General features: G+C 28.3%; 8 protein-coding genes and 2 pseudogenes across 13 annotated transcripts; 1 reads left to right on the forward strand and 9 right to left on the reverse strand.

Moving 5' to 3' along the window:
* Positions 1-1,161: 1,161 nt before the first annotated feature.
* On the reverse strand, positions 1,162-2,858 carry LOC113854389 (cytochrome P450 71D11-like). Its single transcript, XM_027485345.1, has 2 exons — positions 1,950-2,858; positions 1,162-1,785 (listed from the first exon to the last, which is right to left on the reverse strand). The coding sequence occupies exons 1-2, from the start codon at positions 2,856-2,858 to the stop codon at positions 1,162-1,164; spliced, it is 1,533 nt and encodes a 510-aa protein (XP_027341146.1).
* A 4,205-nt stretch (positions 2,859-7,063) lies between these two features.
* LOC113854390 lies at positions 7,064-9,168 on the reverse strand (annotated as a pseudogene).
* Positions 9,169-14,258: 5,090 nt separating this feature from the next.
* On the reverse strand, positions 14,259-15,689 carry LOC113854824 (serine acetyltransferase 1, chloroplastic-like). Its single transcript, XM_027486072.1, has one exon. The coding sequence runs from the start codon at positions 15,659-15,661 to the stop codon at positions 14,501-14,503; it is 1,161 nt and encodes a 386-aa protein (XP_027341873.1). The 5' UTR covers positions 15,662-15,689; the 3' UTR covers positions 14,259-14,500.
* Positions 15,690-21,189: 5,500 nt separating this feature from the next.
* On the reverse strand, positions 21,190-24,795 carry LOC113854672 (30S ribosomal protein S10, chloroplastic). Its single transcript, XM_027485818.1, has 3 exons — positions 24,478-24,795; positions 23,772-23,831; positions 21,190-21,862 (listed from the first exon to the last, which is right to left on the reverse strand). The coding sequence occupies exons 1-3, from the start codon at positions 24,718-24,720 to the stop codon at positions 21,551-21,553; spliced, it is 615 nt and encodes a 204-aa protein (XP_027341619.1). The 5' UTR covers positions 24,721-24,795; the 3' UTR covers positions 21,190-21,550.
* A 1,706-nt stretch (positions 24,796-26,501) lies between these two features.
* On the reverse strand, positions 26,502-27,757 carry LOC113854391 (cytochrome b561 and DOMON domain-containing protein At5g47530-like). Its single transcript, XM_027485346.1, has 3 exons — positions 27,623-27,757; positions 27,087-27,556; positions 26,502-27,024 (listed from the first exon to the last, which is right to left on the reverse strand). The coding sequence occupies exons 1-3, from the start codon at positions 27,755-27,757 to the stop codon at positions 26,502-26,504; spliced, it is 1,128 nt and encodes a 375-aa protein (XP_027341147.1).
* An 8,299-nt stretch (positions 27,758-36,056) lies between these two features.
* Positions 36,057-41,151, reverse strand: LOC113853811. Of its 3 annotated transcripts, none has more exons than XM_027484457.1 (7): positions 41,036-41,151; positions 39,934-40,755; positions 39,256-39,350; positions 39,038-39,160; positions 37,975-38,793; positions 37,004-37,220; positions 36,057-36,914 (listed from the first exon to the last, which is right to left on the reverse strand). In XM_027484457.1, exons 2-7 carry the CDS (start codon positions 40,226-40,228, stop codon positions 36,412-36,414), a joined length of 2,052 nt encoding a protein of 683 aa, XP_027340258.1. In that variant the 5' UTR covers positions 40,229-40,755; positions 41,036-41,151; the 3' UTR covers positions 36,057-36,411. The 3 variants fall into 3 exon arrangements, with proteins under 3 accessions (XP_027340258.1, XP_027340260.1, XP_027340259.1); XM_027484459.1 differs by having other exon boundaries at positions 39,934-40,316; positions 41,036-41,140; XM_027484458.1 differs by having other exon boundaries at positions 39,934-40,708; positions 41,036-41,124.
* Positions 41,152-45,753: 4,602 nt separating this feature from the next.
* LOC113853833 (zinc transporter 11) lies at positions 45,754-60,450 on the reverse strand. 3 transcript variants are annotated; one of them, XM_027484494.1, is made up of 4 exons: positions 59,900-60,450; positions 58,694-58,749; positions 57,709-58,319; positions 45,754-45,766 (listed from the first exon to the last, which is right to left on the reverse strand). In XM_027484494.1, the coding sequence occupies exons 1-3, from the start codon at positions 60,378-60,380 to the stop codon at positions 57,783-57,785; spliced, it is 1,074 nt and encodes a 357-aa protein (XP_027340295.1). In that variant the 5' UTR covers positions 60,381-60,450; the 3' UTR covers positions 45,754-45,766; positions 57,709-57,782. The 3 variants fall into 3 exon arrangements, with proteins under 3 accessions (XP_027340295.1, XP_027340294.1, XP_027340293.1); XM_027484493.1 differs by lacking the exon at positions 45,754-45,766 and adding an exon at positions 57,544-57,668 and having other exon boundaries at positions 57,702-58,319; positions 59,900-60,436; XM_027484492.1 differs by lacking the exon at positions 45,754-45,766 and adding an exon at positions 57,549-57,671 and having other exon boundaries at positions 57,705-58,319; positions 59,900-60,435.
* Positions 46,832-48,087, forward strand: LOC113854393 (annotated as a pseudogene).
* On the reverse strand, positions 49,952-53,032 carry LOC113853832. 2 transcript variants are annotated; one of them, XM_027484491.1, is made up of 4 exons: positions 52,551-53,032; positions 52,056-52,251; positions 50,610-51,314; positions 49,952-50,326 (listed from the first exon to the last, which is right to left on the reverse strand). In XM_027484491.1, exons 1-4 carry the CDS (start codon positions 52,559-52,561, stop codon positions 50,135-50,137), a joined length of 1,104 nt encoding a protein of 367 aa, XP_027340292.1. In that variant the 5' UTR covers positions 52,562-53,032; the 3' UTR covers positions 49,952-50,134. The 2 variants fall into 2 exon arrangements, with proteins under 2 accessions (XP_027340292.1, XP_027340291.1); XM_027484490.1 differs by having other exon boundaries at positions 50,095-50,326; positions 52,719-52,999.
* On the reverse strand, positions 53,669-56,321 carry LOC113853834 (50S ribosomal protein L19-1, chloroplastic-like). Its single transcript, XM_027484495.1, has 5 exons — positions 56,181-56,321; positions 55,377-55,631; positions 55,209-55,295; positions 54,969-55,102; positions 53,669-54,167 (listed from the first exon to the last, which is right to left on the reverse strand). The coding sequence occupies exons 1-5, from the start codon at positions 56,310-56,312 to the stop codon at positions 54,065-54,067; spliced, it is 711 nt and encodes a 236-aa protein (XP_027340296.1). The 5' UTR covers positions 56,313-56,321; the 3' UTR covers positions 53,669-54,064.
* Positions 60,451-104,534: the final 44,084 nt, after the last annotated feature.

Genomic DNA, 104,534 nt, shown 5'->3' on the forward strand with positions numbered 1-104,534 from the left:
TGACATCTCACATGATTTTTTTAAAATTTTTTATGTCAATAATAGTAATATCATTGCCTTTGGTATCTACGTTGTCCTCTTCTTTCTATTCTACTTACAAGAGCATTGAACATCGTGGTTCTCCACGTCATACTTTTGCTATACTTAAAATTTTCTTTCTAATCCCATTTTCTTTTTCAGGACTCATGAGAGATAATGTCCTTGACTGCCACAAGAACTGCTACTTAAAGCCAAGGAAAATATCATTCCTAGATTTGGGGAAGCATAGATGTTGTTTCTGGGGAAGAGGAAATTCCCTTACAATATGTTTTTTATACTTCAATCGTCCAATTACTTTTATATATCTAAATACTTAGGAGTTAGCAATAGATTTGGAATATGAAATAATCCAAAACTAGAAAATGCAAGAAAAATTTAATAAAAATTTGATAAAGTTGGAAGGATTTGATAAGACTTGAGATTAGGGTATGAGGAGATAAAATTTTGAGATTTTTTTATTTTAGGTTTTTTGATGTTTTCGTTGGTAAATTCAAATAAGAAGACAGTTTAGTCAATTCAATTTATAAATATTTTTTGCAAAAAATGAAAATTTGAGATTTTTTTTTTATAGAAAAATACCAACAAGGGGCCAAGTTTGCTTGATTTTAAAAGTAAGACTTAATTAGCATAAAAAACTTGAAAACTAAAATTGCACATAATCCAAAGGATGGAGATAAAAAAAATGCAATTAAATTTATTTATTTTAGTTTTGACTAAAAACTCTTACTCTAATCTTTAATTTTGTAAAATTTCCTTCATGTTAAAAAAATGCAATAAAAAATGAAAAAAAAAACAAAATATTAAAATGTTTTATAAAATAAAGGACAAAATTTAATGATTAAAAGTATTTACAATATGAAAAGTGAAGCTTTACTCCAATGTTTAAGCTAGAGGTGTTGTTTTGTGAGAGTAAAAGTAGGAATGATATTGTGTCATGTATACTTCTAACAGCAAGATACTAATATATTCTCATATTTTCTCATTATCATCTTTGACTTGCATCCACCAAAAACTTCTCACCTCTAATGTAGACAGCATTTTATTTCAGTTAACATTTGGTCTCCTATTTAAGAGAAGCAAAACAATGTAGGGAAATTCTAACATTGTATTTGCTTGTGTAGTTCACGTCTCCAGCAAAGAAGGATAAGTGACGGGAATCAAGTAAAGATCTTCTTTTTTTATAACAGAAGCACCAAATTCCTCAGTCATGTCCAAATCCTCATTTTTCATTCCTTTGGGAAGTCTCCAATCAAAGTGATACAATAACAATGCAAGGGCCAACTCAACATTTGCAACACCATAGTTCATCCCTGGGCAAATTCTTCTTCCAGCACCAAATGGGATGTATTCAAAACTAGTTCCTTTGTAGTCAATAGAACTATCAATAAACCTTTCAGGATAAAAGCTCTCTGGGTCAGTCCAATATTTTGGATCCCTTCCAATTGCCCAAGCATTGACTATGACCTTACTTTTGAAGGGTATGTGGTACCCATTAATCTCACATGCTTGCCCACATTCCCTTGGAATTAAAAGAGGCCCAGGAGGGTGTAATCTTAGAACCTCTTTGATGACTGCTTTCAAGTATTTGAGCTCATCAATGCTAGTTTCATCAATCTTTCCTCGGCTTTTGAATATCTTTCTCACTTCAGCTTGTGCTTTCTTCATTACTCTTGAATTCTTTATCATCTCAGCCATTGCCCAGCTAATGGTAGTGGCTGCAGTGTCACTTCCACCAGTGAAAACATCCTGAAAGGTAGAAATCATATCAAGTTATATAATTAGTTCAAATTTATTATCAAATTTACTCTATCCAGTTATTCACTTGTTAACAATTTCATCCCTCAAAGGACTAGGTAATATTAACTCATATTCATATGCATATGATTTTGTAAGACAGTGGACATACTTACAAAGATAATAGCTTTGATATTTTTACTTGTTAAGTGAAAATCCATGCCACTGCTGCTATCCTCAAATTTCAAGAGAGCATCAATTAAATCCTCCACTCCTTCCACTAGACCTTCTTTGGTTCTTGACTTTGCCTCTCTATGATCATTGATAATGATCTCAAGTATCCTGTCCAATTTTTGGTGTAACTTCTCAAGCCTAGGCCTCATCCCAGAGAGATTTTGAAGCCATATAGCTGAAGGAAACAAGTCTCCTATGTAGAAACCTCCAGCTAGCTTTAAAACTTCTCTTACCAATGATATGAACTCTTCTTGCTCCTTGTATATCTTGCCAAAAGCAGCCCTTGAAGTGATTGTAAACATCAATGATATAACTGCTTGAGTAAGATTGATGACTGGTCCTTCTTCTGAAGCAATCCTTTTGATGAGGTTAGTCATCTCTTCCTCTCTTATTGGCCAATGAGATTGGACACGTTTTGTGCTTAAAAGCTCCATGTTACAAATTTTTCTAAGCTGTCTCCAATAATCACCATAAGGAGAAAAAGCTATATTTGTGGCATTATAAAACACTACCTCTGAAGCTAGAGAATGAGGCCTGGATGCAAATATAACATCATGGGTTTTCATTACCTCCCTAGCATATTCAGCTGAGGAAACAACAATGAAGAAAACCTCACCAAGTTGTAGATGCATCAAGGGTCCATATATTTTTGCCAACTCTCTTAATCTTCTATGTGGTGCAGACCCAACAAGATGGGGTATGTTTCCTACAATTGGTAGTTTCCATGGCCCTGGTGGCATATTTGGAACTGAGTAATCAGTTTTCTTGAGATTCCTCCTTTGTTTTAGTGTCACAATGATGAAGATAAAAATTGAAAAAATGGCTAATGGGTAAATTGTTAGAAGATCCATTGGTGGAACAATATTTTTCTAGTTTGGTGAAGAAAAGCAATTCTATGCATGTATATATATATAGACACTGAGCAAGTGTGTCCTTGGTTTCTAGCCATTCTTCATTTAGAATTTCACGTGAATTTTTTAATTTTTTAATTTACTATAAAGTATATCAATTCAGTGAAAACATTGGCATATAGCTATTATATCAAAATTGATGTGCATGCAGTAGCTGTTAGATTAAATTTATCATATTAATTGCATAATAAAATTTAATTAAGATTTTCATATCTCTGAGCATATTACTCTCAGTACAATTACTTCTCATCATAAAAGACTTTCCAAGTTGTGATGCTTTTCAGCTTTTATTTTTCGGCAATGAAGCAATCATTTTTACAAGTTTATAGCTCACTTATTGCTTGATGTTTAGGATTTTGTTTTAATGAAAAAAGGTAGCAGTGACTCCAATTATTATTTTTACAAAGAAAGTGCGAAAAAATAATATCATTTCAATTAATTGCTAAAACATGCACTCATTTTCACCTTCGTAATTATCTTTTCAAATAGGTACTGCTTTTAATGTAATGTCTTAATTTATTTTCTTTTGTTTAGATTACTCACTTTGGAGTGAACACCATATCCTCTTAGTTATTTTTTTAACCCAAAATTATCATATGTATTCACTTTCATTATGATGTTTTTTTTTTTTTTTTTTCTGTTTACACCGCAACAAAACAGTTGTTATTTATTAATAATTTAGTGTTTGATTAATTTGTGTCAGAAGTAGAAATTATTCTAAAGAATATTTTAGTTAGTATATTTATATATATTATCAAATATTAAATATTAATGTAATGCATTATATTCGTTAGCGTAGACTTTTAAAGTTATTCCATCGATTTATTCTTTTATTAGATAAAAATTATATTAACAAAGGCAATTTTAATTTCAACGCTTAACAATTGTATTTGTTAATAAATGGTAATTAATTTTTATAATGCCAGAATTTCACTGCCACGTCAAGATTATAAATAATTTTTAAAAAATATATTAGAATATAAAATAACATTTAGTATTAAATACACAAATCAATGAAAATAACTCTGAACATAGGGTGAACGAAGATTCATTTGTTGATGCAATCAAAGTATTGGATCTTAACGACAAACTTTATAAGACAGCTACTCTGCTCCAAAAGAAGAGGTCCAAATTTATGTATATATTATTAATTTCTTAATATTATTCCTCTGGATGTAATGTTTGATCGTATTTCTATAATCTATGTTTTCATCCTATGTTTTTGAAATAATAAGACATACCTGCCGATTATTGTGAGGTTTTCAAAGAAAATGAAAGATAACAAAACTCAAAAAGATTCACATAGGGACATGCTTCTTTTTGACACATTGGGATTTGCTCAACTTCAAAATATGAATCTATTAAGTATCTTTGTTGCAAGTGGAGTATAATAGGGTGTTTGGAAAAATTAATTATATACATAAATTAGATTAATAATTTTTTAATATGTATTATTAATTCTTTTTTAGAATTATAACGGGTTAGAGTATTTATTATATTTTAAATTTATCCATAATAAAATGTTAATATTTAGAAGAAAAAAAAACTTTAAAATATGAAATTTAAAATTATCTGAATATATTATTTTTTAAACTTTATTATTCTTCTCTTTTTTATGCAATCTTTGTTGGTAGTCTATGACCTATATCCTATGCTTTAAATAGAACATGACAGGCTAAAGCCTGTAGTTTCTCAATTACCCAAAAAACAATATACGTTTTAATGCAATTTTTATTAAAAAAAATTGAAAAAAGAAATTATGGGTCTTAGTTTAGAGAATAGTGAATATGTTTGACATCTTATATGATATATATGTATGATTTTCTGATAAAAAATTTCATTAAAAAGAATTCCCTATATATGTACTAAAGTTTGGGTGGATTAAAAAGGTGTGTATTTAATTAGTTTAATCAAATGAATTTAGTTGATAATTAATTTTTTAATGAGTTGATATTATTATCTGATTTTCTATTAAAATAGCGTATATACGCATTAGGATCGAGTCCATTTAATTATATATATATATTTGAAAACTAAAAATGTCTGATATTTTTGGCTTAACTAGATATCTTTATATAGACTTCTAAATAAGTTTATCAACCATTCAATCATGCTAATTAAAATTTAGCCAGGTTCAACCATTGATTATAAGTCACCGACGTTTAGCAAAATGAATCATGCTTATTTAGGTACAATTTAATTAGCATACATTGTGATTTAGGTGAAAAATCTAGAAATTATATCAATGCCCAGATATATTTATTAAAATAAAAATTTATAGAATTAATGTTGTTTATTAAAAAAATTTAAATCAATAGTTATATTGATTAATTATAATTTTCATAATAAGTTATTAATAGCATAAATGTTAAAGTTTAATGTGATTTTGCAAAGAAATAAGTTTACACACCACTTACTTGGTTCTTTGGACCACCTACTTAAGTCCTTTTTAACAGGAAAACTTTGAAGTGTTTGGGTATAATCCTAAAAAGAACAGTTTCCAAATCGTGCAGACAAAGAAATCAATATGCTTCATCAATCGAAATTCAAATTTTTGCAGATTAAAGTGGGCATCCAATTGAGACAACAAAAGAAAGCATTTTTATGCTGTTCACCTAGGAACTCAAATTTTTCCAAATTTAAAAACTTGGCTTTCAATATAAAGGTTAAACATATCACTGAAAATCATGCAAAACAACTATCTAATTTTTCATTTTATTTCATCATACCACATTTCTTATTAAGATTAAACTTAGGATAAGTAGTTACCATTAAAAGATGGGGGCAAGCAAAATAACATGTCCATACACTCTACCATTAGAGAAATAATATAGAAGATGGAAGAGAGGTGAAAATCAAAAGAAAATAAAAAAAATTTAAGATCTGTAAATATTTAACAATTTTTTGAATTATGAACTCAAAAGAAAATTACATCTCATGTAATCGGGAAAGCAAAATTTGGGTTTGAAACCGTCTAGCTCTTTCAATTTGATTTCTTGTTGGTCATAGACAAAGAGTATCTTTCAGGAGTTGAACAGAGAGGGAGTATTTTTATAATTTTATTTTCAATCTGTAAAAATCATATAACTCTTTTAACTCCAATTTTATTCAAAATTCAACTTGAAAGATTAGTAATTTTTTGCATGAGCATAATGTCTAAGTCAAAATTTTAAAATATATTATAATTAATAATGAAAGACAACAAACCCTTGAGGGTTGTTTGAGAAAGAAGTTTTTGGAGAAGAGGGGAAGAAAAGATAAATTTTATATTAAAATAAATATATTTAAAATTAATATTATTTAAAATAAAATATAAAATTAATATATTAACATAAATTTAATATATTAATCGTGTATATATTATCATAAGTGATATATAATTGTTTTAATTTAAAATTAAAAATTACGTCCTCCCATCCTTTTTCTTCTAAAACCTTGCTCTAATCATACTCTTAAAAAATGTCAAACTAGTATCTTAAAGAACATTAGTTAACAAAACTTTTTAAAAAAATATCTTAAAAATAAAGCATCTTTCAATGCCGTTATATTAGGTTCAATTGTAGTAACTTTATTCCTAACTATTGAAATTTTTGAGATTATTTTGAAAAAAAATTAGAATAAAAATTAAATTTAAAAAATAAAAAATATAAGCACAAATTATATGTTAACTAAAAAACCATAAAAGTATCAAAATTTCATCCTTTTCCAATCCTTCTTTGAGACAATGTGAGAAAATGATGTTGAATTGAATTAAACTTCAAGATTAGTCAAAAGGGTTAAATTATAATTGTAATGCCAATATTTAATTTATTTTTAAATTTTATTAAAAAAATAGTTTTTATATTAAAAAAATACAAATTAGTCTCTACCATTTATTGAAGTTATAACAATGTTAGTTATTTTTCATTCATAGACTAAAAAAAATGATATGTCATGTAAAGGTATTAAAATGCAAGAATTAAAATGTAAGATTTTTTATTATTGAGGGACTAAAACAAGAAATAGTGTCAAGTGTGGGTGGAACCTAAAGGTAAGGGGTTTTATTTATTATTTAGACAAAGTCTGATTTCAATTGACAGTAGATTGTTTGCCTGCACTCTGCAGTAAATATTATAGGAACCACCAGAGATTTCAATTTCTTATAGTTAAGTTGGTGTGGCCTGCAAAGGATGATAAGGAAAAGGAAACAAGAATAGATCATCTTTTCTTCTAATTGTGACTCCAAATTCTTCACTCATGTCCAATTCTTCACTTCTCATTCCACTAGGAAGCTTCCAATCAAAGTGATACAACAACATTGCAAGGCCTAGTTAAACATTTCTCAAACCAAATGTGCTGCCTGGGCATATTCTTCTTCCAGCACCAAAAGGAATGTACTCAAAATTACTCCCTTTGTAGTCAATAGTGCTATCAATGAACCTCTCGGGATAGAACCTCTCTGGTTCAGTCCAATAGTTTGGATCTCTTCCAATTGCCCAAGCATTGACTATGACCCTGCTTTTGGCTGGTATGTGATACCCTTGTATCTCACATGCTTCTCCACATTCTCTTGGAAGCAAAAGAGGAGCTGGAGGGTGTAATCTAAGGGTCTCTTTGACAACTAATTTCAAATATTTGAGCTCATTGATGCCATTTTCTTCAACCCTTCCTTTCATGCTGAATACCTCTCTCACCTCAGCTTGTGCTCTCTTCATAACTCTTGGATCCTTTACCATTTCAGCCATTGCCCAATCTATGGTTGATGATGATGTATCACCTCCAGCTCCAAAAATATCCTAAAAAGCAAGTATCAATAAGATTAAGCTAATGCAAGGATGTCAAAAGAGAGAGTTCAAAGACAACATACATGCTGCAAGAATTGTGGCAAATATTGTACAACTTCAAAGATCTCAAAAGTGAAAAATAAGATGTAAAGGGACAAGTTTTAAATATGGATTAACTATGTTTTTAATCCCTACTAAGTACACTAATGTACTTTAAATTTTCATGTACTTTAAATCACTCATGTAATTTTTATATTTTGTAAGGATTAAAACAAATAAAATTTTATCAAGAATTAGAACAAACAACATTGTCATGAGTGATTCATGTATAAGTTTCAACAAATTTTATATTGGCTATTAAAGATCTAACACAACTCTCCTTGTTTATCTGATTTTCGAATGGGCTATGGAATCATAGGCAAAGTAAAATTTTACGATGGACTAAAATCAAATTTAATAATTATATAGGAACTAAAAGCATACTTAATTCTTAAATTTTAACCTTTTTAATTCTATTGTAGTGGCTGGTGAGTAAGATTATGTTCATAAAAGTATTTGTAAGAAGATATGATCCTTACCAGGATTATGGCCTTGATATTGTTTACAGTTAAAAAAAAATCCTGGTTGCTACCATCCTCATATTGTATGAGAACATCTACCAGATCTTGTCCAGCTTCACTTTGGTGATCTTTGGCTTTTGACTTTGCCTCTTTGTGCTCATTGATGATGTTTTCCATTATCTTATCATTTTGTTGATGCAACCTCTCAAGTGTAGGCCTCACGCCAGTGACAAGTTGAAGCCATTTAGCAGAAGGAAACAAATCTCCAATGTAAAAACCTCCCGCAATCTTAATTGATCTTTTCACCACTGATATAAATTTTTCTTGGTCTTTGCATTTCTTGCCAAAGGCAGCCCTTGAAGCAATCGTATAAATTGATGAAAGTACTGCTTGAGTGAGGTTTATGGGGGACCCTTTTTCTGAAGCAATCAATTTGACAAGATTATTGAACTCTTCTTCTCTAATTGAGTGGTATGAATTGACACGTTTTAGGCTTAAAAGCTCCAATGTGCAAATTCTTCTTAGTTGCCTCCAATAATTACCATAAGGAGCAAAAGCTATGTCTGTGGAATTGTAAGACATTATTTCAGTGGCCATGATTTGAGGTCTTGAGGCAAAGTTAACATCATGGGTTTTCATCACCTCCTTAGCAAACTCGGGGGATGAAATAACAATAGTATAAACCTCTCCAAGTTGTAGATGCATTACGGGTCCATATTTTAAGGCCAAGTCTCTTAATTTTCTATGGGGTTGAGAGCCCAGAAGGTTGTGTATATTTCCTATAATAGGTAGCTTTCTAGGTCCTTGGGGTATGTTGCAAGTTGTGTCATCAATTTTCTTGGGTTTCTTTCCTATTTTTTGTACTATAAAGTTTAAGAGGACAAAGAAGAAAAAAAGTGCTGACAAGTAGAGGATTAGTAAAGCCATGGTAAAAAGAGAGTTGTGTTATTAGTGAGATCCTAGAAGTGCTTGTTTATATACACATTATTCACCGTTTTTCTTGACTATGTTGTCACCTTTTCTTTTTGTTTTCCTATATTTAAAAAGTTTATTTACATTTTTTATTTCTTCTCTATGGAAGTACTTGCTATTTTAAAGATAAGGGATTGAACCCGACTTGTATGTAAAATTGTAATGGTTCCGTTTAGTTCAATGAAATCATCATCTGCATTTCAAAAGAAGAGGACAAAAGGTCCTAATCATATTTCATGAATAAGAGCAAAAATGAGTGCAACAAGTTGCTTATTGGAATCATTTTGTTTTATTTTATTTTATTTTATTTTATTGCCAATTTTCTGAGTTAGATAATTTGTATTATAACTTCAAGGGCCTGCAGTTGAAATTTTTGTCGTCTTTGCCACATGATGTGCCAAAGAAACAGATGCATGCTGAGAATATACAAATAACTTCAACTTATTTTTCTGTTTTTTTAGACTTTTTCATTTAAATTTTTTTAAATTTGAGAAATATAAATTATTTTTAACATGAAAAGAAATTATTTATTTTTTCATATTAATTTTTTTCCTATGCATATTAAGGTTTCTTATACTAGATCATATCACTATTTTTAAATATTAAAATATAAGAAAAATTAAAAATATTACTATAATTTTTCATATAAAATTTTATCATTTTATTTAAGTGATACTAACTCGCTTGTCACTCAAATTAATTTTGGTAGTATTTTTTTATATATATTTTTAAAAAAATAATTTTCCGGAGAAATTAATCTTAAAAACACAAAGTTTGAAAGAAACATTATCGTTACCGTACAAGTAACTTACTTTTTACCACTAACGTGATTCTTTGCGGAAAGAAAGCGGGTCAAATGTTCTAGGTGTGTAGTACTTTGCAAAAAGTTATGATAAGATTAGGGGTGGGAAAATGAGTTGTATGGAAACATCTAATGAATATAAAAATGTAAAATGGGGGTTGCTGAGATAATAATAAGCATGAGTTAATTTCTAATTGAGATTATGTCTCTGACTAATTCATAAATTAACTTCATCCAACAGGTGGATGGTTATGCAATTTGACTTCAAATTATGCTGAGAAGTGAAGTGAGAACCAATCTCTTACTTGCATGTTTTCATTTTCGATTTTCCCTTCGCACACGGAATCTACTCGCCGGCAGTTTTCTTGTTTGCTAGTTGGCTCTCTGAAAAAATAAAATAAAAATTAAGTGATGTTTAATCATGTTTATAATTTTTTTAAATTTAAAAAATTATTAATTATCTTCATTTATAAATTTTTAAATTGATTTTCTGTATTTAAAGTGAGTTATTTTTAATACTTTTTAAAAAATAAATTATTAAAATAATATTATTTCAAAATAATTTATTTTATTAAATTTTTTTTGCCATGTCACTGTGATTTTTATATTTGATAAGTGTAATTTTTTTTTAAAATACACTTTTATATCTATAAAAGATAAAACTTTAAAACGATATCACATTATAATCCTATAAAGTTTAAATAAATATTCACTTTAATTTTTAAAATATATAACATTATTCGTAATAATCTCTTAAATTTAAAATTTTAATTACTGAAATTAATAATTGTCAATCGCATTAGTCTTCTTTATTAAAAGACGTTAAAATTGAGTAATAGAGTTAAAATGGAATAATAGAGTTATGATTTATATGTCAAAAAGTTTAAATAAATATTTACTTTAATTTTTGAAATATACAACATTATTCATATTAATCTCTTAAATTTAAAATTTTAATTACTGAAATTAATAATTGTCAATCACATTAATTTTTTTTATTAAAAGATGTTAAACTTAAGTAATAGAATTATGATTTATATATTAAGTGACATGTGACAATTTATTTTTAATATAAAATAATATCGTTTTAAAATTTTTAAAAAATATATTTTCATGCTTGACTCTTAATATTTTAAAGTAATAAAGTCTTTTATCATCCTTTATTCTACTTTTTTTCATAGCTTCTTCTTTCTTTCTCTAATTATTGCTATAATAACATTCACGTAACAAAAGTCCTTTGTTTTAAGTTTTTTCAGTTATATTACCACATTAAAGTCTCAAATCTATTATAGACAACTAACTATGATCAATTCAGTGAAGGAGTCTCATATGTATGACATTAAGTATATTAAATATGCGTATTATTGGAGTTCTGTAATTATTAGACAAGCTACTAATTAGGTTCCTTTGGATTTATAAATAGAAAAATTATTTATTTACTATAGTCATATTAATTTCTTTTTTATTAATGCTGATAGTAGAGTTGTCACTATGGTCATGTTGGTTTCATTATTCCTACACTTGACTACCATTCGGATGAAGGAAAAAATGTAGACAAGGAGAGATCTTATTACTTAAAAATCTTAAAAGTTAAGATAAAAATAAATTATTTTTGAAAAATTTTAAAATGACATCGTTTTATATTTAAAATGAAGTATCATGTATCATTTTATATGACAAATTATCAACTCTATTATTTAATTTTAACATTTCAACAAAAATTAATTTGATTAACAATTGTTAATTTCAAAATTAAAAATTCAAATTATAAAGACTAACTTTTATTAAATTACATATTTTAAAGATCAAGTAAAAATTTACTTCACAAAGTTTTGTCTCTTCTAGGATAAAACTTGTTTTGTACCACATGACACAAAAATAGTAAACACAAAACTTTTGTGATTGTGACACATATCTTCATCTTGTAAAATTTGTATCTTGCAAAAAAAAAAAAAAAAAAAAAAAAAAGGGGTACAATTTGGCCATATGTGTGATCTTGTAAAGTTTTATACGTTGTATAGAAGAAACCTGTTAAAATTATTTCACGTATTTTACCTCAATAAAAATATGTAGCTATACGCTTATATTCACGACAACAAAAAAAGTTTGTTGAGATACATTTATGAAAAATGAATTTGGAATATATAAAAGATTATTCGAGAAAATTTAGAGAAGTTATCAATAATAATTGGTATTAATTTTTTAAATATTTATTAGTTGAAAAATGTGATTAAATTTTATTTTATTTTTTTAATAATATAAAAAATATATTTAGTTATATGAATAATAATATGAAAAGTAAATTTGTATATTAATCTTTAGCTCAATTTCAATAAATTGAAAATATTAATTTAATGTTTATTATAGTGTTACATATTTTTAAATTAATATATTGATGAAAAAAATGAGTAAAAGAATATTGTTTTAGTTGTATTGGATAAATTAGAATAAATTAATTTATTTATCAAATTTGTATTATATTATTTAAATAAATATAAAATAATTAATAATATTTTGTAAAAAATTATTTACTAATGCAGGATGAGGAAAATTTTTATGATTGTATTTGGAATAGAAAAATATTTGAAGAAAACTTAAGTGTGACTTTAAAAAAAAGAAAAAAAAAAGAGCAAGATAAGAAAATAGATAATTTTTGACGTATTGAAAAAAATCTCATGAGAAATTTATAAACATATTATATTTAGATAAATTTTACATCTTTTTATGAATTCAGTATCAAAGAATACATTGTATTGGATATATATAATAATTAAAATTATTAATTATATGATTAATACGTATTAATAACAAAATGTTACAATTGAAATTGATATATATGCAGATATTGTATTTGACGAGTGTGTAACCGTTGTCTCACATATTTTAAACTTAAATTTATATAATAACAAGTATTGTCGGATTGTAATTTGAAAGAAGTGGACATGAATATAGATATGAATAATAAAATTAAATTATTTATACCACATGATTATAAATTATAATTAATTTCTAAATCTAATAATTATTCTACTATTATTTAACTAATAATAACAATAATATATTGCTAATTAATAAATTTTTAATTTATCTTTTTATTTCATAATTATTTAGCATTGAACTTTCTAAAATATATGAAAATTTCTAATTAATATTTATATATGTAACATTATTATTCTGAATAAACTAGTTTTTTTTTTTACTATTATTAATTTTGACTATTTTACAATTTAATTATTATACTTCTAAATTATTAACAATATTCTAAATACAAACATAATTAATATAATATATAATTTTATATAATATGATTATTTATATTATTTAATTTTTTTCATTTATGATTAGTCCTTTTTAAAAATTCTAATTATTTATTATTCAATCTAAATTAATTTATCACAAGATAATTACTAAAACAATCTATTCATTTCTGCAACAATTATATAACATTGAAATACAAATGAAATAAATTCAGATACACATAATTAAAATAATTTATTCTTACCACATGATCATAAATTATAATTATAATCACAATTAATTTATAAATTCAATCATCATCATATTATTATTTAACTAATAATAACAATAAAATATTGTTTATTAATAAATTTTCAATATACTTTTTTATTTCAGAATTATTTAATAATGAACTATCTAAAATATATGAAATTTCTAATTAATATTTATATATGTAACATTCTTATTCTAAAAAATTTAAAACTAGTATCTTTTACTGTTAATAATTTTTAATTTTAAGTATGACTAATTTTTATATTAATAATTATATTTCTAAAGTTATTAAGAATATTCTAAACACAAACATAATTAAATATAATAAATAAATTTATATAATCAAAACGTTAAGAAAATCGTATTATATAAATTATGATTGTGATATTTCAAACCAAAACTGAACACTTTTCTATCTTTAGTATGTTTGCTCTTTAAAACAGATATTAACTCAAAAGAAACTGTTTCAACTAGAAAATGCAGAAATGCAAACTCAGAACTAAGTTTAAAATTATAGATTCAACATATCACATGCTGAACTAAAGGGTCATCCATAAATCCTTCTGTTATGCTGGACAGAGAGTTAAGGTATCACCTAATAAGTTTTCGAAGGACAAAACTATAATAATCTTTGTTTTTGTTATCAGGAATCAATGAAACAACTTGGGATTGCTACTCATGAATCTTCAACAAGGATAAGCAGAAAACAATGAGAACAGGAGTGTAAGCAAAACAAGCAAAATTCATATCATAAACGCTATATAAAGGGTTGTCATGGCACCATACAACAACACAGCACTACATATTCATTAATTTTCTACATGACACTATTCTGCCAATCTATTATCATCATTTAAAGGATACCTTGTTGTTAGCAGGAGAACTTGGATTCTCTCTTGCATAAAAAACAAGAATCCTAAACCAAAATAACTCAAACTAAATACAAAACTCTAAAGCATGTTACATAATTAGCCTCTATATAACATAATCAGACCACTCAGAAATATATGAAGTATGGTCCATGGTAAAACTAGGCATCTTATCCAATTTAATGGGGTTATCTTTTCCTCCTACCAACCTGGCTGGGTTCCCAACAGCAGTAGTTCTTGGTGGCACTTCTTTCAAAACCACAGAACCAGCACCAATCTTAGCCCCATCACCAATCTTAATATTTCCCAAAATACAAGTCCCTGCACCTATCAACACTCCATCCCCAATTTTTGGATGTCTATCCCCAGATGCCTTGCCAGTCCCTCCCAATGTCACATTATGCAAAATTGAAACATTATTTCCTATAATTGCAGTCTCTCCCACCACAAGTCCAGTTGCATGATCAAGCAAAAATCCATGTCCAATCTTGGCTCCAGGGTGAATATCCACAGCAAAAACCTCCGATACCCTATTCTGGATCAAGAGTGCTAAAACCTTCCTCCCTTGTAACCACAATTTGTGAGCAATCCTATGAGCTTGGCATGCCAGAAAACCTTTGAAATTCAACAAACAATGCACATAACTTATGCAAGCCGGGTCCCTCTCCTTCACTGCTCTCAAATCATCTTTCACAGCACCTATGATATTTTCATCATCCATCAAAACACTTATGAAAATATCAAAAAGGGTACTACTAGGAAGGCTCATATTGCTCAAATTGATAGAGAGGTGATTGGCCAAGGCACTTTCCAACGATTTATGAGACAAGATAGAGCTTAAATAGTAGCTAGACAAAATGGGTTCTTGATCTACATCTAACCTTGCCTCATCCTGAATCTTCAACCACAGATCAACCTCAACCTCATCAAGTTCCAACTCCTCCACATGTGTGTGCAAGGGCTTGTCACGATTCTTGCAAATGGGCACGCAGGAAACACGATCAGAGAAACTGGGTCTGCAAAATTTTACATAGTTAAAGGAATGATCATCAGGTTGGGACCCGTTTGGCTTCCGAGAAAGAGGGGTTGAAGCATCAACACAAGTAGCCATGGGGGAAGAGAAGAGAGAGATAGGGTGAATTGCGTGCAAAGATGTGAACTTTGGGCGACGAGGAAAAATGGGTGTGAATTGATTTGGCGTTGGAGTGAAAGGGGAAGTCTTATATAAAGGGGAACAAAGGAAGCGCCTTAGAGCCAGAACATTCATGGAAAATAGGAAAATGAATTTTATTTGTGTTGGTGGATGATTGATTGATTGATTGACGAATGAATGTGATTCGTGTTCCGAAAGGAAGGGCTGGTCCTGGTCTTAAGGATGCCACATCTCACACCATAACTTTAATTAAATAACATTCAATTTAATATCATTTGAAGCCATTATCATAGCACTTTAACAGTGTACCACTAAAATCTTAAAAAGTGTTTTTGTCCCTCTGACACTCACAAATTGCTTGTTCGATGTGCAGCTTCACAATAGATATAGGGATATTATTATGCTTCAAGAATTTTTTATTCAACAATTTTACATCTTAAAGTATTTTATATTACTAACATGTTAAAAATATTACAGCTATTTAATACTTTTTTATAAAAAAATAAAATTATTTTTAAAATTAAAATATTTTAATATGTGTCTATATATAATAGTAAAGTACTTTTACTATAATTATTATATGACATATTTTTTTAAAAAAATTTCTTTAATTTAATTATTTTTCGTTTATTAATTACACAGATATCTGCTGTAGCCTTTTATTTTATTATTTTAAAACGTATAAAATGATAAATATAAAGTTATTCTTCTATAACTTTACCAAACCAATAGCAAAAAGGAATGTCTAAAATCTAAATAGATCATAAAAACACATATTCTGTTTACTTATATTGATTATAAATTGAGAAAAATAAAAAAATATTGTAATATAATACAAGGAGTTATTTTTTTACTTGTATATTTTGATATTTTAATTTTCTTCTACAAATTTCAATAAAAAACATTAAAGCACTATTTTTAAACTAATATTACATATTTAATTAATAACATATTTCAATAAATATACTCTGGTCCCATGCTTTTAAATTTTCAAAATTTTATCTAAATACATAAAACAATTTTTTTGTTTAAATTATAACTTATTTCATACATTACATCACTACAAATACTAATTATGCGTAGCAGAAGAAATTTTTTTTTCAAAGAGTGCATATATTGCTGAAGAAAAATTTCACAAAACAAAATTCAAATTAAATTTATTTACAGTCCTAAGGGTGCAAGGTTAAAATAAATTGTTTTGATCGATTTATATTCTTTAATATATATAATGGATATATAAATTTAAAATATGTTGACCATCTTAAATAATGGATATTTTATTTTTATTGAATGCTTTTTATTTGATTAATCAATATTCTAAAACTACTTATTGATAAAAACTCTCATACAATAAAGTTATTTTATTTTATAAATTTAACTCTCCGTACTAATATTTTTTTAATACATTTTCTTATTCTCGATTAATAGCTCACTTATCCTTTTTATTTGTTTTATGATATTGTTTAATATTTATTCAGATATTCGTATATTTTTTAACCATAGAAAACGCTATCCATATGTTTTTGTTTTTTTTTTTACATATTATTAGATTGATAAAAAAAAAAATTGATCGTTGAAGGATATATTGTCAGAATTTACTTCTTTTGTCTTTAATTTAAATGGTTCGAATCGAATTAAGTGAACTTGTGTAAGAAAGTTCACATTTTACATTATTTTCACAAAATTAGAATATAATCTTTTATTTAAAAAAAAAAGATAAACTTGTCAAATTAAATTAATAAATGCTGGTTAAAATATACATCTTAACTTAATATTTAAAGTACGTAAATATGCAAAAAAAAGAAAAAAAAATACACAAGCGGATTATAAATCCATGATGTAAAACAGTTAAAATGATAATCTGTACATAAATATATTATTATATTATAATTATAAAAATATAATAAATATTTATTATTTTTTAATATAAATTATTATTAGAAATAACCTAAATTTATTCCTAAAAATAGAAGTTAATACTTTTAAAAATTAAAATAAAATTATTTAGGTATATATACTTTATTATTTATTGTTGAGCACGTGCTTTAACAGAAATTTTTTTAACTAAATTATAATAAATATAAGTATATTAAATATTTAAAAGAAGATTTTTTTTTTATTGTCTATAATTATTCTACCAATTTAAATTCGATTAATTTTGATTAAAAATAGTATAATTAAATCCACTTAAATATCTCTTGCTATATTTCATAGTTAAAAAGGATATATTCTGATATTGAATATTTAACTTTATTTAAAGATATGCAGGAACGAAAGTGCGTAGGGTAACGGCGTGACCTTTGCTATGACGCTCATAAAATAATATAATAATAAATATAATTTATAAGGTAAAGCGGTGAAGAGTATGAAATAGCCGCCATTGAAATTCAATGATTCATTGACTTTGTAATGTAATCCATTACGTCACCAAAATGTTCCTTCACATTATTACTCCCATCAAAACACTTCCCCACCACTTTTTTTTTATATGTTGATAATCAATTTTATCATTTTTCCTTTTTGAAATATTTCACATTTTACAAATTTGTAAAGAATTAAGAAAAATTAATTATTATTTAAAATATTAGAAAGAAAATTATTTGGGACGAATTTTTTTTTTAAAATCAGGCATGTTAATACTTGTTTCAAGGAAAAAAATATTAATATCCCATGCTTTTAAAAAAATTATAGAAAAAGGTACAAAGTTAAAAATAAGTACTAAATAGTTTACTAACGTAATAATTATTTCAGAATGAAAAAAAGTGATTGATAACTTTATTATTATATAAATGAAATAATGCCTCTTTTTTAATTTTCTTCTTTATATTTTTCTCTTTTCTCAAATCTTTGCTTTACGATTTCATTCTCTTTTGATTTCTATTTGTGTTCTTTTAGAACAAATATTTTTTAGGATTTATTTTAAAAATTTAAAAAGAAAAGAAATTTCGGAGCTTTTCTTTCAATAAGTTTGTCATATTGTGTTTGTACATTATTTGTTAAAATCAAAAGGAAAAGAATCATTCACATTTGATTATGATGTTTGTAATCTCTAGGTCTTCATTTAATTAAAAAAATGCTTAAAAATAATAATAAGTTAAAGTGCCTACAAATGTTTTCTTTTAGAAGGATTAGACCTTCCTAAAGACCATGCTCGTCTTGTTTCTTAAGAATTATTTGGGAAAAAAGGAAAAAAAATTATATCTTAAAATTAATATGTATTCAAAATAAAAAATATAAATTAATACATTAACATAAATTTAATATATTAACTATGTATTTATCATTACAAGTGATATATAATTATTTTAATTTAAAAGTGAAAAATATGTTTTTCCATCCCTTCCTTTCGGAAACTCCACTTCCGAACGTAACCTTAGACAATCTATGTATGAGAGTTTATAAAGGATTGTTAAGCTAAAGATAGGTGCGTCACGTTTGGTTGTAGTTTAATTTTGGTCCTTATCTCTTCTTGAAGTTCTTGTAAGCCTTTGGAATTGCCTTACAAGTTACAACAAAAGAATAATATATATATTTTTCAGATTCTCTGTCTTTTGTTTTCTTTGGCCGTGGGCCAAATATTCTTGAGGTATGCCCAGTGGGGAATAAAATTTCAACAGAATTAGAAAGTGGACGACAATAACAAAATGGTATGATTAATTTAGCTTCTGAAAAGGACTTTTGTCACTGTAAATTATACCCATATTTTAACTCAATTTTATAATAAGTTTAGTTTGTGTAAATTTTTAAAGAAAACCTTGTAAGAGAAAAAATCACTACAAAAACTTTTCTGTAAGTTAAAAACTCAGTGTTATTGTTATTTAGCTATAGCATGAGGAATATAGCTGAAATATGCTCACATAAATTTGCTCTATAAGTTGCTGGCATTTTCAATTTTTCATGTGAAGAAAAACAAAATGATTTATTCATGTGGGAATCAAACCGTTTATATTTTAATCCAATTTATTTTTCTTGTAGCTAAAGTTTAGGTCTGGTCAAGGAGTTTATTAATCATTGGAATAAATTCTTTTTCCTTTTTCTCTCATTTGGTCAATTTCTTGACTGTTATTTTGAGTCCATCAGGCCATTTGGGTAAAGCTTATGGAAAAAGATAGTGAGGGCTTTATGCGACAGGTCTAGCAAAGAAAAGGATGGACACTACTTATCACCATGTCTCTTGTCAATAAAGCTTATTTATTTACATTATTGAGAATGGTAATCCAGCAAGTTGCAAAATCAAGAGAGGATGTCAATTTTTTATAAAGATTTTAGGGAGGGCGAATAATGTCCTTGTTTAAGAAACTTTTCAAGTTTATAAACATAAAAAAAAAACTAATATTTATCACATTTTAGAAATAAGATTTCAAACTCACCTGTTGTTAATATAAATCTCTACCCTTTTCTGTAAGTCTTGCTGAATATTTGATGCTATTGCTGTTAATTAAACAATCTCAATATCGAAATTCCTTTAATTAAACTAATGTTAGACTTAATAAATAAAAACGAAACTCATATAATTGAACATGATTTATATAAATATTTTACTTTTGTCCAAAGTCAAAAATTCAAAATAGCAAACAAAAGTGCAAATTGATGTTCTTCATCAAGATCCATGTTCCACTATGCATGTATCAAAAGGAAACACTAGAGAGATATGGTAGGTATGGTCGACATTAGTTCCACAAGCAATGTAAGATAAATGAATATAAAAATAAAGAAAATAGAGGATAAAGCAATCTAAATAAAATAAATTATCCAAAGAACTTCTCATCAGCCATTGCAAATAAATATCCCAAAGCACTTTCATTATTATTATTTGAATTTCCCACCATAACACTTTCAGAAGCCATTGCATTTCATGTGCATGTGGGCCAATTCAACACGATTTAACAAGGTTTCATCAAGGGAGGACTCAACATGAAGAAAACGAAAAAGATGGTTGACCTTATATGCCATTTTTCTCATTAGAAGATCATGTTGCTGACTTTGGCATTTAGGCCTTCGTAAAAAATATGCAATACATATGCACTGAAAAATATCACGTAATAGTTGCGATTTCAATTGAAGATAGCAAAAAGAAATTACTATTATTTCAGTTTAAGATGACAAAATAATATTACTTGGTTCAAATATTATTATTGGTTTAGATTACAAGTATGCTTTGCATAAGATGATTTTTTTTATTTAAATTGAGAACATCTAAAACATGTAAAACCAACTCTTTCAGTGAGAATATTTTCCTTCTGTAAGCCTCGATACCAAAAATGTGTTTAAAAGAAATCAAACAATACTACTTTAACCAATCACTTATTTCGAATATATTTGAACATATATGCAAAGTGAAGTAAAAGAAAAAAAATTGCAGTTATATGTGATGTGGAACATAAGAAGTGCATCCCATGAAGGATAGAATTTTAAAGAAAGGTCTAACAAATATAATCATGTCTAATTTGAGATGTTTTCATTTTCAGAAAAACAAATATCTAAATGCCACATTAATTTCACTTTGTTACCTTGTTTCAACGTTTTGTAAAGGAAATGATAAAACAACATTTTGTTATTTTCACCATTTCCTATATAAATATTTGTAAGCTAAAAAAAAAAGATAGAAATATGAACAAGGAGATATTTTTATAATTATTTGTAAAAATAGAGAATAAAAACAGAAAGTTATTAATTAAAACCTACAAGAAATGATATTGTAACCTTGCAAATCAATCAAAATAAACTCGAGCATATTACCACGAAAAAAATTAAGCCGTCATATCAGAATTACATGACAGTGACATTGTATATGATATACAAATACCTACGCAATAACAGGAAATGTAACAAACTTTTTGAAACATTGTAGGGAACAGAATAGGAAGGTAAACAAAAGGAATTTTATCATTGTTCATAGAAGTCAAGTTGGCAGTGAAATACATGATATCTGCCAATTATCTATATTCTGGCAATTAATAGTAAGTTGAAGCTCACTCAGATTGAAGATGGTTAGCATTATCTTTAGAGCTTGACCTCCACGTCAACACCAGCAGGAAGATCCAGTTGCATCAGAGAATCTATTGTTTGAGCAGTAGGATATAGAATGTCAATGAGCCGCTGATGAGTTCTGATCTCAAAATGGAACCGAGCATCCTTATGTACGTGTGGGGACTTAAGAACACAGTAAACTCGCCTCTTAGTTGGCAATGGTACAGGACCCATTGTTTTTGCATTGGTAGTCTTTGCTGCATCTAATATCTGCTTGCAGGAATCCTCTATCAAGGGCACCCAGTAAGATCTAAGCTTGATTCTAATTTTCTGCTTCGGTGCCATCTACAAATAACAAGCAAAGAGAATCAAATAGTCTGATTTCATGAAAGAAGACACAAGAAAAAAAATGATGGGCATGTCATGAGTTGTTATTCCAATTTCTTTGTAGACATAAGAAAATCAAATCAATGCTTATTGCTTAAAATTAATACTCAAACTCTCAAACCATTAAGTTGCTTTTGGATCATTTCAACAATACATGAAGATAAATTCAGAAAGAAACCCATGTAAAGTAATCTAACACTCTAACAGAGGCTGAATCCACATTAGTTAATTGCACAAAGCAATAGAATTGCCATGTTTACAATCCCCCCTGCTCATCTACGAACTAGAAAAATATCGGTGGAGATACCACCAATCCAACTGTCATGAGCAACCTGTACTACACTACTTAGCATGAAAAGTAGAAAAAGTATAGGTCAAAATAGTAAAAGCTCCACATTTACGGTTGTCTCAAGTTGCCAAGTTAAAATTTTAATTTTGATTAGAAAATAGTAACAAAAAAACCTTTAAAAAAATGCACCTAAGTATTGTCCTAAAACTTACTGCATAAAATTTATAGTCCACTATTAAATGGTTTATAAACTATAGAAGATTGCTAATCATATCCTTAAGAATAGTACAAGAGCATTATTTTTCTATGCATTAGACAACTAACTTTTATAATGTTCAACTAATAAGATGATCAAATTGAAGCAAGGCAAAGAAAGAATCACATATATATTTTACAGTGTTAAATTGTATATTGTAGCAGTCCATCTTTCTATCACAAACGCAGCCACATATGTTTAGGGATCCATTTATTTTTTCATAAATATTTTTTAACAATTATGATTTCATAAAATCATGATACCTAATCTTGAGTTTTGACCACTAAAACTGTCCAAAACAGATAATTGTTTGTTCTGATTGTAATGCTGCTGTTGCTTTCTTCAACAACTACCCTTTCAGCAAAAGAAACTACAACAGATTTGTGGAGTGCATCTCATAGCATATATCCCAGTTATGAGTGATCTTGTTTAGCCTTCAGGAAGGAAACATTTGAGTCCACTGCCAACAGTATGACCCCTGCCCCCCCTCTCTTCAACCTGGATTGCCTTTTACGAGTTGAGGATGTGGAGGCTTATATATTACTTGGTTTTATATACTAACTATCTATCAAATCAACAATTGTATTGAAAATCATTTGCTCAATTTTTAAAGCGTGAATTGTAACATATCGCACCATTCAGAACACATCAATAAAAAAAATTAAACATACAAGATAAACAACTACAACATTTAGAAATGGGATAGCCAAATAAGGTGCATAATATATTGAGTGAGAGAGTGACTGTATAAGCCTCTATTGCAAAATGATGAAAACAGAGAAATGGGATAGCCATATAGGGTAGCAAGAGTGAGTGTGTGATGCCACTGTTTCAGAGGAAAGAAATGAGAGCAATGGACCAATCAAATAAAGTGCATTAAGTATAACTCTTTCAGCTCCTTTTCATTTAACAATAAGCTCTTTCTAACTTTCAGTTTAAAAAATGATTGCAGAATTGTGCAAATTGAGATCGTGTAATTTGGTTATTCTTTCAAATTTACTCCTGAAATAGATTTTAGACCAAATTATCACAACACAACTGTCAAAAGCATGCATACTTTTGATGTGGAATTCGTTTCACTGCTGACTAACTGACTAGCATCAATAAAACTTATTTAATCCCTTATCTGACATGTTAAACACAATTTACACACACAGATTGAAATGTCCAATCATTTCCTTATTATAATTCCTTCAATAACTTTTTCTTGGCAAAATGAACATGCGACTTTTTGAGCCTCACATGTTAAAGTCAAAGTGACGCCCCAAAAGGAAACAACAAATATCAAGAAGAAATTGTAAATAGGCAATTGATCAACATACCGTATCTGCATCAGCACCGATGCTAATCGATGAAGTGCTCGTTGTGTTCAAGTCACCAACCTAAAACACCAAAAAATTTCATTATCAAGCATACTATTCATACCATGTGAGGCACCACCCCAAAACTTTTTTATTGAATTCAAAATATTAAGGAAAACACGGGCTAAGCTAAACCATGATAATGTTGAAGCTAGTCTCATTCACATTACCAATTACCTCCTCCTTACACACACGCACACTCAAAATCCTGAAAGAACATTGCCGTAATTTTCATTTCATTTTACAATTCAACTTGTCTCCATAAAACAATAAAGTTATGTAAACACAAGGATACTAATTAGATCATGTCGCCTGACATCTAAATCCCCACTTCACTATTGAGTTCAAAACTTAAATATAAACAAATGCCAAGCTAAACCATAGTAACAATGAAGCCAGTGCACCAAGCCTCCTAAGTCCTAACAAACAGGTTATATTGCATTGGAAAAGAAAAATGAAAAAACGTTGCCATAATTTTCATTATTCACTCCACCTAGTCTCCACAAAGCTTATATTATGTATAAATAAAATGACCATTGCTTAAAGATAATGTAATATATGCTGAATAAATGAATATACATTTTATAAACATAATTAATCAGAAATGGAAAATTCTAGCCACACATTACTCAGCACAGAACAAGAACATGAAGGGAAATGAAGAAACCTGATAGGTGACGGGTTCAGACTCATCATCTTGGATTTCTGGAGGTGAGTCTAAGGGTTCAGGGGAATCCAACGCTTCTGGAGCAACATGAACCACACTTGATGAATGCAGAGGTTTTTGGCTTGTGACCCTTAAGGTGTTACTAGAAAGAAAGCATAAAGATGGAGACTTTAGCTTAGAAGATAGAGAGGGGGAAGAATTGGAGAGAGAAAGAGGAGGAACAGAGAGAGAAGAAATCGCCATTGAAGCTCTTCAGTGATTCTATCTCACTCTGTGTGAAGCAACGAAAGGTTATGTTACGAACACTTTAGAATTATCCGTAATTTTTTATTTTATTTTTAATTTTATCATTTTTCAGGGCCAGAACCCAGAAGTTACTCCAGACCCAAAACAAAATGGGCTTTCAGGGCCAACATCTTATAAAGATGTCCCAGTTATATTTTGTATTTTGAAGTTTGAATTTTTACCACAAAAAAAAAAATGTATAGCCAAATTTGTTTTTAATCCTTTAAAATATATCAGTATTATAATTTTGCTCTATATAATTACTTTTTACATTTTTTTTAATTTAGTAATAACTATTAAATTATCACATAATTAACTAAAATATTGTTATGTGTCAATGTCACATGTTACTTTTTTATGGAGACATATTAACAAAGGTGATAAAAAGATTTTAAAAAATTAAAAAAATATTAAATAATTATTTTTAGCAATTAAAATTAAAGTATCCTATATGGATGGAAAATATATTTAAGCTAAAAATATATTATATTAACCTTTAAGAAGAAAAAAAAATGGCCATAGGGACAAAAAACTCTCCATAATATAGAGGACGAGGTCAATTTAAAAGATGGGTTTAAATCTCTATCAAATATATGTACCTTAATACATACTTATGAGTATTTCATTCTTAAGCAAACATTCAACTTACATGAATGCTTGTTGTTTCTTTTCGTGCGTCTTGAATTTGAGTTCTTAATTTTGTTAACATAGTTCTCTTTAACATTTGGTTAAACATTTTTTATTTACTAAATCTAATGTGCCAACAACTATCCATTCACCATCTTCTACTGCATATTTCTCAATTAGATTTGTAACCTTGTATTTGGCGGAGAAGAAAGAAAGAAAAAAAAATTGTTAATATTTATAATTTTTATATTGAAGGACATTTGGTGAATTGTTGATGATTAAACATAAACTTTCATCATCAAAGATGAGTTATTTAAAATTATTTAAATGAAAAATATATAAAAAATCTTAATTTTTGGAAAAATAATTCATGCAAGAAACAAAAACGTATTACTGTGAAGAAAATATATGCGATATATAAATCAAAAATAATTTAAACTATTTTTGTTTAAAAATAGAGTAATTAATATGTTTTTATTTGAAGTGATAAAACAAAATATATGACTTAAATAAAATTCAACTATAATTAAAATTTGAATCAAAACTGATTAATTAGGGCGGACTGTATTGTATATGCAAATATTACAGTCCACAAATTGTATTTTACCTGCTAATTTATAGAATTAAAAAAATAAAATTTTTAAAATGAATAGTTCATTGGACTTGTGGATATTTAATTTCAAAATAATTTATAAAATTTATTTTTATATTTACCCTATAAATTTTAAATAACATTAATTTGGTTAGTTTGAAACAAAAATAATAAAAGAATAAGTATATGCGAATAATTTATTTTTTAAAATAATTGTGCAATCAATCAAACTATCTATTTCGAAATAAACCGTTTCAATCTATTTCTTTTTAAGCAAATCCATTATCATTCGGAATTTTTTAATGAATATTTTATTTTCAAATGCACATAACCTAAAAAGAATTAAATATATAAAGACACACAAAAAAAAAAAGAATTGATTTTAAAATCGTAGTATAGGAACAAGGATTGATTAAACTTTAAAATATTGAGTAAATAGACAATAATACTTTTGCTATAACAATACGATAAACTTTACAACACATAAAAAACCACCAAAAGAAAAAATCTTATGCATGGCCTAGGGCTGCTGGTGCTGGTTGATGTCGACATGCTCCGCGTGCTTATTGTTCCTCTTCTTCTTGCAAACCCAAATCCAAGTTATGAGCTCCGAAATCATAGCCATTATGGCCAATACTATGATTATAGCAACATATGTCATTTTCCAGATCTTATGAGCATTGAGGATGTCAAAACCTTTCAAGACATTGAATATGGATAGAGCAATTGTTGCATAGCCGACCATATAATGAAAAATATTCCAAAATATTCTGTTCTTATGATCCTTTTTTGGCCTCAGAAATACAGCAACACAAACTTGAGCAAATGCAAGACACATCAGAGTGATTCCAATGCATCGGTGAGGAGCATGACGAACCCCATAATGATTCCCCATATACAAACCAGTACCAAAGCCAGCAATCCCAACAACAAATGCTAAAGATTGACATGCTCGATGCAAACGAAACCAAGTAGATCCTAAACCATCAAATCCCCGCATGAACCGTGCAAATATTACCGCAATAGGCATTAGTATTCCCCAACTCATTGCATTCAAAATTCCATGAACCTGAAAAAGATCACAAAAGTGTCACTCATGCATTACCTGTTAATAAATAAGATTAAATCTATTCTATAAAGTTGATGTTTTCTTACGTTTCTCAGTATAGTCCTTGTGTTCATTTTTCCACCGGTTTCTAAAACCTTCCCAGATACAAAATCCAAGGTTCCAAAAGATTGAAGATTAGGTCCCGAAAGAGAGTGTGGCCTTGGAGTCCCATCGTGGGAAACCAAACCTTCTTGCCAAACATGATTCACCAAAGTCTTATTGGTTGGAAGTTGGAAACTTGCAAAGATGATGATGCTACCATTTGTGTGAGAGGCCGAAACACTATAAACAGGAAAAGTGAGATTACCCTCTTGCAACATAGTTTCGTAACTTGTTATTGGTGACGCATAGGCTTTGATAGTCCCATCAGATTTATGAATAGCCACAAATGTTTGGGAACCCACCATACCCTTTGATGTAGGGTTGATGGCCCAAGCAATCCAACTGGAACCCTTTGCATTTGCCTTCTTGAATGCAACATCAACTATGCCTGTTGATGGGTGATAATTCCAATGCAGAGAGGTTTCAAGCACTGCCAAGTCCTCGCATGCTGCATAGTTAACGTGATTGGGAAAAGGGTATAAAGTGCATGGTTGTGAGGTGGCAGGGACAGTGATCACAGTGAAGAGAGTGAGAAGCAAGAGAAGAGGATTTTGAATGAAAGCCATAACAGAGAGAACTATGTGGAATGGTGTAACTGTGATCGTCAATGCTTCTATGTATTTATAGCGTCAGCCATAACGATCTCAGTTAATCGAGACGCGTTTATATTATCTTTCAAAATCTTCAAGTTTTACAATCATCATTATCTAAGATACAATCTATTTTTTGAATCTGTTCTTTTTTAAATCTAACTTCGTTTAACTGATGAGATTATAGAAGCCTTGACGCGTTTTATCGGTTTTACTATCCATGTAACTAATTATAGTCTATTTTACTCTTATCATTAATTTCTACAAATTGGTTAAGTTGATCTGTTAATTCTTACAGATTCTTTAAATTTTAAATGAAGTTCATATAATTTGAATTTTTTAATTATTTTTTATAATTTTAAAATATTTTAATCAAATCTTTAACCATCAGTCAATCTATACCATCATATTTCTATTAAATTTTAATGATACGACATTCTAATTTATTAACCATTTTATGTATTATTTGTAAATATTTTTCTCTAAATTTCTAAATCTCCTTTCTCTTCTTTCTATCTCTCTTTAATTTATAAAAAAAATATGTACAAATAATATTTGTTCTTTTCTATTCATTGCATTGAACTTCAAAGTTTATGCATAATTTGTACTCTCTTTTTTTGCGTTGTAATATACGTAATTTATTTATCTTAATATATACATTAAGATTTGATTTTATTGACAGTTTTTTCTTGTCGTGCAAACTTTATCTTTAATATGAATTACAAAATTATTATTAAAATAATTGCTAATAGAATCAAAAGGTCCCTAAATCATATTATTTCTCCCAACCAGTCCAGTTTCATTCATGGTAGATTAGGAGTGGATAATTCCCTAATTCTTCAAGAATTAACTCATTCCATGCATAGACTAAAAGGTAAAAAAGGGTTCATGATAATTAAATTAGACTTAAAAAAAGTCTATGATAGATTGAGATGGAACTTTATCACTGACACCCTTAGAAAAATTGGTTTCCATCCAAATCTGATGTCCTTTATTCACTATTGTATAACTTCCTCCACCCTCTTTATCAATTAGAATAATAGTGTTTTTGAGTCTTTTAAACTTCTCAAGGTATCCACCAAGGAGATCCTTTGTCCCCTACCTGTTTGTTCTTTGTATTAAGAGACTTCTCCACTTGATTAATGAAAATTTTTTAAATAAAACTTGGACTCCTTTTTCTTTTAGTAATCAAGGGTTTGATATTTCTCATTTATTTTTTGCAAATGACATTATCTTGGTTGCTAAAGCCAATCTGCAACAAGCCTTAATTATTAAGAATACCTTGACTCATTTTGTGCTACTTTTGGGCTAAAAATTAATTCAACTAAATCTTCTATGATTTTTTCAAAAAATACTAATCTGATCTGATTCATGAAATTAGTGTAATTTTAGGCATAAACTCATTTGACCAGTTGGGCAAGTACTTGGGTATCCCAGTTACCCATAATAGACCTAATAAAAAATATTTTACTTTTCTCACTAATAAAATAAAGAAAAAATTGAATCTTTGGAAAATGAAGTCTTTGTCTCTAGTTGGGAGGGTAACTTTAGTCTAGGCCAGCCTTCTAAGTGTTTTCCCCTATGTGATACAAGTTACTAATATCCTTGTTTCTGTTTACAATGACATTAACAACATTTGTAAGCATTTCATATGGGTTTCTTTAGGGGGCATAAGAGTCATCCTATAGGTTGGCAAGAAATTTGTAGGCCCAAAATTGAAGGGGTCTTGGCTTTAAGGATCTTAGAACCTTAATAAAGCTTATCTTATGAAAATATGGTGGAGGTTGTTTGTATCTCCTGATACTTTCTGGGCCAAAATCTTGTATAACAAGTATAAGTTTAGGATTAAGAAAAATCCTAGTCTTTGTAACATTCATCAAGTTTCCCATTTATAGAAGGATTTAATCTTTGTCTGACCTATCTTTAACCAAGGTCTAAGTTGGACTCTAGGGAATGGTTTAACTACCAAGTTCTGGTTTGATAACTGGATTCCTCAATGTCCATAATTAATTAGATTTTCCAAATTTCCTATGCCTGACCTTGATCTGGACCTTCCTGTAGGTTTCTTTTCTACTAATAATAGTTAGGATTGGTAGAAGTTGTCAACAATTCTCCCTGATCATATCTGCTAGCTCATAGCCCTTATAAATCCTCCTAAGAGAGTTGATGTTCCTGATTCAGTGTATTGGAATAAGACCAACAATGGTACCTTTTCTATTAAGACGGCCTGCACCCTATTATGCAATCTAGATCACATTTCCAAGTATAACTAGGACATTTTTAGGTTGGTTGGAAAGGGGATGAGACTCCTAAATCAACATTCCTCCTCTGGAAGGTGACCTATGAGAAACTCCTCACAAATGAGAAAAGGTAGAAGCAAAATATGACAAACTCTCCTGAGTGTCTTAGATGTGGCAAAGCTCCTGTGACAATTATGCATGTCTTTAGGGACTATTTTTATGCCAAGATAGTTTGGGATCATTTTGTGGTCCCTAAATATTGGGTTCCTTTTTTTAGCAAAGGAACCTTAGATTAGTTGTCTTTTAATTTATCCGATCATAGTCATAGCCTTTTCTCAGATTGAGGAAAATTTTTGGGCTCATTGTTTGAAATTTATGGATGGATAGGAACACTTTTGTTTTTTCAAAAACTTCTAATCAACCTAACTGCCTTGTTCATAAAATTCTTTGTGATTTTAACTTTTTAATTTCCTGCTACTGGGACCCTTATATTAATATGCATCAGGTGATTCTTGATTAGTCGAAGATCAAGTGGATGGCTCGTCCCCTTGGCCAAGTGAAGCTGAACGTAGATGGGGCAGTTTCTAGATTGTATGGAGAAGCTATTTGTGGTGGCCTTATTCGTGATAGCTCAAGTCAGTGGTTAGCTGGTTTTTGCAGAAAAATTATTTCGTGCCCTTCAATTGAAGTGGAGCTTTGGGAGTTATATTATGGAATATCTCTAGTTGTTAGAGATGGTTTCCAATGAGTTTGGATTGAAAGTGACTGCAAACAAGCTCTTGGGCTAATCCAACATATTCAGTCGCCATCATACCATTTGTTTAAGGTGATTTAGGATATCAGAAATTTGTTGAGTCAAATTAAATGTATTAGATTAGAGCATATTTGTAGGGAGGCTAATCAATGTGCTAATAGTTTAGCCAAATTAGGTTTGGAGAAGTTTTTGTAAGTTTGTTATCTTGATGTGGCTCCATTCCCCCTTCTCCCTTTTCTTTCGCCTGATGTAATGGGTGTAAGATTTCCTAAATTTTCTGTGTAATTTGTTTCTGTTGGGCTTTTATCCCCTTAATATAGCAAAAAAAAAAAAATAGTAAAAAAAATAAAAGCAAAAATATCTTAAAAGAGCCAAAAAAATAGTAGAAAAAATATCAATAATAATAAATGGTAAAAAAATATATTCAAAAAAGAAATTAAAATTTTTATCAAATATTAACAACATATTTTTAAACATATTTTTTTTAACACATTTTATGTGATTAATTTATTTTTAAAAAAAATATCATTTAAAAAATAATCAATTTATGATTAAATGTTTTAACTTTTTTCAAATGACTAATTATAAAAATACATTGAAAACTGTATTTAAAATAATTATATTGTTATAATATATAAAGCTTTACGTATATAAGGCTTCCATACATTTATAGCGTGAGTAGGGCATACGCGTATAGTTTATCTTATTTTATACATAAACCTTATCAATTAGAAAAGTCACTATTTCTGGGCAATCATATACAGGAATTATAACTTGTGTTTTAAAAGATTTCTGTGTTTATTTTTTTATTAAAGTTGCAAAAATAAGTTAACACATGACATGAAATTAAAAAAATTTATATATATATTTTTTGTAATATTTTTTTAATAGAAAAACAAAAGGTATGTATTGAGATAAAAAAAAATCTTTTGTGAAATTTTCTTTAAAAAATACCAAGTATTTACCAACTCATTAAATAAATATTTAAAATTTGAATCGAGTAACCATTAATAAAAGCCTCAACGCTAGTTTAAATAATTTTTTTTATTTAAAATCAAAAGCCTTGTTTACAGGAAATGCGACACGAAATTGAATATTAGGTAAAGGAAAAATAACTAATTTTAGAAATTTTCTAAAAATAAAAGTCAAATTTATTTTTTCATAATTATAAAAGTTGTATGATTAATTATTTAAAAATTTAAATTTAAAGTACAATTTTGTTAAACGATGATTTTATTTTTTACAAAACTAATCAATAACACTTGTATTATTATAACATAAAAAATTATTGTGATAAAAATAGACCCGTATATGAAAAAATTATATTTATTCATAAATAATTTTTTAAACTTGAAATACATTTAACCTAAAAAATTAACACTTCAACTCTTTTTTATATTGAATGATCAATTTAGTCAATAAAATATTTATTCTTAACTTTAATTTTTTAAATGTTTACGTTTTCAAACAGCCACAAAAATGCTGAAAGATAAATAAAATAATTTTTATTAATATATTATAATTTGAAAGATTCAATAATTTAAACGATAATAGATAATATGACTTTTAATTTAATCAAAAAGGAAGAAAAGAGATTTTATTGATAAATGATATTTTATAAAACTTAATTTTTTTTGACAAGTCTAACAACGGTAGCGTACGGTAGATGCATTTGACTCATTTGATTAAGCTATTTAATAAAATAATAACAATTTTTTTGGTATTATTAACACATTGACAGTTAATAACATTAGAAGCAAACAAACAGCTTCTATAGAAAGAGAATAAACCAAAATTCTTTCAATTTATTACGATTTTTAAAAAAATATTATTTAACAAATAAAAGAAATTCTGTTACGATAATTTGTTGGATATATATCCCTTTCTTCACGGACCTTCAAAATTAACGCAGTTTATCAGCCATGACAATTACAAAACTTAAATTCAAATTACCATTCCAAAACCACACTATTCAAAATTATTCAGTACTTAGTAACCATAACAAACAGGAATAGTAGAATAATCGATTCTATAATCAAAATGGTTCAAAATTATTCAGTACTTGATATCTTTTTTATCAAAACAAAAACCTGAGCGGTTGACAGGCATCGATGAGTAATTCCCAATATTGACTGAGGACAATGAAGAGGCCCACAAATAATTGTCCTACGTAATCCTGAACCAAATTAAAGCCAATAACAAATATTAATTAGAACTTGACAAATACCATATCAAATCAAATGATTAACCCTAAACCATCAATTTAATTACCTTAATCCAACGAGGGATAAAATAAATTATTGTCGCCCAAATTGCGATGTTGTAAAATGCAACCGCCTGAAAAGATAGAAAAAATTAAAATCTAAATAAATGCGCAAAACAAATTGGCTATGTATATATAATTAGGTAATGTAAATATATTTTCTTACTCTCTCAATGGATACAAGTCCAAACATCGCTTTTCCACCTGCTGTTTCTGGAACATCCTCTGGAATCTCGTCGGAAGTGGAAGTGGAAGTGGAAGTGGAAGTGGAAGTATCATTGGTTGAAGGTTTTTCCAATTTGAAGGTGATAACAACTGTGGCTGTGTATGGATTGTAGTTCCAACGAAGAGAGTCTTCTTGTACTTTCACGTTGCTCGCACACAAAGCTGGGTCAATGTTATCGGCTAAAGAGCACTGAATACATTGTGAGGTGGCAGTGGCAGCGGCAGCGTCAAAGATCACTGTAAAGAGAAAGAGTAGAAGAAGATTTTGAACGGAAGCCATGATCACAGAAAGAAAGAAAGAGAAAGAAAACCCTGAAAGAACAATGAATTCTTCTACTTATTTATAGGGGTGATGTGTATCTAATTGTGAGAACAAACTTGTGTTAACCGTGTCACTGAAACAAACTTTTACTAAGCAATAATATTTTTTTAAACTTTTTATAATAAATACTTTATCATAACGAAAAAATATGACTAAATCAAAGAAAATACATTAAAATTTAAAAATAAATTATATAACATTTAAAATTTAAATTTAAATTATAATATACTTTGAATTAATTAAAATTTATAAATATGTTAAAGATTAATTAATATTTTTATTAATTAATAAACTTTCTCAATTTTGTAGTAATTATTTTTCACCAAATTGTAGTGAGAGATGAAATAAATATTAATAAAATCAAATATTATATAATTTTTTAAAATAAAAATATTTTTTTAAAATATATTAATTATTTTTTATTTAATTTAATCTGACTTCGATGCAGTTCCTCGCACACTTAACATATAATTACTTTTTCTTTAAATAAAACTTAGAAACATGTATAATTAAACTAATTGTGTTTGATATGTAATTGTTTTTAAAAAGTAAATTTACATATTATGATAATTTTATTTTATTAATTTGATATTCTAAATTTTTTTAAAATAAATAAAAAAATCAAAAGTGTTCACAATGCTTAATTAGAGTCAAGCTTAATTAAAGTAATTGAATAAGTTAGTTTTACGATACTTTTTTTCATTCTTGTTTAAAATAAGTTATTAAGATTTTTTAAATTATAAGTATACTTTAATAAAAATAATTTTATTTGAGTTAAATAAGATTATTATAAATTTAAAAGTTTTTTTTATTTTTTTTTATAGACAAAACATATATTATTAGAAAGAGTTCAAAAAGAATTTAAAATTTATATAAAAAAAAATTACTTACTAATAAAGTTTTCTTTATTCTGCTTCGTAAAAGATTCATTCAAACTCAAAATAATAAATTAAGTTGAAAGTTATTAAGATTTTAATCATAAATTTCTAATTTTTTTTAACTATTATCATATTTATTTATAATTAAAACATTTTATTTTTATTAAAATAATTTTTTTTAATTGAACCAACTTGTAGTTAGTTTTGTTAACGTGGAAAAAATTTTGTGGAATAAAAAATAAAAATAAATATATATATATATATATATATATATATATTATCTAACCAAAATAATTTAAATTTCTTCAAAATTTTATATCAACAATTTTTAAATAAAATATTCTTTTAAATTAAAAAATAAAATTAACTCTTATTAAAACTTTTGAAATACATGTAAAATATCTAACAGATTTTCAAACTTAGTTTGAACAATGATTTGAAATATCGATATATCTATTACAGTTTTTTTTAATGGTAAGTTATTTAGATAAATCAATCTAAAGAATTGAAAATAACTTCACTTCTATTTTATTTATACCCACATTACTCTAAACTAAAGTTAGTTACAAGATTTTTTAAATGCATGGTTGGTATTTTTTTTCTCTTTTTTTTTTAGATTTATTTTATTCCATTTAATTCATATTGAGACTTAATTGAACTTGATATTCTTTGATTAATTAATTGACTAGTGTGCATTCACATTTAGTTGATGATAATGAAGGATAAACTAAGTTATTTCCAATTGTTAAATAATTTTTAACTTTAAAGCCGTTGGTAAAATAATAAATCTCTTAGTAACTGGTGTTTGGATAAAGAAATTGATTTTTAGTGATTTATAGTTATTAGTTGCTAATAAACTTACACAATACAAAAGATGAGTTATTAATAATTAAAAATTATAAAAAAATTTATACACAAAAAAACATTAAGAACCTATAATTAAATAAGAATATCAACTACACACTTTTAAACATGTTGTTTAACACAATTTATGTGATTAATTTATTTTTAAAAAGTAAAAAAAAAATTAAAATAATTTTTTTATTAAAATGACTAATTATAAAAACATGTTAAAAAAAATCATATTGTAAATATTTTTTCTAATTGAATAGTAATAAAATGTTAGTCCTAATTGAACTTTTTACCTGTCTCTTTATTTGTGAGACAAATATTTCTTTTTTCTGAAATGTATTTTTCACTTAACAACACTTATATATATATTTCACTTCAATTTTAGTTTATAATACTTTTTTCACACTAATATAAGTCTAGAACTTATATTCAATATAAGTTTTTTATTTAACTAAATTCTTTAAAATATTATTTATCAAAAAATTCCTTTTAACAATTTCCTATAATGTTTTTTCAGATCTTCCTCTATTTTCTTTTATCAAATTAAAATTTATACGTCATCAATTCACCTCGCCAATGCCTTTAATGGCCTTTCTTAGCATTTCCAAACTACTTTGGTCAACTCTCATTTTTTTTCAATAAAATGTTAAGAAGTTTCAAAGTTAGAGTATGGCACCTAAATTATCATAATATTTATGGATGGCATATCAATTTCAGAGCACATATCTCTACCACGTGGCTACCCTGAATTAAAATGAAATGGATTCAGCTTCAAAGATCTTAAAACATGTTGACTCCAAATCAATGAAACTTGTCAGATAACAAGTGAAATTACTCAACAATATTTGTCTCGTACAAAAGAAATCTACTTCTTAATACAAATCAATGGAAAGGAGGATAACACACACTTGCACATTACACTCGACACTGTACAACTAGGAAGGCAACTAAAGCTAAAAGCTTCCCACCCCGTGTAACTACTATTTACATTCTAAGACTAACAACATTGGACACAGATTACAATAAAACATGAGATGATGACAAAGCTCCACAATCAGCACCATCATATGTTTATGCATGAGTTCTAAAAGAATTTTTATACAGCCACTTCCATGGGTTCTACAGTTTTACAGTCTGGTCTGGAGTTCCCACATTCCTCCGTATCCATACTATCCTCATTCTTGTCATCATCATCATTGCTACCCTTATCATTATCCTCACCGGTTTCTTCATTATCACAACTGCCAAGTATTTCAATATTATCATCAGCTTGGATACTCTTTTCTGAAGGGGTTTTACCATCCTGGGCACAATCACCATCTTCAGTTAAGCCATCACGAGAAACAAATTTTGCTTCGACGATAGAAGGTTCATTAGACTTCTTACTAACAGGATCACCATGACACGAATTAGCAAAACCAACAGAGTCCACATCTTTAACTAAAGATGGCAACGTGGAAAGCTTTGTGTTAAAGCCATTAGCTGTGAATAGACTTGTAGTTATTTCAGGCTTTGCCTTAATATTAATCCATCTGTCCCCTAACCAATCTCTAGATATTCTCAAATCCTTCCTGAACACTTTCATCAGCAAGCATTCACCTGATACCACCAAAAACAATTATATAAAGAAAACTGAGGATGGAATAATTTAAAGAGAGGGCTCAAATAAAGGCATTAAAACAGCATACCAGGAAAGTAGACTTGAACACTATCATCACCAAAGTTGTCAATTCTAGTTACAACCCCCTCCCACCAGCCATCGCTCCACCATGCATCAACTGCATTTCCAACCTCAATGGCCAGTTCTTGTTCCTTGTAAGTTGGAGCTGGCCTGATTGTGGGTCGGCCAGCATGCCTCATCCCAAGTTTATCAGGCATGGCCAACTTGAAAGCAGGGATCCATTCCTAAGAGTTGGAGAATATCAGATTTGAACTGAGATGCGAGTAGTGTAAATGGTATGCATTAAGAGAGTCAATACAAACCTTTTTGGAAATTTGTTTTTCATTTGGTTTTAACAACTTTATTTTACCACATAAATCATCAACAGTCTTAAACAATATCATAATGGACTTTGGCATCCCAACCCATGTCATTTTTAATTTTTTTACCAACCCATTACCTTCTATATTTTTAAATAATAAAAAATGAATTTCTTGTATTGCACTAAGAAAGTTGTATCCATGTATAAAACATACCTAAATAATCTCATTGATAAGGTAAGAGATCAAGCAAATTGGTTCAAAAAAATCTCTAGCACCGGTACTCCTAAAAGATTCAATTGAGTTTGTATGAAAAACATATTTTAAGCAGCAAAGCCATAATTAAGCAGATTCTTAGATACAGAGAATAGTTTATTAAAGTAGAATATTGGATCCATCATAAATCCAGTATGACTATATTCCACATTAAGCTTAAACTAGAATGATTTCTAATTTTAAACAGAAACCCATTATTTCATCGTCTTGTGAGATTTGATTTGAACTTCAACTTCAAGGAATAAACATTTTTTCATCTTACTAGTTCCTCAGGGCCTAAATCTATATAGTATATGACATTGAATTTTCTGTTTTTTTGTCATGATAAAACCTTAAATAGGAACTACCATAATTTATCCACATATTTTACTAATTTAGAATATCTCAAAACGTTTGATTGTACCTCAAGATTTCCACTTCCATCTTCATCCTGAACATCATCATATTGGACTTTCAACTGTTTCCGGGCTACCTGAACAACTGTACACCTGAACCAGCAACCTCTGATGCCACTATCTTGACAAAGCAACTCTATCTTGTTATCAACCTTATATGCATGGTTATACCAAGGCTGACATTCAACCTGCTTCAGAGAAAGCAATCTCCTTTCCGAGCTTGCATAATTTGCAACCTGGAAAGTTTTGTATACCATCATTTCCTTACTTCCAATTAACTTCCTTACTCCCTGGCGACCTATCCAAGACTGAGAAGATCCCTTATCATTTCTGCTCCTCTTAGCTCCTAGCTTTACATCATCACCTGCACTCAACTCTTCATCTTCTCCTGGAAGGCTATTGCTCTTAGACTCAGGATTCTGGACCGAATCAAGGTGCAAGCAACCAAGCACTGGTTGAGTGTAGTAGCCACGCAGTTTACTCAAGTCAAAGGGCTTCACTTTGTTGCTTCTAAATTGCCTAAAACAGAGATGTATTCTGTCCGTTGAAGTGGGGGAAAAAAAAGGCATGCATTTTTCGTAGTGTTCACGAGTTAAGACTGCAGCAGGACCATCAACACACTCTGCACTAATGACTTGAGAATAAGGTGTGATAAAAACTTCCCTTGGGTGAGGATTTCGTACAGGAATTACACCCTTAACTTCCTGATTATGGTGAAACCATCTTACTTTAACCTTTTTCTGCCCCCTCCTGTCTTCATACATATCCTCTACATAAGCAATATAATGATTCTCTCCCTTCCCCATTACAAAAACAAAGGATTGAATCTGGAAATCAGAAAAGAATGTAAACATTAGGTATAACGCCATATAGATATTATGTTCATGAAAAACTTTTTTAACTTATTGTGTTTTGCGGGAAGGGTGCATTCAAGCACACCACAATGCATGGCACTAAGCAAATACCATGCACATATTTTAGTGTAGGTGGAGGAGGGATTAGGGGCATGACAAGCAGAAGTAAGAAATTATCAGGGAAGTTCCCTTGAATTTTAGTTGAAGGGATTCTTACCACTATTTTGATCCCATTCCTGCAAAAGGAAGGATAATGCTTTAATTGTTTGCCACATGTCCACGCAACTCCTGACCAAACTATGTCTGAATTGGATAATTTAGAGTTACTCATTGAACAGTCCTGAGAAAGAGGAGTATGGGTGTCAACAACATTCATTTGAAACAACATAAAGGAAAATAACAAAAGTAGGGGGAGGCGGCAGAAAAGGTATATACCTTGTCATCTGTTATTTGTGCAGACAGACCAGTAATTTCATTGACGCTCCCATTTGTGGGCTCATGAGCTTGTAACAAATTATGACCAGGTGATACTGTAATTTAAAATTCAAAATATAAGAAGAAATTAAGTGATTAACAAGATCTAAGATGTCCTTCCACAATTATTTTCCTCTATGTCAGAATATACGCTGTTTTTTTTTTATTCAAGGAATAAAGAAGGAGTATTAATAGAAAGAAGAAAGAGCACTAGTAAACAGTTGCAAAAACTAATCTCTTATAGAACAAAAATAAGACTACTAAAGAAACTTGTCAGTGTAAAAGAGCTCTCCAATCTTAAATGCATATATTACAAAGACTCGTTATAATTCACAATAGGACAACAACGCATATATTGAAGAACCTAAAAGTATGCCAAAAAAGATCCATTTACATATAGATAAGTATTATGCATTCCTACAACATGTAACGGAACAAAATATTTAATGAACTGTATGCATATGGTTGCCATAGACTGATAGACAAAAACATATATCATTGTTCATTAGTCTATTTCACTTCACTGAAACTCATAAAGCCATATATCCTTATATTATTTGTACATTATTGTTCAACCTACAATAACCAAACAAATTATAAATGACTGCAACAGGTAAGAATAATGAAGTATCAAATTACCACTTCTATCGCCCTGCAGATGTTGCTTTGATAGAGTAGATGTCAGCCAATCCACAACCTCTCTTCTAGATCTCCATTTGAAACCAGTTGGAATGGAACCCTCCTTCCCACAAATCTCGAGGAACTCCTCAGCAACAACATAGCACATGTGTCTAACACTCCTCTCAGTGCCCACAACTGCAAGGACGGATTCCCCAGCAGAATCCTTCAGGTAATAGTGAACCACGCGATTACCGCGCTCCTGCGAAACGAACTGCTCTTTCCATTCCACGAAGCAGCGATTGTTCACAGTCATCTTGAAGAGAATACCAACAGAGATAACAGAACACAGATATACACTTGATTTCAAAGCAATGGCAAAGGGTGCAGATCATTTTGATTCACTAGTTCATAGGGACAATCACACAAATCCATGGTCATAAAGCAAGAACCTTGCGGCATAACTCTACTTAGGGAAAGGCAAAGATGTTTACTGCTTAAAACTAACCAGAATCCTAAAAAATCAAGTACTTTTTCATGCGGGGAACACGTCAGAAACCCTAATTAAACAGACATGCCCTTCAAAATGATATCAAACAACAACAGGCAAAATCCTCTCAACAATTAACAATTAAGAAGGGCTTTGAAATCAGAAGAAAAAAATCAAAAGATCACTAACTCTACCCTTGACATCCAATCTCACAAGCCTCCAAAGAGGCATGATCATCTGCTGAAACTAAAAATGCTCCAAAATTTTGACCAGTGCCAAAGAAACCTCTGTGATTAATATCTGTGCCTTCAAACAGATCAGAAAGAAATCCTTCATGAAAATTGATCCAAAGGCTGAAAAACACAACAAGCAGAGAAAAATTGGACTTTTGGCTGCTTCAGAGTTGACAATTAGCCAAAAGGCCAAATGGGTATCCCAATGAAGAGAAGAAAAATATAGTTTCCAACAGAAAGATTGAAACTTTATTGCAAACTCTAAGTAAATTTGATGACTTTGATCTTGGATGAGTCAAGAAAGAGGAGCTTGGGCAAAGGGAGGTTGTACGAGAAAACCGAAGATGAAGAAATGGGGCGGTAGAGAAGAGACAATAAGGTCAGAGAAGAGAGAGGGTACCTTGATAGTGCCATGAACATGGACATGGACATGGACATGGAGAGAGAGTTGCAGAGATGGTGAATTGTGCATCCACTGCAACTGCAGGTGTTAGAAAAACAATACACAGGAAATGAGGACCTGGTTACAAGGTCGTAGCTGTTGATAAACAGGTAAAAATAAATAAATAAAAGAAAAGAGGTAGGAGATTAAGAAAAAGAAATAGTAGATAAAAAATACGATGTAGTAATCTTGATAAATAAATTTAGAAACAAGTGGTGAAATTTTCTTTTATTTAAAATAAAATATTAATAAAAATTGAGCATTTAATTATAATATTTTTAAAATAAAAAATTTTTATTTGTTAATATTTTTAAGTTATATGAAAAAAAAATTATTTTAAAAAAGTAAGGATTCCTATTTTTTTTTTTCATTTTGGGGAATTTTTCTTATTTAATTAGGTTGACTTTGTTTACCCTTACTAAATTTTGGCTGTAAGAAGACGATACAACCTTAACTTAAGTTACAACATGATAAAAAAAAAAAACGACAAAAATCATACAATTTTAAGCAAATGAAAAGTAATTTACTTTATAAGTTGGGGATCGTATTCCTTAATTTAAATTTCACACTTAATACAAGAGATATATTATTTATAAGTTTTTTTAATACTAACTTTAAGATTGAATTTAAATAAATAATAAAAAATTATTATTAAAATTTTTTTAGCATACTTTTATAATTTTAATATAATATATATTATTTTTAAATATTTAAACTTAATTTTAAAATTGAATTTAATAAAAAATTAATTATTTTTAAAATTTTAGAGATATATTTTAATTTAAATATTATTTACTTGAAGAAAAAAATTATATATATATATATTTTTTTTTAATTTTTCATGTTTAGTTTAATAATTAAACTTTTATTTTAATTTTTAAAATAATAAGTATAAAATATTTTAGATTTTAAAAACGTTACGTAAATTTTATTTTTATCTAGCATTTTAGTCTCTACACTTAAATATCATCAATAAATAGTAATATAAAATATATGACTAATTATATAGTAAAAATGATGTTATATATATAATATAATATATATTTTTATTTTTATTTTAGTCATTAAAATCGTGACATGTCAAGTTTTTTATTTAAATATTATAAATTTAAAAATAATTTCTTAAATTATGAGTTTTTTAAAACTATTTTCTTAGGGTGATTTGGTTGAGGACAAAAATATTAATTTAAAAAAAAATAAATTTTACCACTAAAAATGTAAAATAATTAGATAATGACACGTGTAAGCATTTAGATAATTTTATAGTATTTGTGGAGAAATTAAGAAACAAAAGTGAGAAACTTGTAAATGATGACACATGTCATGATTTTAATGAATTTTATCATGAAAAGTGAGAAACTCTATGGTAACACGTGTCACGATCTTAATGAATTTTACCATGAAAATTGCATAACTTATAGAAAATTGACAAGTGTCGCGATTTTGACTCATTATTCAAATAAATATAAACTATTTTAATTTATTATAAAATTATGATCGCATCGTAATTAAATAAAATTCTAACAAAATGAACTAACATTATACTTGAAAATAATTTATATTTAATTTGTATAATTGGTCAAAATCGTGACACTTGTCAAGTTTCTGTAAGTTGTGCAATTTTTATGGTGAAATTCAATAAGACCATGACATGTGTCACCATCTAAGAGTTTCTCATTTTTCATGGAGAAACCCATCAAGATCATGACACGTGTCACCATCTACGAGTTTCTCACTTTTCATGACAAAACTGCTTCTTAATTACGAAATTACCCAGATGCTTATACATGCTATTTCGCACTTTTTGTGGTAAAATTTGTTATTTTTCTAAAAAAATTAATATTGTCACCAGCTATTTTGGCAAAATAGTATGCCACGTCATCTAGATCACTCCAAACATGAAAATAGTTTTAAAAAATCTATAATTTAAGAAATTATTTTTAAATTTACAATATTTAAATAAAAAAAATTCATTTAGTCTTTGTTTCATAAAATTTTTCATATACCTATGTTTCTTCTTTATTTTCTCTTGTTGAAAACTATTATCACTACGTATAATTTACATTCTTCATGGTGACAAAGTCTCTGTCATTCGATGTTTCAATAAAATGTGGCAAACGCACTACTATTACCAACACAAAAGGCCAAAGAAAAATGTTGTTTATGCCTTTTTGGTGGTAAATCCTCCAACTATGTAAGGTTATTGTGGTGAATTTCTATAACTTCAAATAGTAGTACAACACTTCATTTCTTCTATGTATGCATTCATGTCTTTAACTATAATAAGGTGATTGTATGGTAATATATCTTTTGATTATTAAGATTCTCAATGAAGCTCGTGATTTGTAACAAGGATAATATAAATAAGCCCTTTAAACAATAACAGTGAAGCTCATAACTCGCGCTGCATTCTAATAGTGAAGTTCAATAATGATAACTCTTGTTTTCTCTGACATCATAATTTCTTTCACTTCCTCCAATTTTCTTATATTTCATTTTTCTCTATCTAAATTTACATCTTTTATATTTCTCAATTGAATATCTCTGCCCTCTAACTACCTGGTTAAGGAATGCTACAAACATAATACGGTTTACAACTTTTTGTTCTTCAAATGTTGTAATTGAAAAGAGTTATTTTTACATTTTTTGAGTTAAAGAATGTATGAGAGATTTAACTAGATCCAACATAGTGGAAAAACTTAGCTCTAGAGGATGTTAAACTTGAATCTTTAAGGTGAGAAGAAGTGGTTGGATAGAAAGAAAGTGATAAAGTCAAAGAAATTAATAGTAAATTTATTTAGAATAAATTCTCAAATTCTTAATATTGTTATGATTAAGTATTTTAATTCTGTAAAATTAAAATACTTATAGTTTCTAAGATTATTTTCTGTCCATTAATTTAGTCTTTGAAGTAATTGATTATTAAAAAATAATGATAAAATGTTAAAAAAATTTTAAGTATCATGTAAAATTGATCGTGAAGCGAAAAATGATGTTGTAAAGAGTAAACCTTTAAATTGATCAAAAGACCTTAACATTGTTCCTTATCCATCAATTTTATCTTTGACGTCATCTTAATGACGAAATATTGTTAAGTGACGTATAAAAGAGAAAAGGTAAAATCTACAATGTTTTTAAATATTTATTTACTCATTAATCTTTAAAATATTGAAAGTAAATGTTTCTGCTGGTTGTCGCTAGGTACACCAAAGTTGTAACCACGATTCTCTTAAAACATCACCGGCCACTTTTTGCCACCATTGCAAGCCTAGTGCCCCTAACCTTTTCCAATCTTACTATGCATTCCAAACCATAAATTAGAACAAGTTATCACTCATAGATCCCAAACTCAGCAAATGATATCATGGCAGAAGTATGAGCAATGAAGATGAAGGAGCATGAATGGGGCATAGCAGGGGTAGGAGAGGGTGAATTGAATAAGGAAGTAGAAGGCTAAGGAGGATGAAGAAACTCTATTTGTGTTTGTGTAACTGGTAATTGAGGAAACTGGTATTGAACATGGGAGTAGATTCGTAACTTCTGGAGCACAAGAAAAATTGGTAGATTGATGAAGAAGAAAGGCTTGAGATTATAATGTTTATAAGTTGCAATTGAATTCTTATAATGTCTTTAAAAGTAAATACATAAAAATATAAAATTTGTGGTCATTAATTTTTAATTCTCAAAACTTAACACTTTTTTTTTATCATCTAAACTAAATTTCTCATCTCCTTTATCGACATCTTTGTCAATATTCATAATTTTTTTTTCTTGTTCATTTTTTCATGAATTTATTTTTAAAAAAAATCAAAAATCAAGATTTAATAAATTAAATAATTAAAAATAACGCTTCAAATTAGTGAATTTGTGACTCTCAAGTACCAAACTAATTTATTATCTATTATTGTCGTTTTCTAGGAATTTACGTAAACTTCTTTAAGATAAATAGTCTTTTTATGCAATTCAAAATGTAAAATAAGTTCTCGTATCTTATTATTTTTATAAAATTTAAATGTTTGTTTTGTTATTTTTTATTTTAAAACGATAATATAAATAATCATAAAAACATTGATAATATAATTATCAAAGTAAGTTGATGATATCAATTTGAAATAATGATAGTAAAATCGATAAAACGTGTCAATGGTTCCACAATCCTTCACAGTTAAATTAAGTTAGATTAATAAAAAAGCAGATAAAAGCGTTTACATTATAAAAAAGTTAGATTATATCTTAGATAATTATCAAAGATATTGATAATATAAATAATCATAAAAATATTGATAATATAATTATCAAAGCAAGTTGATTGTATCAATTTAAAATGATGATAAGTTTGTCAAAACTATTTTTTGTACAGAAAATAATTTTACAATAAGGTCTGGATATATAGTATATAATTTAAAAAATAATGATTTGATTTAAAAATATAATTTATTTATAGAAAAATATATAATTTTCTATCATTAAATTTAAATTTAAAATTTAAATTAAAAATTCACTCTTTATTTCAACAATTTTTTTATGATTTAAACTTTTTTAATAAAATTGTATTGTTATCACTTCTTACAATAAAATTAAAAAACAAAATTAATCTAGAATAAAATAATAAAATTAATTAAAAAACTAAAATATTATAAATAAAGTGATAAAATAAAAATTTATCAATAATACAAATAATCATAAAAACTAATAATAAATAAGCCGATTATATAACTTGAAATAACATAAGTTTGTCAAAATTATTTTTGATAGAAATAAATTTGGCAGATATCTCAAAAAATTGATAAAATAATAATCAAAGCAAGTTGATGGTATGAATTTGAAATGACGATAAGTCTATCTAAATTATATTTAGTATATAAATAAAGTTGTGATATCTCAAATAATTTACCGAATGCATTTTATGTAACAAAAATAAGTTAAATAAATATTTGTTTTATGAAATATTTATACAACTAACTATCCTTTATCAGATTACTTTTCTTTCGTACTTAATTAAAAGATAAAGTTTGCCCGACAAGGAAAACTATCAATAAAGTCAAATCTTATAATACATTAGGATAGATAAATTACGTAAATTACAACACAGAAAAAAAATACTATAGATTATGCGTAAACTTTGAAGTTCAATGCAATGAATAGAAAAAAACAAATATTATTTGTACCCTAAAATAATTTTTTAATATGTATAAATTAAAGAGAGATAGAAAGAAAAGAGAAAGGAGATTTAGAAATTTAGAGAAAAATATTTATAAATAATACATAAAATGGTTAATAAATTAGAATGTCGTACCATTAAAATTGAATAGAAATATAATGATATAGATTGACTGATGGTTAAAGATTTGATTAAATATTTTAAAATTATAAAAATTAATTAAAAAAATTCAAATTATATGAACTTAATTTAAAATTTAAAGAAACTGTAAGAATTAACAGATCAACTTAACCAATTTGTAATTTTGAAAATTAATGATAAGAGTAAAATCGACTGTAATTAGTTAGATGGATAGTAAAACCGATAAAACGCGTCAAGGCTTCTATAATCTCATCAGTTAAACGAAGTTAGATTTAAAAAAGAACAGATTCAAAAAATAGATTGTATCTTAGATAATGATGATTGTAAAACTTGAAGATTTTGAAAGATAATATAAACGCGTCTCGATTAACTGAGATCGTTATGGCTGACGCTATAAATACATAGAAGCATTGACGATCACAGTTACACCATTCCACATAGTTCTCTCTGTTATGGCTTTCATTCAAAATCCTCTTCTCTTGCTTCTCACTCTCTTCACTGTGATCACTGTCCCTGCCACCTCACAACCATGCACTTTATACCCTTTTCCCAATCACGTTAACTATGCAGCATGCGAGGACTTGGCAGTGCTTGAAACCTCTCTGCATTGGAATTATCACCCATCAACAGGCATAGTTGATGTTGCATTCAAGAAGGCAAATGCAAAGGGTTCCAGTTGGATTGCTTGGGCCATCAACCCTACATCAAAGGGTATGGTGGGTTCCCAAACATTTGTGGCTATTCATAAATCTGATGGGACTATCAAAGCCTATGCGTCACCAATAACAAGTTACGAAACTTCGTTGCAAGAGGGTAATCTCACTTTTCCTGTTTATAGTGTTTCGGCCTCTCACACAAATGGTAGCATCATCATCTTTGCAAGTTTCCAACTTCCAACCAATAAGACTTTGGTGAATCATGTTTGGCAAGAAGGTTTGGTTTCCCACGATGGGACTCCAAGGCCACACTCTCTTTCGGGACCTAATCTTCAATCTTTTGGAACCTTGGATTTTGTATCTGGGAAGGTTTTAGAAACCGGTGGAAAAATGAACACAAGGACTATACTGAGAAACGTAAGAAAACATCAACTTTATAGAATAGATTTAATCTTATTTATTAACAGGTAATGCATGAGTGACACTTTTGTGATCTTTTTCAGGTTCATGGAATTTTGAATGCAATGAGTTGGGGAATACTAATGCCTATTGGGGTAATATTTGCACGGTTCATGCGGGGATTTGATGGTTTAGGATCTACTTGGTTTCGTTTGCATCGAGCATGTCAATCTTTAGCATTTGTTGTTGGGATTGCTGGCTTTGGTACTGGTTTGTATATGGGGAATCATTATGGGGTTCGTCATGCTCCTCACCGATGCATTGGAATCACTCTGATGTGTCTTGCATTTGCTCAAGTTTGTGTTGCTGTATTTCTGAGGCCAAAAAAGGATCATAAGAACAGAATATTTTGGAATATTTTTCATTATATAGTCGGCTATGCAACAATTGCTCTATCCATATTCAATGTCTTGAAAGGTTTTGACATCCTCAATGCTCATAAGATCTGGAAAATGACATATGTTGCCATAATCATAGTATTGGCCATAATTGCTATGATTTCGGAGCTCATAACTTGGATTTGGGTTTGCAAGAAGAAGAGGAACAATAAGCACGCGGAGCATGTCGACATCAACCAGCACCAGCAGCCCTAGGCCATGCATAAGATTTTTTATTGTTTATTATAATTTTGTTTGTTCTATTTTAAAGCTTCATCATGTAGTAAAATATTTTTTCAATTAACTAAGGAAGGTTTTTCTTATATTGTTTGATGTTATTACATTCAATCCTATTTGATACATTATATTATTTTATGTGACGTATGCAATAGTCAATTGAGTACACATTCTAGGAAATATTGTGATCGGTTGCTTTCCCTAGAAAATAGATTAGTTAATATTTTTTGAAATATGTTTTATTGGACTAGTTATTTTTTTATTTTCTTTTATTTCAAAATATTCATATATTATTTAAATTGGAGAGAGAATAATCATTAATAAATTTGATAAAAAAAATTGAAATTAAATATTTAAAAATTATTATTATTTTTTAAATCATGTATTCCCTTATCAACTACTTTAATGTCTGTTTTAAATTATGATATGAATTAAATCAAATTGAACTGTGGTCGCGATTAATAATTCTCTTCTTCACATTCTCTATCATTTGTGAATTAATTTTCTAACATCAGTTGAAAAAGATCCTTAATTCATGCAGAAAATAAAAAAAATCGTTAATTTTGTTTGGCTTAGTGACCCAAAAGAGTTAATATATAGCAAGATAGATAATAGAATAATTGTGAAATAAAGATTATTAATGATAAATAATTTTTAATTAACAAATTTCTTATGCATCACACATATTTTTAAACTTAGAAGAAATTCTAAAATATATATTCAAGAAGAATAAAATATACTTAAGGGATGCATATTATAAAAAATGATCAAAATTTTTATTTTGTTATATAAGAAAAAGTTACAGAGATTTTACTTTTGAAAATAAGGACTAAATTTTGAAAATAGTGTGAATCAACTTTTTATTTGATATGATATGAAAGGAAATTCAAATTTACGAATTTAGAAAGTTTTGATATTCGTAACTGAATATATTGAATTTGACTAAATTTACCTGTAATATGTGATTAAGTAAAAGTTGACAAAGAATGACAAAATGGAACACTTGATGCAGAAGAGTTGTTATCTGACGTATTGAGATATAAGAACAAGATGATAAATACATTAACCCTATATAGTCAGCAGAAATTTCGTCCATCCTCCAACTCTCTGTCACAAACCAAAAGCCCATAAACTAAGCTTAGTCTAACAAACCTACTAATAGCATAACTCAAATATAGTAAAAAAGCATAAAATAAACATTGTTTAATTTAAAGCACAAGCTTTTGACCCAAAGAAATAAAATAAAATAAAAACACCTGGCTCTCCCTGTATTGGTCCTAAAGTTGCAAACTCGGAGTCAAGGACCCATTATCAAACGCTTGACCACTTCTCTATTGAAAAATATGAAAATTAATTGATAGTAAAGGGGTAGACACAGTTTTGGTGAAGGTATGATAAGCAATAAATAGAGAGCAAATAGATAATAGCAAAAATATTGATATTTCCAAAGAAATTCAAAATACGGTAGCCAAAATATTTGTACTTTTACATGAGCATCCACAGTCTACTTTACGTATCATTTTGACCTTTCTTCAAGAGTTTATTTAGTTATAAGTTTAATAAAATTAATTTTAACAAAATTCTTTGAACGCTTTAATATAATAACGATACATGCATAATATAATGTGAAGTTTAATCACATTTTCATTAGCACGTATATTTTTTTATTAGAAAGTATGAAAATTGATTTTTCAACACCAAAACAAACAAGCCAAAATCTTGAATATTTACATAACAATTCATTTAGCCATTGATTTTCTAGTGAAGAAAAAATAACCATTTCACTTATTTTAACTTAAAAATCACGTTTAGTGACGAAAGACAAAATGGCCAATCAAAGTTAAAATATGATATTATATACGAGTATGGAACAACTTAGGTACTCGTGCTAATTTTTGAACTCCTTCACGGGAGTATAGTAGATACAAGGGCAGTAATAAATAAAAAGGTGAAGGTTTTTCAATTTTGTGAGGACTAAGGCCAAAAAATAATAAAATTGATCCATCAAGAAAATTACACATTGCTGCTAAGTACCAAGGTTGGGGGCTCGGGTTGACACTGGTGGGCCATGAGAAAATCTCCACTGGTCACAGGCTGAGCATTTCTCCAACTTCACATTGTTTTCCAAAGTACAGAATTTACAAGACCAAGTGTTGTATTTGGTAGTAACATCTTTTGGCTGTTGTGTGCCACACAACTCACAAATGGGAGCCAAACCCTGCGTTGATCCAGCATCATTCACATGCGTTAGGAAAGGCATTATAAGGCCATGGGGTAGTGTTTATTATATATTTTAAAAGGACTGAAGCAATTATATAATAATTTCAAGAGGAATTTGGATCCTTTAAAGCAACAATATATTTTAAAAGGAATTTGGTTGTTGTTGTAAAGTGGAAAGTTACTTTCAATAGTAAATTCTACCCTAAAATATAAATATTATACTTTGAAACCACTGAAAACAAAGTTTGCAATAAATGAATGCAATATATTTGGACGCTTACTTTATTTAACAAAGTGCACATTGTACACTCCCACATTGCAGGTTCTTCAGAATGGAGTGTTCTATTATCATCAGATGGTGGCACAGACAGCCTTGATAGTTTTGCTGAACTAGATCCTGCCTGCATATTGGGTTGAGAATTTGAAATGCTTTTCAATCCACTACATCTCTGTTGGGATCCAGTCTGATGTTCAATGGCAGATCCAATTTTTGGTGTATCCGGAGTCAAATCCATAATTTTAGGAGTACCAGATGAGTTAACAAATAAACTTGAATCCATATCACGACCTCTTTTTCGAGATAGCAGATTTGAAGGTCGAGTAGAATTGTCTGTTAATCTTGAGCTTCCTACATTTTTTTCCTTATCTACAAGATTCTCAGTAAATTCGTGGTTGACATCTTCGAGATCCAAATCTTTGCAAGATTGAGAGCCACACCATATGTCATCCTGTAATCTCCTTTCTGCAGCCATTGCAGCTGCTTGTACTGGACTAAGTGCTTCCATTATAACACTATCACCACCTAGTCGTTTTGGTCCAGATGGAAGAAGGGATCTTAATCGTTTTCTCTTTTCTGCAGCTGCCACTGCAGTTTTACGGAGAGATGAAAGTGGAGGTTTCCAAGAGTAACCACCTAAACGCCTTCCAGGAAGGTCAAACCCCTCTGCCGAGCCAGTTATTCCCTTGGCCATCAGCTCTTCACATTCCTGTGCATGATTAATAACATGGATTTATTAAGGACAAATAAGCAAAAGAAAGGTGCATGATTATACCAACTTGCTAAGAAGAAAAACATAATTTTCTTCAAAAAAATTCACGGTGGTAAAAAATTGTTTGGAATAATCACGCACAGGTGAACCAATGTTTCAACTTTTCAATCATTATTCTAATAAAAAATGTCCCACTGTAAAATATTTTATTAAAAGTAAACACGAAAAAGAGAATGTTTCAGAGAGGATTCTGTAAAAGTCTGTCTTGTTAGCAACCTGCAGTTTCTAGCGTGACCATCCGTTAGAAATAAGTTGCAAGGAAAATAAAGTTCTATCTTCCTTCTATTTCATGTCCATCCTAATATATTTTTATTTTAATGGGAATCTTAGCTAATAAAAAAGCTTAAAGAACAGTAGATGTTCTCATCCATTAACATTGACAATCTGTGAATTTCATCATGGTATATGTAGATCATAACAATCTGATTCTTAACACAAAACAGAAACACAGACCCGACAACAAAACTCATGGATAATAATCAAATCTTTCTAAGTGGAGAGAAAGTGAGATGCTTAACACTTAAACCAGAAAAATATCCTTAAAATGGAATATGACAAATAAATCTCCAAAAATCCTGAGGCCAAAAGGTAGTAGTCCAAAGCAAAGAGAGCATTTTAAAAGGCAGGAAACTAACGATCATTTTGCATAAACTATAACATAACAAGAACAAGGAGAACCTTTCTAAGTTCATCCCAGAGCTTGTAGAAGTTGGCATTATGAGGGCCATGGGCATTATGGCAAAGCTCATGAAGCATCGTATCCAGAACTTGATCAAATGGGAAAAAGTCTAAATCCCTGTTTGGTCTCCGAAGCCGCAATTTCACATGTACACCAGCCCCAACATTTAACCCCAGAAGAGCCGGATTGTTTGGGCTACAATCACGAAGACGATTTCTTCAGTCATTTGCCCAAAAATCAAAAGGCAACAGAAATTTAAAAAAAGCAAAATAAAAATTCATGTCATTTCCCAAACGTAAAACCAATTTGGCACGTTTAACTTAAAAACACAGTGCAAACTATTCTTTACACGTTTTCATTAGCAGAAAATTGGTACAAATAAGCTTCTGAAAAATTTAAAATTTTTAAAAAAATAAAAAATTAGATAGACTGAAATGTTCCAACTGATCACCAAAATAAAGCAGAAAAGGTCCTAAAATTTGTAATTTTTTTACCAAAATATCATTAGTGGTTAGAACTTATAACCGAGGTTTTTATTCCAAGATGAAAACTTTACTCTTCCTAGCTCCATTGCTTCTATTTTCCTTCATTACCCACTAGCGTAAACGCAAAAGGAAAGTGAATGGTACGGAAAACAATTTAGAAAGGAAATTTTGAATCACCAAAATTCAGAGAGAAGCTTGACCCTCCATTTGTGTTTGCGCATAATGGGCTGGACCTGTTTGGCGATCTTCTCCAACATCTTAGTGGCTTCTTCTTCCCCGGGTTTCCTCTTCAGAGCTTTGATTTCCCAAACCTTATTGAGATTGCCCAGGTTCATCGTGTGGAACCCTAAAATCCCAAAGTCTAAGAAACTATGTTAATCGAGTGAAACAAAGGAGAATTAACAATGAGGAATTGGAGAGGCTTAAGAAGGTGATAGTGGAATTTTCACATCGCGGAGATTTTGATGAGATTGGAAAAGGAGAGAGAAAATCGAAACGAAATTGAAAAAGCGAATGCCTTTTTATTGAGGTGTGATCTTCCAAGCTTAACGCGAGAGGTTGGGCGGGATTTTGAATGTCACACGTGTGCCGTCGCCTTCTAAAATTAAGGAAAAGAAAGTTTTTGGTACTCGATACACAACTACCGTGGAAATGAATTTGCCTCGTTTTTAAAGTGAGAATAAGTTAATCATTTTTTCTTCTCTTTCTTTTCATTTTTTCTTCGATCAAACAAAAATAAAATATAATCACCCCGCATTTTTTTTCCTCTAATAATCTTTCCATGACATTCATTTGTGTCAATGAGTCTAATGTTGTGCTTTTACTGTGTGTTTTTTAAGAAAATTGACTTTAAGAATCGAATGATTTTTCGTGTCGGAGGTGATATTCTTTGTTGATGTTGATGATGATGAGCACACTATTATTTCCCTTTTACTGGCTCATTACCAAAATCTTTTTAACCATCACATGCCCAAGTATAACTTTGCGATTTCCTCGGGTTCAAAAAATCCCAGCTCAAAGGTTCCTTCACCTGAACCTAGGTAATGACCAGGAAAAAAAAAACACTTTTTTCGCCAAAAATTCCCATATTGTAACTCCCAATCAAAAAGGGGGCATCTGCTTTTATCATCCTTGATAATGTTTGAATGCAATTTATAATTGGCCAATCAGATACAAATTAAAACAATCCCTGAGGCCCTGCTGATTTCAATTTCATTGTATTAGCAAAAAGGCGGATAAAATACAAACCCATTTTTCACGGATTCAATACAACAGAGACACATGACTTCGAGAAAATTTTAAAACGAATGCATCTTATTACAATTTCTTACATATTACTCTCTTCCATAACATGGCAGTTCCAAGGATTGAAATAAAACTGCATGATCTTAGGTGCAATAAGCCGCCACAGTGTATAAAAAAATCTAGTTGGCGACAAAACAGCAGCAAGTAAACGAATACACATGCGGATACTATGACAAATTGCGATTCATAAAAAATTTCCACTCCGACGAAGATCGGCATCAATTTTTAAGTGCATTCATTTTCTCCCTCAGGTAGTAGAGTTTGGCCCTTCTCACTCTCTTCTTGTCAAGCACCTTTATCTCCTTTATGTTAGGAGAATACCTATCACACATAGCCCAAAGGTCAGGTATTAACTATTAAGTAATATAACTACTTGCACAATCAACTGAAAATTAAAATATCACAACAGAAAATTACACCACTCCACTCCCTCCCTCTTCCCAGCCCAAAACGAATGTAGTAGGTAAAACTAAATGGCAGGCTGAATGAAGCAAAACAAAAAATCATTAATAGTGGTACAATCCCAAATACTCATCCAAAGCACATAAAGACACCTTAATTTAAGCTAAAAAAAGATAATAAAAAACTCAGTTTGAATGCACATTGAAGCAAAGTAATTGTTACAACTTACAATTCTACCTTAAAAAAGCAGTTCACATTTTCCCTATAGATAATGCTCTGGGAAAAAAACAGATCAAACTGGGTCCCATGCACACACGAGCACAACACACCAACATTTATATTCCATAAGAAGTCTTTTTCTAAACTCTAAAGTAATATGACATGCATTTGAATAAGTTGAAATGCCTTGTCATATAAATTCTAAAGTAATATAGCTTTTGTTTAGAGGTTAATATTTATAAAAATGCTTTTCCCTTGGCTTTATCTTTTTTCAAAAAGCTTATTCAATGATCTTAAAATTAATACATTTTTTCATTAAAAGGTGCTTTAAGAAAACGCACAAACAAACCCATAACTAGAATTTCAAATTATCATCACCTGAAGCAATTCTTTTCATCAACTTTTCTCTTCATAGCCAATTGAAGTAATTCAACTACACCCTCCTCAAACAGCATGCCTAAAAGCAGAGATCTACTTAAAATATGGGATGATAATACTTACAGAGGGAACAGAGATTCAATCCCAACCCCAGCCACCAGCCTCCTAATTCTGAACGTACTATTAAGTCCAGCATTACGCCTTGCAATAACAATTCCTTTTATAACAGAAACACGTCTCTTATTCTCAGGTACTTCCTGTAATATCATATGTAATAGTAAACAAGACATAATATTACTATCACAAACAAAAACAAAGAAAAGAGAAAAATAAGAAAACATCATCAAAAACAAACTTTCGTACCACTTTGAGTTGCACAATATAACCAGGCTTTATATCAGGTATCTCTCTCTGCACTTTCACCTCCTCTACAGCTTCCTTGTCTAAAATCTAAATGATATAATTACCAACAATTTTTACACATGACGAAAAAGAAAATCTTATTTAAAACAATTCAGAGCAGTCACATGCCTGCATAATGTGCCTGGCAGTTTTATCTAATCTCTTAAACTTGATGCGAGGAGGAACTTCAGGCTCCAGATTGGAACTATCTTGAGAAGAAGAATCGACAGGATTTGTCTCGGTTGACATAAACCTGCCACCAAAAGAAGGTACAAGTGTAGCAGCCTGCTGAAACAAAGCCCCTCTAGAACATCCCAGCACTGATGCTAAACCAAAACCAGGGTCAAATCTTGAGAATGCCCGAGTCTGAGGGAATATCGTAATCTACAAAAGAAATTAAGATTTACTATGACAAATGCAACCAACCATAAGAACTTACAATATAAATCCCATACTGTCAAAGCCTAAAACCGAAGTCATACTTTCCAAAACTAAAATGAAACATAGAAGCATAAAACAAAATAACACTTCAATGGCTCTAAATACTCAAGTCATCTTCAATTCATTTATTCATTCCATTCAATTATGCCTAATTAACAAGAAATAGATAACATACCATGTCAATTGATTGTATTCGATACTCTTTAAGTTACACTTCAGGATTACATAATACAATTACCAAATAGTACAGATACTATAATATTAGGTTACATCATCTAGCCATAAAACTATAACGATAGGATCATGTTATTCAAACACAATAAGATCTAGTAACATTGCCATCCTCTTCATCCTAACCAAGCCCATCTCAATCTGCAATTAAATTAAAGTAATAATAAAAAATAATTTGTTACTTTATTTAGCAGCGGGAGCACAACATCAATGCCAAACGCTAAAAGTGTAAGGAAATGAATGAAATGAAGGAATGTTTACGGGGACAGGAGAAAGACGAGAGGTAACGTTTAGGAAAGAGAATAGCCGGGAAGAGTTTGGAGCTTGAAATTCCGGCAGAGATCGACGGAGGGATGATCCGAGCAGAGATGAGAAGAGCCTGCGTGATGCCATATCCGGGTTGCGATCGAGAATTGGAAAAGTTTGGGGTTAGGGTTTATGGCTTTGCGCACGTGCACGGCACGGGTGCCATTTTGGGTTCGGGTAACGGGTCAGGGAAGACTTGGATATCCAATCCGATAAAAAACCTAAAATGATGTGGCCTTGAAATAATATAATGCAAGAGAAAGATGCATGAATTAAGAATCTTATAATAAGAAAAGATTTAATTAAATTATATATGACGCACTCATTTCATTTTAAAAGAGCTTCTTAGGATTTACATGATTTGTCTTGTATGTAATGTATTATATATTATATGAAATAAAAATATATATAGGTAAATTAATGCTTCTTGAATTAATTTATTTTAAAGTTAATTTTTTTAACAACTGTCTTAAAAAATTGCTATTTCAAAAAAAATATACGTCAAACTTGAAAATAATATTCTAAAACTGTGAAAAAAAAGACAATAATGTTTCTCGTCAGAAACTCATTAAATCTATTTATAAAATTAAAATTACAGGTTATAATGTTAATATTTTAATTGCATAGTTAACATTAGATTTAATTTTATTTATTCAATTAAGATTTTTGTATGAATTACTTTCTTATGGCTTAATCTCTTATCAGCATTTCATTTATTTTAATTTCTTTATTTTATATATTTTTAATGACTAACATGTATGTAGATTAGCAGTTACATCTCTACTAAATTAACTTAGATTAAGGAGTTTAAACAAACAGCAAACAGCAAACATTTATGAACTATATGACATAATTATACGTTTACTACAACATCAATAATGATAATACAAAAGCAAAAATTCAAGTAATCGATTATCGCCTGATTAAAAGGAAACAATTCCACAGATGAAGCACGCTTGGCAATGAGATATTTTTTAATATATATCTCATTTTAATAATAACTTACAAGCATAAAGTCTAAAAAAATAACATAATATTTATTTTTTTCTGTTGATAATACATGTTCACTTTATTTCAAATGAACAACTACAAATGAGCAGCCTTCAACTATCATTCTTATAAAACAAATCCATGTCTACTTTACAAACTTCATAATATTTAAAATCATAAGTATACAATAACAACTTAACCTTTTTCCACTAAACAGGGTGTGTTACATGTGGATTAAATGACACTAGAACATTCATTCATAAATCATAGACAAATTGTTGATCTCTAAATTCTTTTTAACATTTTTGTCTATGATTTTTCTTAATCTCCCTTTGCCTCTATTTGTCTACTCTTCTCAATACATGCCCATCTGTAGTACCTTCTAAGGCAAATTTCTACTGTCTCTTCTATGATAAGTACTATAACAATTGTTTCTCTAGGGTATTCATTATCAAATCATAAGTATAGACAATATAAAAGCAAAAAAGAAAACGATTTTGCATATGCTGTGAAGAGAAGTTATCTTAGAAACCAAGCTATCATTATGCCTCTTGCTTTTGAACGACCTTAAGTGTCCCAAATCATCACAACCGCTATAACTCCTACGCCTAACAACACCGCAAGAAACTTGAAGTAGGGTGAGTCAACCTTGGTTTGTTTGTGGGGTGTGTATCCCTTAGACAATAGATGGTTTATCGACACATAGATAAACACTCCACAAGCTAGACCCATTGATATAGCAAAGATCCAATCTGCCACAGAACCTTGTGTTGTAGCATCCAATATGATTCCAATGGCTACACCAATTGGACTTGAGATGGCAAAGGCAAAAGCATAGGCTGCACATGACATTAAGGGACGATTAGGAATCATCCTAAGGAGAGCAATTCCCATGGCAATGGCTGCAAATATCTTGTGCAAACAGATTGTCCATAAAGCTTTCCAAGCATCTGCTTTTGTCTCAGCAACTCCAATTGCTAAGCCCTCAAACACGGAATGAGCACAAAGGGCAATAATCAACAAGATGGTATCTCCAAGTGATCGTGCAGATGCAAGTGCCTGGCTCCCCAAGTGATGATCTGTGCTGTCAGCAATTGCATTGCCCTGTTAGCATAGAAACACAAGAAGTTACTATTAAATAAGTGATGACAAACATGAAATGAGATTATCTCAGAAACAGACTTTGGTTTAATTTGAATATACTTTTTAATAAGTACTTGTAGACAAACAAAAGAAAAAAGGTAAAATACATCAAACTTTTCCTATCAATTTATGGACATTAACTTTTTAGAAGTTTTTCATCTAACTTCTCTAAAATTTAGTGTGTGCATAGGCTAATTGTAAGCTATGAGAGAAATTTAATTTATATTACTTAACTTTTTCTTCTATAGTTACTTGTAAGAAATTTATTTAAATAATGCCTTCGTTCATCACATTCCACCGGTATAAATAAAACCATGAATATCGGAGAATCTAACCTCGTGCTGTGACTGAAAAGTAACACCATTGCCCCTTACTTTTCCTGTCTCGGCCCCTGCAATGTGAACCAAACAAGAAGTAGCTTTGGTTCAGATTAGGTGAAGCTAAGGATATTCAAATTCAATTTCATATTTGTTAAAATTGATATCCAGTGATAACAATGACAAACTCAAAAAAGTGCTACAATACTACAAGCATGTATATATCCATAACACTTCGGAAATTCTAATATCAACATTCTGACTTACTAAACAATCCTGCTGAAATAAGGCAACCGGTGGTTTTTTCTTTCTATTTCTTTACCGCATTCAATCATCACGATAAATACCCTTTTTAAGAGGTGGATAAATGACATGAGAGCCTGTAAGTGCTTAATTTAACAAGCTTACTTTGATAAGTTTTACAAAGTTTATAAAAGAGTCTCGAGCCACATTTATAAACTCGATCAAATACAAAACTTTAAGTACTTGTATGATAAAATAAATTCAAATATACTATGTAGATAATACTCTTGTAATAGTAGTTTGTAATCTGAATCATGCACCACCAAAATTCCAATCATATTATTCCAACAAGAAGCAAACAGTTCAAAGGAATATAGAAAGAGAGAATTTCAACATCAAATTGAATTGCATGATACGAATACAGAGTAAATCTCCCAAGCCCATCAACCAATTAGCCTAAAAATTTCACCATTTAACAAAAACGAAACAACTCCAGTGATAGATTAAAATTCAAGTCTACTAGCTAAATCATCATTTATTAGAAATTTGGGTCTAATTCACTCTCAAAAATTAGTTCATAGTAAGAAGGTTATCCAAGTCTTATAACGAATATTCTAACTATATTTATAACTGATATAGAACATCTTAACTTATCCTCTCATTCCTAGAACTAGATATCTGGACTTTTGTGGGTAAGTTTAAGATTAGATAAGCTATTATACCATAATAAAAAATTTAGCCTAACTCACTTCCAAAAGCTATAAATTATAAAAGCATTGTCCAAGTCTTATACGGAATATTCAGGCAATATTCCTAACAGATATAAGAGATCTTAATGATATTCATTCACCACCAAAATCGTAACCATCCAAGCCCAAAAACCAACCTCAAATTTAAAAAAACATGATGGACAACAAAAACATGATTCGCAAAAACAAACAACTGAATTGCATACCAACGAATCAACCAAAAAGTACGAACCTTGAACCTCAACATCAGCCACATCACCAGGTTGATCCCGCCTCACCTTCACCAAAATGGATGAAATTACAGAGTCCGCAAGCATAGTCAGCAAATAACCCCCACACGCCAACATAAACGCAAAAGGGTATTTTTTCTTAGTCAAATCCTCAAAGGTCTCGTTAGCATCACTTAGAAAATGCATCATAGCAGTTCCCAGAAACACACCCCCTGCAAACTGGGTCCCCAAAACCAAGAACCCCTCGTTCCATTTCAAGACATAGGGAGATACACCAGACACAAACGTGGCAAAGAAAATCACTATCAAACACCAAACCTTCGCCAGTATCAATGGTCTGGCACGTAGGTCTGGAGCAGCATCACCACCACCTCCGGCGTCGGCGTCGGAGTCGCTGTCGTCGTCGTCGTGGCCACTGTGAGCTGAAACAGAGAGGAAGTAGAGGAGAAAGAGTACGAAGAGGAAGAAGAATACACGAGACATTGGAACGGTAATGTGAAGTGTAAGAATGAAGTGGTCGAGTTGGTTTATGGAATGAGTGAGTCAACCAAGTCTTGGCTGTTGGAGGGAAGAAATTTGGATCTCTGTCATTAATATGATAGGATTATATACAATACAAATGATATAAAATTTTAACAAATTTAATCAATGAATTATGGGAACAATTAGGATGCTTTTCTATTTGATGAAATTATATATTTTATAATCCAATATTAGAATCAGACAATACAATGTTAGTTTGAAATTTTTTATTAAATTGATAATTAACAAATATTTTATCGCATTATTTTATTTTAATATATATTATATTTTAAAATATATATATATATATATATTAATTATAAAAATGATATAAAATAATTTAAATAATTAATATATAAAAATATTGTTTTATATGACAATAGGTGAGAATGTAAATCGAGAAACAATTGTGGAAGTGGGTGTTGGAGGGGTATGTTTGGTGATAAGGTTTGGTTGGGTGTTAAGTAGTACAGAGTGTACTGTCATCAACTCTCTCTGTTACGAGTTTCCATCGAAATCGAAGAGAAAGTGTGTGTACTGCAAACTTTGTCCCGTACTGCATTAAACAATTGTCACGGGTCTTTCATTCTACCCTTCACCGTCTCAAGTAAGCTCAGAGATTAACGCCGTGTTTGGGATTTTTATTGAAAAACTATCAAGTTTTTTATCTCTTTAGAATTCTTATCAACTTTTTTTAAAATAATTAATTTCTTAATTAACATCAATATCATTGTCATGATCATTCCCATAATCCCATTAGCCATCTATTGCTTCTATCATTATCCCTACAAATTTATGTTAACAAAACTGATAGATAAGAAATTAATCAAGAAAACGTAAGTATGTATGTTTTTATCCAATAGATTGTATGTATGTTTGGGCGAATTTAAAAACAATTAGTTTTTCATTTCTCTTAAAATTTTATAAAAAATAGCTATCATCAGAAATAAATCAAACAAATCATGCATATATTATTTGATGAAAAATAAAAGTAGATAAAAAGGTTATTTCATGTTTTTAGGAGGAAGTGCTAAGGACAGCGTTTTTCACAAAGATTGGTGTCGTTTTCTATCGGAATCTTCTATGTTCTTTTCTCACCATCTTTTGCGTCTCGTCACCGTCGTCTCTTAGATATTTTCTTATTCTTCTCAGCCATACAATTGTAAAGAACCCAGTAGCTTTCACGTCTTGTGCTTTTAATGAGCTGTTTATAGCATTTATGGCTCTAGGATAAGGTGGAAAATAAAGAGATGAACAAGTCTACATGATAGATTCCTGCTTAATATTTCTATAGACTGAATCAAACATTTTAAATAAAAGATCATTAAAACTATTTAAATAATTTTTAAAATGTGATAAAATATTTTCTTTTATGAGTTTTGTTACCGATCGATGAGATGTATAAAATAAGTTTATTTATAATATAATTCAACTGTAATGTAATCTGCAAAATTTAGTTTTAATTTTATTTTTTTTTTGCTGATTTTAATTTTTATAAATTTAAATTTTTACCATTCCTAATTACATAACATGCATTGATTTATAAGTATTATTTCAATTATTATTTGAGATTAATTTTGATATATTAGTAATGTAAAATAGTTTTTTATTTTAAACCTTAAAATGATTTTATATTATCAAACCAGTTAGTAATAATTTTTAAATTTATAATTAAGTTACTAATTAAAAATATTTATTTAAACATTATTTTTAATCTTATAAGTACTTCTAACTTGTATCTGGAGCCATTTCTTTTGTTTTTGGCACAGCGGTTAGATTGTTGCTCGTATGTGTCTTTTGGTACTAAAGAAAAAAAAAGGATTGCATAACTTTTAAAAAAAATATTTAGTTGATAATTTTATCCCTTAACAAATTTTTATAAGAAAGATTTTGAATTAATTTTCTTTAAAGTAAATTCACATCATAAAATATTTCAGCTATGTATATACTCTTATATATGACATAAATAACATTAAAATATGAAGAAGAATTACATGTTTACAAAACGAGTTATTGTGTAATAAATTAAAAATTTTAAATTAATGTTAAAAACTAATTTAACTATAAAAAATCATTTAAACAAATACATAACAAATTTTAACTACAAAATATTTAAGATAATAAAATTATACATAAATTTATTCAACTTACGCCACATCTATGACAATGTAAATTACATATCGACGTATACAATAAAACATTACATGAATAAAGTAAGAGAAAAAAAAATCGATTAATTTATAAATTAATATTAAAGTATAAAAAAGAGAAATAAATATAGTTTGATTGTGGAAATGTGTTTACATTGCGTGAGATGTAATCAAACACATAGGGGATGGGGTTATGATCAGTGGACATGGTTTTCATGGTGACTGTGTTAGATTTCAGGGTATTGTGGGCTGAGATGGTGGCAATTTCTGGTGGTTTTTCATTTTTCTGCCGTGGCCACAGTCGCATGCTGGGTCTAGTGATGGTGGATGGCGGGGTGGTTGGTTGCTATGTGCTTGTGTTGTGTGCCTTGAGTCGTGCATATAAAGTATAAACTGAATAATTTCAATAGTGAAGAAAACATGCAAATGATACACAAGATTTACACGACAATTTGAATTCTTAATACTTACTTGGCTTGTTTCGATTTTTTATGTGTGCCTACAACCTTTGTCTTCTACTTCTTCTTTTGGTTTCAAAAGAGCATCTATTATGCTCTCTCTTCTTTTATTTTATGTAATGTGTGTATCCCTCCCTTCTCTATTGCTCTCAAAGTATATATCCATTAGTTTCTATGCGATCACCCACTTCCTAATTTTAAGATTTTTTACACTAATTATTTTTAAATACAATTTAATTATGGGTGTTAAATATATTAGTTAGCATTAAATCAGGGTGTAATATCATTATAATTAGTTGGGGTGTTGCTGTTACTTTTCCCTCGTTGGAATAGTATATACACTTCTCCTTCAAACTGATCACTCTCAACATTTGCATCCAAGGCTTCAGCAAGCTGGCTCTACCATGTTCGTTTTCTAAAACCAAACCCCACATAAAGTCCTTTTAGTTTGTTACACTGAATGCTCAAAAAATATGTAAGAAAATGTTATCGGATCGTTAAGCAATTATCAATAAAAAAAATGTTTTTATACTAAAGATATTTTTCAACAAAGAAATATTATTTTTAAATACTTAAACTCAGTTTTAAAGAATGACATAAAAATAAATACAAATATTTAACTGAGTCTTAAAACTAATGTCATTAGAGTGACAAATCTCTCAAATTACACGACCATTGTTTTGATCTCTGGACTCCACCGTACAATAACCCAATATCTTGTCACAATGATACGGGAAAACTACGGCGTCGTGTTGGGGTACTCGATTTTCACAAGTGCCCTAAGCGACCACCTTGAATTTTCCAAACTCGATCACCTCGTTGCTCTTGACAATTAATGGAAAAGTGATGGTTTTGGATTCATCATCAAGTGAAGTGTATATGAGAGCCTTTTTTTTTTTTTAGATGAATAGAGCCTATTTTTCAAGAAAATCAGCACTTGGCCATCTATAAAGCTCAGCTTTACGCTTCGTGCCGAATGTGTCGTGTATTTTTGTCATCACTTTTATGTATATATCTGCTAATGAATGATATTGTTATATCACTGTATCATGGTCAAGGGAGAAGGGGTATAATACAGCGGAAAATATCATGTTAAACCTGTTTGATGTGGTGAAATGAATCAGATGAAAAAAAAAATGGAAAAAAAAAGAAAATAATAATTTTTTATTAAAAAATATAGTAATTAATGTTATTTATATATTAAATTCTGTGATATTTTGTTATTTTTAATAAAACTGTTCAATACATAAATTTTTATGTATATTCTAAGATAAAAAATCATAAAAAATGAGCATGATAGATGATAATTAACATTTGCCAGATTCTAAAGAACGATCAATAAAGATACGTATTCCATAAAGAAAATGCTATTTTTTTTAACGGTTCATAAAGAAAATGCTTGATATACATCCAATACCACTTGCAACATGTGGCAAAATTATATATGTATAAGAAGGCATCTGATATTGCCTAGTGCAAAATAATATCAGAATTTTAGTAGAAAAAGCAGTAAAATAGTAATATTCGGATTCTTTGTTAGCTTAAGATATCAGCAAACTTCCACAGCATAACGCATTCTTAGCCATATATAATTACTCTTGGCTTAAAATAACAGCTTGTAACTTTTTAAAATTACTAATATATTTTTATATGATAAAGAGTGTTTTATTGTAAAAATGATCAAATGTTTCTTTTAATTATAAAAATTTGAGCATGCGGCGCGGACTAAATTTTTGTGTTCATGATTTAAGCCTAATAATTTTGAATGGAGAAGCAAAGTGTTCAACTTGTTAATCCTGATATACATTGTTTATAATTTTATTTCCAGTGTCAAAGATTCATGATGTAAAATTATCATTTTAAAAACGATTTTATTTAACTATCATAATTTGTTCAAAACTATGCTCAGCTATGCAAATTGAGGAGGAAAGTGCAAAAAGACTAATAAATTACAAGGTCATATGCATTCCCCTCCCAAAAATAAAACTCATCCCTCATATTTATTTTTAGTTGTTTACCATTGGTTGATATACAAAACAGCGTTTTCAATTTGTGAATTGAAGAGCAAATAAAAACACCCTTCAACATTGCATTCGTAGTAATGCGAAAAACATGGTTAATGTTCTGATCAAAATATAACATGGATGAAAATTCTATCTACTAAATTAAGAAACACTTAGTTACAGTTTGAAATTGGAATAAGAAATGCAAATCATTAACACACAGGGAGATGATCATCCCCTTCAACTTGGGGAGTTATTAATTAGTTTAATATTCTATAAATAGTACAAGCATGAGATACATAACACATAGGAATTAACACACACAAAAGGATACTCATTAATACATGTTGAAAGTAATTTTGCATTTTCAATTGCATCATGTATATGGTGATGCTCTCATCTGAACCATTCAATCCGCATCTGAATTGGGCTGCATCCCTTTTCTGTGCACACGAATTTTGCCATTGTTGAATGAACCACCATTACCAAGATCAATAAACTTTTCACGTGAATTATTAGGGACTCTAATACCTTGCACAAAACGTGCATTGCTAGTGTTCCCTTTCCCGTTATGGAAGAGTATATATTGTTTCCCTACAAACTCTCTCTCAACAATTGCACTAATAGCCTTTGGAGGCTCTCCCGTCACCACGCGATGAATCTGTGAACCCATTTGTTGTTCAAAAAGCACACCCTTATATTTCGTAGGGCCATTAAACTTCACGGAAAGCCCAGTCACGTTAGCACACTCAATATTCAAAATATATTTGAGATGGGTGTTAAGGCTTAAATCGTAGGAGTGAACAACTTCCCAATTCATTTGGTTGGCAAAGCGAAACTCTTCGCCGTTACGGGTGACACTAAAAAGGCAATTTCTATTTTCACAAGAGTACGTGAAATCTAACGCGTTGGCAAAGGGTATTTGTTTCTCAGAAGTTCCATCTGCAATCACTTTCACCATCTGATATTGGAAGTACCCGTTTTCTCTTTCAGCAATGATTTCCATGTGAATTCTCACTGGGTGATGCTCGCATAGAGAATCCGCGAGCCTGCATAGCACCCTTTCTGGATTGGCGCTTATACGAAAGATGCTTATGTTTGATGCATCATTGAGGGAAGTGTATATCACAGCGTATTCTTCGGGAAATTCAGCACTTGACCATTTGTAAAGCTCAATTTTCACATTTGAACGGAATAGTGGTATGTTCCCCATCAAGCGTGTATAAGCTCTCTCCTCTGTTTTTGTATCACACTGCTTTTACTCTCAGGGATACATGCGCGAAGGGGTATAAATAAAGGAGACAATACTCATCCCACTTTTCAATCAAAGACATAACAAATCACTTCAGTTTTCAAATTTCATTCTTGTCATATTTTATTCTCTCTCTCTCTCTCTTCTATCTGCTCATCTAACACTCAAAATATGAGTGTGAACATATGATATTCCTAAATTTGACATTGAATATTGTGTATATATATTTTATTATTATTTAGGTACAACAGCATCTTAAAAGCACTTTTTAAAATTAATAAAGACATAAATAAAATTATCCTAAAATGTTTTTAATATAACAGAAAGTTTAATGTTTTTTTTTAATGTAAGAGCATAAAAAATATAAAATAATTATATATAATTGAAAGTTACATTATTATTCACTCAATGCTTGATATCGCATCCAAGCAAGTGGCACGAGTATATATCATGATACGAGATTCGGTGAATTATAATATACCTAAGAGCATATTTTTTTGAAAGGACTTAAAGAGTTAACGGGAGATGTTTAATTCTTTTTTTTTTAATTAATATAAGAAACTGTTGTTTATTTAAATTTATTATTAGAGATGTGAGTTATTGTTTTAAATAAATTATTATTTAAGCAACTATTCTTTAAATTAAAAATTAGTAAAAGGTGAGATTCTTAGGACTATTTTTCAAAATAATTAAGAAGCAAAATCAGTTAATAATTTTTATTTAAAATTAAAATAAATATCGATTACATATGAAAATATGGAATATATTGTGGGATCTGTTTAGTAAATTTAAGAGTTGTAGGGTTAGCTAAAAGTTATTTAAATAGTAAAAACGAAAGAAGTGATGTATTATTATAGGACTTATATAAAATATAACTTAAGCAAACTTTTAAGACTTCTACCATCAGAGATGTTCTTAAACCAATATCTTAGAGTACTTTTAATGGAAGATGCTTAAGTTATTTTTTCATATAAATAAGGTTATTTAAACTATAGAGATATGAATTGTTATTTTAAATAATTTTTTTTAATTTAAGCAACTGTTGTTTAAGCTAAAAGTTAGTAAAAAGAATAGGAAAGAGCTATTGATACCGTTTTTCAAAATTAAAAATAGAAATAAATATTGATGACATATAAAAATGTGAGATAACTAGTGAAATTCATTTAATAAAGTTTTAAGAGTTGCAATCTAGAGCTAAGAGTTGCTTAACTAAAAAGAAAAGTGATATACTGTTATATATGGGACTTACATAAAAAATTAATAAAAAATATAACTTAAGCAATTTATTAGAGTTTTAGCACTGAATATGCTCTAATAGTGAAAACTAGGTTTCAATATCTGTCTTTGAATTCATGTTAAAAGAATGAAAAGTATTATTTTAAATTTTTAATGCAATAAATTTATTTTAATAAAATGTTTTTTATTTTTAATGAATAAGATTAATTTATAATTTAACAATAGTCGTTTTATAAGGAGATTATTTTGGTCAGGAAACAAAAATATTGGCAAGAAACTATTTATTACATAAAAGATAAGAAAATATTTTTTTGTAACAAAAAAAATATTTGTGTTTCATTTTTTTCTGAAGAATTATTTGTATTTCCTAATTATATATATCAATCCTTGAAATTAATATATATGAAAAAAAAATTTAACTCACTTTAAGAATATTTTGCATTTGTTTTCAATCTAAATTGTCTAGATTTCAAGTATACAAGGTCCATTAGATAAGTGATAAATCATTTTTTTTCATTTTATTAGTGAAAAGTTTGAAAAAAATTCTACTCATATATCTTAGTGTATTATTTTAATTTCCATATAATTTCTTTATTTTGTTGCAGAAATATATTGACGTTAAGTGTGATAAATATATGAATTGGATAAATTCTGGATTGAAATATAATGGAAATGAACAAAAAAAAAATTTAAATGATTACTTTAATTTGATTTATTAAAAATATGTTAAGAAATTATCGTACCCATCCATAACTAGTTTAGAATAAATCCATCCAAACCAGCCATTAATAATTTTTTTATGGATATATAGTCAACCCATCTATTTAAATATATTATATTATATTATTTTAAAATATATTTACAAAATAAAATTCAATGTTTATACATATTTAACACTATAGAATCTAAGACCCATCCTTCAAATTAAAGACCTATAATATTCAATTAATAAAATTAGAAAAACTTTACTAAATTATGAAATATTGTGGATAGTTGATTATTAATTCAATAATAAATGGTGATATACTCTAATTTATTCAATACATTAAAAAAAATTGGTTAACTTTATGCATGAATAAACTAAGTTATCAGTAGATAAGGAGATTGAAATGCTACTCCTAGTGCATAAGAATATCAATATTTTTGGAACAGAGGGCCCACAGAAGAATAAAATGCCTGATATATAACAATTCCCACTTGCAACAGGTGGCAAAATTATATATGTGTAAGAGGGCATCTCCATATTGCTCTAAGTGCATAATAATATCAATATTTTAGAAACAGGGGAAAAGGCTATAGGAAGATATTCACATTCAGATTCTTCGTTAGCTTAAGATATCAGCAATCTCCCACAACATAACCTATTCTTATAAATTGATCTTGATTTAAAATAATAGAGTGTAACATTTTTAAATTATCAACTTAATCTTTCGAATAATAAAAAATGTTTTAAGTAAAAATGACCAAATGTTTCTTTCTTTCTTACTTTTCATATGATTAATTATAAAATTTTGAGCATTCCGTAAACAGACTTTTTGTTTTCATGATTTAACTTTTAAGGCACCTAACAGAGAAACAAATTACTATTTATTACGTCGATCATTTAAACAGGGAATATGCTTACAGTGCTCTAAAAGAACTGATCAACCAATAAAAATAGAAATGATTTTCATGGGAATTCTCGCTGGGTGATGTTCACATAGAGAATCTGCGAGCCTGCATAGCACTCTGGATTGGCACTTAAACGAAAGATGCTCAAAGTTTGCTATTCTTCTGCAAATTCAGCACTTGACCATTTGTAGAGATCAATTTTCACAGTAATTTGAACTGAATAATGGTATGTTTCCCGTCAATAAGCTTATATATATATTTATCTGATTTAATCTAGATTCAACCTGAATTATGCATGTAGATGTATTGGATAAACCTACTAAAAATTTTTTACATACAAAAACTTAAATTTAAAATATTACTTAAACAATACCAAGCCACTTATTAATGAGAACAAACGAATAAGTGAATATAAGCTCTCACGTCTGTATTTGTATCACATTACTTTTATTCTAAGGGTTGCACCACCGGCTATATATAAATATAGAGGAAATAAAGGAGACTATTCATCTTACTCTTCAACCTTACCAATCACTTCAGTATTAAATATCACAGCTTATTATTATTATTATTATTATTATTATTATTAGTGTATATATATAATTTAAAACCAGATAAATAGTCCAAATTTATTGATATTATGAGTTAAAGTTAATGCTTACACCACTTAATAATTATTTTATAGCATGTGAGATTAATTAATTTAACTATTTAACCTTTTTTTTATAAGTAAATCAATTTTACTACAGTTTCTCTCAATGCTTGGACTCGCATCTATAGCAAGTGGTACGAGTGTAGATATCATGAGACGAGATTCGGTGATTATATACCGAAGAGCATCTTTTTTTAAAGGACTTGGAGAGCATCTAACTATGAGTGCTCATTTTAAATAAGTAACGTTCTTTATTTAATCAACTATATGATTAAAATAAAAATTACCAAAAAGTAATCTTAGCCAGGTATAAATTTCTCTTGGTTTAAAAATAACAGTTTGCAACTTTTTAAAATTATTAATATAATTTTAATGATAAAATGTTTCATGGTTAACAGAGAAACAAAATGTTTAACTTGTTAATCCTGATAGTTAGATGCTCTCCAAGTCCTTTATATATATATAATGACTCGTGTTGTAAAAGTATCATTTTGACAACTATTTTATTCAATCATCAAATTATGCACAACTACGGAAATTGAGGTGGCAAATGCAACAAAAATAACAAAGTAGCAGAAGGTTAATTTTATATACAATACAATGATTTTAATTTGTGAACTGAAGTGCAAATAAAATACCTTGTATATTGCAGTAAATGTAAAAAGAATGGTTAATATTCTCATCAGTATATAACATTTTCATTTTTAAAGTAAGAGACGCTTAACTACAGTCTGAAATTGGAATAATAAATGCGAATCAGTAAAATTTATTTATATTATTAAAACTAAAAAGAACTACACACATTTTTTTTTATGTGATCATATGCTCACTAATTACCTTTATTAATCATTTATTTATGTGTAGGACCATCCCACCCAGAGACTATCATCCTCTTCAACTTGAGGAGTTAATAGTTTAATTCCATAGTACAAGCTAGAGTTACATAAGCTAGAACACAGAAATTTCATACATGTTGAAAGTAATTGTTCATGGTCAAGCATGGTGTCTTCTTCTCGACCATTATTCCTCGTCCTCGTCCTCATCCGAATTCGAATTTGTCCTTTTATTGTAGTTACTCTTCATACGAGTTTCATTCTGCTTCGAATTTGTCCCTTTATCGTAGTTACTCTCCATACGAATTCTGCAATGGTTGAACGTAGCACCGTTACCATGACCCTTAAAATTGGCACCTGAATTATTAACGACTCTCACACCTGACACAGAACCCTCGGTGCTAATGTTGGCTCTCCCGTGTTGGAAGAGTATAAATAGTTTCCCTACAAACTCGCTATCAACAATTGCTCGAATAGCCTTCGGAGGCTCTCCATCAATCTCACGCTCAATTTCTACATTCATTTCATCTCCAAACATATCAGTCAGACCCTTATATTTCTTAGGGGCGTTGAAATTAACGGAAAGCCCCGTCATGTTATCACACTTAATAACCACAGAATATCTAAGCGAGGTTTTAAAACTTAAACTATAGTAATGAGATACCTCCCAAGTCATTCTGTTGGCATAATTAAAATCTTTCTCTTCACGCGTCACGGTATAAGTACAACCTCTCGTCTCACAAGAGTAGAAGAAAGATAACTTCTCGTTGAATAATAGTTTTCGCTGTTCAGAAGTTCCATCAGTAACCACTTTCACCACTTGATATTTGAAGTAGCCGTTTTCTCTTTGGGCAATGATTTCCATGTGAATTCGCGCTGGGTGATCTTCGCATATAGAGTCTGCGAGTCTGCATACCACCCTTTCTGGATTTGCGCTCAAACGAAAGATGCTTATGTTTGATTGACGATTCAGGGCAGTGTATACCACTGCGTATTCTTGGGGAAATTCAGCACTTGACCATTTGTAAAGCTCGATCTTTACCTTTGGAATGAATAATGGTATATTGCCCATTAAGGTAGCTCTTGTCTATTCCTATCTCACTTGCTACACTCGTGGGTGCATGAAAGGGTATAAATAAAGGAAAAAAGTTCCCTTTTGTACTCTATTTTTTGAAGTGGAATGGGTGGAGATAAGATGATGTAGAAATATAAATAATGAACATTATAATAGTAATATTCGTATTCTGTATTATCTTAAGATATCAGCAGACTCCCACAAGACATATTTTTGGCCATAAATATAATTACTCATGATTTAAAATAATAATAGTGTGTAACATTTTCTAATTAGTAATTTAATTTTTGACTACTTTTTGAAGAATATAAATTATTGCATTAATAGCTTTTGGGGACTCTCCCTTTATAACACGTTGAATCGGTGAACCAAATTGTTCTTCTAAAACCATACCCTTACATTTCATATATAGGGCCATAAAACTTCCCTGAAAGTCCTGTCATATTATTACAGTGAATGTTCACAAAATATCTAAAATTAGAGGTTATAAACTAAGGCATACGTGTGAAAAACTTCCCTACTCGATTTCTATTGTCACACCATAAACACAACTTCTCTTTTCGCAAAAATAGGTGTGTGTATATATGTGCTCATGAATGCTATATCAGGGTCAAGGGAGGAGTATAATACAGTGGAAAATATCATTTCACCCCAAAAAAAAAAAAAAAAAAAACCGAGAGAATAAAAAAAAATGTACTAGTTGATAATATAGCAAACTTGTAAGAGAATGATGGATAAAGATGCATGTTCCATGAAAATGCTTTTTTTAATGGTTCATAAGGAAAATTTGCTTAGTTATTAAAGGAAAAAATATTAAATATTTTTAAGATACCAATTTTACGTGCACTTTTTATTTAATATTTATTTTATAAAATAATAAAAAATATTAAAAATATAAAAGAATATAGCAAAACTCATTTGTGGAGTGACGTTCAAAGGGCTACTATTAAAGTCTACGGACTCTTGTGATTCTTTCGGATAATATTGCGTAAATTTATGGTGCTGACTTCCTGTCCATTCATTACTTTGCAGAATTTTAGGAATTTTAATAATGGTAGAGATAACATTCAAAATTTAATTATTTCTATTATTTTTACTATTTATCATGTGACTATTTAAAGTTAGCGTTATTATTTTAACTGACCTTTAAAGCGTGTTATATCACATGACTTACAACTCAATCAAAGTAACTTTATTAGAAGTTTATTTTCATTTTTTATTTTTTTTATTTTAGATAAAATCGTACTATAATTTATTAGATAAATGTGCATATTTTTCTTTGCAGCTCTTCAATTAAAGGTTAATATTAAACACTTCACTAAAGTTAAACTAATTTTAATAAATAAATAAAAGACTAAAAGTATCTATCATACTACAGTTAAATTTTATCCTAATTTATAATATTTAATTTTGATATATTAACATTGAAAGTTCATATCATATCATATATATATATATATATATATATATATATATATATATATATTGTAATTTTACATTATGTTTGATGTGTTTAAATAAATTAATTGTTGTACCGGTAAAATAGCTAAAATTGAGTTGATGTTGCTTCTTGTTTTCTTTGTCTTTTTTTTATGTTTGGACTCTAGTAGTTTATGTTTTTTAAGATTAGACCTAGTTTGTGGTGTTGTTTGGCCTTCTAGTCCTTTTTTATAATTTTTTTAAATTATTTTGCAAGTATTTTATTTAATTATCATATTTTGTTTCTAACTATGTGAAAATAAAATTAAGGTGGCAAATGCAAAAATTATAATAAATTAATTTTTTTTTTCAAAAAATAAAAGTAAAATTTAAGATATCTCCTTTAATTGAGAAGATTTAGTACCCTCTCTAGAACAATCATAATCATTAAATAAATAATGAGATTAGTGATTTAGTTAAGAAAGATATGATATATCAAAGCACGAAGAAGGTAAAAATGTAACTTGCGACGTCCATTGAAGAATGAAAGAATATATGTAAGAAAACCAACGATTTGTAAACCAAAAGTTGTATCAGGTGTTCCTTAACCCTACACTTTTTGAACCTGTTTCATATAAAGATAAAGTCCTAAAGTCAAAAGATATAAATCCAATTCTAAATGACAAAGAAATTATAAATTGATCGTAGATGATTTTTATATTAACCTATTTTTTTAAAGAATCTGATGATGTAAATTATTTTCAAAATCTGTATCCTAATCTTAAAGTACTGATAAAAAAAACTATGAAGTGTGGTGTTCTCTTTGTAGGTATGCCTTCATAGTCAAACTTTTAGGTAAAGATGTTAGTTTTAACAACCTAAACTAAAGGCTTAGTAGTATTTGAGAGAAAGAATGACCCATTAAAATTTTTTGATTTGAACAATGACTTCTTTTTAGTCAAATTTAAAAGTATGAAAAATTATAAAAATTATCTATTTGAAGGACTGTGACTGATATTAAACCACTATCTTTTTGTTCGGATGTGGAAATCTCTATTTAGGATAAAAAATTATAACCTACAAAAAATAGCAATTTGGATTCGTATACTTGACTTATCCTTAGAACTTTATAATAATAAATTTCTTTGACAGGTTGGAACATGTTTGGAGTCAATGTTAAAAGTTGATCCCTACACCTCCATGTTATATAGAGGAAACTTTGCAAGAATTTGTATTAAAATAGACTTTAGGAAGAAGCTTGTCCTAACATTTAAAGCTTTAAGTCAGGAATTTAAGGTAAAGTATGAAGAATTACATTTAATCTGCTTTGCGTGTGGAGAGTATAGGTATAGGCAGAAAATGTATAGATACTATTAAGCATAATATTTTAGATATGAATCAGGAGGCTAATCCCAATAATATCTTGGAAGAGAGGAAGGAGAAAACTCTAGTAATCCCGGTATGACTAAGGAAATGGTTGTTGATTGCCCAGTCACTAAGGCTATGAAGAAGGATGATCATTTTGGTCCTTGGATACTATAAAAAAAAAAAAAAAAAAAAAAAAAAAAAAAAAAAAAAAACTAGCTACCATTAATATTAATGTTCTAATCAATATAACACTAATGAAAACATTGGATCATTTTAAAGTAAGAAACACTTAATTAGCTACAGTTTGAAAATAATAAACACAAATTATAAAATTTTATTTATATGATTAAATCACTAATTAATTTTATTAATCATATTATTGTATAATCCAAATGTATAATAGTAGGATTTTTAATATGAAACTATTCTGTGTGTGTAAGACCATCCCACCCGCAGACGAAAAAACAAACGAAAGCATAGTTCATACAAGTTGAAAGTAATCGTTCATGGTCATGGTCTCTTCTCAACCATTCATTCTGAATCCTCGTAAGCATGACCATGAAACGATTAGGGACGTCACTCATATGAGCTCATTAAGAAGCGGATTTGATTCGGTCTGGAGTAAACGATTGAGAAAGAAAGAAAATTCCTAATCAGTCTTTTAGTTTATTATATGGTATAAGAATAAAATATTTCAACTTTATCACCATATCTATTTCTTATTCTTCCCTCTAACTATCTTAAATATTTTTGCTAATTGGTAGTAATTATTAGCAAATTAAAAATTACATAACTGTGTAATAGATTTCTTTGTCATAAATCCAATACAATAACCTCTTTATATACTTTTTTGTTTCATGTAATCGTAAATCCTTTTATTTAGTAGTAAGTATCTTCAAAGTTTTAATATAAAATTAATAATTTATATTTTTAATTAATTATTATAAAAAAATATTTTTACTCTTTAAATTTCTTCAATTAAATAGTTAGCCTTAGTAATTTTATCATCCATAAAAAAAAGCATTAGCAAATTTAACACAAGATTATTTTGTTCACGTTGTTTTTTAAGAGCAACGCTTCACCACAAGAAAAATTTGCCAATTTGTAATAAAACTTGTCAGGATTTCGATAATGACAGTTAAATAAGTTAAAAACTGGGGTTTTTCTTTTTATAATACAACTATATAAAAGGAAGTAGAAAAGGGTACCCCAACTTACATACAGTAGAAGTTCAATAAGTTAAGAAGAAACCGTGGACAACTACGGAAAAGCAAAAAATAAAAAAATAAAAAATCAGAAGACCTTTGTACATATAGTAACCACACAGCCTATGCAAATTAAGCACCTCATTTTGTATGCTAAATGACCTCAATCATGTTTTCATCTTTTGGCATACCTATGAAGACTCCAAGAGGGATTACTTTCTCAGTTGGATGACAAAAATATGTGGTTCATTGATTTAATTTGACTCCACATTACACATGCATGGAAGTCGAAATCATCTAGAAATACCTCTTTATTATATACGTTTTAGAAATACCCTTTGTGTTAGCACTAAAAACTTGACAGGTGCTTCAATCCTACAGCATGACAAAACTTTTATCCTCTATTGGTTGAACCTTCGGGTGGAGAATCTAGTAAACTGATTTGACAGAGGATGAATCAAATTGGCAAGATCATATATCTTGATGGTTATCTGAACACATGAACTTGCAATGACGGTTAGTAATGTTGAGATAAGATTCTTCTCCCATTCAAAGATTCTTGCCTCCTACATTCTTCTACCTCCATTGAACAGAGGATAAAATTTAGGTGCACTTAACTTAGATATCGTTAATGTTATTTAGTGTAAAAATTGACTACTATACAAAGAGCAGTGCTATTTTAACAATCGGTGTTAAAATAACATTTGTGTGATATAAATGCATGAATATTTTATGAGGAAGCGGTAGCTACAAAGTACAGTCACTTTCTCAGCTTTTTAACCGAAATATCTTTCGTGAAATACACACTTCACCTAAAACAAACACACTTTCATAGGAGTCAAATAAGTAGAACCAAAAACAAGTAACATTAACTTACTTTATAACAATATTACAGTACATGTTAATAACTTCTTCGATGCTAGAGATGATATAAGGCAGTGCAGAAGCATGGTTGACGTGAAATGAATATTCTTTAATATTAAAATCACCCCTTTTATACCATCACCAAGCACCTTCAACTCTGATGTGGATAAAAATGGCAATGGTAAAATACAGCGCCATTATAATCACCTCGAGTGTTTCCACCTACATTACAGACGAGTCCCGTGGTTTGAACCGAAACTGGGACGCTGGTATTGTTCCCTTTCTCTTGGGGGAAAAGGGTAAGTGCTTGTCCTTGAAACTCGCTCTCAACAAGCTGTTTCAAAGCTTTTGGTGGCTCACCATCGGTCACACGATCAATATATGAACCAAGTCGGTCTTCAAAAACAATACCTTTGTATTTATAAGGTCCACATAACTCCACAGAAAGTCCTGTCATTTCATTGCATTGAATTTTCACATGGGATTTAATTAATAATCGTTTTAGCATATTAATGACATGTGTGTGACAAACCTCCCATGTCGTGTTCCTCAAATTTTCAGCAGCAACGTTTCGATTTCTTCGCGTCACTTCAAATGTACTAGGAGGCCTGATACCTTTCTCACCATATTCGTAACATACGGCGTCGTATCTGGTTAGTTTCTGTTCATCAATAGCCCCATCTGAGACAACCTTAACTTCTCCTAACCTGCAATGTCCAGTGTAATTGTCTCTTTTAGCAGTGACCAACATATGAAGTCGAACTGGTTTGTCTTCGCACAGGTGATCAGCAACCCTGCATAGAACCTTGTCGCGGTTGACACTTAACCGAAAAATGCAGGATTCGCCTCGAGAAGTGTATACGAGAGCATACTCTTGAGGAAATTCTGTACTCGACCATTTGTGAAGCTCAACATCGAGATCTGTGCTGAGTACATCACCCATTGATTTGTATGTTAATATGTATCGGTACTACTATATTGTCATGGGATGCAAAGAAAAATAAGTGGGAATGAGATGTTAGAGAAAGAGGGTATGAAAAATGTGTATTAAGATATAGCCAGCTTCTTGCGGCTAATTTGCAAGGGCTATAATATATATAGCGCGCTGTGTTACTAAAGGGATATGTCCAGCTAATCAGTTTTCTAAGAGCCATAATTTAAGAATTGAAACTCAAATAAGTATTTTTTGAAAAACATGCTGGACATAATTATAAATTAAAAATAGAAGTTTATTAATTATTATAGTTTTTTAATGTTTTTCTTTTTCTTTTTATTCCTTAACAAGTACGCTTCTGTGGGCATTAGTTCTCCCCTTCCTTATGAAAATAAAAATGTTAATATTAATTTTAAATTATATTTTAAGGATTTTGCCAATCAGTGAGCATATATAGGACACTGATTAAGAAATAAAAAGTGAAATATTCTTATTAAAAATTATGAGACAGCGCATTAGTTATCACGTTGGACATCAGGTAGCTTTTTCTAATTTTAATTAAAATTTTGGTCGTTAAGATACTGATTAAGAAAATTTAAAAATAAAAGTTTTTGAAAAAAAAAAAGTGTTTTCTCGTGTATCCAATATTTAAGAGGGCTTTTCAGTCCTTTTAAATTGATATTTAATAGTTCACTCTAAATATGAATTAACATTCTTATAACGTTATATTTATTTAATTTACTGTTGAAATCAGCTGATCATGAAGTATATACTTAAATACTTAAATACTTAAATAAATTATTGAATATCAGTGTCTTTTGTTTATCCTTTTGATTAATGATAAAACCTGTTCATCTTCCCCTGTTATCAAAGATTATTTGCAAATATCATTGCACAGATACTCATAAGTCCAGAGACAAGACTCAAATCATAAAAGTTCAAAGTTATCGTGTAAGGAAGAGACATATATCTCCCTGGTTAGGGCTACACTTTAGGGTGCATACCACTTTGCGTGATCTTTCAATGACGAATTTTAAAAAGAATAATCTTTATTTTTTATGTTTATAAATTTGCTTAATTATTAAATATTTCTTTTATATTTGAAGATAATAATTTCATGCACTTTTGTTATTTAATACAACAAAGCCTTAGAAGTTCAGTATGTGGAGTCAAAAGTAAAGGAATGCACTTAAAGTTTCTGCCACTTAATTTGTGATTCTTTCAGATAATATTGCATAGATTGATTATATTCTATTCCTCTCCCATATTAAGTTTACGATATTTTAGTATTGCTATTGAATCCCTTGCTTACCTTTAGATTTTCTTTATTATTATATTTTTAAATAAAAATTATTTGAATATAAATTTAATTAATTATGAAATTTTGGAGATATTCCGATTCTAAAAATAATGCTAAAAAGTTATTAGTTATATTAATTTAACTGGATAATATGTGACTAATTAAAATTAGTGTATCATTCTTTTTACAAACCTTGAAAAGTGTTAGTAAAGAACTCATTGTGTGCGTCACATAGCCTCAATCATGTTTTCATCTTTTGGCATAACTATGAAGACTAGGGATTAGTTTCTCTCTTGGATGAGAAAAACATGTGGTTCATGGAGGAGAGAATCACCTAGAAATATATCCTTTTTCTCAATTTTAATTTCTTTTGTTAATACACGTACACCCTAGAAATACCCTTCACGCAAGTGCCAAAGACTTGATAGGTGCTTTTGAATTCTACAACTTGGCATAACTTTTATCTTCTATTGGTTGAACCTCCGGCACGAGAACCTTGTAAGCTGATTTTACAGAGAATGAATCAAATTGCCAAACCATATATATCTTGCTTATTCTTAACGCATGAACCTTCAATAACCATAAGTAATTAATGTTGAGATACGATTCTTCTCCCACTCAAAGGTTCTTGCCTCTGCATAAATACTCGTTGTCACCTATTCCTCACGCATACCCACATTAAATAGAGGACAATTTTAAATGCAGGTGCACTTATGAATATATTGTTAGTATTTTTTCATTAATCAAAATTAAAATTTTATCTTAGTAACATGAAATAATATTAAATGTAAATGTTTTATGAAAGTAATTATTTTGATTTTAATTAATAAACAATGTTAACAATACTTAAGTTTTGTTCTTTGATATATTATTATTTATCTATTTTACTTGTTTCTTGTTTTAAAAAAAATTATATACTGAAAACAATTTGAATCTTCTATATAATATGCTAAACCTAATTCACCTATGTACATGTGGTACAAAGAGATTTTTTAAGAGTTTTTAAAAATAATAAAAATAATAATTTTTAGAATATCATTTAGTTTTAATATTTTTAATAGTAAATAAGCAAATTGATTTAATTCCATTAATTCCTCTTATCACTTATTGACAAGAAATTTAAAAAATTTTATAATGAAAATTTATAATTAGGGAAATCAGGAAAAAAAAAAGGATAAACGAGATGTGGAAAGTTAAATCTAATTAATTACTATAAAAATTGATTACTATATAATGCTTGAAAATTTTACGAGGAAGTGGTAGCTATGAAGTAGCACCTGTTTTCCCAGGTTTTAACGAAATATGTTTAGTGAAAAATACGTACTTCACCAAAAGAGAAAGAAAACACTTTTATAGCATTTCGTACTATCTTATAAACACGCGATCTTGGAATCGGGTTACTTCAATAAATGAAAGAACAATTCTTTATTTTTAATGGCTTCAGAATCCCATTCTACTTTCGAAGGGCTGTGCATTTTGATTTTGATTTGTTTTGTACCATTGGTTAGAATATTCCTGATACTTTGTTTTGAATAAGATACTTTATTTTTAGAAAAAGAATACAATATAAATGGAGTGTAAGAGATAAGAATGAAGATAAGGCAAGAGCTTGAAAACATATATTCATTAAAGCTGAAATTAATACAGTTAACCCTAGCTTGCATGCATAGGAATCAAATAAGTAAAACAAAAAACAAGGAACATTAGCTCAATGTAATAACAATATTATAGTGCATGTTAATAACTTCTTCGATGATAGAGATGGTATAAGGCAGTGTAGAAGCATGGTTGATATGAAATGAATATTCTTTAATAAATAAAACCATCCTATTTTTAGAGCATCACAGAGCACCTTCAACTCGGACGTGGATAAAAATGGCAATTGTAAAATACAGCGCCATTATAATCACCTCGAGTGTTTCCACCTATATTACAAACGAGTCCCGTGGTTTGAACCGAAACTGGGACGCTGATATTGTTCCCTTTCTCTCGGGGGAAAAGGGTAAATGCTTCTCCTTGAAACTCACTCTCAACAAGCTCTTTTAAAGCTTTTGGTGGCTCACCATTACCACACGTTGAATATATGAACCACGTTCGTCTTCAAAAACATAGCCCTTGTATTTATAAGGGCCATTAAGCTCTACGGAAAGTCCTGTCACCTTATCACATTGAATTTTCACATAACATTTAAGTGTTTTTTTTTTAAACTAACGGCATATGAGTGACAAACCTCCCAAGTCGTTTTGTTCAAGTTTTGACGACCATCGTATCGATATCTTCGCTCCACCTCAAAATGACTAAGAGGCCTGTCACCATCCTCGCCGTATTTGTAATCTAAGACGTCGTATCTTGTCAGTTTCTGTTCATCAATAGCCCCATCTTCGACCACCTTAACTTCTCCAAACGTGCGATCTCCGGTGGTGTTGTCTTTTACAGAAGTGACCAACATGTGAAGTCGTACTGGTTCGTTTTCGCACAAGTGGTCGACAACTCTGCATAGCACCTTGTTTGGGTTGACACTCAGTCGAAAAATGCTGGATTCGTTACAGTCACTTTCCACAGAAGTGTATACGAGAGCATACTCTTCAGAAAATTCTGTACTTGACCATTTGTAAAGGTCAACATTGAGGTCTATGCTAAGTACGCCACCCATTAAGGTAGTTTGTTTCGTCTGTATTGATTTGATTTGTATCAGTGCTGCTGTATGGTAATGGGATGCAAATAAAAGTTAGTGGCAATGAGATTTTAGAAAAAAAGGGTTTGAAAATGTGTATTAATTTGTATCACTGCCGCTACACGTCCATGGATGCACTATCAGCTCAGCGCACCCAAGGGGTATAAAATATATAGTGCAAGGTGTTTATTAGGGTACATTTGGTAATTAGTGTTCAAATGAAAGTCACAAAGCTTTTCTTGAAAAATAAGTTGGACTGGATTGAAAATTATACAGAAATGTTTATTAATTATATATATTTTTAAAAATTCTGATTTTGATACTTTAAAAAGGGTCTTTTAAGAATATTGGTTCTCATTTTTGTTATTAAAATAAAAAATGTTAATATTAACTTTTAAATTTTATTTTAATCAGATTTTTAATTAGCGTTTAAGACACCGATTAAGGAATAAAAAGTGAAGAGTGAATACTATAAAAGTGTGTTTTGTGGTACTCTAAATTAAATTTTTTTTACAACTACTATACCTAAAAAATTTAAACCAATAAAAATAAAATATTTGATAAGTTAAAAAAATTATTATATATAATTTATTTAAAATTATATTATTTATTATATGACTATTATATCTATATATATATATATATAATTTTTATTTTATTTTTTATAATTTTTAGTTCTAAATAAAATATAATTCATATTTAAGTAATTTTTATTTATTATAAATAAAAAAATTATAATATAATATATTAATATAATAGTTAAATAATTGAATATTAATAATAATAAAATTAAAAATATAAAAAATTATTAATATAATATTATTATTTATTTTTAAATTTTAATTTATTTAATTTTAATTAAATTTTTTTTACAACTACTGTCCCTAAAAAATTTAAACCAATAAAAATGAAATATGTGATAAGTTAAAAAAAATTGTTATATATAATTTATTTAAAATTATATTATTTGTTATATGGCTCTATTATATATATATATATATATATATATATATATATATATATATTAATTTTTTTTATTTTTTATAATTTTTTATAAATTTTAGTTTTAAATAAAATATAATTCATATTTAAGTAATTTTTATTTATTATAAATAAAAAAATTATAATATAATATATTAATATAATAATTAAATTATTAAATATTAATAATAATAAAATTAAAAATATAAAATATATATTAATATAATATTTTTATTTTATTTTAAATTTTAATTTGTTTAGTTTTAATTTTTAAATAAAATATAATTTCTATTTATTATAAATAAAATAAATTATAGCATAATATATTAATATAATAATTAAATATTATTAATAATAAAATTAAAAATATAAAAAATTATGAATATAATATTATTATTTTATTTTTAAATTTTAATATATTTAATTTTAATCTAAATCACTTTTTAACATATTCAAATATAATTAATATAATAATTTATTATTAAATGAATTTATTATTTAAACACATGCCTAAATATTATTGATTAAAACATTTTATATACTTTACCCTAAAATTTTTTAAGAATACCACAGAATTTATCTACTAAAAATTATCTTTTGCTTTGTTAAAATTTACAGGAGAGATGCATTAAATAAAAGACCTTTAACTTGTTTTTTTAGTCAATATATTTACTAATGTCATATAGACGTTAGTTAGTATTTGCCTAATTTTAATTTTAAAGTTTTAGTTGTTAATTAAAATTGAATTAAAACATGTAAAACGAAAATTTTAATTAAAAATGTGTTTTCTCGTGTATCCTGAGACTTAAGAGGATTTTTCAATCCTTCTTAGTTGATCCAATAACTTGATAATATGTCTCTATTTATAGTTCACTCATGATATTGATGTACTTATAATGTTATATTTATTTAATTTACATTCGAAACTTGATCATGAAGAGTATACTGAAAATTTTAAATGAATTATTTAATATCAACGTCTTTATTTATCCTTTTAATTTGATCATGTGGTAAAACTAATTCATCTTCTCGCGTGAAGCAAAGATGTGTCCCTTGTTATCCAAGATTATTAGCAAACATCATATAACAAAATACTCAGAAGTCAAGAGATTAAGACTTAAATCATACAAGTTCAAACTTATCGTCTAAACAAGACGCATATATTCTCTACCTTAGGCTTACATGCATGCACTTTAGGGTGAATACCTCTTTATGTGATCTTATACTAACAAATTTTTTTTAAAAAATCATTATTTTTTCATTTTTATGTTATAAATTATTTAAGTATTAAATAAAATTTATTAAATATTTTATGATATTTTAACATAATAGTTACATGCACTTTTGTTTATTTAATATTTATTTCATAAAATATTAAAAAGATATATAAAAGAATATAGCAAACTCATTTTGATAGTTCAGTATGTGGAGTGAAGAGCAAAGGGATACAATTAAAGTCTATGGGACTCTGATTCTTTCGTATAATATTGCGTGGATTGTACATATTCTCTTCCTGTCAATTTATAAGTTTACATAATTTTACCATTACTATTGAATCCCTTGCTAATATTTCCAATTATTTTTTGTTTTAAATCTAAAATAAAAATATTTGAGTATAAAATATAAATGATTATAAATTTTAGAAACTTGAATTTTTAAATAAGTTAAAAAAAACTTTATTATTTGTATTAAATTGACTTATAATATGTGTCTAATTAAAGCTGATTTTTTTCTACAATGTGCTAGTATGGAACTTACAATTCAATAAAAGTAACTCTTGGAAGTTTATTTTTAATATTTTTTTTTACTTGACATAAAACGGTACTATAATTTATTGGACAAATTTATATATAGTCTCATGTATGAGTGATTTTAATTTTGTTTTTATTAAAAAATGTTTCATATTAATAATCTGCATAATAAAGTCTACATTAAGGTTAATACATTTTACTAAGATAAAATTCTAATTTTAATTAAAAAAAATTATAGTACTTCACCTATGTATTATTCTAATATCTAATTTTATTATGTTAATGTTGAAAGTTTATATTATATTTATGTTTTGATACTTACTGCAATTTTTTACGATGTCTACACAGTTTTATTCATGCTTTATTTTAATTTGTAAAAAAAGTGTGGAATAACAAATCTAGACATGTACGAGTAATGTTCTAAAATGCGGCTAATCATATTTTCTTCCTATTTAAAATAATTTATAATTATTAAAATTAATTTGACAAGCCTTAGATATTAAAATGCTAAAAAATTATTATTTTAAAGATTAATTTTGACATTATTTTAATAAAAATATAATTAGTGATTATGGTTTCATAAACTAATTAAAAGGTTTATCGAAGCAAGCTCATCTGTATCCAGTGGCAGAATTATAGATGAAAGATATGGGATCAATTGTAATGGTTAATGTGCATTTAGCATTAATCATTTTCATCTTTTAGCATAACTATGAAGACTAATAGAAGGATTAAAAACAAAATGTTATTCATTGATTCTTTTCAGCAATTTCTTTTAGTTGATAGACGCCTAAAATTAAAAATATTCTCCACACTATCACTGATAGAGAAGGATCGATGAATCAAATTACTAAGACCATATATTCTAAGGGTTATCCAAACACATGAACATGAAACTATCATTAATAATTCTGAGATACCATTCTTCTCCCACTCAAAGGTTCTTGTCTCCACTTATGTACTCATTGAAAGGGTTACATTCTTTTATCTTTTAATTTCAAAATTATATATTGAAAATAAATCGAAAGCTTGTTGTCATTTAAAATGATATATTAAAAATAATTCTATAAAAATTGATTAAATAAATATGTTTCGAGGAATACACACTTCACCAAAAGAAATTTTTTTAAAAATCACGAAATGTATGTATTGACAGAATTTGCGTTTAGGATTTTATATATCTTAGAATATTTTTATATTAATTCCGAGATATTATCTATTATTTTCTCACGTCCTATATTATCTCTTGGTTAAGAAAAACAGAAACAAAAAAAAAAAAAAGTAAGGTCAAGCAATCAATTTCTTTTCTTTAGACTTCCTAGCAATAAAAATATACAGGAAATTAAACAGTCAAAAATATGAGAGAATAAAGTTGATGTGTCAAAATTTACTTTTATTATTATCATCAATCAATGCCACCTTTCTTGGATTTGCTTTTTGTTCAGTCAAATATATTTTATCAACTCTTTCATATTATTTGGGAGAAATAAAAATTTCTAAGTTATTAAGGATTTATTTTTTCACAAAAAAGGCTGAAAAAATGTAATAAAATTTCTCAAAACTAGATTTATCTTGTTAAGGTTCATTTGAACTAATTTTTTTTTGCAGTATTTTGTAGTATTTTTTTAAAAAATTAATCATCTTAATATTACTAAAGACGCCTTGATTTCTAGTCAAAGTAGACATTTCAATAAAATTTTGTATTAATAAAAGTTTGCACACTCTTTTTTTGAGAGATAAATGGGTAAGTGAGGTGCGATTGTGTAAGATATTTTTGTGATTATTTGCGGTAGCAAAAAATGTTGAATCTTGTGTATTGGAGAATGATTTTTATGATGATACTAGGTGGGTTTGGGACGTTAGTTGATAAAGAGGACTCTTTCAACATGAGATCTCAAACTTTAATCTTTTGTTGGAGCTTGTGAATGTAGTTTCTATTAAAGTACTACAAGAAGATAAATGGGTATGGAGGGTAAATTCTTCAGGTTATTATTCAGTGCAATCTGTGTATTCATGTCTATTTGAACTTTTTGGTAGTCCTAATAGTATAGATCAGTGTACGACAGACGTTTTACAAATGTTATGGAAAAGGAATGTCCCTTTCTTAAGTGTCTAGTATTTACTTAGCAATTATTGTTGAATGCACTTTCTTGTAAATATTTACTGATTGATCGTGGTGTTCAAATTATTGATATAACTTGTTGCTTCTGTCATGATTTAAAGAAACTTTCAACTCATTTATTTTTAACGTGCTCAATTTCATCTCAAATCTAATATTTTACTGTGTGTTGGTTTGGATTCTCAATGGTTTTGCCTTCAAATTTATTGACTCACTTACTTTCTTGGGTTGATGTTGGTTGTAGTAAAAGAGAAGGAATATATTTATTAATTATTTGGGTAAGTACAATGTAGTCTTTGTGGTTACATAAAAATATAATTGTGTTTTTTAATGGTATTTTGGATGAGAGGTAAGTCATAGATTCTATTATTTTGAGGTCCTGAAAGTAACTATCACTTGTTAGCTTATTGGTATTTGAATTCACAAAATTGCATCTGTCTTAGTTTTGTATAAACATATTTTTACTTTTTATTTTCCTGAGTAAGTATTAGGTTTTTTCTCTATGTATATGGATTTTGAATTTTCCTTGAACTCTCTCTAATAATATATGTTTTGCCTATAAAAAAAAATATGATTTTAATTGAAAAAATGTGACATTTCAACAAATATTTTATACAAAATATAACATTTTGACGAGTTTTTGTTCAAATTGTTATGAATAAGCTTGATTGGCTGCTATTTTTTAAAGTGGAGTTTTTAATTTCAAAGGCTACAATAATAATAGAAGATTTGTCAAAAATAATGTTCTTATATGTAAATTTTAATTAAGTTCGAGACGTTAGAAACAATTATTAGCATATGTAAATTGAGACATGTGAAAAATTATGTAAAATAAGCAACAATGTTTGAAATGTATTTCATTGTAATTTTTTTTAATATTTCTTTATTTCCTCTTTGCTATATTTTTTTTATAATTATTCTTCTTTTCTATTATTTCATTCAAATGTTATTCATTTATTTTCATTAATTTAATTAAAAGTACCCTAATAAAAACTATTTAAGAAGATTTAAAATTTAATTTCATGTTGCCCTTGATATTATTTATTTTCTGGAAAAAAAAATCACCGTACACATGTTGACTAATTGAAATATTTCCAAATTAAATTTCTCTCAAACAGCAAACTTAATTATGTTAATCTGTGTTTAGACTGATTGAGATGTAAGTTCAGCGACACTAATAATTAATTAGGGAACAAAGTGTAATTTACTTCTTTATGCTTTGCTATAGTGCAAGTCTTTAATACTATGACTGTAACCTTTTGTATGCATAATATTATACTTATTATAATTATAGAGTGCTTGTGAATAAAAATTATTAGCTATTCAACTAAATTTAAGCTGCTCAGGTATGTTAGAAAGAGTTGTGTATTTAACTATATCAGTTGAATTTATCCTTTTTTAAAGATAAATCGGATAACAACTAAACATAAATTATCTTTTTAAAAGATATTTAATGATTATGCTAAAAGAAAGAATTTATCCTTTGAAGGTTTGAAAGATATTCAATAAAGCTTGCATAATTAAAAGTTAAAATTTTAATTGGTTAAAAATGTAAAGGTAAAAAGTAGTGAATAAATGTAAAAAAAGACTCTAAATAAATATAAAGGTTAAAATTGTAAAAGAAATAGTTGTAAATAAAAGTAAAATGCAAGAAAGTAACTAAAAAATAAAGATAAAAATAAATTATAATATCCTTGATTAATTAATTATTTCATTGGCTTTACCATATGTACAAATACAACTTACATGTACACAAAATTTGTTTGGTCTAAAAAATTGTTATCTATTTTCTTACCTCATTATCCTACAAGGAAGAGTGTTGTATTGATTAATTAACAGTTTTTGTCAGCGTGCAATGTGTATGTCATTATGTTATCCTGAATGTTATTCTTGCAAAATATGGATAAAAACTCACCCCTCAACATGATATGCATGTTCAATGACTGAAATTTAAAGTGTTTGGAGTGGATGAAAAATGTATTATATAAAATCTCAAATAAGTACAATTTCAAAGAAAACTCTAAAACCTCTTATTTTTTAAAAAAATTTGAAAGATTCTTTATGAATTTAAATTTTGCATTTATCTTTAAGATAATAATTAAAAATATGTTATTTTTTCAAAAATATTATTTTTTTATAGACAAAACATATATTATTAGAGAGAGTCCCATAAACACAGAAAAAATTACTTACTCAGAGAAATAAAAAGCAAAAATATATTTATACAAAACTAAGACGAATGCAATTTCGTGAGTTCAAATACCAATCAGCTAACAAAATAACTTCTCTCTTACTAACAAGTGATAGTCATTTCCAGGACTCAGAATAATAGAATTTAGGACTTTCCTCTCATCCAAAACACCATTGGAAAACACAATTATATTTTTATGTAACTACAAAAATCATACTGTACTTACCCAAACAATTAATCAGCATATATTTTCTCTTTTACTACAGTCAACATCAACCCAAGAAGCAAGTGAGTCAATAAATATGAAGGTAAAACCAGTTAGAATCCAAGCCAATGCGCAGTAAAGTACCATATTTGAGATGAAATTAAGCACGTTAAAAATAAATGAGTTGGAAGTTCCTCCAAAACATGACAGAAGCAACAAGTTATATCATCAATTTGAATATCACGATCAATCAGCAAACCTGTACAAGAAAGTGCATTCAACAACAATTGCCAAGAAAATACCAGACACTTAAGAGGAACCTTCTCTCTCCATAACCCTTGCAAGGTATCTGCCGTATACTGATCTACACTATTAGAACCACCAAAAAGTTCAAACAGCTATGAATACGCAGATTACACTGAATAACAACTTAAAGAATCTGCCCTTCACACCCATTTATCTTCTTGTAATAACTTAATAGAAACTCCATAAGTTCCAACAAAAGATTAAAGCTTGAGATCTTATATTGAAAGAGTCATCTTCACCAACTAACATCCCGAACCCACCTAGTGCCATCATAAAAATCATTCTCCAATATACATGATTTACATTTCTCACCACCGCAAACAATCGCAAAAATGCTTTACACAATCGCACCCCGCCTACCCATTTATCTCTCCAAAAAATATCATTGAGTTTAAGTGTTTAGAATAATACATAAAATTTTAAAGTATTACGTTAGCTAATCCTTAAGTCTAAATGTTAGTCTTAGTTACGCTACTCTCTCACTTTTGTTGAGTTTTATCCTTTTTTTTCATTTAACATTCTTAGTTAGTTAGTAGCTGAATTAACTATTATGTCTCAATCAATGTCTAATTTATCTGCTTTGCAATAAAATATCACTAATTAAACCTATTTAGCTTATGATTCTTGATGGATAAGTAAATTTTGATATAATGTCAAATTTTAATACTTGGTAAGGGTTCAGAAGAGTCTGTATCACTAGAATTAGACGACTCGGCTTCCTCACTACATTCTTTAACTTGGGTTCTTTCTCCCGTTTCATTCACCATTCTTGCTCTCGATGAAATTTCACCACCCCTTCGGTTTCATTTACGATATCTACTTCGACAGTAGTTGGCCTTGAAGTATCCGACAGGGAATCCTCCCATTCCAACGGTTCAGCCATGGTAAATTAAGAGAGAGAAAAGGATTACTAAACGTACCTTGCAGGTAGTCGGTTGGAGAGAAAAACCTTTAAAAATCAGAACACCTCTCGGTACAGAGCAAAAGCAAACACTCTTCAGAACACAATAATATGTATACCCTTCGGTTTAGAGAGAAAGTGAAAATAAGGGTGATGAAAATCAAGGAAGGTCCATTGAAGACATTAGAAAGACTTCAAGGACCAATGACAAGGACAAGGGTAAAGAGAATAAATGGAGACTTAGAAAAGATTGTTGTTGTTGTTCTAATTGAAAGAGAACTTAATTTGGAGTTAGAAAAGCCCAAGATGGTCAATTACATATGCTTAAAGGATTTAAACTCTAACGAGTTTTATTAAGATTTAATTATTATGTTTAGTTTATTTATTTTAATATTAATCATTACTTATTTTGAGTTTTTATTTAGGAAAAAATCTTGTTATTTTATTTAGTTTATTTGAATTTAGTCTTGTTGGTACAAAAAGCCCATTAGGGTTTGCTTTAGTATTAGTTTACAAGCATTAGGGATATATAAGCTCTTGTATACACACTTTTAAGAAGTTTTGAATACAATTTAATATTGAACACTCTTGTGAAGGCGTGTGACTCTAGGTTCTTGAGTAAGCCAATTTTCTTTGATCTTATCAAGAGGCCAAAACTCTTGTGGCAATCATTCCTTGGTTTATCAATATTGCGATTGTGGCGCCATTTTTCATCTCTATTCTATTTTTACTTTTTATTAATTTTCTTCTTGTTTCAATTCCTATTTGTGCCCTAATAATTTCGTTTTTATTGTATGAAATCCAATTCAAGATTGTTTATTTCGACGACACAGTTTGTGGTTGTCATCAAAGGGCCTGGACCACAATGCATATGCTTTCGGGCATACGAAGGGTCGCCTCCCCTCTGAACCGTTAGATCTCTTCCAGATTGAACGGTTGAAATCAAGTACCCTTTCGTCTTTTACACACCTATCGAGAAAACCCTAAAAGCTAAAGTTCTAGAATAATCTTTTTCCAATATTTATTTTTATCAATTTTTTAAATATAATTTCTTCTCTCTACCACCTCGGTTTATGTCACTCTTTTACTAAACTGAATAACCCTTCAATATATATCCTTCAGTATACCAAGCACCTAGTCGTCTACTTATTTTCTTCAAACCGAGTACCTCTCCTTAGTTTTTATTCGTTTTACTTTAACCGAGTACCTCCCCTTGGTCTTGCATATTTTTTACTAAAACCGAGTACCCCCTCGGTATACCTATTTTTCTTATTTCATACTATTTCAAGTTACTTAAACCGAGTACCTATTCGGCCGACCTACTTTTTATTGAAACCAAACACCCCCTCGTCTAAATGCCTTTGGTACTTGTAAATTATTCAGCCCTTGCTTCGTATCTCTTCGGGCTTAGGGGCTAGTATACTGGATAAGGAACTACTCGGTCCTACCAGTAGGAAAAAGAAACCGAGTACCTATTTGGCCTAGTTTGGACGGATACACTTTATCAGGATTAAAAGGTAATTAACTCAATTAAGGGTAATAATCAGAATATTATCTACTTTAAGTAAAGGGCCAAAATCAAGGCTGATTTAGCAGACTCATTAACCCATAACAGTGCCTATATAAGGAAGGTAAGAAGTACAGATAAAGGGTTGAATATTCATTATTAAATAGTATTTATTGCTTAGAAATAAATCTTGATTTCAACATCAGAGTGCTTTTTGCAAGTACCCTCCCCACGTCAGCGACAGTCAGAGGGACGTCATCACTTTAGAGTAGAGACTTGAAGAAGAGTGTTTCCCTAGCAGGAATACATGTAAAAACCATAAACGAATAACAAACACAAAAATTTCACATGCTTTTTTTATTGTACGTAAAACGTATTTAAATTTTCGTTTAAATTATCATACATACACGTTTATTTAGACACTTACAACTATATCTTCTGCATTAAATTTACGATTTCAGAATTTTCAACGAGTTTCTAAATATTAACACTGACTTTTCTTGCAGATCGATATCATACATGATTTAGACCATCATCCCCACCTTCCACTCATGGATGATGGATAAAATTGGCAATTATAATATACAGACCCATTACCATGGCCATGAATTTGTGCACCTATGGTACAAACGAGTCCCGTGGCTTGAACCGAAACTGGAACGCTGATCATGTTTGCTTTCTCTCGGGGGAAAAGGGTAAACGCTTCTCATTTAAACTCACTCTCAACAAGATCTTTTACAGCTTTTGGAGGCTCACCATTTACCATGCGCTGAATAGGTGAATCCAGTTGGTCTTCAAAAACAAAACCCTTGTACTTATAAGGCCCACTAAACTCCACGGAAAGTCCTGTCTCTTCATCACATTGAATTTTCACATAAGATTTAAGTTTTGTTCTTACGGTACTAATGACATATGAGTGACAAACCTCCCATGTCGTTTTGATCTATTCGGCACCAGCGTTTTGATCTCTCCGCTGCACCGTAAAATGACTGATAGGCCTGCTACTACTCAGACCATATTTGTAATTTACGTTGTCATTTCTGGTTAGTGTATGTTCGTCAATAGCTCCGTCGGAGACCACCTTGACTTCTCCAAACCTGCGTTTTCCGGTGTGGTTGTCTCTTACAGTAGTGACCAACATATGAAGTCGAACTGGTTTGTTTTTGCACAAGTAATCGGCAACTCTGCATAGAACCTTGTCGCGGTTGACACTTAACCAAAAAATGCTGGATTCTTTACTTTCACTGTCGACAGAAGTGTAATGGATAGCATACTCTTCAGGAAATTCTGTATTTGACCATTTGTAAAGATCCACATCGAGATCTGTACTGAGTATACCACCCATTAATTAGGATAGTTTATGCGTATTAATTAATTTGTATCACTAATCATGGATATAGCATCGGTGAGACGATGGAGGATAATATATAGCCAGCTGGTTATTGTTGGGTTGCAAGAGAATACCCTAATATTAGTGCAGCATTTTTTTTATTTTTTTTTAATTAGAGAAAGTTTAAGTAAGTTAAATCCACAAGGCTCATCAAGGCACACGTTAAGATTTAAAGAATGTTTATAGAAATATTTATAAATCATTAATTAATGACCCCCTCAAAAGCCATTAAAGAATTAAGGTTTGTGAAATATTAGATTACATATATTATTTTTATGGGAGACAATCTTATTTAATCTAAATAGAATCACGAAAAAAAAAAACTCAAACTCAAATTATAATTTAAAATGAAATAAACTTATCTTATTTAATTCTTGTGTCCTCCATTTTATTAAAAACTTACTAATTTGAATAAAAATTATTATTAATAATTTAAAAAATAAATATTTATTTTATTTTTTTGAGTTATAAACATTACCATTAACTTTATAAATATTTCAATTTAGTCACTAATTTGTTAAGAATTGCTTTTTTTTATATATATATATAAAAATTACATGTATCCTCTATTCAACCGGAAAGGGTTATTATGGGTGGTAAAAATTTTCTTTTAAGTATGGCTTAAATTCGATCATAGGAGATACACTGAAACAACTTTTTACCAATTAATTCATATATATTGTGATAAAAATTACTTATTTTAATTATTTTTTATTGTCTTTTATATGTAAAAAATTAAAATAAATGTCATCTTTTAACATAGAAACTAAAACAAAATTCATATAAAATTTAAAATTAAAGTGATCAACTATTATAATTTAAGAGACTTAAGTAAATTTTTACTTTTTAAAATTTAATTTAATGATGTATTCTGTCAAGATCGAGATGGATATATTCCATAAGAATAGTGCTTGACATATATTCGCGTATGCATGTAGTGGCAGAATCATAGATTAAATAATATAAGATAAGATCAATTATGATCTTGCTTCAATTACAATCTAATTGTGAAAGACTTGTGTATAAATACGATGCGTTTATTGTCTATTTTGCAATAGTCATTTTAACATCCATAAAAGGAAAAAAAATAACTGTAATTCTAGATTAATTTGCTAATACTTTTATTTTTAAGAGCAATGTTTCATCACAAGAAAAAAAAAATCCCGAATTTATAAAAAAAAATTTAGGATTCAACAATAATGACAGTTAAATAAGTTAATAACCCGTAAATATAATACACAAAGATAAATATTTTCTAAATACGTAGACACGTCACCAGAAAAAAAAATAACAGCATGTAAATATGGAGTTAGCCTTTATGCTTAGGATTTTAAATTTCGCATACTTGATTTTTTGTATTTTTTATATTTTATATGACATTATTTATCATTTTAATATGCTTTCGAATAACTTTATTGATTGATTGATTTATTTTAATTTACAAAATAAAAGTCGATTCAATCTTTTGAAGTAAACAAATTGCCTACCGCACTAGGCACGTCACTCACGTGGGCTCATCAACTATTTGATTCGGTCTAGGATAAATAATTGAGAACAAGTTTTAATTTTCTAATAAATCTTCATTTAGTTTATTATATCAAAATAAGAATAAAATTTTTAACTTTATCACCATATCTCCTTTTGTTCTTTCTTCTCACTTTCTTAAATATTTTTTTTATGACTAGTAATAATACCAAATTAAAAATTACATAATTAAGTTTATATCTTTGACATATATAAATCCAATACGATATTTTCCCTCTATATTTTTGCTTCATGTAACTATAAATTCTTTTATTTTATAGCATGTATCTAGAAATTTTAATATCAAATAATTTTTTTACTTTTAATTAATTATAATTAAAAAAATTCTTTTAAATCTCATAAATTAATACTTCAATATCTTTCATCAATATTATGTACAAAGGATATTTATAAACTAATTAAATATTTATTTTTTTATTAATTAACTCATTTTATAAAATTTTCAAAATTTAAAATTTTAAACATTTATTTTTCTGTTTTAATTTTAAATAAAATAACATTTAAATGAAATTGATATTTTTAAATATTGATATTATTTTTAATTATGCAATAGTTAAGTGAGACAAATACTCAAATAAAAAATTTTTAACTTAAAATTATATTAATTATTTAAAGGAGTTAAGTTCAAGTATTGCCACAAGCTCATGAATAACTCACATATTTATGTATACTTAAATAATTATAATTTATTTATTATATTTATTTAAAATTATTATTTATAATGTTTATCTAATTTTAATTTTTAGAAGTTGTATTTTAAATAAATGACTATAATTTTTTTAAAATATTATTTTTATGAAATATAATTTTAACTTGAATTCATCTTCATGGATAAAATTATATTTTATTACCGTTTTATCTTACCTTTTAATATCAAAACATTCATTAAACATTAAGTTAATAAAAAATTATGTATAAGTCGTAAAAAATTATAACCAAACTAATAAATTAAGCTCATATTTTAAATTTGTTATTGAAGTCAAACTCAATTTTTCAACATGTGTAGATAAATAAAGGATTCAATTTTGAATTTGTTTATTTTTTTATAAATAATGTTTGATTTTAAAATACTTGGTTTGACTCATTTAAACTCGTACAAGTGATATTTGATTGTTTGAGAAGTGACAAGGAAAAGGAGAGAAATATTTTAAAATTTAGATTGAAAAATAAAAATATATTTTAAGAAGCAATTATTTTTTATTATTCACTAATCTAAACAAATGCTAAGCCTTAATATTAATTGCCCTTCAATCCGAAAAGTTCATGTGATAGTTTTATATTCAAGTGAAGTGTACAGATAAGTGATTTGATGGTCTCAACATGTTGAGAAATAAAGCAAAATTATATCAACATTTTATCATTATTTGTTTACATATGTGACTCTATACTCTGTAACTTAGAAGGTACGCATTTAAAGTGTCAGGGCTAATTAAGAAATGCTCGGATTCTCCTTTGATGGAAAACATAATCATAGTCATATATGAATTGATTCTTTTTAATGTTAATTTAAGATAATATTTCAGAACCTGCAGTTTCCCAAAATGGGTTCGTGACCTTTCCCAGTGTACTTGTTCTAAGTTTCAGATTCATTTCAAGGCTTGGAGGAGGAGCTTTGGGTACAGCTATAAATAGAGGTTACAGTTATGATTTAAAATTAGAATTAAAGTTGAATTAACCCATCTTTCTTAAGAAGGAATCAATAATCAGTTTAGCTATATTTTTTCTCTATAAAAATAGTATTTTTTAAAATTTTTCATTTTTTTAAATTTAATTTCTAATATTTTAAAAATATTAAGATTTAGTTTTTAATTTTATCAAATTAAGATAAAAATTTAAGTTTACAACCGTTCATTAATTTTTGTTAAGCTTACGAGTTATTTTTTGAAATTATAAATTTTTTAATATTATGTCTACGACTTTTATGATGACATAGTTATATTTAATTTTCTTTAAATAAATTATTTTAAAAATTTTAATAACAAATTTAATTAGTGTTACTTTTTATTGTTAGTTCTATAAGTTTAAAAATATTTATTAAACATGTAATGTTCTTAAAATAATTTTATAAAAATAAAAAAAAATATTATAAAATATTAAAATATAAATTTTTTTATTATTAATATTCAAATAAAATCATAAAATAATATTAAAATTATTTATAAAATTAAATGAATGAAAAATGTTACTATAATTTAATAATTATCAATAATACAAATAAAATTAGATAAATATGTAACTTAATTTTATAATAAATTATTATATTTTATTTAATAACAATAGTTTATTTTAAATATTTAATATTATATAAATTTAATTTTTCTTTATTTATTTTTAAACAACTTTGTTTTCATATAAATTTATAATAAAAAGTATATTATATAAAATAAGCATTTTTAATAAAATAATAATTATTAAAAATATAATTAACATACTAGATAACTCACTTAACTTTATAGACTTTTTAATCCTATACTACATATGTTAAAGCTATATTAAGTAGGACTATCCTACTTAGTATATCTTGGTACGAGATATGATTCATAATACTCTAATTGCGTAATTTCTTTTTAATTTCTATAGATTAAGATTCATAGGTGTAAAGAATCAAATCGAGAATTAAAATAACATTATTTTGTTTTAGTGAAAAAGAAATGTTGATAATCTTTTGCACTATGGGATGCGTTCTTATTTAATATTTCCCTGGGGAAGAATTATCAATTAAGAGTATTTTCCCTTTGATTTTGTTCAGTTTCAGATCAAATTCTAATGTTCTTTAGTGGTTTTTTCTGAACACACCCTAAGACCAGTTAGGTCTTTCTCCATTTCAAGGGCTTGAAACGTCCTGCAGAAGCAATGTCCACTTGCAAGCTCACCAAGTTAATCAATTAATACTCCAGATTCTTAACAAGTTAAGTGCTTTTTCAGATTTGCTTGAGTGTCTTTCATTTGCTCAGATATCTTAAGAAATGTTCATAGATCTAGATCCATTTTTCTATGCTCTGCAACATTTGTATTATTTACTTTCCATGTATTTTGGAGTTGATTCTCAAAATATAGAAGATTTTTATTAAAATTATGATTTTTTTTAATGTGTGTCTAAAAACACATGTTATAAAGTTTTTTTTTTTTAAATTGTGTTAAAAATAAGAATATTTATTATCTCAAAATTATATATAAAAAATTAAACACATTTTTATAGTAATTTAAAAATTTTATGGTGTATTTAATTGTTCTTAACACATGTCTCTGGCCACAAATTAAAAAAACTGTTAAAAATAATAAAATATCACAAAATTAATATATTAATAACATTTAATGTTACAGTTAAAAAATATTATTATTTATTTATTAATATATGCTTTTTAGCACATACTAAAAAATTATATAAAAAATCATACAAAGTATTTACTATTTTATTTATTATAATAAGCTACAACTTAGTCCTTTTAATTTCATATATAAATTCATATTTTAGGAGGACATTTTAATTGAAAAAAAAAAAACAAGAAACACAATGAAAAGTACGACAGAATAAAGTAAACGTGTGAAAATTTTTACCTTTATTATTATCATCATGCACCTTTCTTGAATTGGCTTTTCATTATCTTGGAGAGTCAAATCTTTTGCATCAACATTCACTTTCATGCTCCCTTGAATAAAATGTTCACTCTCCAAATTTGTCTCAAACTGCAAGCTCATGTTACTTTATATTTGTACTCATTTCACTTGCAAAAGCACGACAACTCTCATAAGTTATTTGGAGAAGAGTTTTTGAACACAGAAAGATAGTTTTTTTTTTAATTAAGTCAAGAGGTTTATTTAAAGTTTATACTACTAGTCATTATTTCTATTTTATTTTATTAGTCATTATATTATTGATACATGAAATTTATACTAATTTATTAGTTTATTTATTTATTTGATAAAATTAAATAATTAATATTTATTAAAAACGAAAAATATAATATTTCTTTCTTCTTCCTCTAAAGTATAATTCCAAACACATTTACACCCAATTTTTCTTATATGTATTTTTTATTCTTCCTTTTTAATTTATTTATCTGTCTTTTCATTTTCAATCACATCTCATATTGCTTTTTCTTTTCTGTTATCTATGTTATCCCTTCACTCATTTAATGAATGTCCAGCAAACAGTTCTGTTTATATATAGAGAGAGGTCTTACCCTAGCTTGGATTGTAATCAAATATGTAAAAACTATAAACAAATAACAGACACCAAATATGGAAATGATCAGATGTTTATTACAAAGCTATTAATTAACTTTTATTTATTATAATTCGTACATTATGTCTACAGATTTTTCAAACAGAGACACATCCACAAGATTTTTCTTGTAGATATCATGCATGATTTAGACCATCACTGCAGGGTTCCCCACCTTCCACTCCTGGGTGATGGATAAAAGGCGCAATTATAATATACAGACCCATTACCATTACCATGAGTTTGTCCACCCATATTATTAACGAGTCCCGTGACACCAACGAAAGCTGGGACACTGGTATTGTTCCCTCCTTTCTCTCGTGGAAAAAGGGTAAACGCTTCTCCTTTAAACTCACTCTCGACAAGTGCTTTTAAAGCTTTTGGAGGCTCACCATTTACCTCTCGCTGAATATGTGAACCAAGTTTATCTTCAAAAACCACACCCTTGTATTTACAAGGGCCACTAAACTCCACCGAAAGTCCTGTCGCTTTATCACATTCAATTCTCACATGAGATTTAAGCGTTGTTCTTACAGTACTAATGAGATATGAGTGACAAACCTCCCATGTCGTTCTGTTCAAATTTTCAGCACCAGCGTATCGATAACTTCGCTCCACCTCAAAGTGACTAAGAGGCCTGTCACTATCTTCACCATACATGTAACAGATGGCGTCGTTTCGCGTAAGTTTCTGTTCATCAATAGCACCGTCTGAGACCACCTTAACTTCTCCGAACCTGCGATCTCCGGTCTGGTTGTCTCTTACAGCAGTGACCAACAAATGAAGTCGAACTGGTTCTTTTTTGCTCAAGTGGTCAACAATTCTGCATAGCACCTTGTCTCGGCTGACACTTAATCGAAAAATGCTGGATTCGTCTCTTTCACTCTCGGTGTCAGTGTATACGATAGCATACTCTTCAGGAAATTCAGCACTTGACCATTTGTAAAGCTCAACATAGAGTTCTCTGCTGAGTAAACCACCCATTGATTAAGGTTTGTGTGCATTAATTTGTATCACTACTGTTATTTGGGATGCAACATTTTGGGAGACGATGGGGTGTAATATATAGCCAACTTAATTCTTTGCTTGCAAGAGAATACACTGATATTAGTGCGGCATTATTCGAAGAATAAACTCAGAATTTCTTTTTCTTTAGATATTGAATCAGTCGTGTATTTAATGTTATCATAGATTATGGAGATAAAATTTCACTTTCTCTTTTATTAAAGAGCAGGATAAAAACATTTATGGTACTGTTTTAAAAATTTTACTTTTTAATAATGTGTTTGATTGCAATTTTCTTTTTTATTCTCTAATTCTGTAAAATGATAATTTTTTAATATAAAATTATGGCAAAATTTTAGAAAAAATAAAATGATTCAATTTTTAAAGTAAAATAATAAAAATATTTAAAAAATTTGGAATTAATTAAAAGGTATAACTTATACAGATTCAAAATATTATTTAAGGATATACTTATCATTGAAAGGAAATTCCTGCAAGGGAATTTTGTGAGTAATATTAGTGTGCCATAATATTAAAATAAAAATGGTGAGTAGTGTAATTTTTATTTAACAAAAATTTATTTTTAAGTTTTTAAAATTAACTTCAGAAACCTATGTTAATGAAAATTTTATTAACAAGCAACTGTAACACAATAATTTAATCAATTCAGTCGTCCTTAATATCATAAAATAAATTACTTTAATCTTTAAATTTGACAATTGTTATTAATTTGGTCTCTAAATTGAACAATCATTATAATTAAATGTCGGTAATAATTATTAAAGTGACTAATGTGTAATAAAATTTAAAAAAATTGAATTATATATATCGAAGTTATGAACTAAAATAATTGATAGATATTAAAATTAGGAATTAAATTGATAAGTTTATAATTTTAAATAGTAAAAATGACTCATCAGCAGTTACTAATCTTAATTAAAAACCTATTTTTTTTTTTAATTTGAAGAAATAAAATAATGAGTTATTGTGATTTTAAAAACAATAAATATTTATCTTATTTCTTAAATTCTAAGCGTTGTCTCTACGTAAAAATCTTATTCTAGTCAATATTTTTTTAAGAATTACTCATTATAGTCACTTTTATCTATTTTTTATTGTCATCATACATATAAAAATAAAAATGAATTGAATTAATCTCTAATTTTATTTTTTTACAAAATGACAGATTAAAATATTAATATTTATAATTTAAGAAACTAAAATAAATATTTATTTCGTTAAAAAAATAATTTAATCATTTATTCCAGATGGATATATTCCATAAGGATAGTGCTTGACGTATATTGACATTGTATCAAGTGGCAGAATCATAGATTAAATAATATAAGAGATAAGATAAATTATAATCTTGCTTCGATTATAGTCTAATTGTGGAAAAGCTTGTGCACGTGACTATTGAGAATTCACTATTCCATTTTTTCCTACAAGAATTTCTATATCAAACAATTATATTTGAATTAGTATAAGTGGTAAAATTTTTCTTTTAAATATTTAACAAGTTTATATTAATTAATTTTAAATTTGACACTGTATGATAAGTTAGAACAACTTTTTACTAATTAATTAATCCATATAGTCTATAATTTTTAAAAATAATATTTAACCACAAAAAAACTTTTTACCAAAATTTTAATAAAGTTTATCAGGTTTATAATGACAGTTAAATAAATAACAATATGAATATTTGAATAATAAAAATTATTTTAAAATCATCATAAAAATCATCATGATGAGAATGTGTGATAACAGTATTTTCATAAAAAATGTTATTTTTAAATTTTTACTCGGTGCTAACACTAACATTTTTCTAAAGTTATTTGTCAATTTTGTTAATATATTTTTTTATTCCTTTAATTAAAAAATGATATATTAAAAATAAAACCAATAATTAAAAGAAAGTGTGTTGTCATTTGATCTACATCAAAATTTTCCGATTTATTATATTTTAAATAGAGTTATGATAGAAAAAATTGATAAACAAGAATTCAAAAGTTAAATCTAATTAATATATAGATTAATTTCTATATATAAATGCTAAATAAATTACTGTAGTATATTTAAAATAAGAGTTTTATTAACTTCATCTCTTAAAGTTAATGATAAATAATTAATAATAATAAAATTTTATTAAAAAGAAAAATATCTATTATACTTTTATTATTTTAATGCAATATATTAAGTGTTAAAAATAAACACATGACAGAAAATGAAGAAGAGAGTATGACTCCTAAAAATGCTCTTATTTAATATAACTCTTAAACTACTATAAAAAAGATAAATATTAATTAAAAGTAGATGTTACAAAAAGAATTACAATATGTAAATATCGACTTAGCCTTTTAAATTTCTTATACTCGTTTTCTTTTTTTCTTTATATATATATATATATATATATATATCACATTATTTATATTTTAAAAAAATTAATGAAAAGGGTATTAGTAATATTTTCTTAATATACTTTTTAACATATGTTTAATTAATGCTTATATGTTATTAAAAAAATACAATAGTATAAGTAAACATGATTAAATTAAGAAGAAAACTTATATATTTTGCTAGTTTTATTAATATTAAGTAATAACTAAGAAGGCAGAAAGAATACAAAGAATATGTTTAAAGAGATGGTGTTAACATTTCTTTTCCAATGATACAGGAACTGCCATAGCTTTTTCGCATTCACAAATTCACTAACATAATTTAAATCCTTAACTTTGCATTCGAATAACTTTATTCATTAATTTTTTTTATTACTTTACAAATCAAAATTCGATTCAATCTTTTGAAGTAAACAAATGAACTACCGCACTATGCACGTCACTCCCATGAGCTCATCATTTGATTCGGTGTTGGGTAAATGATTGAGAAAAGGTTTAGTTTACTAATAAGACTTCGTTTAGTTTATTATATCATATAAGAATAAAAAACTTTCAACTTTATCACCATATCTATTTTTGGTTGCTTCCAACATTCTTAAATATTTGTTGCTGATTTATAGTAATTATTAGCACAAAAAAATTACATAATTATACAATACATTTCTTTGTCATAAATCCAATACGATAATCTCTCTATATATTTTTGTTTCATGTAACTATAAATTCTTTTATCTTTTTATATGTATCTTGCAAGTTTTAATATTAAATAAATATTTTTTACTTTTACCTTTTTAATTTCTTCAGTTAATATTTCAATATCTTTCATCAATATTATGTTTAAAGGATGCTCATAAATTAATTAAATATTTTCTATTAATGAAATCAGTTTGCAAAAATTTGAAAATTTGAAAATTTGAAAAGCTACTTTTATGTTTTAATTTATATTTTTTAAGTATTAATAAAATAATATTCAATTTACATGTTTAAACTTTTATATTTTCTCAACCTTCCTATGGGTTTTTTTTTAATAAAAGAAATAGAAAAATAAAGCTTAACAAAGAAAATCAAAGATTTGCCAGAAAAAGAAGTCAACTATTAATAATTGATAGGGGTGCTTGATAACATAGATTTTGTCTATTTAGACATGTTAAGTTAGTTGAAGAATTAGCATATAAATTTTCTCCTCTAAGAATATGATCAGTGAAAATATCTTAATATTTGCAAAGTAAACTTTAAATTTGTTATTACCATAGTTGTAGAAGATATCATCATCATATATTATAATAGTTAGATGTATTACTTTCATACAATTGTACCTTTTTAAAAATGTTATCACAATTTTAAATATCACCATAGAACCTCCAAAAATATTAGTTGTTAAACTAACCAAAATCACCGATGTCAATTACCTTCAATGCTTTCATCAACATATAGAGCAACTATAATAGGAAGAGAATGAGACTACAACAATAGATTAGGAAGTTAAAAGTACAGAAAATGTGAGTTATGACAAAAATGAGAAGTTATATAATAAACTCTGAATTCGGTGGTCCTTAGATGTTCAGCAGTTTGAAATGTGAATAGCATAGCCAATCATGTTGCCTATGCAGATTGAACTTTTAATTCATGGTTCGACTAAGGATTGCTGATACACACTGAATATCCTTTTATAAACATTTTTGCTGTATGATTTGGGATTGATAATATTTGAAAAATATACTTGCATGGTCCTTAAAATATGGTTTAGTTAAGATAAGTTTCTTTCTTCTTGCACCTTATATTTTGTTCATAGTTTGGATTATGAATAGATTAATAGTATTTTATACTGAATTTGTTAGAATACAATGTGACGTACATATGTATATATGAAAAGTATATGCATTGGATAAGACACTTTGATCATTACTATAGGGAAAGAAAATTGAACACCTATTCAGTTTGATGCTAGAATAAAGGATGTTAGTGTCCTTTCGACCTAATTAAAATAAGTTTTATAATTTAGCTCTATCTTAGCTTTTTAAGAAGTACAAGTAAAGTATGAATTTTTGAATATTAAATAATATTTATTATTTTATACTAACTACTGACTTCATCATCAAAGTGTTTTTGTAAGTACCCTCCCACGTCACAATACAAAAGAACCTGAAATATTCTATAAAGACGTCACGTTAGAAGACAAGAGGAGACATCAAAGAAGATTAGTGTACAGTATATTAGTTGGTTAAACTTGAAAAGAAAAAAAAAAGACATTTATTTTTAAATATGTGTTTTGAAAATATTCAAGCCAGTATTTTAAATTTTGCTGGACAAAAAAAAATTCTTTAAAATTGTATGAATAAGACATTTCAATTTTAAAATCTCTTAATTTTTAACTTTTCAAAATATCATTTATTTTATTTGTCTTTATTTTTTAACTTTCGTTTTATACTAAAAAAATTTAAACTAAATAAAAAGTTATGGCAAATTAAAGGTTTTTAGAAATCTCAAAAAGAATAATAGTATTTTATGAATAGATTAATAGTATTTTGTACTGAATTTGTTAGAATACAATGTGCC

The sequence above is a fragment of the Abrus precatorius genome, unplaced genomic scaffold (genome assembly GCF_003935025.1).
Source record: "Abrus precatorius isolate BTA unplaced genomic scaffold, Abrus_2018 Scaffold11, whole genome shotgun sequence".
Taxonomy (NCBI): domain Eukaryota; kingdom Viridiplantae; phylum Streptophyta; class Magnoliopsida; order Fabales; family Fabaceae; genus Abrus; species Abrus precatorius.

Bases quoted from the DNA above. Each gene is read 5' to 3' on its own strand.
- LOC113854389 (XM_027485345.1), bottom strand. From the start codon at position 2,858: ATGGATCTTCTAACAATTTACCCATTAGCCATTTTTTCAATTTTTATC. The intron at 1,786-1,949 runs GTAAGTATGTCC...TCTACCTTTCAG, and splicing joins ATATCAAAGCTATTATCTTT to GATGTTTTCACTGGTGGAAG.
- LOC113854824 (XM_027486072.1), bottom strand. From the start codon at position 15,661: ATGAATGTTCTGGCTCTAAGGCGCTTCCTTTGTTCCCCTTTATATAAG.
- LOC113854672 (XM_027485818.1), bottom strand. From the start codon at position 24,720: ATGGCGATTTCTTCTCTCTCTGTTCCTCCTCTTTCTCTCTCCAATTCT. The intron at 23,832-24,477 runs GTTTCTTCATTT...TTGGTGTTTTAG, and splicing joins CTGAACCCGTCACCTATCAG to GTTGGTGACTTGAACACAAC. The intron at 21,863-23,771 runs GTATGTTGATCA...TGTTATTTGTAG, and splicing joins TCGGTGCTGATGCAGATACG to ATGGCACCGAAGCAGAAAAT.
- LOC113854391 (XM_027485346.1), bottom strand. From the start codon at position 27,757: ATGGCTTTCATTCAAAATCCTCTTCTCTTGCTTCTCACTCTCTTCACT. The intron at 27,557-27,622 runs GTGCTTGAAACC...GTTGCATTCAAG, and splicing joins CAGCATGCGAGGACTTGGCA to AAGGCAAATGCAAAGGGTTC. The intron at 27,025-27,086 runs GTAATGCATGAG...GAATGCAATGAG, and splicing joins TTAATCTTATTTATTAACAG to TTGGGGAATACTAATGCCTA.
- LOC113853811 (XM_027484457.1), bottom strand. From the start codon at position 40,228: ATGACTGTGAACAATCGCTGCTTCGTGGAATGGAAAGAGCAGTTCGTT. The intron at 39,351-39,933 runs GTAATTTGATAC...TTTAAATTACAG, and splicing joins TCTGCAGGGCGATAGAAGTG to TATCACCTGGTCATAATTTG. The intron at 38,794-39,037 runs GTAAGAATCCCT...TCTGATTTCCAG, and splicing joins GGAATGGGATCAAAATAGTG to ATTCAATCCTTTGTTTTTGT.
- LOC113853832 (XM_027484490.1), bottom strand. From the start codon at position 52,876: ATGAACCTGGGCAATCTCAATAAGGTTTGGGAAATCAAAGCTCTGAAG. The intron at 51,315-52,055 runs GTTCTCCTTGTT...AATCATGCACAG, and splicing joins TCTGGGATGAACTTAGAAAG to GAATGTGAAGAGCTGATGGC. The intron at 50,327-50,609 runs GTAAGCGTCCAA...GGATCAACGCAG, and splicing joins TGTGCACTTTGTTAAATAAA to GGTTTGGCTCCCATTTGTGA.
- LOC113853834 (XM_027484495.1), bottom strand. From the start codon at position 56,312: ATGGCATCACGCAGGCTCTTCTCATCTCTGCTCGGATCATCCCTCCGT. The intron at 55,632-56,180 runs GTAAACATTCCT...TTTCTTTTGTAG, and splicing joins CTCGTCTTTCTCCTGTCCCC to ATTACGATATTCCCTCAGAC. The intron at 55,103-55,208 runs GTACGAAAGTTT...ATGATATTACAG, and splicing joins ATATTGTGCAACTCAAAGTG to GAAGTACCTGAGAATAAGAG.
- LOC113853833 (XM_027484494.1), bottom strand. From the start codon at position 60,380: ATGTCTCGTGTATTCTTCTTCCTCTTCGTACTCTTTCTCCTCTACTTC. The intron at 58,750-59,899 runs GTTCGTACTTTT...TTCACATTGCAG, and splicing joins GGCTGATGTTGAGGTTCAAG to GGGCCGAGACAGGAAAAGTA. The intron at 58,320-58,693 runs GTTAGATTCTCC...CTATGCTAACAG, and splicing joins CTTTTCAGTCACAGCACGAG to GGCAATGCAATTGCTGACAG.